Genomic DNA, 144179 nt, shown 5'->3' on the forward strand with positions numbered 1-144179 from the left:
CTGAGCCTCTGAAACTGTAAGCAGCTCCTTCAATGAAATGTTTTCCTTTATTAGAGTCGCCTTGGTCATGATGTCTCTTCACAGCAATAGAAACCCTAAGGCCCATGGCCATGACCAATCCCCGAGAGAAAAGGCTTGAAGGAGGAAGGGTTGTCCCTGCTCACAGTTTCAGGGGTCTCAGTTCATAGCCATCTGGCTCCACTGCTGTGGGCCTGAGGCGAAACTAAACATCACAGCAGGGAACATCCCCTTGCTGGCCCGGGAAGCAAAGAAAGAAACAGGAAGAGAGCTGGGAACAATACTTTTAGGAGGCACATCCCCTAGTGACCTATTTCTTCCCACCAGGCCCCACCTCCTACAGTTCTGCCACCTCCCAAAATAGTGCCACCAGCTGGGGACCAAATGTTCAGCACCTGATCTTGTGGGTGACAGTTCATCAGAGTGTCATACCCAGTTCTGAGCCTTTGTACGGGAACACACTTGCTGATGTCCGTGACAGGATCTGATGGGGAAACGGAGGCCCAGCAGGATGAAGAGCATCTAATGACGTGTATGAAGAGGTTTGACCGGCTCCAGAATGCAACATCTTTACCACATGCCTTCCTGCACCTCCCAAGTGTGACACACGCCGGTGAAGCACACAGTGCTGGAGACATCGTTCATTAGTTCGTTATCACTGTGGGAACTCAACGACTGCAAAAGTGCAGCTGCCTGGGAGCCAGTTCCCCATCTCTCCGCACCGGAGTTCCTGGTGGTTTTGCTTGCTGCTTTATTTGTTTGCATTTCCCCAATTCGCCCAAATAAACATATTTGACTTGGCGAATAGAAAGCACGCTGTTCAAAGTATGCTCATCTCTACCGGTGGTGCCAGGAGTGGGGAGGCACCGCGTGGGAGGCCATGGTCCCCAGGCAATGTTTGGAAACCGCCTAGTCAGCTTAAAGCACTGTCATTACTCTGCTCCGTCCCTCCCAAGACCAGCACCACCGCAGCTGGTCCATCCTCAAATCCCCCAGCCTATTTCATATAGTCCGTCCTAGAGCCACAATATCAGTATGTTGCCAAGGTGACCCTGACCTTCTGATCTTCCTGCCTCTACTTCCCAAGTGCTGGGGTGACAGACATGTGGTACCCATGCGTGGTTTATTCTGTGGGGGACGGAAGATCAAACCCAGAACCCCCTGCAGGTTTGGTAATCACTCCATCAAATGAGCTACACTTCCAAGCTTGCCATTAGGTTTCTAAAGTGAATTTTAATGGAAACCCATGACTCCAATTCTTGACCCTGCTTGGGGAGGGCGTGGTTCTCTGCACAGCCCTCCCATTAAGCAGGAGGCCCCAGGGCTTCCAGGAACTCCCATCCCCCGCTGTGAAGGAAAGCCAGTGTGTGTGTGTGTGTGTGTGTGTGTGTGTGTGTGTGTGTGTGTGTGTGTTAGCGGGTATCCCTTGGCAGCATCAGTCTAATTACACAGCCCTGCAAGGCCATGACCTCCCCATCCATCATCCTTCAGGCCTACTCATGACGTGGGTTGATACACGTTCCCCCAGGGACCAAGTGGTTACTGGTACCCAGGCTCCAGCTGAGGCTAAATCTCACCAGATTCACTTCACTACCCATGTCTTCTGCTGCATTCGATGAGCTGGGTCCAAGTGCCATCTCTCAAACAAGAAGAGAGAAAATTCCATTTGTGCTCATGAAAGGGCTTCATGAATGTGAGCATGGAGCATCTGAAGATTCAGTGACTCACGTGGAGCATATTCAGTGGGCAAAGAAGTCGGGGAACACATTGACCCATGAGGGGCCTGGAGGCTAAATCAGACACAACACCTTCACTTTGGAGAGGGAGGCAGTGGTTCATTGAGGACTGCCCTCCGTCATGCGGAGGAGATTTGAATTTACCATGAGCATCTAACAAATACTGAGCCTGTGCCAGACACTCATTAACTATGAGCTAGACATATCTGCTATCTGTATTTACCTGCACATTGGACGTAGATCCATCTGTTCTCTGGGCCCAAGAGACCACATGAGAGGATGATCGCAATGGTTGGCCCTAAGGATAGTATGACCAGAGCTTCCTTAGTATCTGTCTTCCAGTTTGGTTTATCTAATAGGAAACACAATGAGGAGCCTGGAGAGAGGAGAAAAGTTTCTAGAATCCACTTTCCATCCAACATAAATAAGCCTCTCAGTACTTGTTAGCACACTTAAATTTCATATCCAAGATCAGCTCTCTCCTCACATTCTGAGAGTCCTCAGATTCAAAACGGAGTAAACCCTGCTGAACCTTAACAGCAACCACAACCAATGACTCCAGGAGGTGCTGGAAGAAGGGACCATGAAGGCCTGCAAGCAGGAACTTTCACAAAGACCCCAGTGGATCTGTAGCCTTGTGTAAGGAACACGTCTACAAGGACGTCTGCCCAGATGCCTGTCCTAAGCCTGCCAAGTCTCTGAACTGAACTTTAGATGCCCCTTTTCTCAGTGCTGGGGAAGTAGGTGGGTGCTGTGAGACAGCCAGGATGCCTTATCCATGGCCTCTGCTTCTTGAATCTGCACCATTGACAATGGCGCAAATGTCCCCATTGCCACGATCATTCTCAAAGATGTACTTTAATCTGTGGGGACTCTTTATGGTCGGTATCAACAGCTTCTAATCTTAGGGAGACACATAAGGAGTTGGTACATGTGGCCACTGTGCTCTCAGAGAGAGGGATATCCGGAGAATGGGGCACGGCTCAGTAGCTGAAGTCATGCTTAGTCCTCAGAAATATGAATCTGGACTAGAGGCAAAGACTAGGTAGATGGAGAAGGGTAGGATCACAACCATACCACCGAGACATACCAGTGAGACCCACTGTGCAAAACAAGGACAGTGACCTAGTTTCTTCCATAGATGATAGCAGAAATTAAGAAGAGAGAAGGGAAAACTTATGCATCAAAAGATATAAAAGGCCATTTGTGGGCAGATAGATGATGTGTAGATGGATGTGTGGATGGATGTATGGATGGATGGGTGGGTGGATGGATGGGTAGGTGGATAAATAGGTGGGGTAGATAGATGGGTAAATGAAGGAACGGTAGGGTGGCTAGGTAGAAAGATTGATAGGTAGATGGACAGATGAATGGTTTGATGGTCAGACAGATGGCTGATCAAATTGTAAGTCTATCCAGGTAAAGCATATCCAGCCTTTAAAAGGAAGGAAATTAGTGTGTGCACTCTATTGCACACACACACACACACACACACCACACACACACACACACACACACACACACCTCATGTACTAAGTCTAACAAAGCTAGGCACAAGGGGACAAATCCCATCGGGTCCACAAATATGAGGGGCCTAGACACTGTCACTTTCTTTAAGACACAAAGTAGACTGGTGATTACCAAGGCAGGTGGATGGTTCATGTTACATAGGAACAGAGCTTCAGTTTGGGAAGATGGAAATGCTTTGGAGAGGGATGGAGGAGATGGTCACACAGCAGGTGACCACACTCCTATGTAAGGAGGTATATTTGTCTTATATAGATCTACCTCAAAAAAGACATGCCAGCTGGGCGGTGGTGGTGCACGCCTTTGAGGCAGGCAGATCTCTGTGAGTTTGAGGTCAACCAGGTCTATAAGAGCTAATTTCAGGACATCTAGGGCTATTACACAGAGAAACCCTGTTTTGAAAAACAAAACAAAACAAAAAAGGCATGCGAATCAGCTATAATGAGACCTTAGACTCAGTTTCAAGTAAACCATAAAAATGCTAATATAATTTGTAAAATAATTAGAAAATTGAACCAATTGGATGTTTGATAAAATTAAAGAGTTATCACTTATTTGGAGCACGATGATCAGTATTTGAAACGTTCATAAACTGAATAATGTATGTCTAGTCCCTCTTCCAAATAGTGTAGTGGAAGGAGAGAGGGGGCGGGGTGGGGTCCTGATGCAGGAGCCTGCTCTCAAGCTGATCTCTGCTGACGCTGAATAATGAGCAAGCACACTGGAACCTTTTACTCTTCTGCCTAATTTCATAAATATTGACATTTTCCATACTAAAATGTTTTCCAACATGAGATTAAACTGTGTTCCTTCCCCCCCACACCCATCCTTTCTGTGACAGAGAATCTTGCTATTCCTCTATAAGGCCTCAAACTTAGAGATCTCTCTATCTCCACCCAGAAAATGCTGAAATGCACAACCACGCCTACCTGGAAACCAGTTTACGTCCACTTTTACATCAGCTGCCCTAATTCCTCCTCCTCTCTCTGCAGCCTCTATCATTCAGAGCTTGAATCTCTCATCATCCCAGAACATGGCCTGCCTTCTGCTCCCAGGGCAAGAAGGGCATTCTGGACCCCAGATGATTCCTGTCTTCGTAAGGTCCCCCATTCCCTTACATTCTCACTACTGCCAGAAAGAGCGCCTGCAGTGGTGTTGACCCTTATGGTTCTGGATTCCAGAGAGTCCTCTCTGTGCTGAGCCCAGAGATCGTGGCTCCCGTGTGTATGATGTGGCCCATGCCCCATGGCACACTGACCCTACATTTCAACCATGGCACAAATACGGCGCTTTAGAGTGTGACCAGCTCTGCCTCAGAGGTCACTTGCAAACTGCCACACAAAGCCCAGAGCAACAAACATACTTTACCCGAACCTCTTCTGCCTGTGCCTCCTGTGCAGCTGAGTCCTGCTCATCTCTCCACACTCTAGAGTTTCCTGTGCCCGGGCTACAAAGATCATGCTGCCAGGGTCACACAGAGGAAAGAATGCCGCAGTTCTTCCATACTTGAGCCTCTTAGTGTGGCAGAGAGTGACTCACTCCTTCCAGTCATGCTGGAAGCCGGACATCCCCATCCCATAGGTCAGAACTCTGAGACTCTGGAGATATGCGAGGGTCAGAACCTGAATCCGAAGCAAGGGGTGGGAGTTAGGTGTGCTTAGCTTCTAAGCCATTTGCTTCTCAGAGTCGGCAGGGAAAGCATGAGAAGCTGCCTCTGAGTTAGGAAAGCTTCAGGGCACAGCGTGAAGCATGTCACCAAGCTGTGTCAGCAAGGATGATGGAAGATGGTGTCACCATAGAGGTGTTTTGCCAGGCAGAAGCCAGGTCTCCAAGGGCTGCAGTCGAAAGCTACAGCTGGCTAATCCAGGTTAAGATGAGCACAAGGCTCTGCCCTCAGGACACACACTCCAGCTGGGTTTTGTGGGTTTGTCTACATCCTTGCTTTCTATGATGTTTACACCGGGCCTCCTGCCTCCAAAAGTAACAGGAACTGAACAAGTGCTTGATGCAGCTGACACCCACTGGCCTGGTCCTGAAGCCAACCACCTCTTCTATTGTCAGATGATCCCCCTTCAGGGCTCAGCAAAGGCCACCCGCTCTCTCCAGCACTTTATCATCTGTCTCCAAGGGCCACCTCACAGCTTCTCGGCATCCCTTGTGGTCCTTTCCTCCTAACTGTGAGCCCAGCAGGTGGAAGCCGGATAGCCATTGCTGGAATTGAGCTGCAAACACACATTTACTACGATAAAGCTGCCAGCAAAAATGGAGTCGCTGCTGCTACCCTCATAAAAACAATGAGTAATTGTAACTAAAGCCAGAGGTGATAGGAACTATTTCAGAGCTATTTCAGGACCTACTGGAAGTGTAACCATGGGCAGAGTCCATCACAGCACTGTAGGTTCACGCCTGTCCATCTTGTACAGCACCAGGCTAGGAATGGGTCTCTATAATGGCACCTTATTGTATCGGCATCTCTTTACTCCCTTTGTTTTCTGTTTACAAACTTTTCCTTACCTCAGCCTCCCTGGACATACATGGACCCACACAGTGCTCAGCTAAACCCAGAGAAACCATCACCTTTGAAGAGAGTCTGACTGTCATTAGGGTTGACTGCCAGCCTCCCTCTCCTGATACATCCCTGGGCAAGGCTTGTCTATGACAGCAAACTGTGTGTCCCACAGCGGGATGTAACAGTACAGGGTTACAGCACACTATGCTCTCTCTGGAAACAGCTCACCTTGGAGAGATACGGAAGGGACTTAGCTTCTATGGCTGCCTCACTCTGACACCTCCCCCTCCCTGGCAGCATATCACACACACACACACACACACACACACACACACACACACACATTTCCAGGGTGCAGCAGAGTGTGCACTTCCACCAGGAGGCTACTCCTGGATTCTCATGGACGGCTTCCTACCCCTGTGTCCCATCTGCTTATGCCGCTAGGTCACAGTGTACACATTGTCTATCTAGAAGCCCAGGGCCAGGAGCTGGAAGGAGACTAAGAAGACACAGCTCCAGTTCTCCCTGCCACACTCGCCTCCCAGAGTCAAAGGAAGATGAATGAGGCCCCAGGGAGAGAAACCGCACTCAACACAGCCACTCTTTGACCATACAAGTAAAGCCAGGCCTCCCAACCAACCGGCTTTGGCTAGACTCCCGGGGAAGACCTGCACGTGGCTTGCTGACCACTGATAAATTATTTTGGGCTTGCTATTCTGGTTGCCGGCTTCTCCAGAGGCCTCGGCAGAGGGGTGGCTGTCTCCAGCTCCTGCACGCCAAGGTCCTGCCTGGCCTTTACCATCCTTCTTCCAAGTCCTGACCTCTGATAACACACTGCTGACCGAGGGTGTAGCCCACTGGAAGCCTCACTAGGATATAACCTGAACATGGTTCTGTCTCCCAAGCCCCAAGCCCAGCCAAGTGGCCACAGCTATGTGAGTTTTGCTTACATTTCAGTGGCTTCCATTTCCCCTGGAAACCAAACCCACTAAGTCCTAGATCCATGCTGTGGTTGGTTTCACGAGATACTGATATTGGGGAAGGCAAGGAAAGGGCAAATGGGAATTCTCTGTTCATTCTCTCTCCAACTGAAAACCAAAGCACACTAAGACTAAGCTCACAGGCTCCGCCTACATCTTGAGTTGTCTTTGTCTTTGTTCCCTTCTAGGAGGGAACAGAGTAGGACAGGCAAGGAACTCTGACCTTCCATTCAAGAGGGGGAAATACACATAATGGAAAAGCCTGGAACAAGGCCAGGGACATGAGGCCCAAGGACCCCAGGGCAGCCTGTCATGCTTCATCCTGAAGGCTGTCTGTGTAGCTGGCTGAGGCACAGTGGCCTAGTCCTTCTAGGTTTGCACACATTAGACCTTTTGTCGCTGCCTTTGTACCTACCAAAGCCGAGCTGAGTCTGCAAGGCGCACCAAGGCGCCCCGGCATCTTTCCAGCTTCATCCACAACCACAAGGCTCTAAGACAAAGACAAAGGCACTCCCCACTCACCGAGGGCCGAGCATGAGACTGATTTCTTAAAGTGCTCTCGGAAGGCTCAGCTTCAAATATTTATGGAGGCTGTGAAGTGGCCCCAGAGAGCGAGTGGCCCTGTCAACTTCACGCCTGCTGCCAGTGATTTATTGGCTTGGGAATTGCTGCAGACACTCTGCCTGAGTGCTTGGTGGGAAGCCAGTCTCCTCCAGGAGCTGTAGAGTGGCAAGAGACTGCCTGCTAGGAGGGGAGGATGGGATATTTTGTCTCTGCCCCTCAGTGGAGGGAAAGCTCTGGATCAACACTGCTGGGCACTGTCCAGAATCCAGTCTGAGCCTGAAGACAGGGACAGCTGGAGAAGAGAAAAAAAGTAGGTCTCTGGTCCCAATTATGGGACGGCAGCTCACATCTCTTATCCAAGGAAGATATGACAATGACAGCTAATGCTTACCAAGCACTTACTGTGCTGGCATCAGACATCTTACTGCGTGCTCACTTCCTCCTATAACAGTTCTAAGAGACCTTCATGACCAAGTCACAGTCAAGGAACTGGAGATGGGGACCAGTTGCATTGTCACGCCCTGCCACTGAGCAAGCGAAGCATGCAGGCATTGGGCTGGTGGCAGAGGGGAAGCAAAGGCTTTTGTTCTCAGTGGCAGGAGAACACTGAAAGGCCCCATGTCGCCTGCATGTCAGCCTCAGGCCAGTGTTCCCATGGCCCTCCAGAGGGAACCACATCCCTGCACTGGATCTTCTCTATAGGCTCGCCTCAGGACTCCAACAATTGGACAGGCCAAGCAGTTTGATGACCCCAGACATCTTGTGTAACTCTATGTGGCTGTGTAGCTGTTAACTCTATATCACTTGGGTCCATGTGATTTCATCCTCTGCCCTGTCTACAAACCTCCATCAGTTACTCCTGGGCATAAGACAATCCATACCAGCATCTCACCTCTGAAACCACGTTCCCTTCCAGAACTCACAGGAAGGACCAGGTACAGGAGCACTGTAGCAGGAAGTTCTTTTGCCTCTCCAGATATGATCATGTGTCTGCCTTCCAGTCTGACCAGCAGACTAGACCCATCTCTCCATCCTCCAGGGATGGATGGGAAGCAGCCACAGAGCTACACCATCAACGCTGTCAGCCTGAGTCTCCTGGGTGAGCCTGTGGGACACCAAGAACCGTGGGGAGGACTTGGAGGACCCTGTAGGTTTTTGCGCTCAGAAGTCAGTTTGAGTCAGAGAGCAGGCATAGCTGCTCTAGCGGTGTTATCTTCGAATGAGACATGGGTGAGGAAGGCACTGTCCGGGCCAGCCCATCAGAGCAAGACAAGAAGGGGCAGGGATCACTAGAGGGCCCAGGTCTCCACACACCAGGGCCAGCACTCAAGACAAATAACAAGGCACGGCATGAGGCTTCACCAGAAACAAGAACTGAAAAGCAGATAGTAGACACGGGGTTACATTTCAGCTCTGAGATTGGTGGGCTTTATTGGAGCTGTCATGCATGCCTGTGTATGTGTGTGCATGTGTGCACACATGTGCTCATGTCTGTGTGTGTGTGTGCATGCGCTCATGTCTGTCTGTCTGTATCTCTCTGTGCATCTTTGTCTCTGTCTTTGTGTGTGTCTATGTATATGTACTCATGTCTGTCTGTCTCTTTCTGTCTTTCTCTATGTCTGTTTTTTCTCTCTCTCTCTCTCTCTCGTGTGTGTGTGTGTGTGTGTGTGTGTGTGTGTATACATGAGCATGAGTATATTCCACTTTCAATCAAAACCACATTTCAGAAGCAAGGTGAAGGTGTGTGCTTACCTTTGGGGAACTGGGTGAAGACATCTGAAATGCCCACTTAGTCCCTGGAAGGGACCAGGACTCCACACCCCACAAGCTTTGAAGGATACTGTCCGTTTCAGAATTAAGCAGGTACTCCTGAGCTGAAAGAGAGAATATTCAGTCAGGCCTCAGGCCAGGCATCCATCTTTAAAACTGACAGATATTAAACATCATCATACTGTTTCCATGCTCTTGCTAGCCACAGATGTTTACAAATGGCCATCCCTGTGACAGAGGCTCTCTTGGTACCTTTGAAATCTCTTAGCACCACACTTAGTAATGACATCATCATGGCCTTGGGGCACCTCAGACCACTGCCTGACTTCCTAATCCCTGCCAGCCCTTCCAGGGTGAGATTATGCCCCCCACCCCGTGTTCCCTCTGCTAGCTCCCACCCCTTGCATGCACCTCCTACAGGGGGCACCAGGCAGCCTCCAGAAACCTAGCACAGACAGCCCTATTGATCATGAGCATTTCCTTCTTCTACAGGTGAGAAGGCCGAGCTCACATAAGGCAGACTGCTAGAAATCAGGGGCAGAGTGGGGACAGACAGAATGTACAGTTCTCCAGCTGTAGAAACAGGTACCAGACCAGGCTGGGGCGGAGGGAGGCAGCAGTGATGGTGCAGTGGGCAACCCCAAGCTGACGAGAAGAGTCTTTGCTTCTCGTGTATTGTCATCCTGCTGTGTGTTGGGCATGATAAATGGTCATCCTATAATCCTTTCAGAAATGGTCTGTGGCTCAGAGAGGCTGATTAACTCATCCACAGCTCAGGGCTGGCAGGAGCAGAATCTAGTAGATGAGCCATGGAGAAAACAGGTCTGGAGAGGGCTAAGTCCTTCTGTGAGGGCAGCCTCACAAGCCCTCGGACCCCTGCTTGACCCCACCTCTGTAAATCAGCGCACACTACTAGCACACGGCACTTAAGGCCCGAGAAGAGGAGAGTCTGTCTGGTCCCTAGCACCTTAATTTCTCTATTACAGTAAAGACAATAGGACCACAACAAATGACTCATGGCCCTCTCTCTGAGCAGCCACAGTTAATATTTAGCTCATCTCTTGGCCTACTGATGGCACGAGGATGTTCGTGCATGATACAGCTGACAGTATAGAACACCTTGTGTGCTCCCATCTTTGAAATTAATGCCTTATCATCACACTGCCCTATGACACGACATTCTCGGCCACCTTAGTGGCTGTGCCATATTCCACAGAGGACATGGGTTAGCTCACAACATTGAGAGCATAGGGTAACATGCCTGTTCCCTGAGCATGTTCCTAACATTATATGTGCATTACTTATATGAGATGAATGTCCAGGGTTGGGGAATGGATGTAATGGTTCATAAAGAAGAACAGAGCTGAGGAATTTGAGGCACTTCTCTCTTTCTAGTGTGTTCTGACACTATGAGGTGGGAAGGCGGGACTGAGCAGCAGCAGGAGAGGAGAAATAGGAAGTCCCCTTAATGGTACAAACTCGACACTGGGCAGTTTGTACACGGCTAACCCGGCCCTGACTTTTGCTGAATGCACAGAAATGTTTCTGGCAGATGCACTGACCTCCTCCTCTGGCTGTCTTCCCCTTGGAGCCCACATCCTGGTGGCAGACTGTCTGGAAGAAAAGACAGCTCAGTGGGTATACTGTGTGCAGCAGGATAAAGGTTCCCAGAGGACCAGCGTGAGGCTAACCTCCCCGTGCAGCTGAGCTCAGCCAGTGCTGGGAGGTAGGTGTGATGATATGTCGCCCACATTCCCTCCTCAGTCACCTTACAGGCGACCTAGGCCAGGCCTGTTCAAGGGTACCACACACCAGAGACCATTCAGTTTTCTTCACTCAGATTCAACCATGCAGAGACAGCAACGTGTGTCTTTTCAAAAATGCATTAAGAAAAAAATTAGAGTTGGGGCATCTGGGTAGGGCTAGAGGCCATTGATTCATCTCCCAGATAATGAGGAGACCTGGAGCCCAAGGCCACCCCTGCACTACTGCAATGATATGTGGGGAGCAGGGAGGCCTCAGGAACTCACACTCCGAGACTCAGCAGCCCGGGCGGCTAAGAAGAAGCAATCTCCTAGATCTTTGAGGCAGGTGGGAACCTGGATCTTGCAGTCTGTGTGGGGCAGGGCCCTACATGCGGTGGACCTGGGACATCTCTTCTCCCCGCCATCTTCATCATGATGCTCCAGGCACCAGCACAACCCGTCATCACATCTGAAAGCTCTCCTCTCTTTCCTTCACTGACAAACCTCTGTGAACCTCAAGACCTTACTCAAATGTCCTGGTCCCTTGACCATCTTCCCTCCTGACACAGTTCAGCCACCTGCTTTGCTACTTGCCCTGACCAGGATCTACATGACAACTGGGCTCTGTGACGGATTCCAGAATGGACTGACCAAGGCAGAAACTAGTAATCAAAGGCCTGGACTTCACTTACCTGTTCTCTGGTCAAAACCCATTCCTCCCCACCTTTCAGGAGCCTTGTGCTCCAGGAATGATAATGCCTGCTGTCCTGCTGTGCTTAGGTGTGGGTAACTGCCCCTGTCCTGATTTCACTGGCATTGCTATGACAAATGCCTTGATAAAAAAAAAAGCAACAGGGGGAAGAAAGGCTTATTTCAGCTTACAATCCCAAATGGGGACAGTCCAACAGTTTGGAGAAGTCAAGGCAGGAAATCTGGATGCTAGTGACATGATATCCGCAGTTGTAAGTGAAGAGAATAAACACATGCTTGCTCTCAGCTAGCCTTTTCCTCTCTTCTACAATTCAAGACAGCTGCCTATGCATGTCCCTGTGGGCTGTGTAGTAAGCACCACCAAGGCCCTGGCTTTCCCAAGGAGTTGAAACTTCACTGTTGCTGGGTGGTGCTCTAGCCCCTGCTGGATGCCTATCGTGGTCTGAATGGGAAATGACTACCATGGGCTCATGTACATGATCCCTAGTTGGTGGGGCTGTTTGGGAAGGTTATGGAGCCTTGTTGGAGGGTGTATGTCACTTGGGACGGGCTTTGGGCTTTACAGGCTTACCCTCTTCTCACCCCTTCCTGTTCTTTTTCTTTTTCCTGAGTGTGGATGAAAATGTTGCTAAGTCAGCTTCCAGATGCTGCTGTCATGATGTTTCCATGCCTTCCTCCTTCAGGATGGACTCTATCCTTGTGGAACTGTGAACTAAAATAAGCCCTTTCCTTTGGTTGCCTTTGTTGGGAGAGGCTATCACAGCAACAGAAAGTAACTATGACATAATCTGTAGCAGGTGTCATACTAGGCTCTACGAGACATTATTCAATACTCAAAGAGCCTCATGGGGGACAAAGAACTCTACTGACTCAAAACACATGGTTTAGAGAGATGAGGCTCCAACATCATGTTCTTTGTGATCAGGGCATCTTCATGCACAGGTGACCAAGCCTAGACATGAGCCAGGCTAGAAGAGGATAGAAAAGGACACAGAGGAGCTCTTGATCTCTGAGCCAGGCCCACTCAAGAAGAGCCCGGGGATGAGGTAGATTTGGGAATGGGAATTCTTCCTTGCCCCTTTCCCCATCTCTATCCCAAAGCTAGGAAAATGCCAAGACCTTGAACTCTCAGCAAGGGCCACAGAAAAAGCTGGCTGAGCCGGAACCCACTGTCACCAACCCAAGACAGCTGAGCTGGAGGAAGGAGTCCCACTGGGAGACAGCCCATGGACAGCACGTGTTGTTCTGGGGAAGCAGCACACCGGAGAGGTGAGGTGACAATGGGACACTCCCTAACAGTGCAGGTGCACTGGGCCCAGCCCCACAACCATGCGTCAGAGAGAAGGGCTGACTAAGGACAGGTTCCGCCCCTCCCCAAATCCCAGCCATAAAAGGCAACAGAGGTGCAATTCCACCATTGCAAAGATGAAAAGTGGCCACACCCCTTTTCTGGGAAGGGAAGGTGCCAAACAGTCTCCAGCCCTTGCCCTTGGCCTCAACAGCTCTCAGGTTATTAGGGCCTTCCTTTAGGAAGGGGTATGTGGAAAGACGGAGTGAATCCATCTGTGGAGTGATGGAGGAGTGTCTATGTGTTACTTTCATTATTAATAAAGAAAACTGCCTTGGCCCTTTAAGAGACAGAAAATTAGGTAAGTGGAGTAGACAGAACAGAATTGTGGGAACAAGGAAATAGAGTTGGGGAGACGCTTCAGGCAGTCGCCATAGTGAGTCGCCATGATTCTCCTCTCTGAGATGGACGCAGGTTAAGATCTCTCCTGGTAAGCCACACCTCGTGGTGCTACACGGATTACTAAATATGGGTTAAAGGAAGATGTGAGAATTAACCAATAAGAGGCTACAGATAATGGGCCAAGGCAGTGTTTAAAAGAATACAGTTTCCGTGTAATTATTTTGGGTAAAGCTAGCCGGGTGGCGGGACACAGCCTGCCGCTTCCTTCTACAGTGGAGGAGCAACCTGAAGGGTAGGACAGAAGCATGACCAGATATAAAACACAGATGGCCTGTCTGGGTGGCCATGGCCCATGTCCCACTCCCACATTCTCTGTTTCCAAGGAAGGGCTGGTGGGCACCTTAGGGTTTGAATTCTCCAGGGATGTTTCCAGAAGGCTTCTGTCAGAGACACACCATCTCCCTACTTGCCAACCTGCTACTGTGCACAGCCTCGCCCAAGGCCATCAGCCAGTCATCAGTCACCAGGCGTCCCTCTCAGATGCCAGCCAAAGCCCAAAGGCCTCCATCAGGACTACCATCTGTGTTCCCCGAGGCAATAGCCAGTGTCCATAGAACCAAGTGCTCTGGACCAGCTTCCAGGCCAGCTTCCAGCAGGAAAGCTGCCACCACCACCACTAAAAAGCTCAGTGTCCCTCTCTAGCCACTACTTGGCCACCAGGGTAGTCATGGCCCAGAATGTACTGCTGGAAGGAACAGAGGGCTACACAGTGCATAGCCAACTCCTCAGACCCCAGCCTAGGGAACTTGTCTAGGGGACTCTTAGGAGGATTGTCTCTCTGGAGTTGCTGGAATCCTGCACCACCACACCGTCCTCCTGTTTCTGGAAGCTAATGAAGCCAGTGCAAACCCCATGGACTCCACTCAGCCATGCTGCCTGTGTGCCTGCTCTCTGGATCTGCCCGGGGAAAGGCACCCTTGGAATAGTCCTTGTCTTCACAACACATCACAATAGTTTCTGTTCCTTCTATTAGAGAATTGAAGACTGGCCTTCCTGTGACCAGAGGAATTGCCTTGGCGGGTGCCAGACCCAAGCCGTGACCAGCAACTACTCCCCACCTACCCATCTCTAAATTGGCCATTGCTGGGGCTTGTGCAGACTCCCACTGTAAGATTCAAGTCCCCCCCCCCCTACTACATACACAAGTTTCTCAGCACAGAAAGAGCTGAATTAGAACCCTCCATAGGGACACAGGTTTTTGGGCAGGTGAAGACCCTCTCAGAGTCTCATTTTTGTGTTCTGAATGAGGGATAATTGCACCATGCTTGCGGGATAACGAATGTATCACCAGTCTGCAGCAAGCATCACCTACACACAGTCAGCAGAACACGGAAGTGTCTCCCTCATAGAGTGGAGGACACCAGAGGGTGGTAGAGTGGAGATGGCGACCCTGGACCTCGGATCTCAGCCTCTTGCCTACAGGAGACAGGTTATCTCGTTCTGGCTTCTCAGCAGCTGTCCTGAAGAGACTGTGCTCTCCCATTGTAGAGATCAGAGAACAAAGGTCAGAGGACTTAGAGCCTTGTACATCAGCCTTGTCCAGAGCCCTGGTGAGGCCAATTGTTCCCCTGTCCCTTTTGTTAGCTAGCTGTATTTTGGCCTCCTTTGTTTTCCACCAGCACCCTAGATCTATGGCTTAGGGTGGCAGGAATGTCTGTCAACACTCCTGGCCAGGAAAGGGCACAGCAAGCTGACACCGTTGCCAGAAAACAGCAGAGGACAGGCTCCATTCAGAGTCATCTTCTGTGCTGGTTGGCTTTATCAACTTGACATAAGCCTACATGCGCCTACAAGGAATGAATGTCAGTTGAGGAGTTGCCCTCATCAGACGGAGCTGTGACCATGCCTGTGAGGAACCGTCTTCACTGTGGATGTGGGAGGGTCCAGCCCACTGTGGGCAGCACCATCCCCTAGCAGGTCCTGAGCTGTGTAAGAAAACAAGCTGAGCATGAGCCAGAGAGAAGCCCAGTAATCAGTGCCTCACCCCCACGATCTCTACTTCAGTTCCTGCTTCCAGGATCGGGCCCTGAGTTCCAGCTCTGAGTTCCTGCCTTGGTTTCCCTGATGATCGACTGTGGTCTCTGAGCCAAATAAGTCCCTATCTTCCCCAAATTGCTTTAGGTCATAGCATTTATCACAGCAACAGAAACCAAACTAGGGCACCCTTCTAGCTGAGGGTAGCACCAAGCTGAGTCAGGAGCAGAGCCAGGGCTGTGACACTCAGCAGACAATGAAGAGGACAGAGAGGCTGACCATTGGGGACAGTTATGCCTGCTGTGTGGCCTCCTCAAGGTCTACACCCCAAACCAAGAGGAGACATCTCAGACCCAGGGAATTTCCTCAGAGATGAAAGCATCCAGGCTGGAATACATTAACACCCACGCCCCATCTGTACTCCACCCCCACCCCATCCCACACTCCCATTCCACACCCCATCCCCACCCCATTCCACACCCCATCCCACACCCCAATCCCACCCCCAGCCCCACCCAACCTCCCATTCCCCCATCCCATCCCTCGCCCCCATTTTTCTTCAGTTCCCACATGGCCTTCTGACACCAGATGGCGATTGACCAACATATGAACACATGAATGAATTTGCCTCTCTGATAACTGCAGGGGGAAATGTGCCGACTCTTTTGGAGCGTTCACCCACCTAGAGTATGCCAGGCCACATGCTTGTTCTGTTTTTCATAGATAGTTGATTATGCTCTGATTTACACATCAGCCCCTTCGAGTTTGGTTACTGGAAATCAGCCTCTCCCACCCCTGTATTCATGTTGTTATCAATACATCCTTGCTTCAACCCTGGCTCACTCACCACAGTTATTAGGCACCAACTGTACTGCCTGAGACTGTCTTAATCACTTCAACTAGGGTCTGCTCTGTCTCTTCCTCCCTTCCATAGCCACAGCAATGGAGGAGCACTAGACATGGCTTCTGGTGTTCTGGATTTGAGACCTGGCCCTGCACCAAGTCTCTACACCTTTGGCAGCCCCATGGCCTCCAGTTTCCAGCTCCCAGGTTGCATGGCAATTTGAACCATAGAAACCTGCAGGCTGTGAGAGGCTGAGGTCAATCCCTGTGCAGTCGGGAGCAACTCCAAGACCATATTCCTGGAAAACATCTCTCTGCATTTACCTCCTGAGCTGCACCCACCACACACCTGCCTGGCTAGTCTTCGAGGCAGATCTGGCTCAAACCCCAGGAATCGGGCCTCCTGTGTGGACACAGACATGGCTGACACCGTGGGTGCGCCAGGCTAAGCCAAGCAGAGACCTGGGAGCTTTCTATCTGGGTCAGAAGAAATTAGCACCCAGCACCATCCTCAAACCATCAGAAGGACTTCTGAAAATTTTGCCCCCCGTTTCTGCTTCTGTTGACCTTCAGCAGAGGAGACTCTCACATGCTAGTTCATTATCTTTGTGTGAGTGTGGTGCTAGGCATAGCACCCAGGGTCTCATCCCCATCCAGCTACATATCTGGTTGGTTCCTGATCTCGTGTTTCAAGAAATGTTCCCTGGGCAGATTCTGCGTCAGACAATGGGGAGACAGAGAGCTGGGGAGATGCTCTAGCCTCACAGAGAGGTCTCAGCCAATGCTCTCAACCACACAGGAAGGATCCCATGTGTACGCTATACTATGCATGTCCAGCTGCAGGGCAGGGCAGAAGGGTGTGACAGGGATTGTGGTATCCAGACCAGTTGCTGGGGATAGGCACTTGGAATTGTGCCTTGAAGGCCGAATAGGGGACTGTCAATGGAGTGGACCAAGCCTTCTAGTGGAGGGGGTTATGTGTACAGAGCTCATGAAGTGTGGGTGACCAGAATTTCTGGTGAAACAGCATGACGCTGCTTATGTGACACATTTATGTCTGTTCCCCTGAGTCATAAGCCCTTCAGAGGCAAAGGATCCCCAGCACTTTTCCCAGTACCTAGAACACAGGTGCCCCCTGGAGGAGGATCCAGAGAGTGTGAGGGGTGGGTCAGTAGCCAAGACAGCACAGGCAGGCAGGAGGTCTGGGCTGGGCCCAGTCATGGTCCCTACCAGCAGGGACAGTGTTGTGCATGGCAACTTACCTCTAGGGCTCCTGGGGTCAGGAAGGTGGCAGTATACTCAGCCAGAGCCTCATCATCAAGCATGTTCTGCGCCAGCTCAAAGAGCAGGTGGGTCTTGGGCTCTTGTCTTGGCAGCTCCTGCAGCAGTTGCTCAATGAGGCGGTTCCTCTCCTGGCATTTGTGAACCATGGAAGCCAGCTTGGCCTGGAATGTGGGGTGCAGGGTATAGGTTGAACTGAGGGCCAAGTCTGTGCCCCATTCTCGGCACGAGTCCTCACCCACACCAGCACCTCAGGGTGGCGCGCTAATAGACTCCAGGGCCCAGTAGCAGGGAGGTGAGAGTTGGGCTCTCTTGTGGTGCAGTCTCTCACTAAACTCCTCTCCACACTTCAACCCGCCAGTCTGTACAATGCATTATGAGGGGAACCGGACCCACCCGGCACAGCCTTGCCTTTCCATTTGGCTTCACACTGTAAAGCACAAAGTCCTGGAGTTTCCCTTCACATGAGAAGGATTTGTCAAAACAGAAACTTAGTAGGACTCTCATGGTTCTGACTTTATGGGATTAATCACACTGCCCTGTCTATGGTGGCCCAGATGGCATCTCAGAGTCTCAGCAGGCATTCTCAGTTCTATTTTACCAACACAAAGACCGACAAGGAACGATGGGAGAGGAAGTGGTTCATATTTCTGATATAAGAGCTGAGGAAACTGAGTCCACGGGAGAGGCAGGAGGAAACAGGATTCTGGATGTCATGGTGTTTGGCTGATGTTTAATTAAGGCTCCTCTTAGTTCACCACACAGAGACCAGGACCTCAGGGTGAACCTCTGCCTCTTCCCAATGCAGGCCCAGATGAAACGTCACTTTATCCTGCTGGCAAAGGGCATGTGGAACAACAAAAGCCATCCCTGGGTTTGTCCCAAATATAAATATAAAAGGATAGGTGGGGGGAAACTTCCTTAGCAAACAGGTACGGGAGTGTACGCAGAAATGGCACAGTAGAGGAGACAAGAGATGGAGAGAGGGGAAAAAGAGAGAAAAGGGCAGAAGAAAAGAGGAAAGGAGGAAGATGCGGTGGGAGTGGGAATGTGAGCACCCGCAGTCTCCAAACCCTTCCAACTTCCAGGTTGCACCAAGGAGAAAGTGGGACATGGCGTGTGGGGTCAGGACACATGCCATATAGGATGATCCTGAACACATGAGAAGCCAGATGAAGAAAATATATGGAACGCTGCCCACGTGGGGACCTGGGTGACACGTGTCCCTGGCAGCGCCATATTAGGAAAAAGCGACGTGGCTCTACGTTACCTTCAGAGGACTCATGGCCAGGAGCGCTTCATGCTGCTGCGCCTGAAGCTCCTCGAGCTGAAAGGAGAAGCACGCCTGTGATTGAGCAGTGTGGCTTTGGTTTGGGGACAGCGCAGAGGGCTGGCCTACCATCACCCTTCCCTTGCAGAGATGGCGTGCCGGGAATCAGCCAACCGTGATCCCCAACATGGAGCCACAGAGACACAATCTGGTGTGAAACTTGGATACCTGAGCCAGACATGGTTCCAACATAGCTGCCCACTGTGACCTGTGAGCCCCAAGCTGAGGGCCATAATGAGGCTTCAATAATACAGGGCACCTAGACCCAGGAATGGTACTCAGTCACTAGCTACTGCAACTACTTGGGGCAGAGTAGCAACATGGATTCTGTTCCTGGTGGGAAGCACATCCCATCCCTCAGATCTGGGATGGCCTCTGTCACCCATCCCATGGAATGCAGCATGCAGGCCTTCCTGGCTTGGCCTCAGTCCCTGCTGGGAAAGACCAAGTGTGGGACCCGACACAGCAAAGAGAGGAGCGGGGAACAGGCACTTGTATGAGGTCCACCCAGACTTTCCACATTACTCCAGCATCCACCAAAGGCCCTTACTTCTGTTCAGCCAGATTGTCTGAATTCTTTCCCATGAAATATATTAAAATGGGGATTTTATAGCTATTCCTTCACACTCTCTTTAGAGTCTGCAGTGACCTAAATAAGCCCTGCATCCTTATCCTTGACCTGTTCTGACCCATCATCTTTTCTGACAACATTACACACACACATACATGTACGCACACACGCACGCACACATACAAATCAGGATGTGTGCACACAGACACATGAAAACCTGCTACATGGAGAGTAACGCAATCCTGTTTGGTAATTAAATAGAAAATTCTAGTGATGTTTTCAGGCAAACCAACTGGCTTCATCCCTTTAAATCATGCACACTCCCTCCTCATGCAGCTTGTGGTGTGATTTATTTCAGTAGGCCTTTGTTGGTGGGCATAAGTAACACTGGTATGCTTCTTTGTTTTACAAACAGTATTTCTGTGCACCTGTTTGGTGTAACTTTCCAGGACTGATCAAAGGGTAGATTCCAGCTTCAGGTCGACTAACGTATTCACAGGGACTCAATGTGTTACTTTGATGTAACTGCACCCTGCCTCAGTTTGGGAAAAAGCTCGAAAGTGTCCCTGGGAAATGAGCACAGGACAGTTGCAATTCAAAAGTGAGTGCTCAGCCCTAGATGGGACATCTGTCTCACATCCTAGTCTCTTCCCAGACTCGGGGATCATTGCAGAGGAGGGGGCAGGGATAGTGTAAGAGCCAGGGTGATAGATGGCTACGAGGGAACAGGGTTTTAGGGACGCAGCAGGCCAGTTGCACATATGAATTTAGTGTCTGTGACTGCACGAGACCTAGGCTCAGGTCAGACTGACCCCCAGCATGGAGAAGGGGAGTGAGCATGGGGTCCCACCTCTAGCCAGGAACTACTGGTAACTGGCAGGTGCTGGGAGTGGGAGGGCCAGCTTTCTTTAAGAGTGCAGGCCCTGGTAAGTGGACCACACTGTGGTAGAAGGCCACACATCTGAGAGTACATGGGCAGCACACACTGTACTTGATGGATTTAATTAAAAAGGCAACAAAGTTGGGTGGCTAGGGAAGGGATCTATGAGGAGCTGGCAGAGGGTTGACATGATCACAACGTATTGTATGAGATTATCAAAGAACTAATGAGTTTTTTCAAGATAGGGTACACTGTGTAGCCCTGGCTGTCCTGGAACTCCCTCTGTAGACCAGGCTGTCCACTAGCTCAGAGATCTGCCTGCCTCTGCTTTCCAAGTGCTGGGATTAAAAGCACAAGCCACCTCTGCCCAGCATGAACTAATGATTTTTTTAAGCAGATGAGAAAAGAGTAGAAAGAAAAGCGGGAGATTAGGAGAAAGCATTTTTGAGTCCTGTATCTAGTCATTGCTTAGTTACAAACATTTTGGGGGCTGCTTAGGGTTTTCTGTATAAAGGATTATAAACAAATATCACGCATTGATGGAAATTAATTCACGAACACTGCCAGCACTAAGCGCTGATACATGACGAGAAACAAGGTGGGGAGCCCCTGCGTATTGCCTCGGGTTACCTCCAGTGAAAACATTCCACAAAGCCACAGCGTCAGGATTTCTGCTATTTTGTGTGAATATGCCTATCAGGGTCTGTGTGAGTTGAGCCACATGTCGGTCTGAACATCTTCCACGGCCAAGGTCCTGAACCAGACCCCCTGGAGTCTCTCACCGCCTTTTATAATCATGCCCACACATTTTCTGCAGAGAAGGACTGAATGCACCTGTGCTGGCTAGTCTTATGTCAACTTGACACAAGCTATAGTTATCTGAGAGGAGGGAGCCTCAGTTGAGAAAATGCCTCTGTAAGACCCAACTATAAGGCATTTTCTTAATTGGTGATTGGCAGAGGAAGGCCCAACCTGCTGTAGGTGGGGCCATCCCTGAGCTAGTAGTCCTGGGTTCTATAAAAAAATCAGGCTGAGCAAACCATGGGAACCAAGTTAGGAAGCAGCACCCCTCCTTGGCCTCTGCATCAGCTCTGGTCTCCAGGCTCCTGCCCTGCTTGAGTTCCTGTCCTGACTTCCTTCAATAATGAACAGGGATATGGAAGTCAAATAAACCCTTTCCTCCCCAAAGATCGAAGTGTTTTATCACAGCAATAGGAAGTCTAATTACAACAGCGCCTGATGCTTTTAAAAGATCCATATATACACGTTGTCGTGTCTAATGGAGGACAGCTGGCTGGAAAGGCTCAAGATCGCTTGCTTTCCTTCTGTACGTCACTCTATTCTTTAAATCTCTAGCCAACAATACCAAATTGTTGGTACTCGCTCCTTGGGGTCTGGAAACATTTGGAGGAAGAGAAGGGTTGGCCCAGCCTACCTTGCCCTTGAGCTTATCCTGGAGGCCCACAGCCTCATCCCGAGCCACCTGCAACTCCCGCAGTGCCCAGCACTGGTCCCTGAGCTGGCACTGTAGAGTCCGCACCTGGTGGTGGAGCCGCTGTGTGCACAGTTTTGGGTCTTCCTCAGGGACAGCAGCCTTGGAGGTCTGGAGCTGAGGGACAAAAGTGTGGGTGACGTTCTCAGGTGTTCATTTGCCATAGCCAACAACCAGTTCCTGTTCTAATGTCTGTCTGTCGGTGCTGTTTGGTTTTCTCACAGTAGACAGAAGAAAGGAAGGAAGGTGAATGCGGGAAGAATGGAGGGAAGGATAAAGAAAGGAAAAGAGAAAGACAAGAAAGGAACAAATAGCTGTCTCAAATTCTATACCCCAGCCTATTATTGCCACCATCCATTTCCCACACGGCCTGCTCTTGGCGCCTCTGTGTGCACACTTGAGTGTGTGGGTTGTGATGGACATTTTGGGAGAGGAAGGGGAGAGCACATGGAACCCCAGAACAACATCCCAGAATATTATTCTCAAAAATATGTGAAGTAGGACCAGGGTTCTGTTTAATCACTGTCGGTCACCATTGTATCGAAAACACTGAGAAATGAATGACATTTCACACACAAATCAAATTATCAAACACACATTCCAATAAAGCTTCATGACTTCAGATAGGACGGCAGTGCCGAATTTCCCACAAGCACTGCCTTAAACCAGTTCCAGATAATCTCTTCTTCTCTGACAGAACACCGGGGTAGCAGGTCTCACAGAGACGCCATGGGATGCAGGGAGAAAGGAACTTGCCCAGCCCTAAGTGGGCTCAATGGTAGGGACAGTGCTGCCCCCAAATGGGCCGGTGTGGTAAGTTCTCATTGTCTTACTAACTTACATAAGCATACATCTGCACACATACAAGTGTTTTTCGTTATCAATTTTTAAAGAGTAAACATGTTCATTCAGGCGTATGTCTTTGTGAGTGTGGGGCACACGGTGCAGTACTCAGGGAGGCCAGCAGGCGGTGTCAAACCCGCTGGAGCTGGAGTTGCCACGGGTTGGCGGCTGCCTAGCATGGGTGTTGGGAAAGTGGAACTTGGGTCCTCTGGAAGAGCAGTTAAGTGCTCTTAACCCTGAGGCCATCTCTCCAGCTCCTCTATAAGATCTGATATAGGATACATAGCCTTTGCCTTTTACCTACCACGGGCCACATGCCCTCCCCACTTTTGTTAGTATTGTGGTGCCATCTGCAGTTGTGCAGTTGTGCTCAACTTGATCGTGCTAACGTGGTGGGGAGACAGGCGTTGTCCATGACAGGAACACACCTGTGGGTCCTCGACTTGAGACTTCAGTGGGAGGACTTCTGGGCCCATGAGCAAGGTGTGATCAATGACTGAAGCACTAAAGTAGGTATGGGAAAGGGAGGTACTGCTTACAGGAAGTATCCCCTCCACGAAGGACTGGGGAGCTCAGAGCCCCACAAACACCCTTATCCTTCACCTTCGTCTCCTGTCTCCCACCATTCCACACTCTAGTGGGAGAGGGTGGAAGGGGTCCCAAGCTATTCTGAGTGGGAGGAGGAGGGAACAGGATCCATGTGACTCCAAGGCTGATCGGATATCTCCCTGTGAGCAACGACCACAATAGCAGAATGTGATATTTTTCTTAATTAATAGAAATTCACACTGCGTAGGCCTGAGACTCACAGGCTGGGGTCTGTCAGGAACAGATGGTTGCTCCGGATGGTTCCATAAAATTTAGCTCCATACTCCAAAATGTGGCCTTTTGAGAAGTTTGGTGGTTTGTTGCCACCTCCTGCCTCTGGTGGCTCGGACAAAGACTCTGCCCCATTGGTCCTAAGACAGTGCCCACAACATGATCTGGTGGTAGAGGGGACAACTGCCTGTTGCCTGGGTCTGCCCTATACAACCAACTGTGTGCTGTGCTTTTGCTTAGGAACACTGTCCCACCAGAGTTCTGGGAAACAGGGAGAGTGACAGACACAGGTCATTCAACGCAATTGACAAAAGGAGGCCCAGAGACTGTGGGGGTCCTTAGGAGCTCTGAGCAGAGGATCTGGCCCCATCTGTGCTGTCGTGGCAGACACAGTACCAGTCTGTAGCATTCACCTATTCTGGTGATATAAGTCCCCATCACAACGACATCGATGACCGCAGAGCTGTGAAGAGCTGTGCCTGAGTCAGCTCCAACACCCTGAGCCCGTTCCACGCTGAGCCCACTCTGCCCTGAGCCCTGAGCCCGCTCCACCCAGGCTTCAGGGCTGCCCTGAACATGAGGCTCAAAAGTCAGTAGCAGCTCCTGAGTAAACGCAGGGACACACAGAGGAGCGGTGAAGGATGCAGAAAACTTGCGATGCAGCTCAGGGTGCCGCAGGTGGGGCATAGACAGTGGCCACTGCAGCCGGGGAGACTCAGCTGTGTGTATCCTTACTGTTAAGAGTTGGGGTTCATATCTAGTACGACAGGAAGCTATGGGAGGGTCATAGGCCTCAGAGAGACTCTGGGACAGAAAAAGGGACCTTTCTTCACCTTCTTCCCTGATCATCCCTAAACCCTGTGGGGTCCATCTCTGTTAATTCTATGTTTCCCTACTCCTAGCTGTGATTGTGATCCCCAAACTCCCTCGGTGGTCCTCAAACTTTCTCTCTGTCTCTCTCTGTCTCTCTGTCTCTCTCTCTCTCTCTCTCTCTCTCTCTCTCTCTCACACACACACACACACACAGACACACACACACACACACACACACACACCCCACCACCACCACCACCACCTCAGGGTGGGGCTAACTAGCCAGCCCTCACCTTTTCTCTACAGCTTCACCACCTTCCGTCCCACGCCACAGCCCTGGCTGCTGTGACAGCCACACCGGCTCAGCTTTAATGTTCAGCAAACCTGACTTTTCACTGCATCAGAGCCTGGGCAGCCATCTTGCAAGGCCCTGAAACTCTCTCTCTATATCCATCTCCTGGGATCTCCAGATCTTTCCAGGTCAAGTCAGAACAGCTATTGTTGACAACCAAGAAATCCAGGCAGAAAACACAAAAATGTTCTTTGCCACAGCTGGAAAGTGACTGGGGGAGCAACGGGGGCGGGGGGATTAAACACAGGCAAGTGCGGAAACCCCTAGGCTTCTCCCTTAAACTCACTGTAGAGCACGGTTCAGGAAATTAGTTTCAATACTGAGATCAGGGCTGGGAAGAAGGATGAGAGACGGAGTTGGGTACGGAAGGACAGCCAGGTGTGGAAAACAAAGGAGAACAGAGAGCTGCATTAAAACAAGCAAAAACAAACACTGCCCTAGAAAAGCCTTCCTCTGTCCTTCACTGGGAGGCTGACCCACCAGGGCCTCGGGGCCACACACTGCTGAGAAGGTGGCAGTGTTCAGGCTGAGCCAATGTGAAGTCACCTCACTGAACACTCTGGGAACACAGCCAACGTCGCAGAAGGGTGGATGTCTTAGGGGCAAGTGCCACACTGGGAGAGTCACTGCACACCCTGGAACTGAGGGAGACTTACGCAGGAATACAGTGACCTCATGAGGGGCCATCAAGAGACGCTCACAGCGCTGCTGGGAGGGAGAGGTGGCCGGCGACCTCTACAACACATACACACGGGTCCTACACCAAAAGCTCTTTGAGTGGGTGGATATGTGAGGAAACCGTGAAATGTGACATCTGCCAAGAATCAGGCAAACAGGAGCAGGCCGAGAGATGATCTGGGCGCAGGAGAGGAGATGAGACCTACAAAGTGGCCGTGGCTAGTGTATTTCCACATTTGAAAGACAGATTTGAAAGGCTGACAAGATGAACTGTCTCAGCGCACAGTCAGTAGCTCTCCATTATAAATAAGAAAATGGATGGCCCAGATGCACAGAGTGCTATGAACAGAATCGGGAGCTCACTGGGTGAATTTATCAAAGGTGGGTCCCAACAGAACACATAGCTAGCAAATTAAAGTCAATAGAAAATGCAAAACAGGAGCACAGGCTTGCAAAACTAAGATGAACTTTTTCAAAAGGTAAAAGATTCAGTCAAAGGGTCTGGAATTACAGAAGTTGAAAGGAAATTAGGACAATAAAACTGACCAAAGGACAAGCATGGGACTGAAGAGCTGGTTCGTCGGCTAACATGCTTGCTGCAGGGCTGAGGACCAGGGTTCCATGACCAGCACCCATGGTTAAAGCCAAGTGTGGTGGCACACACTTGGGATCTGTAATCCCAAGACTGGGGAGACTGAGACAGGCAGATCCCTGCGGCTCATTGGCTACTCGCTCTAGCCTTGTTGGTGAGTTCTAGGTCCTAGAGGAACCCTGTCTGGAACGAAAAATACAGGTGGATAGGTCCAGGAGAATGACACCAGAGGTTGACCTCTGGTATCCACACACATGCACAGCACACACACATACACACACACGCACTGCACACATACAGGCACTGTACACACATGCATTACATATACATATTCACTGCACACACAGGCACTGCACACACACACAGCACATACATGCATTACATATACACATGCACTGCACACACACACATTGCACACACATACACACTATACACACATGCACTGCACAACACATGCATACAATAGCACACATGCCCAAACACACAAGAACTATACACATACATGCATATGTACCTCTGAATATGGAAATTTTTCTTAAGGAAATGATAACTAAAGGTTTCTCGAGTCTAAAGAAAAGCATAAATATTTAAGTTCAAAGAGCTTGGGAAACAGAACCATAGCTAGATCCATCAAGCCACCAAAAATCAAAGATAAGCCGGGCGGTGGTGGCGCACGCCTTTAATCCCAGCACTCGGGAGGCAGAGGCAGGCGGATCTCTGTGAGTTCGAGACCAGCCTGGTCTACAAGAGCTAGTTCCAGGACAGGCTCCAAAGCCACAGAGAAACCCTGTCTCGAAAAAAAAAAAAAAAAAAAAAAAAAAAAAAAAAAAAAAAAAATCAAAGATAAGAAAGAAATCTTCAAATCAGTCAGACATGATAGCATACGTTTCTTCTGAAAATGGAAGAAATGACGATGACAACTGGTTTCCAAAAGGAGCTAGTGGGAGGCGGAAGACAACAGAAGGCAGCCTTCAGAGTGCTGTGTGAAGGGAAGCTGCTGACCCACAGCGCTGAATCTAAGAGAAACGATCTTCAAGGCTAGCGAGAACAATGTTTCATAAAGAGAAAGGCAAGAAAGTCAGCCACCAGCTAACTATCATTATGAGAAATTCCAACAAGAACACATTCTCCAAATTCTTGTGGGAGAATAAACACCACAAAACATGCAGATATTTGCAAGAAAGATTTATGGCTGCTCAAATCAGCAGCAACAATAACATGAGGCTTATTATACATCGAAGCAATGTATGACAAGATAATAAAGAATTAGCAGAGGTAAACTACTGAAATATTTTTTTGCATGATTTGGGACATGGTACAAAGGCATTAATCTAAGGCAAATCTAAATGACAGATACATCCTGAACTTTCTAGAGTGGCCACTAGAATAATAGCAAAGTATACAAAAATATAAGCTATTGTAAGAGAAAGGATTATACACACACACATACATTTATACACACATTCACACACACATTCATACACACATATACACATATTCACACACACACATTCATACACACATATACACACATTCACACACACATTCATACATACATATACACACATTCACACACATATACACACATTTACACACTTATACACACATTCACACACACATATTCACACACTTATACACACATTCACACACACATACACACATTCACACACACACACACACACACACACACACACGCGATGAAGTGCAGACAGTAAAGGAAAACTGGTAAAAATCCAAAGGCTGTTCTTTGATAGTGACTAGAATTTCTGAGAGAGGGAAGCGGGAGCCAGCAATGGAGAGTGGGGGGGAGGGAGCAGATGGAGACACAGAAAGGAGAGAGAGGGGCAGGATGCTGGAGTGATGGAGGGGCTCAGCATGAAGGGTCCCTAGACATTAACAACATGAGCATTTCATCTTGGGAATTAGAAAAGTTGAGATTTGTCTTGGGGCAGGGGGCAGGAGCAACTCAGAAGAGGGACTGCCATGTCTGCACCAAAGTCTCAGGTCTCTACAGAACCAACCCAATTCCCCTGCTGTGTTACCTTCCATGGACCACTGTTCTGTCTGCAACAACTGTTAAGACCCAACCTGAATGATGCTGATTCATTCAGGCTGTTTGAGCTATTTTCCACTTGAGAAAATCCAAGGTAGGACCACAAAGTGCAAGCCTTACCCCACACTCTTTCTTCTCTGGATCTACTAGGAGGGTGGAGCTTACCTGGCAAGTCAGAAGGGAGATCTTGGGCCAGCCTGCTTGGGTTCATCCCAGCTGCAGCTCTCCCTAGCCAGGCAACCTCATGCAAACCCCTTCACTTCTCTGCCTGGTTTTCTCATCTAGAAAATAGGGCTGGAGGTCTAACTCCCTCATATGGCTGCCACAGGGTTGCCTAGATCTTGTGGCGGCGGGAGAGGGGTGTGTGTGCCCCATTGCAGAGTCAGCAATACAGGAGGGAAGGCAAGCCAACATACCTGGAGGCTGCAGCTCAGGGACCTCTGAGACTGTCCTTGTTGCATGGAACACCATGGTGTCTCCTGTTCTTTCTGTAGCCGAGCTCCGTCTCCCTTTGCCCCATTGGTGTTTGCTTCCTGAGGCCCTGTAGTGACTGCACAGACAGATGAAGCAGAACTAGCAACAGCCCCACATCTGGAACCTTTCAAATCTAAGGAAGGTCCTGCCTGCCCCCACGTCACGCCTGATTTCTCATCCCAAGCTGGCCCACAGGCTCGTGTAACCAGTTGTCCTGAAAGTAGAGTCACCTGGACCTCTTTGTCTTCCATGTGTCCCTTGTCTCCTGCCATCTTGAAGTTTCCCTGGCAACACCACTTTTCTTCCCTGGGATCCCCGCTCATCTGCAGGACCTCCCGCTCCAGGCCTTGGACCCTGCATACAAGGTGCTGGTTTTCCCCCTGCAGAGCCCAGAGCATGTCTTCTATCCCTAGCATTGTGTCCTTTATCAGCCCTTTGTAACTGACTCCAAGCTCTGAGATCAGAGCCCTGAGCTCCCTGTTTTCCAGGGTGACATGCTGCATCCTGCTTCCGGCTTTCCTGACACTCTCGGACATGGCTTTGTGCAGCCGGCCCAGGTCCCCCTTCAGTTTCTCATTCTCCTCTTCCAGCTGGGAAATCTTGCGGTAACTCTTCCCATTACAGTCCTCCAGGTCGGACACAGCCTGCAGACACTGGTCCAGTTCGCGCCTGAGGCGGACCAGCTCTCCCTGCAGTGATTGGTTAGCCTGTTCCAGCCTCAGGGCCTTGGCCACTTCTCTGGCCCGCTCTTTTTCACAATGGTGTCCTTCATGGTGACATCCTTCTTGGGCTCCCTGAACCCTGGCATTATCAAGCAAAATCTGACTTCTCTCTTTCTTTGGAGAGTCAAGGAGATGAAGGAATCTGTTCCCCACCCTCTTGTGGGTACACCATGTTGGGGGGAGCGGGCTCCCACTCAGCTCTGCAGGGACCAGGTTGGCTTTACCCCCATCAAACGCTGGTCCTGAAAGAACTTCTCCAATGCACAGAGCCACACCCTCCTCCAGCCTCACTCCCTCGCCATTCCTGCTGGATTTTGCATTCAGATCCTGGCTGGCTAAGGCCTGCTGATGGCCCACATCCCCCTCAGTGTCCAACCCTGTATAAGCGACACTCTGGCTCTTTCTCATCAATGCTGACATCTGCTGGGGATCGCCACAGACAAGCTTCAGGTTGTCCAGCTGCTGGAAACAGGCCCCCACCTCCCTTTCCAGTGTGTCTAGCTGGAGGGTGCTCCTGCTCTGTCCTGTGGTCAGAGTCTGTGAGGGGCAAGGACCTTCACTGCTGCCACCTTTTGGGGCCCATTTGGGAAACTCGAGCAAATCCTGATCACCCATTGGTAGTCTTTGTTCCTGACCCGCATGGCGCTTGGAGTCAAGCTGCTCAGAGACACCCAGTGGAGCTGGGCTGGGTGCCGTTTGGAGCTGCATCTTCTGCTCTTGTTCTTCTTCCCCTGACCACTCCTTTTGCAGGAAGTGAGTGTCTCCAAAGCACAGCTGGTGGCCCTGCTTGTCCTGTGCCCTCCTCCAGACCTCTTTGCCCATTCCTGCTGGAAGCTGGCTACCATTTGGCTCTGGGTCTCTTGTATCATGCGCCCTAGAGCTGGTAGCCTCTTCCTTCTTCTCTGGTGATAGTTTTCCCAAGTGTTCCCAGTCACATCCTTCCACACCCCATCTCTTTCTCAAGGGATCAGGACTTTCCTGTGACTTAGAGCTTTCCCCATGCAGAGTCAGTAGGAGACATTGACATTCAGGCCAGAGCCAAGGACAGTGGGCCATGACATGGGTCTCTGAAGCCCTGCTCCCTTCCTGTATGCCCTCTGGGGCTTGGCCCCCAATGTCCACGATCAGCTTCTCACTGGTTTCCTGGTCCAGCAGGAATTTGTCATCAAGCTCCGATTTTATCACACCCAAGGTACTCATCACCTCCCACTTCTCTGCACTTGCAACTGGATGCTTGCCTCTCTCCTTCCACATGTCTCTGGGCTCCTTGGACTCTTTTGTGGGAAATGAGCCATTTGAAATGAGTGGAGACTCCTGGCTGAAGGATGCGACTTGGCTCCTTGCCAGATCACAAGGCCAGTCAGGGTGTGTCACAACCTCAGGAGCAGGGGACAGCTTGATGTCCATCTCTTCTTGGGTCTGAAGTTCTTGTAGGAGACGCTTCCAGAGCAGAGGTGTCAGTAGGGGCTGTGCTTCCCCAGCAGGTCCCCAGAGCGGGAACATGGATGTGGGTAACAGTAGGAGGGATTCCTGGGCTCCAGTGGCTTGAAGATTCTCTGAAACTCCTGCCAAGGAGCAGAGTCGCTCATCCATGCCTGGTTCTGGGGGGCAGCTACACAGCAGCCGAAGAATCTGTCCATCTAGGTGGGGCTGGACAAGAGCACCCTGTGGGTGGAGAGAGGAGATGGGTATGAACCAGTCTCTGCCTGCCGAGCCCCACCTACAGCTTGATCATGCTCTGCCCCCAGTACTCTCTGAACCTGCTCTTCTACCTCAGGGCCTCTACCTGAGTTCCTCCCATTGCTTAGAGTCTCCCTCTCCCAAATATCCTCAAGGAACACCCCTTCACCTCAAACAAAACATTGCCTCCTCACAAATACCCAACCCCTGGAGCACCCCCTGGCCTCAGGGACAGCAGGGACACGAGTTCTAAGACAGTAAAGAGATTAGAGATAACGGAATTAGCAGAGACAGGTAAGGCTCTGAAGCTGAGGACATGCTATTTCAGGGTGACAGAGGATTGTGTGGGATTCTTTCTTCTGCATGAAGCCAAACTACATGAGGGGATAGTTCAGGAAGTGAATGAATGAATGAACAGTTGTGTGGATGCATGGGTGGATGGATGGATGGATGGGTGGGTGGATGGATAGATGCATGGATAGATAGATGTGGTTTAGAACCACAGAGTCACATCAAGAAACCACTCCCAGTTCAGCTTTTCTTTTTAGGACAAGAGATAGAAGCTGAGGTCAGTGGTTTGCCACAGCATTAGGACAAATTCAGATCCATTTGGGATCAGACCATTGGAGTGATACAGAATACAGAAGGAGGAGACCAGGGCTCTGTCTGTACCTCTGGATCTGGGAGTTCTGGGGGGTCCCAGCATCCCTTGGGTAGTTCTAGGGGGTCCCAGCATCCCTCTGGTCTCATCATCTCTGGATAGGAAGGAAGAACCAGCTCTGTGGGTAGTCAGAGGGCTTCCCCAGGGCAACATAAGTGAAGTAGCCCAGGTCAGGCACTTGGTCTGGCTTCTTTTGATCCCTCTATACTTCTAAGGCTAGGTCTCAGCAAACTGCCTCCCATCCCTTCAAACCTTTCATTCAATCACTTCCAGAATATTCTTCCAAATCTAGAGCTTTCTAACAAGAAGAACCTCCCCAGGGTGGCCACATCACCAAGCACATAGCAGGGCTACTAAGGCCCCACTGATCCTCCTATCTGCAGAACCCTCTGGCCTCACCTGTCTAGGCTCCGACCCCGGCAGGTCTTCCTGGAGCTTGCCTATGGTACTTGCTGGCATCACCAAACAAGGATCTGGTTGATCTTGAGCATGGCTATGGAGCTTTTCTGAGAGCTGGCCTAGAACAGCAAGACCCCAAGGTCAAAATCACTCTTAGAAAATTTATCATAATGGCCACCAACAGCCATGTCAGCTGAGAGATGTCTCTCTTGACTTGGGTCTTTTAGCCCACAGTGAGTCCTGATAAGCCCACTCTTCTGCCAGGTGAGGACCTGAGCCTGGAAGGTGTCAATGACTACCAACAGCGAGCAGAGGAACTGGCTCTCAAGATGGACCATGGAGCACAGCTGGATGATGCCCATGGAGCATTTTGAACCCTCAGGATCCTCCTCTGTCAGCAAGGTGACACCCCCTCCCCCAACCCTGCACAGCTTTCAGAAACAGCCTTGCCAAGTCACAGCGCACCTTGACCCATCCAACAGCTCTGTCCCCCGACCCCAGACGTGATTAAAGGGGGACATCAGCTGCCTCCTCCTACAATGAGAAGTCTTGGGTATCATGAGGCTTGGACTACTCTTACATTTTGACAGCTGAGGACTAGCAAGCAGGGTCTTTTACAGGAGGGAGGTGAGAAACTATGTTTGACATTAGAGACCCGGGACTTGAAACCCAGTGATTCTCAGACTGACAGTCACAACTCTCATCCTCAAGCCAAGGGGCCATCTGGGGTAAACAGTGGCTAGAGTGATCCCTGCTTACCACAGATGTCTCTGTGAGGACAAGGCCCCACTACCAGCCTGCAGCTGGTTGGCACCCCTTGAGAGCTGAGTGCATTAGTTTAAATGTCAAATTATCCTAAGCTAACGGCCCCTGGAACATCACACACTGATTCTGCCTTGACCAGCTGTGTGTTTGAGCCTCTCTGAGCCCTGGCTTGTCTGTAAGAGGAGCAAATCATCCTGCCCAACACTGTAAGAATAACATGAGGACTAAGCTAGCTGGTCTATTACAGGGATGTCAGGTGGCCCCTCTATGTATGACATCATCCACAAACCTGTGAGGGCTTTAAGTCCACAAGCATCACTGTGGTAGCCTCGGCTGCTGCAGGGATCCAACACCTCTGTGCTGTGCAGAGAGTCACTCTGGGCACAGCTCAAGGCACCCTTGAGAGAGACAAAGAATTGAACAGTCACAAGCACCCTGGTTGACCTGTCCACTCCAAGCCCATGCCTAGTCTCCTTCATAGCAATGGCCAGACTCCTCCAAAGTAAGGAAACTAAGACTCAGAAAGTGATGGGCTCAAAGCTGGCCATGGAACCTCACCTGGGCCATTGTTTTACCAGGCCACAGTGTTCTTGTTGACTCTTGGTATTCTTTCAGTAAGTTACAAGGGGTGGCGGTCTGTCCTTGGAGTAGTCTGTTCATCTAGACAAGAGACTGTATGGAGAGGTGTGGAGGGGGGCGGAGTCCCAGCCTTGCTCCTGTGTGGTTTCTCTGTCCCACCGGGGAAAGCTGGAATCTGCCAGGTATGTTGAATGTTTCCCTGTGAGCAAGTCCTAAAGGTGACAGTAGTCAGTGATCTGGGAAGTGTCCCCCCGCCACAGACCTGCAGGAGGCCAGTTGTGTGAGCAGAGAGGAGCATGCCCAACATGGTCCTGGAGACCACCTGCGAGCTGTTCCAGCTGTCATGACCACTGTGAGCTCTTGCCCCTGACATGGTGGCCTCCTGGCCTGCCACCATGCTGGCCACATTCTCTGCCTCTGGACCTCTGCACAGGCAGTTCCTTCTGCTAGTTTAGGGTAAGATTCCACAAGCCAGTCAACTATCATACAGGCCTCTTTGTAGCTGGCTCCTGGCCCTGTCCCCACTCCACTAAAGATTTGACCAGCAAATTAAACTGGAAACCAAACCAGATCACGGTGCCTTCCCTTCTCACTCTTCTCCAGCAAGAGAAAAACCCCATCCTCCCAGTCTCCCACATATGCCTTGTTCTGTATTCCAGCCAGGGACTGTAGACCCCAGGGTATGGGGCAGGGCAGTGGTAAACCAAGGTGTATTTGAGTGGTCCTGGGCAAGCCCACACCACAGTAAACTACCGCTCACCTGGAATCAGGTTTTTGGGTTTTTTTTTTCAGATCAGTCTTTGGAGCATGCAATCCATGAAAGATGGCAGTAAATAAGGCTTAGTGTCCCGCAGAAGCAGTGGTCAAGTCCCTATGAGGCTTTCTTTGGCTTTCCTTGACCTTTTCGCAAATCAAGTCCCCATCATTGTCCCCAGCAGTCCCTCCCTCAGCCACTCTGTGCTCGTGACCTCTTATCTGTCTGTGCAATGGTTTGTGTTACATCCTTTTATCTATAAATCCTCAGCCCCAGCTGCATCATAGATTCCTCCAGATGCTTCCAACAAAGACTAATAAGAACATTCCTCCTCAACTGACAGCAACCAGAGGGCATGCCCACCAGTTTGCACCCTACAAGACAACGGGCTGTACTCAGAGAGGCCTGACCAGACAGGCTATTGTCAACTACACTCAGAGCCCTGTCCCCTGCCGCTGTTTCTGTCCACTCACTTCTCACCTGGTCATAATTAAACAGTCCCAATTGCAGCTTAAAAATTACCATGAAAACAAGATAGAAATTCAGAAAGATGAAGGGAGGGAGAGACAAATGCAGGAAGGTTGAAAAGGATGGAGAGAAAGATCAAAAAAGAAAAACTAAATGAAACAGAAAAAAGGAGAAGGGATGAGAAGAGAAAGAAAAGCTCAAGTTCCAAGTAAGGGTGAGCAAAATAGAGGGCAGAAGGGGAGGAGGAACGGGCAGGTGGAGAAAGAAAGGCTGGGGTCAGAGTCGCTCGTCACGTTCCGCCAAGGCCAGCATTCACCATGGTGTTTACCACCCTGCTTCTCTGCCCAGATGGTTTCGTGAACGTTTGCTGAGCCCCAGCTAAGGGCCAGACCTGCTTCTGAGGCTGGGGACACAGCCGCAGAAAATGCACACGCTTTCCGCCCCAGGGAGACATCTAGGCAGCATCCTGCACGCTAGGACACTGAAACAATACCTTCCCTCTGGTCTACCCCTCACTTTGTGAGTGATTAAACCAACAGTCAGCGAGGGAGAGGAACTTGTCTAAGGTCACAGGGCAAGTCAAAAGGAAAACGAGAAAAGCTCCCATATCCGGCCTCCATCCTTCCCAGGACTGTGCTCTGCCCAACCCCGAGAGAGTGACAGCCTGGATTCTGGTTTGCCTCCCCGTGCGTGATTGCTCTGAGATACAAAGGTGTCTAGACACAAGCATTTACACGTCACAGTGCATCTTTCTGGGCTTTTCTCTAAGCACAGACAATAGAAGACTTCAACTTGCACAAAATGTAAACTTTAGCTTTAGCTTTGCACCATTTTTTTATTCGATAGTTTAGAAGAACCAAATCTTCCCAGACTCTCCTGCTGTGATTTGGGATTGTCTAACATTCTCTGCCCATATAGCCCCTAAGCCGCCACTTCTTAAAATGGGTGCCATGAACCACACAAGGCTGTACAACTAAATGTCACCCAAAAGGCAGTAGTACCCCCAAATAAAGTCAGAATCAAATAAGCAATGAAAATGAGGTGTTCCTGGTAACACTGACCCATATTACACTGTGTGACCTTATGCAAAAATATACACACACTTCTACTCATTATATGAAAATTCGCTTTCATTTTTAGTAAATGGCAAACATATATATATATGAAAGAATTGCTTAAAATAAAATTTGTATTACTTATCATCACTAAATGTGACATGAATACCCATTTTAAATGTATTTTATTTTTATTTATGTGGATCTCTGTGTCTGTGTGTAGGTATGCACACATTGGGGAGGTGGGTATGTTCAGAGGCCAGAAGAGGGCACCAGATGCCCAGGAATTGGAGTTAGAGGTAGTTGTGAGCATCCTGATGTAGGCACTGAATATCAGACCTGGGTCCTCTGTAGGAGGTGCACATGTTCTTATCCACTGAGCCATCTCTACAGCTACTATGCATCTATTTTATATGCCGACAAACCTAGATTGTAGGAAAACGTCTTAAGAGAGAGGTGTCGTGAGTGATTTGAGAAGCCCTGGCTTAAGAAAGACCTCACAAGCTCCATCTTGCTGGGTACTGAGGCTACTTCTGATTCTGCCAGTGGCAAACAGAACTGAGATGGAGACAGCTGTGCACAGCTGCTTAGCAACTGCTGATTCCTTTCTTCAAAATGTGCTGTAGCCTGAGTGTGAAATGTCGCCACAGGCTCACATTTGAACCTTGGTTCCAGCTAATGGCACTGTTTCGGAAGGCTGCTGAGCCTTCAGAAAGTGTAGCCTCCCTGGAGGAAGTGAGTTACTGGGGGCAGCCTTGTGACAGCACACACCTGATAAGCTGGTCCCACTGCCTACCCACTCCCTGCTTCCTGAGTGCAAGCACAATGTGACCAGTTGCCCATGGCCCTGCTTCCTGCCATGTCTGCCCCACCATACTGGGACTGAACCCCCCCCCCCAAGCCATGAGCTAAAATAAGTTCCCCTTCCCTTACGCTGCTTCTTGTTATATATTTGGTCACAACAGTGAGAATAGCAAACATGGAGGTTCATGCTCACACAGGAAATATAGGCATTCGTACAGCATTTGGTACTCACTCACTGTCAGCCCTCCCCAAAGGCTTAGGTCTACAAAGGCCCAAACCCTGCAGAGCAGTGGCTCCTTTAAAAGCTGCATGTATTGACTATTTCCTTCTGTTTTCTTTGTGTGTGTGTGTGTGTGTGTGTGTGTGTGTGTGTGTGTGTGTGTGTGTTTTGCTGGGAATTGGGGGCCTCACACATGCTAGGCAAGTACTTTATTTCTTGACTTGTGGTCAAGTATTCTTTTAGAGAGTTATTTATTTTATTTTATTTTATGTGTATATGTGTGTGACTGCATAAATGCTGGAACATGTGTGTGCAGGAGCCCTCAGAAGAAGGCATTGGATTCCCGGGAGCTGGAGGAACAGGCAGTTGTGATCTATTCCATGTGAGCACTGAGAAGCAAACCCTGGTCCTCTACAAGAGCATCAAGGGCTCTTAACCACCGAATTGTCTCTTTAGCCCTCTTGACTCTATTTCTTAATAGAGTTTGCTTCACAGTGAACAACAAACCTGTGGTGACACAGTCCTACAGAGGTACAAGCAGGGTCTCTCTCCAACAATGAAAATACCCCTACAGCTGTTGCCAGGGCTCACTCTATGTACCCTGCGGGGCAGGGAGAACTGCAGGACAGGGAGATACAGAAAGCACCCAGCAATGCCCATCACCCCAGCTCCTCAGCTCCCAGATGACAGAGGACATGACTGACTTCCCATCTCTATACATAAACCTCTCTTAGTGACCTCCCAGTCCAGGTCATGGCCATCTGTCTGTCTTCTGATGTAGCTGTTTAGAAGCCAGGACCACCACTGCTTCTCCTGTGTCTATCTCCCCTCCAAGTTTCTGAAGAGCAGGTCCACACCAAGATCACCCCCTATTTCCAGGGCCTAGCGCTGTGCCTGGGACACTGTAGAAGTCAGTGAACACTCACAGAGAAGCATGCCAACACACCCACTGTTCTCCCCAGCTCCTTTCACTGGCAGGAGCCCTTTCCCCAAACTCCTTCCAGTGACCCATTCCTCTGAAGATGTAGCTTTAAAGCAACATATTCTGAAAGTTGTCACCGATCTGAGTTTGGGCAAATTAAGTTCATTCCTTTAGACTCAGCTTAGGGACAGGGACACTAGGGCCTCCCTGGCTGCTTTACAACAACTAAGAGAGCCTTTCAGGGCAAGTGCTTTGTGGCTAAGAAGCAATTGAAACCTCTTCTCCCAATGCCTGCCCTACAGCACACAGCACAACTCCCAGAGTCCATCAGAAGTAAGAAGTAGAGGGCTGTCTCCGGGGTGGGGGATGTGTTCCCTTCAAGCCTGGCTTCTTCCATTTGCTGGAGCACGTGACTTAAGGCCCCACCTCTCCCAGTTCCTTCACCTGTAAAGTGAAGGCTAATAACTCCACCCCCTCATCAGCTGGCTACAGTGAAGACCCAGCTCTGGGCAAATGGCAGCTTTGTGAAGACTGTCTGCTGCAGGCGTCCCTATATATACTCACTACATACTTCTTGCCCCCAATCTCTGTTCCTTACAACAACACGGCCACATGCAGACAGTGCCTATGACTATGGTCATCTCCTCACTGAGCGGTTCATTCACTGAGCATCACAGTCTCTGGGTGTCAGTCCCATCTCACAGTAAGGATGCTGAGGAACAGAAGTTTACTAACCAGTCCAAGAATATCCTGGCCCATCTAGATCACCACTGTCCCCTAATAAGGATCCCCCTGCAGCTCCCTAAAGGAGCACCTCCCCCTTGCCATACTGAGCAGTGCTGCCTGTCCCATGGGTCCTAACAGCAGCCTCTGCTTTGTCCTCTGCTCCACACATGGGGACCACTGCTGATGGACAACTTAGGGGACCTTCAGTAAACATCTTTTGGCTCTGATAGTCGAGGCCCTGGGTGAGATGTAGCTCCTTGGGGTGCAGGGCCTGCTGAAGGGAAAGCAAGCAACACTAAGGTCATGGGTGCCTGTGATTGGCGATGGCTGTCCAGCCGAGGACATAGATCCTATCTGATGCAGCCACTGAAGAGTCCAAAACCCCAAAGAGCTACTGACACTTGCCCCTGATCCAGAGGGAAGGCCAGCAGAGGAAGGCGCGATTCCTTGCCCATATTGATGCTGTCTTGGTGCCTGTGACCAAATCACTTGCCCTTCCTTGCAGTCCCTCCATCAGCTTTGTGGGAACAACCTGGTACATGAGGGGTTACAGGAGAGGACAGGAAATGGACAAACAGAAGCAAGACCCTGCCAGGCATCTAGGAGCCCACTCTTCTCCGAGAAGTGTTTTTAAGGAACAGTGAGTCCCAGCGCTTGGGATGATGGTGAGATGGGAGAACAAAGCCTCGGGCCAACTGCCTAATTGAAAGCACATTTATGGCAATCACAGAAAGGATTCTAGATGACAAGTTCCATGGACGCATCATTTATTTTTCAGAATTACAAGGAGACAATGGTAGGTGTACACTGCTTTCCCCTTGGTGGCTGAACAAGAAGTGCACAGGAGGGACAGGCGGGAGCCAAAGTGGTGAAAATGCACAGCAGAACACAGACGCCATTAGTAAGCTGGCCCAGGCCGTTATCCGGAGAACTTGAGTATTCCAGGTTCCAATTAAAAGATACACTCGATGCTTTAAACGAGCAACTCCCATTGGTTTCTTTTGTCTGTTTTTGTTGTGTTTTGTTTGAGGCAGGGTCTGACACTGCCCAGGGTGGCCTCGAACTTGCTATGTAGTTTGAACTCCTGATCCTCTTTCCTCTATCTCCCAAATGCCCCCTCTTCTTTAAAGAATCTGAACTCGCTATGGTTTTAGGGACCCAGGGCTAACGCAGATGAAGCCACCATCCCGACACCAACCCCCAGGTCTGTCTGTCCCTCAACAGCTATGTGACATCAGGTGAGAAACTGCTGCCCAGAGCCTCAGCTTCCTCTCTGTGGAGCAAGGATGCTGAGAGCAGCTGTCCCTATCTCCACAAGCTTTGAAAGGAAGCTCTGAATACATCTGGAAAATATTAAATGTACATGTTTGCCCTTCCATCAAGTATACCCATGTTTAAAGAGCTAGTAATGAAGAGATCCAGAAAAAGCCTAACCCCTGGTGCTTTCTTCTTTGCAATCCCTGGGGCCCCTGTGTGTTGGCTGGGAATGGAGGTTGCAAAAAACCAGTGGATGCTGGACCTGCCCTGGGAAGTTCACGGCCCAGGAGGGGAGGACACAGCATGGAATGACCACTAGGGAAGACAGGGGAGGAGCGAGTGCCCTGGGGGAGGAGCTGTGGGTTGAGGACCTGTCTCTCACAGGGGTCGCACACTGTAGGAACCCACTCAGTGACGAAGAGATGGATGAGCAGAAGGACAAACCGTGAAGGGTATGAGGAGGACCTGGCTACCTGGCAACCAGTTCCGTGAGTGGACAGACGGGGAAGATACAGGTGAATGGGGACCAAAGAGATGGCTGTCAAGGCCCAAATGCTTGTTCTGCTCCCAAATTCATATGTTGAAATCTAATCACCAAGGTAACGATGTGAGGAGGTGACTAAGTAGGAATGGACCCCTCGGAGTGGCATGTCAGTCTCAGTATAGTGACACATGCCCTTCCCCCAAATGACTACTCAGCAGCCACAAGGTACCATCTATAAACCAGGTCTGCAACACTGAATCTGTGGGTGGCTTGGATTGGGTACCAAAGGCTAGACTAGTTTAGGGTGGGGATGCACTGGTTATTTCTCTTGCCACTGTGACAAAATACCTCGCCAAGGCAACCGAAAGGATGAAAGATTTTTTTTTTTTTGTCTCTCCACGTAGAGGCTACAGTGATGGCAAGGAAGGCACAGGGCTGGAAAAAGCTAGGAAAGGAGTGTGGGTTCTGCTTCTTCACAGTACAGGAAGCTCCTGAAGGTGGAAACCTTGAGCTAGAACCTCAGGTCACCCCAGAAACCCACTTTCCCCATCCAGGCCCTACCTCCTAGCAGGTGTCTCTAACCTTTCAACATTGTGACTCTGATATAGTCACTACCAAGTTCACGCTGTGAACTGCGTGGCTCTTATTTTTAAATATCCTCATAGTGTTTTAAGTCTTGGCTTTTTGTGCTGGGCTGAATTCATAGCTATCCCAGAGAGACTGCATCTCGAGGGCTTCAGACTGAACAAGCCTGCCGGATTTAAGTGGGCTTCCACCTCTTCTTCACACAGAACCATCATCTAGGGACCAAGGGCACAAACATATGAGCCTGCGTGAGAGGAGGGCCATTGCTCATTCGGGGGAGGGGGAGAAGAACAACATAAGGTGGCTGTGGGGTAGAGTACGTAGTTGGACATGAGAGTCTGCAAGTGTGTGGACAAATGGGTAGACATCAAATGGCTGGCAGATGAGTAGACGGCCATATGGTTAGTGAGTGACCATATGACAGTGGTGACCTTCTATATATGGATTGTGGGGACAGAGACTGGGTATGGTGAAGAACAGACTGGCCTCTGGGTCGGATAAATAATGAGAGGATGCTGGGAAACGACCTTGATCAAGTGGCTGGACAGGAAGTAGTCAGAGGAGGGTAAGCGGTCATTCCTGTCCTGGGTTCCGGCCACTTACCGGGCTACCATGCCCCAGCTGGGCCCGCAGGCGCCTGTTTTGCTGGGCGAGCTCCTCCACCTGGCTGTACAGGCCGATCTCCGACAGCGTCAGCCCATACACACAGCAGCGCAGTTCCTCCAGCTGCTCCTGCAGCTCCCGCTTGGTGACGCTGTGCTCCTGCAGCCTGCGCACCGCCTCCGCCCACTCCCGCTCGGCGCGTTCCGCCCTGGCCCGCAGTACACTCAGCTCTGTGGCCTCGGAGGCTCCTAGGGAACCGGCCGGAATCTGCGGCCGGAAGCTGCCCTCACTGGGCAACGGGTCCGAGGCGTGCAGCTGTGCCAGCAGGAGGCCCGCGGCACGGCCCAGGCGCCACACGTCGCGCTCCAGCCGCTGCACCTGTGCCCGCAGAAGGCGCTCTTGCTCCCGCACCAGGCCCAGCTGCAACCGCTGGGCCCGCCCACAGCGCTCTAGGGCCACCTCCTGCCGTGCCAGGGCCTTGTCCTTGAGCTGCAGCCGCTCCTGCAGCCGCTGCTGCTTTCTGGCTGCCCTCTTCGCCTCCCGCACCTAGGAGTTGTGGTGATGGGGACGTCAGAGAACCTTGAGCCCCAGGCATGCGCCTTGCTCGCTTTGCTTTCTCTCCCTAACATTCCTGTATTTCGTGCATAGTGGGTACTTTACATTGAAACTTTACACTAGGACCAAAGATGGCTCAAAGACTAAGTCGCTTGCTACCAAGCATGAAGACCCAAGTTGGGTTCCACAGGATCTGTACGTGGTGGAAGGAGCAAACCAGTCCCACAAGCTGAACTCTAACCTCTACTGTGGCATAAGTATGTGCATGCACAAAATAAATACACAATTTTTAAGTTTTGCTGATTACTGAGTTTGCTAGCACTGCAGACAAGAGTCGTCTTCACCTCACCCTAGTTTGAGCCCAGGAGCTCCCTAACTCTCTGTGTGCAGTAGACTGGAGGGGCATACACCCTGCAGATGGCTCTGGAGTTGTTCAGCTTCAACAGTTCATACCAATTTCCAAACTCCACAGAACTTTCCAGAACCTCTCACTTCAGTGATGTGAGCTGAGCAGGGGCCAGGAAGCCACAGCAGCTGTTCACAACTGTGAATGCCTCCCCACCCCCCAAATAGGACTGTCCTTAGCCCCACCACACACTCAGAAGTTACCTGTATAACGGAACAGTGAAAAGTGTATAATAAATAAATGTGACAGGAGCCAACTCTGGGGTCCAGCACGGCAGCCTTGTGTCTGACTTCTCTCTGTCCCTTGGCCATCTGCCTAAGCAGGGAACATTTGATCCATATTTAAACACCCCGCCTTCTCCCTATCATATTCAGTGAACCAGACTGGGGGTGCAACACAGCCCTGAAAAAAACTGGGAGTCTTCAGTGTTCACCTTCTGTCCAGGCAAACACTGCCTCTGTGGTAAGCAGCCTGCAGGGGAGAGACAGGGTGCACAGAGGAAAGGAAGAACAAGGCCGGCTCAGACTGGCTCTGCGGGCAGTTTTTTGGTAGGGTGTGGAGAGGGAATGAAAACTAGAGTGTTGTGTTTTCTGGATGGAAAATTCTCCTGGCTTTAAGATGGCGTGGATTAGGTACTGGGTGGCTGTGTGGTTCTGGGTGCATGGGGATCCATGGCATGAGTGGGTGGGCTTTTGGCACTCACAGGATAACCAGAGCTCACTGCAGAAATGAGGCCTCTTTGCTTCCTGGAAATATGACCAGAGCAAAGTCACCATCTGTGACAGATCAGACACAAGAGATGCCAAAACCCTGTTTGCACATCCCTGTGTTACTGACTCCCACACGCCAATGTCTCCACCAAAAGCAGAGAGACTGGAGGTTAAGGCTGTGGGCTGGGCTACAGCTGGGCCACGCGTGACCCTGACCAAGCCACTGAGTCTGTAAAGAGGCTTCTGGAGAGGTCTGCCTTAGTGTATTTGTGTTGTTCAAGACAGTAGTAACAACAGGGAAGCATGTGGAAATGGTATATTCCCACCAACGCAATTAGCTTACATGGCACCCTTACCCTATAAGCATTTCCACTGCAGGACTGTCCCCAACTGCCCTGGGGAATCCCAGGTGTATCCAGAGCAAGGCTCAAAAACCCTTACAAGGTCTCCTCAGAGAAACCACATGTCCTTAGTGCAGAACCTCAGCCTGTACCCTGCTATGAAGATACCCCTGCCCCCGGGGTTGAGAAGCTAAAGGCATGTGAGCCAAGGAGCCAGTTTAACCTGACTCTGCCTCCAAGGGTCAGAGGAGAGGTGGAGGGCTAACCCAACCCCCTAGTACTCAAGGACTGCGCTGAGCTGAGTGGGCTCCTTCACTTCCCACTTTCGTGTCGGTGAATACTACGTCATGTACCCTGGCTGTCTTTGGCTGCCCACTGTCAGATATACCCAGGATCATCTCCTATGTCATGCACACACACAAAGGCACAGCTAAACAAGACCCGAGAAACAAAGCTCCCTTCAGCGCATGCAACCTCTGTTCGTATTGAGTTCCCATCCCATGAACGGGCTGGACCTTGTAATCTCAAAGCCCCGAAGCTGTGCTTTAAAGTGAAATCCCTGAAACCGGTGCCCAGACATCACAGGGTACCTATCGTAGAGATCCAGGTTCCTCAATGTGCCCTGAACCATTGTCTCCCCTCCTGGAAGGGTTCTTATAATGAGCAAGCATGGCAGATGCAGATGACACTAAGACACCCACCTCTCTGAGCATTCTCCATGCATCTCCTCAGTTAACTCAGATGACCGCCTGAGGGGTGGGTACCGTATTATTACTGTTTTCCATATGCGGGAACTGAGACCCGTCGAGGCTTGGTCACTTGCCCAATGTCACACAACCAATTCATCAGTAGAACTAGGGTTTTCTTCCAAAACCTGCCCCTTAACTCTGCTTCTTGGTGGAGCTGTCTACTGTGCTCTGCCTGCCTGTTCCACAAAGCCTTAGCTGTCTTCCTTGGGCCTCCGAGTGCCAGCCCCTTGGCTAGGGGGTTAACTCTAAATAACCCCCGCTGGAGGACCTGCTGTGCTTCCCAGCCTTTCCCTCCCTGCACGGCCCCTTCCCCAGCCCTCCACGGCACAGGCACCGTGTTGGCCCACCTCATTCTCACACTTCACATTCCCTTCCCAGCAAGGTCTGGAAAGGTCTACTCTCAGGTCTCTGAAGTATCTTTTCCCTATCACACCCATGATGTGCCCAAGTCCCCCTACCACTCTAGACCGGGTTCTTATCATCCCTCTGTCCCCACCTGCATGCAGCAATTTGAAGACAGAGACCTGCACTGATCACCTCCCGTCCTCTGGGGCCCAGGCATGAGAAAGGTACCAACATGCCGACACCCATGCTTCCCCAGGAGGGTTGGGAGGTTGGGAGGGGGACAGAGAAGCTGAGGCCCAGGGTGACCACATGACCAAGCACTGGGAAATAGAAGAGATACGAACCTGGCTGACCAGCTCCTTCTGCAGTGCCTGTAGCCGCTCCTGGGCGTAGAGCGAGGCGCATCTTTCCTGGGCCATGCGGGCTCTCAGCTGTTCTACCTTGAGGAGAAGTTTCCTCTCCGACAGCTCCAACTCCTCGACCCTGCAGGACCATAGGCAGGATCATTCGCTCAGGGCGGGAACTATGTAAACCTCACCACCACCACCCCAGTCATCTGGCCCGGTTACTGGCCTGAGAACCTCATCGTAAAGCACTCACATATGTCATTAACTCAGGCCGGCTCTTTGGACCAGACTGGCCTCAAACTCATTCCTTTTCTACTTCCCAGTGCTTGGATGACAGGATTGAGCCACCATCCCAGGCATACATATCTTACTAGAAAGTTTCTTCTCTACCGCAGAGACATTACTTGCAGGGCTGGGAGGACGGCTCAGTTGGTTAAGAGCACCTGTTTGGTAAGCATGAAGACCTGAGTTCAAATCCCCAGCACCCACATAAAGGCTGTGCCTATAACTCCGGCACTGCCGACAGAGACAGACCTTTGGAGCTCACTGGACGTCCTGCCTAGCCAAACTGTGAGCTTTCATTTCAATGAGAGGCCCTGTCTCAAGCAATGAAGTGGACAGTAATGGAGGAGGACACGCTCATGTCCTGTTTGGGCCTCTCCATGTTTGCAGATGGGTATTGCACGGATATGCATGCTACCTACGTTGTGTATACACATACACAATGTCACTTGCCATAGCATTCAAGCTTAAGTGTTTCTCAGCCCTAAGTTAGAAACCCATATCCACGAGACCAAGAACACTGAGTGGAGGTCAACCAGCCAAGAGCTCTTCTGCACTATTGGACTAATGCTCACACCTTAACCAGCCTCCAGGTGATAATCTTCACACGGGAGAAAACTGAGGGCCTGGGAGATGGGTTATTTCCCCAGGTCACACAGACTGTGGATTCCGGGGTGACTTTTAACCTTAGTCATTCTTGCCTCCCAAACTTATGAATGTCTTCTAAAGGAAATGACTGACAGTCAGAAGAAGATTTCTGTGATTTATATATTTTTTTTTAAAAAATGTCTGTGTAACTTGTCCTTCTGCATGAGATGCTGGGAGCGGCCTAAGAGACTGACACAGGGAGCGGCTGAGTCACGCAGAGCTCTGTCTGCATGACCAGCAGAGACTGTGCCTCGCTGCGAAGGGACAAACTCTGACTGTAAATAGAAGAGGTGCACAGCAGGATGATGGTGACACCCGAAGGGGAAGTCAGAGCAGTGCTCCCATCACAGGTGGACAAGACATTTCTGTCTCTAGTACAGTGCTAGCCCTGCCTCCATGCTAGGTCACGTTGGCCTGAGATAGCCCTCCATCTCCCATTTCTGCACGTGCTTTCTCCTTCACCCAAGACCACCTGGTGACCTTCTGTTCCGACTCAGTCTCTGATCTACAGAGATGGGCAGGCTCTGCTTCCTGCCTCTGTCTTTTCCACCATGGGAGCCTAACTGGGTTAATTTACCACTAAGGCCCTTAGATTTTCATCTGTCAGATAAAGATACAGACAGCTGCACTTTGCTCAAAGGATTTTGTCTAGATTAAAGAAATGGTGTCTTACAATTCAAAACACAACTAAGGGCTCCTCTCCTTGGGGAGGTTCCCCTACCCCACTTGAGTAAATCCTCACTAGCGAATCAGTCAGGAGGCAGAACTGGCACCTTCCCACTGTTTCTGAAATGCACCAAGAGCCAAAAAGGAGAAAGTGGAGTCATTCTCTTCATTTGGGGAAGAAACCTGTGTCCCAAGCTCGGGAGACAAAGACTGTTTCTGACAGGAGCAAGAAGAGATGATCAGTGTATCAACAGATACAGTGCAGTTGGCCCAGATCCTCCCAGACCCTGATCCCTGGAGGAAGGATGGCACCCTTCACAGGCACAGAAGCACAGAAGCCTCAGGGTGGGTGAAGTCATTCTGTGAGAGGAGATGGGTCTTGGAGCATCACTCGGCCTCTCTCTCCTCAGAGTGAGACCATAGGGAGAGCTGAACATAGGGAGGAAAGCTGCAGAGGCCCAGAGCACCGCACTGCTGCAGCTCGGAGAGCTGGGGGCCAGGGCGGGTACTCAACAGAGAACTGAGGGTCAAACATCTCGGAGTCAGTCCCAAGGGCATCTGAAGTGGGTGAGACCCTACCGACAAATTGAGCTAAGCCTGAATCCTAACTTCCAGCCTCCAGAGCTGTTCATCGACTGAGCCAGGGCTCCTGCTGTTTGGGTTCTGTTTTGTTTTGGAAACACTATGTGAATGAAAACATACATATGTGTGGGGACCAAAGGCAGACACGGGGTGTCTTCCTCAACCACCCTCCATATTTTTTTTTTTATTATTTTGAGACAGGGCCTCTTACTGAGCCGGGAATTCACTTGTTGTAGGCTGGTCAGTGAGCTCAGCTGATTCCTCATCTCTGACTCACAAGACTGTGGTTGGGGGTGTGCACCACCCCTGGCTTTTACTTGGGTTTGGGGGATTCAGACTCAGGTCCTAAGGTTTGTACGTCAGGACCTTTACAGACTGAGCTACCTCTTTAATCCCATCTCTGTAGGCTGTTTTTAAGTCACCAAGTTTCACAGTTGTATGCCTATAATCTTAGCAGGATGGACAGACAAGCGGGTCAAGAGTTCAAGTCCATCCATGGCTACTTAGCGAGTCTGAGGTCAGTATGGGCTATGAGAACTTCTGCCTCCAATCCTACCACCACTACTGCCAAGAAAACTACCAAGTGTGTGCCATTTGTCACGGCAGCCACAGGAAACCCATACACCCAGGACCATGATATGAGCAAGGAGAGCTTTTCTCTGACTAAACTCACCAGGTGAGGCTTGTAAAGAGACTCATGAAGAGCGCCACAGAGAACGCCGTGAATCCAGGAGGCTCCGCCATGAGCACATGGGCCCACAGCGGCCACAGACTGGACTTCTGGGCACCTGGAATCAAGTCCTACTGCCCTTAAGGATAGACAGGCACAGCTACACATCCTGGGCCTTGGTGTCTCTTTCATAAAACAGAATACTCTCATCCTATTTTCCGGTTTTAAGGATTAGCCACGGAACACTTGCTGAGCAGGGAGGGCTGGCTCAGAGCAACAGTGACAAGTGCTCAGGATGACTTTACTGGATTTCGGTCAGAAATGACTGCGAAACACAATCCAGTGAGCTAGGAGCAGGCTTTTTATTTTCCTTCAGATTTTCTAACAAATTTGGTGATGTTGTTTTCATATTTTATGCATTTCTTTTAGTTAACTTCATTTGTTGAGACAAGATCCGACTCTGTAGCCCAGGCTGGCCTGTGACTTACAATGGTCCTCTTGCCTCAGGCTCCTAAGTGCTGGGATTCCAGGCATCAGCCTCCACACCCAGCTCTGTATTATTTCCATAATAAAAATCTTTGGCATGTTATCACTTTTTAATTTAATTTATTTTATATTTTAATTTTGGGGAGACCAGGTGACAACCTCAAGTGTCATCTCTCTGGCACCATTCACCTTGTTTTTAATGTATCGATTTTGTTGAGGGAAACAGGGCACGTGATGAGGTCAGATGACAATTTTGTGGGAGTTGGTTTTGTCCTTCAACTATGTGGGTCCCAAGAACTGAACCCATATCATCAGGCTTAACAGCAAACACGCTAACCCAATGACATATTTCACTGTCCCACATGTTAACTCTGTGGCTGCAGCAAGCCCAGTGTGCATTCCCAGACACTCACTGCTTTCTAGTGGACCATACCTACCAGGAAGACACCAGGAAGCCAGCTAGGTGTCTGAATTCGTAGTGGGCCATTCAGACCCTACTTCTTCTCTTCGTACCCCTGACCCTGTAGTTTATGCTTTCAGCCTCAGTTCCCCCATCTGGAGAAGGAGGTAATAACACTTTATACATCTCAGGACTCAAGGGACTCAAAGTGGGGTCAGACTGGAAGGCAGGCAGAGTGATCCCTTTTCCCTTTCAACCCTGCCACAGATCCTACCTCCCTATCCCCTGGCCCTCTTCTGCAAGATGTGCGCCTCATCTTCAAAGAGAACAGTGGCTCTGGCCTCACCCTGGGCTCCTCAGAGGTGCCTCCATCCAGGCGCCCTGCCTCACCCTGGGACCAAATCAACGAACAGATCCGCAGCACAGACTCAAACCCACTGTGAGCCAGAACGAACTTGTGTTCCTTCCATTAACTCAGTATTTTGCCACAGTGACAGGAAAAATAACTAACACACAAGGTCTTGAGTAACTCTCAGGGACACCCCACCTCCCTTCCTAGCTACCATGAGAGGAACAGCCTTCATGAGGTTCTCATCTTGTCATAGACCTATAACTATAAAGCACGCTAACCATGGAAACCTGTAAGACAGCAGGCCAAAGCAAGTTCCTCCTCTTGAGAAGAATGAATGGAGGGAGGGAGTGAGGGAGGGAGGGAGGGAAGGAAGGAGGGAGGGAGGGATGGAGGGAGGGAGACCAGCAGCACAGTGTTGCTCTAGGACATGCAAGACCCCAGCAGCCTGCAGCATCTGTCCACAAAACCACCAAAGAAAGGGAAGACAGGAAGAGGAGGAGAAGGGAGTGTAAGAGAGGAAAATGAGGGAGGGGATGGGAGAAAAAGGACAGGAGGGGCCATTAGGAAAAAGTCAGAAGATATGGTTTGGAAAAAAGACCTGATTCCAATGGCCATTTGGGGTCTGTGTGGGCTTCACCAGGCCACAGGGCCCACTCCAGAGGCTCAACAGAGAGAAACACCTGCTTGGTATCCTGTACCAAGATGAGAGAGGAGCTGGGAGGCCAGACAGAGATGATAGACAGCTGGTTCAGCAACGCTGGAGCCACTTCTGATCCTGAAACTAGGGGACGACTCAGAGGGAGTATGTGAACAGGGTTTGGATCAAGCCATACAGCAGGAGTTGGGCCAACAAAGAAGAGAGGCACACATCTTCTGGGCACAACCACAAGAGAACGGAGGTAAGGGAAGAGGGCTATCTTTCCCCTTTCTCATCCACTGTCAGTGCTTCCCATTGGCTGGACCCCGTGGATGGTGATCAGGCACAGAACAGGACCATGACAGGAGAAGTGAGGGCAAATGACCACCGGAGACTGGTTCTGTACCTCTGGTGAGGCCAGGACCTCAGCTGGAGGCAGGAGTCAAAGGATCATGGTGTCAAGGGAATCCATCAATGCCCCCTTCCCCCTACACAAGCATGCTCACAAGGTTACACCCACCTGCTCCTCAGCCCTGACTCTGACATCACATGCTTGTCCACAATGGCCAACAGCTTCCGCTCCGAAGATTCCAGCTGCTCCCTGAGCAGTCCTGTGTCCAAGTCTGGGTTGCTGGCTGCTTCTGGAAGGCATCCCTGCTCCTGGTCACTCTCCTCCACATCTCGGAACACCCAGGACGTGTCAATCTTCACATCCACGTTCATCACATCAAAGCCATCACTACTGGGAGCTCTGATGACGTAGTGGAAGCTTTTCTCAGTCTGTTCCTTTGCTGTCGGATCCATCCTAGAAACATTTCATCGGCCCAGGCTTAAGAAAAATGGAATGAGTCTGCAACATGGGTTTTCTGGAAATTTCGAGATGGCTACCATGCCTTTGGATTGTCCGGGGGAATGTCCTTTGAGAAGAACAAGGACAGGTGGATTATTCATGAGCGGGTAGCTTGGGTTTCATCCGCACAAACACCATGCAATATATATGAGCATCTCCTTTTACAAGCTGGTGTGCTAGAACACACCCAAGCTAGAATGCGGCTCAGACCAGTCACCTGGAATTAAACGCTTAGCGAGGCACACAAAGAGGAAAATGAAGGTTTTCGGGTGTCCACATCAGTCACAGGTTCTCCAAGGCAAGCCAAGGCCATCCCCACCACAGGGACTGAGGGTCCGGGCCGCTGTTTGTATATAGCACATACTTACCAAGGACCTACAATCTGCCAGGCAAAGAAGATGGAAAATTAGTGCCACACTGAGCGGTCTCTCACACCTACCTAGTCCAGTTGTCCTGGTGACCCTAGGAGATAGGCATGACAATGACCATTTTAGAGATGGTAAAATGGAGACCTCAGAAGGTGGAAGAGCTTGTCCAAGCCCCACAGATGGGAAGGAACAGCCAGGTCTGACTCCACACTTGAGAATGCGTGTGCAAGCCCGGGAGCTGTGAGATCAAGTATGGAGAGAAACTGGCTTCTGGACAGCAGGCAAGTCCCTGGGCACTCAGGGCAGGGGGAGGGATCCAGAGGATGATAAAGCAGGAATGGGAGGGAGCAGCAGGCAGGCACAGGCAGAGATCTCTGGAGTGCAGGCACACCTCAGGTCATAGCCAATAGCATAGGAGTGGCTGGCCACATGGCATGTAGAAGGGGGCCATGCTCACCTAGGTGCTCAGTGTTCTTGGGCCTCTCACTGTGAGGATAGGGCACGCACAGTCATTAAGAGCCAAGCTCAGGAGGTGGCTGGTCCAAGGTGGTTTCAAAGGGTTTATAGAGGGAAAGATTTGAGACCACCAAGCACACCAGAGGCCAGGACTAGGCAGAGAGGTGAAAAGACAGAAGTATGAACATCAGAGGCGTTGCTCTTCCAGGGAATAATGAGAGCGGTTTCCACTCAGGTGTCTTAGCGCCTTTTCCTTGGAGCACTCAGGTGTGGTCCTCTCTGAAGTCGTGCCCCTCGGGACCCACAGGAAACCTTATTTTCCACTTCCCACCTCTGCACATTGCTGTACATTCAGTCCCTTGCCATTTCTCAGACAACTGCCTCTTGCCATAAAGATAGTCATTTAATTTAACCCTTTGGATAAATCCACTTAATAGAGCCAGGAGGTTGCCCAGCTAGTGGGTGAATTTGGGGTGAGTCATTCTTGGAAAGGAGCAACCATGGTCTTGGGACTCAATGGGGTTTGGCTGGAAATCACGTACCGCTGTCTGAGCATCCTGCCCATACCCCCTCTGGGTTGTTGAGGACGTATCTCACACTGGCGTTACCCTTTCCAGCAATGAAGCGAGTGGTTCTCCTTTCTCCCTTTGCAAAGAGGCCTTCTGAGTTCTCAATAGTGGTTTTCTGGGGTTTGGGCAGGAGCAGGAGGGTTGCATAAAGAGCTGCAGCTGAATGGGCAGGCAGGCGGAACTAACAATGTGATCCACTGGCCTTAAGGGACAGGAAGATCAACTCAAACCCTGGGTGCTGGGCCTGACTCCTTGGGTTTGAATCCTGCCTCGGGTATGAATCTGGACAAAGTACTGAGCATCTCATGAAAGTTTCTCCGCTCACTGTGTAAGTACAGGTACCTGTACCGAGTGAGGGATGCATGACTGGATTCACACAGCCTGCTCGAGAGCCCAGTGCACCCTCAAGGCTAAAACCCGGCTGGATGGGATAGGCATAGCAATGCTGCCTGAACCACACTCTCAGCTGCCTGGGTTGTGACCAGCTTTGTTGCTTAGCTGCTGTAGGCTACTGGGCAAGTGGCCAACACCTTGCAAAATGACACCATACACAGTAAACAATTCTTTACCCCACCATGGGGACGATTTCCCAAGTACTTAGCATGTGAGCCCCAGAAACACTGGCCACAAGATGCTACCTGCGTGGGAAGGTGGTTGCTAGCTGAAGGCAGCAGAGACCAAGAGATGGGCTCCCCGAGAAACAGCCCTTCTTGCCCACACAGACACAGGACGGCTAACTCTTCTTGGCGAATCACTGAGACTTAGGGGGAGAAGAGTGGGGCTGGGGAGGTTGAAAAGAGAAATGGCTGCCAGGTAGAGGGTTGGTACTGTGGCCCCATTGTGTATGGACAGGGCCTAATGCCTTTGGGGACATGACTGAGAGATAGCCACAGAAAGAACACAGGTCATGACTAGGGCACCCATCTTAAAACCTCAGCCTTGAGGTGAAGGGAGAGGGCGGGATAGAGGGGCAGCTTCAGCCCAGGAGACCCCACTCTTTCTGTCAGAGTAGGGCCCTGAACACACGGGTTGGGGTCTGCAGAAACCCCTAAGAGTGTTTTAACAATGTGATAGAGGAAGAAGGTAACAAAGTGCTTGGTTTGGGGTTTCCTGCTCCATGATGGGAGTCCCTTAACAAGCTGAGATTAAATATAAAAAAATTTAAAAAGGATACTTAATCTCAGCTTGTTAAGGGACTCCCATCATGATGCTGGGAGTGCTGGGGCAAGCGGACTCCTGCTTGCAACCTGGCTAGGGAATCCAAGGAAAACAGGGGCCTTGTAGACAAGGGGGAGGCAGGCTGCAACTCTCCAGGGAGCAAGGCCTTAGTCTAGGGCCCTCAAGAATGCCAGATTATCATAGTTCCTGCCCAGTCGGGGTAGGAAGCAGCTGGGAGGACTTCAGGCTGGCTGAACTCCATGCAGAACTGAGCGAGGACACAGGTTCCGCCTCCTACACAGCAGATGGGTAGGGGTGGGGCTCCACACTGTGCTCGCAGGGGCACTTGAGCAAAAACTTCCCTGTGACCAGCTAGAGAAGCAAAATGAAGAGGAGCTGGTAGGACATGGGTCTTACAGCCTTAGGGACACCCTCCACTTTAAAGCCGGAGGGTGTCCTCAGTTTTCAGCTCAGCTGGCCACCTGGCCCCAGCCCGGACCACTCTGTTTAGCCCCCATAGACTGCAAGAGAGGCCGAATAGCCCTGACTCCCCAGCTTCTCTGTGCCGCTCAAAATTGCATGCCGCTGGCTTAGAAGACCGGGGTACCGAAGAAGAACATTGTATTTGAAGACTTCACAGGGAGGGCTATGGCCTCATCCTCCTAGTCAGACTGGGAGGGGGGCTATGGAAAGATTCCACCTGCCTTCCTGTCTAAAAGAATGTGGCCTTGACCTTGGAGATTGACTTTGTAGCTCTGTTCCCCTGGAAACTGCACACAAGTGTTAATGGGTAGCGAGAGCCCTGAGACTGTGTCTCACCGGACCCAGGGCTGGAAAGAAGAGAGGAGCATCTCTGCTGCTGTGCAGCTCTTTGGTTCCCTGATCACCATGGCTCTTAGCCAGGCTTGTTCCTAATGGCACCTTAGGTAGCAATACCTAAGACAGTGACAAAAAATTCTGGGTCCTAGTGGAGACTGGGGCAGTTTGCACACCTGCCTGCGTGAGCTGCATTCTCTCGGGCATGAGTGGCCTCCTGGAGGTTGAAGGGGGTGGACACTGGCCCCGCTGGACAGTGGGGCTAACTCCTGGGAGGACCACCCCATGAGGGACTCGGATGCTTGCTCCTGCCAGCCACGGTAGGGATGCCAGAGGTCCTGTGGAATGATGCAGGTCCACCTGTCCATTTGTGGTCACAGAAGCTCTTCCGTGAGGCATGGCCTGGGATCTGCAAGGTGTGTTCCTCAGAGTCACAAGAAGGCGATTTGTCTGCAGCAGGGACATGGCTGAGCTAGGGGTGCCCAGATGGGTCTGACTGCAGAGTTAAGGCCACCATCATTACATAAGGTACTGAGTGAAAAAGCCAAGCAGACAAGAAGGCTGCCCTCTCCCTCACAGTAAGTATGGACAGGAGGTATAAGGACCACACTTCAACACAGTCTGTGGGGATTCTAGACAGATATTCACAGGGACACAGTGGCCAACTTGTCCATGACTCTCTGGGATGCCCCAGGATGCCTGACTACAGATGTCAGGGGAGTAGTGCACCCCACATCTCTACCAAGGAAAGCAGGAATGCTCTCCGTTTTCCTGGGCTGGTACCCATGTTCCTGCCACTCAATGACTCGGATATCTCTGTTGTCAGAGATGGGTTCCCTGGAGTTTAATTAAGCCACTGAGTAAGTCCCAGAGGCTGGGCTTGTGGGTTGTAGGTGTTTGGGGATTCGGATTTCAGCAAAGAATCAACACTTCTGAGCCGTCCTGGTGTGTTCGCTTCCAGCTTCAGACTTCACGTCTGCTGGAACGACCTCCCATCTGGACAGCCCCCTTCCACACAGAGTACGGTCCTTGCTCCTCTGTCTTTGGATATGGCCTCCCTACAAGGTCAGGCTCCTGCTCCATAGTCTCCTCGATGGGCCTGATCTGAACTCCAGTCATTTGTTTGCTTCCAGGCAATCATGATGCCACCTACTTGGTCCAACACACCCCACTGCCACCATGCCACGTCTAAACGCATGGCGGTCTCCCCACACAGACTCACCACCGTGTGCGTCTTCCACTCTGCCAGTCTGATGGCTAACATTCTCCGTGCCCCGAGTTTGGGAGAGTATAGCCATGGGCAGATACCTTTTGGAAGTGACCCATCCCACCTGCCCTAGATTGACAGGAGCATCTTAAAGTTACTTCTCAGGTAATTTCCTCTGGAAGTCAGCTTCCAGCACCTAGTTTCCAGTGAACCCAGGGTGTGCCACCCCCACCTTACCCACTGTGCTCTGGGGAGGCTCCAACACCCGAGGAGATGACTACTCTCTGCCAAGGATCCTGGGCAGTGAAGGCTCTATGGTAGAAGGGTGCCTCTGGCCTCAGCTCTATGGTATTTTCTCTATGGTAGAAGGGTACCCCTGGCCTCAGACCTCTGAGCTCAGAGGCTCTGGGCTATGCCCTAACAGCCTGAACTCCTTTTTAGGATACCCCTACAAACTATAACAGGCAGCTTGGGCCTGCTCTCTCAATCCTCACTCCCCCCTGTTCTGAGGCAGGGCCACGCTCTGGGACTTCTGCAGTATCACACCTATAAGAGTGTTGGAGCCTTCAGTTTTCCTCAGAAATCTACAATCCATGGGGCTCCCACATTGGCAACTCCAACTCTCTCTTGCTGGCCTCCAGCTACAAGTTCAGTTGTGCATGGAGCCAAAGGTTTGGTTGGTTGCACTGGCAGACAGACTCCAGAAGAGCACACTCAGTCCATGGAGGTTTATGTACATAGGGCAGAGGGGGTGTCTGTATCCATCTAGGCACATCTAGCGCCTTCAGGGAGGCACACAGCACGGGGACAGGCTTACACCTATCCCCTGAGGCAGCAGCTCTCATGCCCTGGGTTTCCGCTAATTGCACTTAGATTCTTGCCATCCAGATCCTTTGTCCTTGGCTCTTGAAGATGCCACAGTGGAGACACTGGGGAGGCTTCCCCATTGTCCCACAGAGTTCCACAGCAGAGGCCGGCCAGGTCCCCAGGCCTCCCCTTTAAGTGACTGTCAAATGTGCATAAGTTCTGGGTTCAGGCTCCGGACTTCGAATAACTTGTCGCACTGTTGGATTTTGGTCTGAGTGAGGATGGGGCACCACGGGGACTCAGGTGATTCCGAAAGCTCTTTGTCTAGCCTGTAAGAGTAAGGAATAATTTGAAGTGAAATAAAAATCAAGGGTTAAGAAGAGTGGAGGGGGCCCTAGATTATCTTCAAGCCCCCGCCATCCTGACCTCTCTTGACAGCTGCCCAGAGCAGGGTTTGGATAGCCCCGGCCCCAGGGCTCCATCACTGGGGCACAGTGTGCACTGTCTCCCACACCTCAGGCCAGCCTTTCATTCTTTCTACATACAATGACCAGTCATTATGTGTCTGCCTATATCCCAGGCACTGGGACATAGAAGATACCCAACCTAAGTTCTTGTGGGCTAGTGTCAGAGTCAGGGACATCCCTCAGGACATTTGGTGGACCATCTAGGGATCTAGTGTGCTTCAAGAGCATCCTGGAGTTTAAGAACCCTCAGCTTAGGTTGGTTTCAAGGTCAAGACTCCAAAATTTAGAGGTCCTGGCAGATACCAACCCAAGGATGATCACTCAGCACCTAGAGAATGTGGTACGGCTGAGGTCCCAAAGCAGGAACTCTGGTTAAGAGCTAGATGCTTGGGTACAAGGGGACAACAGCTAGGGCAGGACCAGATTCTACAATGCCTTCATTCTTGGGGTCTCTGATTATAATTGGCCATCATAACTGGCCATGCAGGTCGAGCTACAGAGGTGAGGAGCAGGGCACTCCTGGCTCCTGGATACTGCAGTCCTATCAGGATCTGGCCTCATGAGCCACTGACCCATTTGCTTCTCTTTGGTCTAGAAGACCACTTGCTTTGGACAAGACAGGAGATGTGCACACGGCAACAGAGCAGGAACTAAGCCAGGCTGGAGGAAGCTTTGGGTATGGGACATAAACATCTCTGTGGGTGAAATGCCCCCGGGGCCTGTCTGTCTCAACGAGCCCCATCACGTGTCTCTACAGCAAGACCCCAGGGACCCAGGACCACACAGCCCTCAAGGGGCTGAAGTGGGAGACCTCAGAACAAGGTTGCCTTCCCGGCACCTCGTCTCCCAGGGGTGCCAACCCCCTCTCTCTGTCAGCTTTGCATCAGTTAATGGAAAGTAAAGGATACACACCCGAGTTCTCGGCGCATGGGAGTCATCAAGGCCACAGAATGAATGCTAGTGAGAAAAACAAAAAAAGGAACAAAAACTATAACATAAGACCAAAAGAAAACGAGGAAAAGAAAAGAAAAGAAAAAAAGATGTGAGAGATGTGATATGGAATTCAGTGACAGTATCTTACAAGAACACTAGGGGGCAGCAGAGAGGCGGGCGGAGGGAAGCGGACTGCAAGAGCCGACCGCTGCCTCCAGCTTTATAGACTGGGCGGGTTATCCCTACACATTTATCAGGTGTCCCACATCTATGCCATGCGCAGACACTTTGAGGGATAAAGGTAAGGCTACACGGGACAACACAAAGGAAGAGCCCACCCAAAGTCATGGCTATGCCTCACCAGTATATGTTATAGTGGGCAGCAACAAGAGAGGGATGCAGGCTGACCTGTGGACAAGTGACCCTTCCCTACGCTGTCCATTCCAAGTGATTTGTTTATATTTGAAACATTGTGTGCCTTTTCACCAGTCAACTAAAGAAAAACACTGCTGGGAAAACAACCTTACAAAAATAGAAAAGTCTTATTGGCTAGTTCAAAAGAATATATATATTTCTTAATCAACTTGGGGACTTTCCCTGTTCAAACAGAATCATCAGTCTTCAGAGGAAACATATCTGTCTGTCATCTGGGAATATTTTTTTTTAAAAAAGTAAGCCCACCAAACAAGGTCATAGTTTCCTAAGTTGATTGTAGAGAAAAGTGAAAATCCAACTAACGGCCACCGCTTTCTTCTGTTGAATCTCTAGGATCAAGAACTAAAAGGGGCCGTTGTAATCCCGGAGCCCTGCATGTTCTCTACATGGGGAAACTGAGGCTCAGGAGGAGGAGGACTTGGTGAGACCACCCAATGGACTGTGAGTACGAGTCTGGTCATGCAAGGAGGGATCATCAGTAAGCCACAGTCGATGGGATCAGCTTCCCATGATCACTGGCAGGGAGAGACTGGGAAGATCTACAGGTGAGTTAGGCCTGACAGGCACCCCTAGTCACATGACTAGCCAGTAATCCAGCAGTCAGGTCAATCTCTTCTTCTGCATATTTGAACTGTGTTATACCCTCCTGGGAAGATGGGGGTGGAACATACACAAATCAGCTCTGAGAAAATCTGAGATATCAGAAAAACAATCCAAGCAACAACCCAGTGCTTCCCCATGGAAGCATAGCCAGTGCACCTGACCAGCCTGAGTTTTGACAATATTATACATGTATGTATATGTATGTTTGTGTGCATGTGGGCCCACGTGTGTGCAGGTGCACATGCACATTATGTAGGGCAGAGGACAACCTCAGTTTCATTCCTTAGGCACTGGCCTCTTCCGTCTTTTGAGCCAGGACATCTCACTGGCCAAGTGAGGTTGAACTATCTGACAGTGAGCCCCATGGCACTGGGTTTATACTGTACCGCCACACCTAGCTGGCTTTTGATGTGAGTTATGGGGACCAAACATGGTCCTCACATTTGCAAAGCAAGCGTTTTGCTGGCTGAGCCATCTCCCAAGCCCCCACTTTTAACATTTGAATTGGTAACAGCCCCTGTGACCATGTTTGTGCCAGTTGTTGTCATATTTGGCTGGGACCCTCACAATGTCTGCAGATGGAAAGGCAGGCAGAGTCCACCGCTCCCACCCCGTGCCCTCTAATGGATTCCTTGCTATTGCCCAGGGAGGAAAAGGGCCTCAGTCTCAGCAATAAGGTTCCCATATAAGGTGCCAGAATTTCAGGTTGTCCTGAGCCATGGAGACAAAGTATTCTCAGTTGATTCAACCTGGCATTCCCCTTAGGATTCCCCAACAGTCCTAGAGGGTGGAGGAGGGCCGAGCACCTGTCCGATGGGGACTCTAGGATCTAGGATCTAACACAAAGGGTTCCCCAGTCAGGGAAGTGGTGGGAGAACCCAGCCACTGCCTAGACACAGACTTTTGGCGCTCCCTGTAGACACAGCCAGCTATGCACCCAGGAACTCCATACAGGGTGAGACTGGTGATTGCCATGCTTAAATTTCCCTTCCCAGGGAGATAGGAGAGAATACACCTGCCCCATATGGAGTCTCAAGGATGTTCTTTATCTCCCCTCTCCCCCATATGTGTTATCTGACAGCCACCAGGAAGGCTGCCCACTTATGAAGAGCCCCAAACTCTGCTGTCCACTGACTTCCAGTGACTTGTCCCAGTTTTGTCCCTGGGGAGTCACGTTCCTTTCTCACAAGCTGGCCTGGGATGTTTCTGCCCAGAAGTGGCCTTTCTTTTTCTTTCTGGGCTTCTACATACCCCCCCTTTAGGATCCAGATAGAGTTGCCTACTCAGGTACATTAGCCTCAACCTCCCCCGCCTTGCCCAAACCAGGCTGAGTCAGAAGAGTCTTTTCACTGCCCCACAGAGGTAAGGTTGACCTTACTGGCTGCTCTGTGACATAAGCTGTTCTCCCTGAATTTGTCTGAGACCATTCCATTCTATGCCTTGGAGGAAGAGACAAGTAAAATTCCATCCCTGTCCTCGAAGGATGCACAGTTAGCAGGTATCATCACAGGAGGTGACAACAGTCTCAGTAAAGCCACCTTGCCTGTGTGATCCTGAAGTAGTCTCGAGGTCTGCCCAAGGCAACAGCACTGGTGACTGCCAGCATCCACAGACATGTTGGCTGTCTCTTCTGTGGTGGTTAACACTGATTACCAACTTGATAGACTCCAGAATCACCTGGGAACCTCTCACCTCTAAGCATGTATACAGAATTCTCTCTCTCTCTCTCTCTCTCTCTCTCTCTCTCTCTCTCTCTCTCTCTCTCTCTCTCTCTCTCTCTCTCTCTCTCTCTCTCGCTCTCCTTTCTTTTTTTTTGGTTTTTCGAGAGGGTTTTTCTGTGTAGCTTTGGAGCCTGTCCTGGAACTCACTCTGTAGACCAGACTAGCCTTGAACTCACAGAGCTCCTCCTGCCTCTGTCTCCCAAGTGCTGGAATTAAAGGCATACACCACCACCGCCCAGCGAGAAATTTTCTAGAGTGGGTTAACTGAAGTCAACAGACCTAACCTATACATAGGGGATACCATTCCATGGACTGGGATTTCAGATTGAATAAAAAGGGGGAAGGTAAGGGCTGGAGATATGGGTAAAAAGCTTGCCCAAGCATGAGGGCTGGAGTTCAGATCCCCAACACCTACATAGAAATCAGACTGATATGGCAGCCAGCCTAGAATACTAGTGCAAGGGGGGAAGGGTCAGAGTATTCCCAGTGCAAGCTGGCTAGCTAGACTAGCCGGAATTGGTGAGCTCCACGTTGAACAAGAAACTACCTCAATACCTAAGGTTGAGTGTCACAGACAGAGACACATCAACTCTGGCCTCCATGATTATGTGACCAAACACGCACCTGCACCTGCACATGCACCTACACATGTGAGCATGCACACACCCACACACATGTGAGCATGCATTCACCCACACACACGTCAGCATGCACACATGCATGTGAGCATGCACATATGTGAGCATGCACACACATGTGAGTGCACACATGTACACACATGCGAGCATGTGTACATGACACCGTGACACGCACCCACACGTGTGAGCATGAACACACATATGTGAGCGTGCACACACACACACACACACACACGAGGAGATAACCTGAGCATCAGCTTTTATTTCTCTTTGCTTCCTCATGGCAGGCAGCTGCCTCACCTTCCCAGCCATGATGAACTGTATCCCCTTGACCTGAGAGCATGGATAAGCCCCTGCCCCTTGAAGATGCTTTCATCAGATATTTGATCAGCACAATGAGGGAAAATAACCAATATGCCTTCTTTCTTGGGACCGAGGGTCATTGTCCTTGTCCACCTTGGCCTTGATCACATCACCCCAAACTAGTCCTAAGCCCACAGGGACCCACGGGCTGAGCCAGCCTTCCTGGCTTCCTGCATAGGAGCATCATGGAGAGTGAGCAAATCCATGGAGATGGTGAAGGTTGTTTCCGAGGCATGAGAGCCTCATCACAGTTTAACCTGATTCCTTTCTCTCCAAGATCACCTGCAGCAGAGGGATTGGGGGTGGGTTGTGGAACACACACATGCACACAAATATGAACTCACATGCACACACACACATACACACACACACACACACACACACACACACACACACACACACAAAGTGAGGGGGGACCCAGCCCCAGGTGTTACAGTCACTGAGGAGGCAGCATCTTTGCCTGAGAGCCTGTGGGGGCCCTGGATTTCTTGGAGAGATTTGGGAGAACAAGAAGCCTGAGATTTAAACCCCAAACTGGTGGATAGATAGCAGCCTGTATCTCAGGCATGAAGTCTCGGCTCTCCTAGCCACCTACCTTTTCCTCCAGCTCCTTCAGCTGGCGCCTCTGCAGTTCCAACTTGCCCTCCATCTCCCGGATTTTCTGAAACACATCAAGCCATGCGTCAGGAAAAGACTGCCAAGTCCCAAACCTGACTTTTATCTTTTATGGTGGTCCAGCATAGAAGCTGTGAAGGATGGAAACACTGACAGCCCCCAGAGGAACACTCTCTTTCGACTTATTACAGAGGACTAGGTTTCACCTGCTTGTGAAGCCCAAGGCTCATGTCTAGTGTAGAAAGTACACACTTATATCATGAAAGCTGGCCATGGCACCTAAGCTCCCAGCAGGACAACAAATATCATGGATTACAGCGGCCTTAATCACTCATATGTCCAACATACAGGAAACTAGACCTAGGGAGTGCAGGAAAGGAGAAGGGCAGAGAGGTAGGGCTGGTGGACGCCATGCTGTGTGGTGATGCCATGAGGTGGGTGGAGACTCTGCACCATAGACAGCATGCTTCCCAACAAAGCCCTGTGTAACTAATCTCTACTGCTTCCCCTTCCTCAGCTATCATCAGGGTTCTGGAACCTTCTTTCCCCTGCTTAGCATCATGCAACCCTCACAGATGCTGAGGTCCTTCAAGAAGTAACCAGTCAGGTTCCTAGGCTGATTCTCAAGCTCTTGGTCATCCCAAACCCAGCAGCACAGAGATATTGAGTCAGTGTGGTCCCTGGGCATCAGGATGCAGTATAGGGAATGTTGGAGGAAGGTGAGAGAAATGCCTTTGTTTTGTGTGCACATTTCAGCCAACAGAAAGAATAAGCTTGCCATCCATACAACATCCAAGTGCCTCATGCTTCCCCAGACACCAAAGAGGGAGTGCCTTCTACCCTGGGTCAGGCATCCATGAGAAAATATGCTGTGCCTACAGAACTTCACCTGCCAGTAGCTCTTCACCCAGCATCTGGGGTACCTGCTGCCCATCAAGTGCCAGTGGGTGGGCCATCAGTGGCCCAGCGTATACTGGAGGCATAGATGAGGAAATGACACTGTCGGGGCCAGCGCCAGTACCTGCTGGGCCTGCTGGAGCAGCTCCATTCGCTCCCGCAGGATCTGGCTGTCGAACTCCCGGCTCTGACGCAGGAGCTGTCTGCGCACCTTCTCTACAGCTGCCTGTAGGTCCTCGCGCTGGCTGGCACTCAGTGACTCGCTGGCTCTTCTCCCGGGCTCCTGCTGCAGTGCATTGTACAAGGTGGCCTCCAGGTCCTGGATTTTCTGCAGGGCCCAAACCACAGACAGTTGAGGTTACAAAAAGGTAGACAATCATCACGCTATCAGGAGAGCAATGCTGCTGGAGTCCACGCTAGGAAGGGAGTGTCAGCATTCAGGGTCCAGGGGAGCAGCAAGTGTTGCCTTGACCAGAGGGACCTTCCCATGCTGTCCCTTGTGATGCTTACTGCTCAGTGGCTCTCAACTTTTCTAATGCCGCAACCCTTTAATACAGTTCCTCATCATGTGGTGACCCCCAACCATAAAATTATTTTCACTTCTACTTCATAACTAATTTTGCTGCTGTTGTGAGTCATACTATAAGTTGTTTTGGAGCTAGAGGTTTGTCAAAGGGGTCATGACCCACAGGCTGAGTTCAGTGTTTGAATTCTTTGGGGAATAACATCAGATCCCCTGCTGAAAACTCAACAGTGACCTGACCATAGTGCTTCGGGGTGAAGGAAAAAACCATCCTTCTCCTGCTTCCACAAAGCCCTTGGCCCCTTGCTAAGAAACACTGTAACCGTGTAAAGGAACCCATCCTACTATGAGGCAGAGCAGCACAGAAGGCTCTACTAGCCCCACCCCTGCAGCACTGTTTTGACTTCCTTGACAGATCCTAGCCCTGCTGGGTCCTGATGATTTAGCCACAGACATTATCACCTTCTCTCAGGGTCTTGGCCCTGTGAAAGCGGAAGGCAGAGCATGGGATTCCATATGGCCTTTGTCTGGGCTCCACATGGGACAGGAACTCATCTGACTCCGGGTTCACACCTCTCCATTCAGCAACCCTCTGGTTGCCAGCTTCCAGACTGGCCCCCACCTCCAAACCTGGATGCCACTGTGGGCCTATCTCACCTACTTCTCACTCTGCACTATGACAAAGGGAGACAGGCATGCACCCAGAGCCTTTCCTTCCCCAGCCTGGATGCAGGAGGTAAGCGGTTCACTGACCAGGCTCAAAGTGAACCTGGTTCCTTGTGGGAATTTTCTCAAATCTCCCAAGACTGAAATCCCTCTGGGTGCATGCTGCCCACTCGCAGCTTATGGCACTTTTCAGGGATGGATGTGTCTTTTACAGGGACCAGGATCATAAGGTAGGAATATCTTCCAAGAGCCAACATGCCCGAAGTCCTGAGCCTGCCTGCACACGTCAGAAAATGACTGGGCACCAGCTGTTCTGCAAGAGGCCCCAGTGAGCCACAGCACTTGGAAATGGCTGGCCTCCTCCCCTCTCAGCACCACAGCTGCCCTTTGGCACAGTGTGAACCAGGGAGTTCATTAGGATCAGGACCCTCAGCTTTCCAACTAATGTACCTCCCCTTGGGGGCATCTAAGTCCTTGCAGCATCTCTGAGGAGTATTCTTTAGAGCTGCTAAGCATGCTTGAAAGGCAATGCTGGACAGTGGAGGTGTGATCTCCATAGCTGTTTACAAGGACCAAAGCTGAATGAGGTTGAAGGAAAATCAAAATGGAGAAATGGGCAGATGAGCCAGAGCAGAGATGAGAGTGTGTTCGCTCAGCCATTGCCCTCCATGCTGGAGTCAGCCACATCACGTGACAAGAGACAGGCGTGACAGGGGAGAGACATGTGTGACGGGGAAGACATTGCTTGATAATGAGTGTTGACCTTGATTTGTGAAGAAGCACTGGGGGATCAGAGAATCCCATCTCTGGGCGTCTGTGGCAGCATTTCTGGAGATGCCATCCTGAGGGTCCGACCTCATCAATGAGTTAATTCCTTGGATGGGTTCCTAATATGATGGCATTACTGAGAGGTGGTGGCAGGCATGAGGTGGGACCAGACTGGAGGAAGTAAGTGACTAGGAGTGGGGTCTTCCAGACATAGCTTGCCTAGGCCCTTTCCTATGGCTCCTTTCTCTGCTTCCTTCCCCAATGATATAAACTGTTCTGATTCGACACCTTTGAAATCACAAGCCAAAGGAAATCCTTCCTGTAAAATCCTCAGGTCTTCCATCTCTCTGATGCAAAAAGCCACTATAACACAGCTGTGTCTTGTCAGATTCACTGTTGCAGTAGCTGCCTCTGAGCCACTACAGGGAGATGGACTAGCCTCTGCCTCCATGGTTCCTTATCCACCCTGCATGTCTTAATTGCAATCTGGGAAAAGGTTCACTTGAGCATCGAAGACATCAGCTGCTTCCTATACAGAGTGGCACTGTCTCTCCCTCTACCAAGCGGACATCTTAGAAATGTCCACAACCTCATTTGACACCCCCACCAACAAGGAAGAATAGCTCTTAGTGCCAGGGACTTGGGGCTTTAAGTGTAGGGTCATCTGAACCCGAACCTCAAACTTCAGGATGCCCAGATTCCTGAGAACCACACAAGGTTTCAAGAACTTGAAAATGCTCCCCACTTGCTCTGGGGTATCTGGACACAGCTCACTACCTCACCTCTCTGGTCTTTCAGGACCATCTCCTCTTCCTACTTAGGAAATCTGCTTTGGGATTTTTCTTTTGACTGGTCTGGGATTCACTACGTAGTGGAGGATGATCCTGAACTCCTGATCCTCCTGCCCCTACCTGTGTGCTGGGATTACCATCAGGTGCCACCATACCTGGCTTACTCTGTACTCAGGATTGAATGAGCTTCATGTGTGCTAGGCAAGATTAGCAACTGAGCTATATCAGTAGCCCCTTTGAAACTTTAAGGATAAGTAAACATTTATGAATCAAAAAGCATATACAAAAGCCTTTACTCATTCAGCTCAAATGACTGCTAGTTTAGTAAGCAGTCAAAAAACACACACACACAAACACAACAACAACAACAACAACAGCAGCAGCAGCAAGGTCACGAACTCTTTGTAAAACCCATGGCTCATCTGGAACACCTGACTGCTTGCTGGTCATTCTAGTCATGTGTGCAGAGGGCACAGCACTGTACCCTGAACCTGGCGTGCTGCCTGTAGGAAGCAGTCTCTAAGGCCAAGAGGAGAAATCCAAAGTGTCAAACCCACTTCTGGTCCTACCAGGTAGGCCTGGTCGAGGGCTTCCTTCCTGTAGTCCAGTTCCTGCTCCAGGTAGCCCTTCTGCCTGCTGAACAAGTCCTGGAAGAGAGGAACATCATTAGAAGCCTGGCCAGAGCAAGTCAACTGCAGGGAGGCTGAGTTTACCCACTAGTGACTCAGGACTGGGGGGTGGGGAGGCCTTGACTGACCTGTGTGAACTCCCTGCAGAGCCCTCGCTGCCCTGGACTGCCTGGACTGTTCAGGAGAAGCCTGATCAGGATGACCCTCACTCCAATTCCCTCTCTTCTTGGGTAACTAGTAACAAGGAGGAGACCTCACGTGCAGTCTGCTTCACAGCCCACAACCCTGGAGACCCGAGACCCTGTGTTGTGGCCTGGGGCCTCTGAAGATGTCTTAACAGTTCTCAGATACAGTGCATCCTCTGCCCAGGCTGTGCTCCCTCCTCCCATGGATCTTACTGTTAAACACTCCCAAAGCCCTCCGGTTCCCTCTACACGGGCCTCATCTGAGCAGACTGCATGTCCCATTCTACACCCATGAGGGTGAGCCACAACTCACATTACAGCCCCTTTATTTTATAGATGAGGAAACAGAAGGCCAAGGAGACCAGTGTCTTGTCCACGGTGCCACTGATGACAGGGATAACTAGGAACCCGGGTTCTGAGGTCTGCCCATGACTCTCCCGACACCACGTCCTGCTTTGACTCTGTGTGACGGCCCCTCCTTTACTGAGCTCTCAAGAGAACTTGAAATGCACACTGGTCTTAGATGGCCTCAGAGCCAGGACTTCTAGAATGGCTTCTCTTACCTCTCTGGGTTGAGGACAATGTCTCCCACAAGTAGGGCTGCTCATGGGCATAGCACCCCTCATAGCCACAATCCAGTCAGGTCTGCATTAAAGGACCCAGTATATAACCAGGGAGGGCAAACTTCAGGTCCCCAGGCTATCTTGTAAAGACTTCATCTATAAGCTCCTGTGTGTCAAGCTGTGTCTCTAAACTTCTCAAGCTGCAGTCATGTGACCCAAAGGCCTGTGAGTCCAGAATTGGGGCACAGCGTCAGAAATGAGTGTTAAGTTGAAAACTGGATGAGTAAGAAAGGAAGATGATGGAGACGGCTCAGAGGACCACAAGGACTGAGGAAGAGGATGGAGATGGCTCAGAGGACCACAAGGACTGAGGAAGAGGATGGAGACGGCTCAGAGGACCACAAGGACTGAGGAAGAGGATGGAGACGGCTCAGAGGACCACAGGGGTGGAAGAGAAAGGATGGAGACAGCTCAGAGGACCACAAGGACTGAGGAAGAGGATGGAGATGGCTCAGAGGACCCACAGGGGCAGAGGAAGAGGATGGAGATGGCTCAGAGGACCACAAGGACTGAGGAAGAGGATGGAGACGGCTCAGAGGACCCACAGGGGCTGAGGAAGAGGATGGAGACGGCTCAGAGGACCACAAGGACTGAGGAAGAGGATGGAGATGGCTCAGAGGACCACAGGGGTGGAAGGGAGAGGATGGAGACAGCTCAGAGGACCACAAGGACCGAGGAAGAGGATGGAGATGGCTCAGAGGACCCACAGGGGCTGAGGAAGAGGATGGAGATGGCTCAGAGGACCCACAGGGGCAGAGGAAGAGGATGGAGACGGCTCAGAGGGTCCACATGGGTGGGAGGTGGCTCAGAAGACCCACAGGCTGAAGGGAAAGAATGGAGACGGCTCAGAGGACCCACAGGGGCTAAGAACTACTAAAGTGCTGGGCCTCCCACAAAGCCAAACACCTTAGCTCTCCAACCTGCCCCCGACTCAGGTGGTGGAATCTTTACCTTCTCCTTCTCCAGGTCCATCATCTTCTGGGTGAGGGCTGCCTCTGTTCCCTCTATCTGCTTCAGCCACTAGAAAACAGCAGGACAGGAGGACGTAGGCAAATGAGCAGGGACACCGGCCGCAGGTCAGGGGATCAGGGGGGCTGGGCCTTGTAACCCAGTATTTGTATACGAGCATTTGCTCAGGATGAGGAATGAAGCACATTCAAAGGGCTGTGTGTGTGCATGGCTGTGGCTGTATGTGTGCCATCAGGGCTGTTTAAGTAGGTGCATGGGTGGATAGGAGCTGGAAGGCCTGTGTGTCATCCATGTGACCCCCCCCACTGACCCTCCCATGCCCATCCCAGGGGAAGGCAGCAACTCTACTATTTTTTCAGGTGAAGACATGAAGGCTGCATTAAGTCTTTGTTCAAAGTCACACAGCAGTGGACTAGCGGGTACACTACCCAGCTTGCAAGACAGGGAAGCCACTCCCATGGTACTTCCAAGTCGTGCTGTGAGAGCAAGATGCAGAAAGGAGCTGGATACATGCATGTAGGGTGGAGAAACAAGGGCATGAAAGTGGACAAGAGCCAGAAGGACCCTCAGACATGCCAGAGACCACATGAAGCATACACTGATGGCTGCCGTATGACCTGCCTTAGGTCTAGACAGATGTTGGTGCACAGTGTGTCCTTGTCCCTTTGCTAACTTTGGGGTTGGGTGGGGGTGTCAAAGGTATCCAGGAGTATTTGGGTTTCATTGATTTGAACCTGAGTATAAATTATGACTCTGACCTTCTAGCTGTGATGCCCTGGCCTGGTGATGCTGTGCCTCTTTTCAGACTGAGGCTTACCATAGCTTCCTGGGACTCGCTGCTTTCTTTCTCCTCTGGCCACAGCTCTGAGGTCCAACTTGAACCACCCTGAATCTGCTCTAGAGCCCACCTCATGCTTCAGTCTCTACCTCAGCCCTCGAGAGCCTCACCCCATCCAGACACATCATGCTGTGTTTTGTGCTCTTTTCCTGTTTTTCAGACCCACCACGCTCCCTCCCATGTTCATCACCCAGGCCAGAGCCCCACCCAGTGCCTACTCCATGAGTGACTTTACTGGGTGCCCCAACTCTTACTGCAGGCACAGCCTTGTGGAGCTTTTCTCACATCCTCTAAACACAGCATGGTCCCCACTGAGGATCATTGTGGTCACTCAGTAGGCTCTGCTGGTCCTCAGAACCTGAGTCTGTCCAGGCATGGTGGCACACACCTGTAATCCCAGCACTCAGAAGGCAGAGGCAGGCAGATATCTATGATTTTGAGGCCAACTTGGTCTACATATGGGTTCCAGGCCAGATAGGACTTACACTGAGGGGCTGATTCTCCATCCCCATCCACTGCCCCCTCACCAAAGCCACATGTATCTTAGTTGTCTGAAAGTGCACCTGGCTCCAGAGTGAGTCATCTTTCACCTCAGGGCCTTGGCACACGCTGCTCAGACATCAGCATCTCCATCCTCAACATCAGACCCAGGCCTTCGCCAAGCTAGCATCCACCCAGCTCACTGATCTCAAGCTAGCTCTACCCTCTCCTCCAGGAATCCCATACTGCTTCCTGAGGCCACAGGCTCATCTTGTCCTGGTGCTCACATGATGACCCGATCAGTCATTTCACCTCCACCAACCACCCAAAGGTGGGAAACAGCAAAGCCAAGCACACGGTAGGTTACAAATAAACGGCTGTGGGGTGGAGGAGGCCCAGCATGGATGTGGGTGGAAGGAGAGAGAGAGGTGTGAAAGCCGTGGTCAGAGATTCCTCCCACAACACCAAGGTCAGCGTGGCCCTGAGCAGTTCAGTGGGGCCTGTGGCAGACAGATGTCAAGAAGCTCCTCCTCACACAGCTTCTGTAGCTTCTTGTGAGAAGGATAAATGTTTCTGTTGAGGAATTTAGAATGCTGTGCTTTTAATAGCCTGATGTGAGCATGAAATACATTTTTGGAAGGGGTCCTAGGAATGGAGTCTTTCCAGTCTTGAACAACACATGCCCTTTTCAGGACCATGGACAGTAACAGTGAAGGCGCAGAGTGATGACTGGCCTTTCTGTTTGCTGACCTCACACTCCCTTGGGGAGACTGCTTCAGCTGGACAGGAAAGAAGATAGAGCCTGCCACTGGCGATGCTCCAGAAACTGGATGTCTTATGAGCATACACAAAAATCTTCTCTGTACATCCCATGCCAGGGATCATTAGCTGCAGAGCCTGTAGGGGGCCCTCTGCAGCGGGGGTAAGATGGGACTACTCTCCCCTCTCTCTATACTGACCACGGGCCAACTCAAAAAGCTTTGCTGTGGTTGAAGTTCTAGTTAGGTCTTATCCTCTGACCCATGGCTCACAGAGAGAATTTAATATAGCAGGATTTTGTGTTGCTATCTTGGTTTTTGTTTTTAATATGTTTTTCATCTTCCTGAGCTCTGTGCCTACTTTTCAAAGGGTTTTGAAGTTGATGGAGAAGAGTATGCTTGACTGGGAGCCACGGGTGAGCCATGCTGCTTTGTGTCTTAAATCTGAGCCTCTCTGTGGGCTCAAACCTGGGTCAAGGTTAAGCATGATAACTTGTGCTCAGTTAACCAGATCAGAGAGAGTCTGATGGGACTCATCTACAGCCCAGAGCTTGACCAAGCTTCTGAGGGGACAGGAGGAGAAGAGCTGCTTGATATGAGACCATCACAGGAACAAAGGACCACCTGTCCAGACTGGGATACACTTTGCCTGCACACCATGAAATGACCTTAGTGTTGCTAAGAGAGAATTGGGCTGGGCTCACTGGGTACTGAGTGACAGTGGTTATTTTGTTTGTTTTTTTTTTGTTTGTTTGTTTGTTGTGAGGTATGTTGGGAGAAAAGAGCTTCCCAGGTCCCTAACCAAGTTCTCTGACATTCATACTAAAGACACTGTTGTGCAAAATTGTCCTTTCTGTAGTCACTTGTCCCTCCTTGCTCTTGACTGTCCACATCTGAGGCACCTCCATGTCCCCGGTAGTGAAGGGTATACTGGTCACGCAGCTGTCCCGCCAGCATTCTCAGAGGACTCATGACCCAGCTCCATCCCTTATTCTTGGATATTTTCTCCAAGCAGGGAGAAGATAAACAGCAGTACCCACACAGGATTTACTTTAGTTCACGGGCAAATGGCTGAACCACAGTCTGGCGGAAGCAAGTCTGAGGAGAACCAGCTGAAGGCCAGACTCCAGCCTGATGTTTCTTCTGTACACTCAGAGGTCTACACACAGATATCATCCATGGACCCCCGGCTGTCTGCTCTCATGGGGCACTAAGGGCCAGGAAGCCAGGCAGCCAGTATCATTCTCTAGCATTTAGGACACAGAGTGGAACAGGTAGGCCAGCATAGTGAGGCGATGGCCGCCAGTACCAGAGGGGCGTCAGCTAGCGGGAAGCTGGCAAAGGTGAGCAGAGTGCAGCCAGAGGTGGGCAAGGGAGGGCAAGCAGAGTGTAGCTGATGCCAGACAGGCCCCATTTCCTCCTCTGTAAGAGAATGCAAGAAGTTGAGGGGCCCTAAGGTGCTAGGGTACTGGACTTGGCATAGCTGCTGGGACAGGCCTGGGAAGAAGTGTCATGAAACTGTGCTGCCTGACGCCTGTTCCCAGTGAGCTCCCCACCTTCCATTAGGGCAGCCCTGCCCCTGGTGGACACGCCAGGGGCTGGAGAACCAGTACCTACAATTGTCCACTTGTCTACTGTGAGCCAGCCACCCCAAGCCAAAGACTGTTCCTACTCTGTTCATCAAATCCTGAGAACCTGGAAGAGCAAATGGTGAAGCCAAGACTCAGACTAGGAGCGGCCTCCCTGGTAGCTAGGGAGCATGCAAAGGTTGCCTTTCCTCATACTCCGGAGAGTCTCTAGGCCCCGAAGACCAACAGGCTATGTCAATGTAGTACACACTGGGGCATGTATTGTATTGTTAGTTAGCACTTGGGTGACTCTATACTATGCCCTGTTATGAAGGGCTGCAAGACCACATTTGATTTTGTTGATGTCAGGGGCCATATACTGAATCATCTGCCTAGCATGGTGGCAGACACTTGCTCCTCATGAACCACCAGCCATCCAAGTGTGACTTGCTCCTCACTGACCCACCATCCACTGGAGAAAGCAAACTTGGCCAGATAAGGACCATGAGACCTTGGGCAAGGCACTATCATAGTGTCTTATCTTAATGATTTGTGTCCTTTACTTGGCTGGGGCTTGGGGGGATGGATAGGCCCCCAGGGGAGAAACTGTATTTTAAGTGCCCTTCTGAAGATCATGGAAGACAGAGTTCAATCAAGATCATTAAGACCTCATCATTCCAAAAGTGGCCTTTCAGAGTCTGACTTGTGTCAAAGGAGAAGACCTGCAGGGAAGACTCTACTGCATGCACACTAGAAAGCGGGGTGCATCTCAGGATCATAGTCACACTGTGGGGGGCATGTGAACCACATGTATTCTTTAAAAATAAACAGACAAAATTTAACCTCTTTAATACACAATGCATATACAGAAAGAACAGTTACAACAAATGCTGATGTGATGAATGGATGGATGGATGGACGGATGGATGGACGGATGGATGGACGGATGGATGGACAGACAAAGAAGAAAACGCATAAGGCACACTGGAACCTTTAAACACCATACAGTGGTAACTACCAACTTCCTATGGTTTTGTTCCTAATAACAGCCATGTTGAGTGTGGAAATCAACCATGTGCCAAAGCTTCAGGTTATGGCTCTAGAAACCAATTTGACCCTACAAAACCCCTGACAAGTGGTCTTACTATCTAGCCAGAATTCCTATTTCAGAATGTACTATAGATGGGTTCTCCAATGCCTATAGACATGTATTGTGAGGGTGTCCCTCCAGGGCACACTGGTAAACAGGAAGGGATAGGCACTTCCTGGACACTGAATCACTAAGGGGTGAGGAGGTTCTCTGTGGGTAACCGTGAAGGAATGACAGTGCCATCCGAATACATATTTGTGAGCCACTCTAAATGGCTTAGAAAGCAGGAGAGAAATACAGCATGTTAACTAAGCCAAAAAAAAAAAAAAAAGAAAAGAAAAGAATGGTCATTGGAGAAACCAGGAGGAAATAAAGCAAACGTCATAGCTTGTTTCCTGGGACAGGGGCACTTCTTCCTGGGTTTCAAGGCTTTTCTGCAGTGAGCATGTGTGGTCCTTCATCTTGAACACGCAAAGGCATGCATATGTACATGCAGACGCAGACTGACCCACACACATGCTTCGAAATAAAGCGACACACCAATGTACAGTTTCTGATATGGTGCTGGGTGCTGGGACAAGATGTGAGCACAAGGACACTCCCGTGTCTACCTTTTCACACAGGGCAAGCACAGTTCCCGCCTGGATTACTGCAACCTGCTCTTCATTCCTCAAATTCTACAACACAAAAACGAGCAAGGGCATTGACACTGGGCTTTGAGTCTAGGGCAGACAAGTCAGCGCCAAGCCCCTCTGGGGTGCACCCCGATGATCAGCCCCCACTCAACATCATGGGTCAGCCATCTGAGGCAAACAGTTCCAACCCCTCTGTGTGGAGACAGTTCACATAGTGGCACCAAGGTTTGTGGTTGGGACATGGTGCCTTGCTCTTTAAAGACGATCGTTATGGAAGGCAAAGAGATTACCTTTTAACCTTGGCACTTTTAACTTGAGTAGTGGGACCTATTTTCTGTGAATCAATTTGTCTTTAGGCTTGTTGGTCCCCTGTTCACTCACAGAGTGGAATGCTGTCCTCACTTCAGAACCCCACTTGGACAAATATAACCCAGCCACCCACATGGGAATACAGCCATACAAAAGCCTTCCATTGTACTTCTCAGATATTTTAAATCAAGGAAAAATTAAAAACAGGACAAGGTCACACAGAATACCCCAATCAAAATGAGAACACAGAACCAGAAACCGATCGCTCATAGTTACCCCGTTATCGCCAAGGATATCTAAGTTCTTCATAAGTTCAGAGATATTCACACCCTGGAAAAGATTTCCAACGTTCATTCTCATGGAAACTGCTCATACAACCCACAGCTATCCTAGAGTCAGGGCTCACACGCCTCCTTTGGCTCTGACGTTACAGTGGGGGCCCAGCCTCTGGCTCTGCTGAAGCAGGTGGGGGAAGGCTTCGCTATGGTTCATTTACTGAGATTCACTCCAGGACAACCCTGCTTCCTAGGCTCATGGGAATCTGAGGGTTCTGTCTGTGAGGCCTAGTAGGGCTCCATGTCTGTGGCTAACCACAGTCACCATCAACAAAGCCCTTGTTATAGGCTGGGCACTGTGCAAAAAAAAAAAAAAAAAAAAGAGACAGCCAGTGCTAGTTTGGGTTTGTAGTCTGCCTGTAGTTGGGCAGAAGTAAAGGGTGACACTTGGTTACCCCTTTGTCTTTCAACACAGCGGCATAAGGCTCTGCCCCTGACCTGATGGTGCAATCCCTCTTTACCACCACACCAGGTACTCAGCCCGCCCCTGAATGGCAGGTCCTTGGGGGCGTACCCACCCCCCAAACATGCTACCTTTACTCCTTCCTGGTGACAGAACAGCTGGAGAGCGCTGCTGTTGTTCTCGGGGAAGGTGGTGATTTGGAGGTTAAAGGCTGGCGACCTCCGCTCTCTCTCCTGGGGAAAAGACGCGGTTTAAAGACAGAACTCGACTGTGCTATTCACCTCTTGCCATTTTCCCAAGTCATCAGCAAAAAGTGACATATTCCGGCCGGCTAAGGTGCAACTACACAGCACACATCTTGACCACACAGTTCTGCTATGGGACGTGTGGTATCTTCTTGCCTTTCCAGGGCCAGTGGCCTCTCTGCACACTTTGCTTCTTGCCTACTGCTGGGGAGAAACAGGTAATATGGCCTCACAGATCTGCCTGTTGCAATCCAAACCCCAGCAGTTACAAAGGTGGGGCTTGATCAAAACAGTGCATCAAACTCAATGGGGAACAGAAGCCAGCCATCACTGTGGGTTATTCTAGGTTGGATACATCATTATCCCATCTAATAACTAGGCTGCCTCATAAGGCATGTAGCCCTGGAGGCTTAGGAATACTGAGTCTGAGGTCCCCTGTTAGTAAGTGGCAGAACTGGGCCCACTTCTGACTTTCCTTGCTTTTCATAATGGGTGACTCAGCTCACAGACTCTTTTGGTTTTGTTTTGTTTCTTTGATCCACACTAACAAGATTTATGACCACTCTCCAGCCTCCCCGCCCCCCCCCCCTCAGATTTACGGCTAGATGTCCCAGAAGAGACATTCATCAGGCATTTACCATGTGAGCATTTTGTAAAAGGCCTGAGGGAGCCTCGTTGCTTAGAGAGATTACAGCATCACATTGGCAGAACGGTACCCAGGTCTCCAGCACGCTCTCTACACAGAGCTGGCTTTAAGCCCTTGACACTGGCGGATGTGTCATGACCGGTTAGCACAGAAAAACCCTCTCAGATTTTGCCTCAAATCAAGCTGTCGTGGGGGGGAGGAGCTGAAATTAAGTACAAAGAACCTACAGACCTAGGACCCCTTCATAACACAACCAAGAGAAGTAATGGAGACTGCTGTGACCCTAGAAAGCACGCCCCAACACACTGTTCCTGCATGAGCTAGGCTTGAGGGAGGGGGAGGGACTGTTCCCTGAGTTTCCGGGAAGGCCCGAGCTGGCTCACCTCACTTTGTACTGCTCTATCAGCCAAGGAGGCTACGGCTGCTTATGTCCCCCACACAGCTGCCACCAGAGGTGCTCTTAGGTAGGCTTTTCATAGAAAGGGGGATCGGAACCACCCCTATTTCATATGAACAAAGTCATGAGACTGCTTCCCAGTGGTTCTGAAGGCTGTGGGAAAGCCCACGGTATCTGTGGGGCTCTCGGGGGGGGAAAGAAAGGGGGTCACAGCGAAGGACTTGTAGAAGGCATTCTCACAGTGGTGGGGTACTAAGCGTGACCTCAGGACTTTCGATTTCTGATGAACGAGTAAAGGCTAGAGCTGAGGGACACAGCGACACTGGAAGGCGAAAGCCACGCGCCACGCGGCCCATCCTTGTCAACAGGACACAGTTCGGGCCACAGACAGAGCTTCCAGGACAAAGGAGGGAAAACAAGACCAGAGGTGCCACAGACGGGTGGAGGCGCCCACGTGGATGGAGTCACTCATGCAAAGGTGTCAGCTAGAGAAGCAGTGCACTGTCACAAGAGCCTGGTGGAGACGCGTCACGAATGGAAAGATGTGTAAGATGCCGATGGCTTTTAAACAGAAACAGGAGGGGAGGATGAAGGGCTGTGAGAGCCAAGCAATGCTGTAACACACAGGATGCAGGATGGGGCGGGGAGCAACAGATTCCCCAGTGCCCCCCCCCCCAAGAGTCCTACTCACTGCCCTGTGAGCTCCCAGAGGGACAAGGTTTCTATAAGGGCAGTGTCTGGGAGTTTGTATAGTTCGAATGGCTGCAGAGCCCAGGTCCGTATTTACTGGCCAGAGGGTTTGAGCGAAGGAGCGGGTTAACACCGGTGTAAATACATCCTCCTGCCTGCCTCCACTTACCTTGCATTGGCTTTGGCAGGCAGAAAATAGGCCTGCACTGCTATTAAACACAGCAGGGGTCAAGAGCCGGCTGGGTCAGCCCCTGCTATCTCAGGAGAGGCCTGCTGCATGCAAGATCAAAGGTGTGTTCTCCATTGCAACAGTACTGCCATCTGGGGCTGCGGAAGGCACACCCAGGGACTGTGCATGCAGGAAAGTAGTTATGGAAATGAAACACAAATAAAAAAGGCAAAATATTGCAAAAACAACTTATTTTATTAAGTGCAAAACAAGCGGTAGGCAATAAATAGATTGCTCTGGTACAAGTCCACAGACGTCGCGAGCATCCTCCCAGGACACATTAAGGCAGTGAAGTTATCCCGAACATACAAATTTTTAAAAAGAAGAAGAAGAAGAAGAAAAGAACGGAGGAAGGAAGGAGAGAAACGGTAACAGGTCCCTTCACGCATGCTTGGAAATGGCAGGGAGCTTTACATGAATTTCAGTTTGGGCTCAAAGAGAATGTCTGCTCCGTTTGGGAGCTTACAACAGAGAGAGTCTCTTACTTCGAGCTCTAGCACTCGGAATTCTAACAGCTCGTTCTGGTCCTTGGCGTCTTGTATTTCGCTCTTTAGCTGGTTCTCCTCCATCTCCAGCCTGTAAATCTGGGGCAAAGACACCTTTACATTAACGTCCTCCATGGGAGCTCCCATGCCCCAGGGATCCCTCGACTAGGAGCCAACTTTAGTGGGTGACCTGAGAGAAATGGGGAACTGGCCACCCAGGGAAAAGGCAAGGCTGGCCACAAGTCATTTGCTGGTGAGCCTGGGATGAGGGAGAAAAGTTGGGCTGGCTTCACCGCCTTAGCACCAAGCCTGGACCGGACACTAGAAGCTCCTTGTATTTCTGCTGAACAAATGAGTGATGGGAACGGAGACTTGGGGCTATCACATCCTTCCCTGAGACCAGTGTGAGGGAAGTCAGAGTGTAATGTGGGTGCTTCAGCTCCCAGAGCCATCCAGGCCCTTCCAAGCTAGGCCTCAGGGTCAGCTGTGGCCAGTGCTATGGCAGGAACCATGGGGGTTTTAGGTCTCCTACTCCCCCATAAAGTTCTTAGGAGCACATCTGATCATACCGAGAGCACAGACCAGCCTGGGAAGAGCTTCCAGTGTCCTAAGCCCCAATGCCATAGGGATGCAAGTCAGATCTGCCCTGACCCTTGGTTTCCACCCACGGAGGTAACCATAGTGTCCATAGCCCAGCATCAGTGAGGAGCCACCAAGACAATATGAATTCTCCACCCTCCTATCTAATGACCAAAAGAAGGCTCTCTTGCGGGTGGTCTCGACCTTAGACACAAGCAAACACTGAGCTTCCTGTGTGGTCTCCCTGACACACAGGGCCCACGAAGCAGCCAAGTTCAGTCACACCACAATGCCTGAAGGAGGATAAGGTCAGGGTAGGCCACACGGCAGAGCTGGGCCAGACCCAGGCTGCTTTTGAAGGAGACGGGCCTGGTTCGCTTAGGTCTGGGCTTTCAGGCTGCTGAAGACCCAGAGCCCCACCTAGGTTCTCTTCCATTGGCATGGAGTATGCAGAAAAGAGTGAGTCTACTGACCATATGGCTAAAATATACTGGGTGTCGGAGGCAGGGATAGGAAAACAGGCAGGGGTTGGGGAAGGGGAGGCTCAAACCACTCTAAAAGGGAACCAGGATCATGGTGGCACAACTTGGCAACTCCTTTAACAATAACCAAAGTAACTCAACCAAGAAAGAAAAGCTAATCTGAATGCCAAAGCACATTCAGGGAGACTCCCTTGGAGCTTCATGGAGGCCTATGGTGAGAGGGTAAGCTGACCCAGCTGAAGGGACCTGAGGGCCTGCCATGGACTGTCTGCCTCAGGAGCCCCCACGAGGAACAGGACAGCTCTGGATCCCAAATCAATAGCAAAAAAGTTCAATGCTGGGTGACAGGCAGCCTTTCCTGTTCCTGGAGGCTCCTAAAGGTTCTGAGACCTGTCCCAGAGGACAGACCCTGTATCTGGTCCTGACTGCAGTGGGGACAACCCCCCAGCTGTGGGTCTCTGACTCTGGTGGTATACTGAGAGCGCAGGGCAGTGCAGCTCATCACCAGGCCTGAGGCTCTCGCCCAGACATACCTTCTCCAGCAGGTCCTGGTTTGTCCTCATGAGTACCTGCTTCTCCTCTACCCAGGCAGAGTCCTGCAGGAAACACAGGGTATTTATTCATTGGTTCCAGTCTTGGCTGAGCCACCAACGCCCAGGATAGAAAAGACCACAGACATGGACAGAGGCCGTGCCACTTCACTTCCCTCTAAACCTTTACACCCAGGCAAAAGCAATGGGCATGTCTGTGAGGAGTCCTTCTGGGCCCCCATAGGCGCCAGGTCCCCTGGGCCATTATGGGACACTGCTCCATGGTGGCCGAGTCAGCACCCTGCAGGACTTTGCACTGCCCACTGGAGCTTCCCTGAGCTCCATGCACATGCAGTGTGAGAACACAGCACAGAATCTATCCCGACACCATGGCATCCTCAGTGCTAGGCCAGAGCCACAGGCACCGGCTCTCCCTCTCCCTCAGCATCAGGCTGGGGGAGGAAGAGGACAAGAGCAAAGGGGGCCTTCTCCAGCTCCTCCCTCTGACCCTGCTCAGCCACTGAGCTAAGACTGGGCCAAGGTGTGTCCCCTTTACTCTGCCTCCCTAACCCTACCCCACGGGGGCCAGGCCAGCCTCACTCAATGCTGGAATTCCACAATACTCACAAGCCAGTGCTGGCCTAGGGTCTGACCAGCAGATGTGGAACATCCAAAAGACACGAGTCACCTCTGGGGGCCTTCTACCTAACACCCTGTGCCCCTGCTGTACAGATTTGCACATATGTTCGTGTGTGCTGTGCAGACTTGCACGTATGTTCACATCCATCTACATTCCTCTCTGGGCACACTGCTCATACGGATGGCTACAACCTTTGCCCCATACTGGTGTGTACAGCTTGGCAGTTTCTCTCATCTTCCAAAGGGATGGAGTTGTTACTCCAACCTCCCCTCCAGACTACCAGATAAAGAAACCAGAATACCTCCTCGAGGAGGGGTGAGCAGACCACAAACGGCAAGTGGGGTCATGTAAGGCCTCCCATTCCTACTTGACCCACCGGGCCCCTGAAGCCCAGGAGAGAAGAACAGAACAATCATTTGCAGAGCCCAGTCCGGGGCACTAATCACAGATCTCAGAGCAAATCAAACATGCTATTTTAATCAAGTTAGTCTTGGGGCCGTGTGTGACACACCAACAGCTAACTGATAAGTTAGCAGAGCTTGGTCCCACGGGCGAGGGTTCTGGTAAGCACTGGTCCTTTCCTTTTACACACACACACACACACACACACACACACACACACACACTCACACACTCACACACGAACGAACGAGGCAACATCAGTCACAGCCTATGATCAGGCAAGTTACAAATACATGAACTCAGCCTAGAAGAGGGAAACTGAGACTGTGGGAAGTTAGAATGGGAGCTTGGAAAAGCCTCATCATCTCTCCCTGCTCTCTACTAGCCCACTCCTGAGCCTGCCACCTTCTCACTCTGTAGGCAAGGGAACTGAGGCTCAGAGGCTAGGTAATGTGTCTCAGCCACAGGGGTAAGAGGTGGAGCCATTGCTTGACTCAAGGCTGTGTGCTCTGTGCCCCCCCTGCCTCCAGGGAGCAGCAGCCACAGCTGGGGGTCGAGTGCCCCCACTCTTCTCACTTGGTACTTTCCTGAGGGCTTTGCAGTAGCTCCTGGGGAGCATACCCGGACTCAGCTCGCTGGCATTCTGCCCCTATTTCTACCTCGCTTGTTGTCCTCAGCCGTCCCCATCACCTCCCCACTGGGGTTAGGTTGGTCAGAGCTGGCACTAAGCCAACACTGTCCCCGACCTCAGAACTTCTCCCAATCCTTTCCCTTCTCACTAGTCTCCCCCATTCTCAGTGAGTCCCCCTCAACTCTGGACTCTCACCTTAGACTTCTTCATACCCCCTTTGCCCCTGACCCTACAGACGCCCATGCCTGCACACTTGCCTGCACACTTGCCTGCACACTTGCCTGCACACTTGCTTCAGCATTTCACAAGCCAGTGGGGCCATGTGACTGGGTTGGGCCAGTGAACTATGCTGAGGCAGTGGCAGTCACCCAACTTGCTGACAGGAAAGAAGTTCTAAGCAGAGTTGTTCCAAGATGGTGCCGCTAACTCTGGGTCCCTAGGGAAAGTAGATGAGCCTCTGCCTACAACAGGCAGCAACAAGAAAGGCCTATTGGCTGCCTCTCTGTCCTACCATCGCTAGGCCTTGCCTAATCTAATCCGAGAGGGTGTCCACGAAGGTGACCAATCCAGACTCTCCCATGGCACAGTCACAGCCAGAGCCTGTTGCTATGGGCCCTGCCAAGTGGTCCTTAGCACTTCAATTATATACAGGAAATTAAAATCTTGTCAGAAACAGCAGCTTTTCTTCGGGTTCCTAGCCACGTCTCAGCTCTGGGAGTCACCTTCTGTTTCTATGCATTTGGCAAACAAAGAAAAACCAGGCAAGACAGAGGGGCACACTATGACTGTGGCAACACATTCTCTCCTCCCCTCGGAGTGCCAAAAATATCATCGGACCCCAGGGACACCATGGGGACAGACTCAGGAGGGGCACAGAGCCCATGTTCCTGCTTACCTGTCCCTTCTCAACCAGCAGCTTCTCCAAGTCCTCGATTTTGGCCTGGCACCTCAGCAGGTCAGCCTGAAGCTGCTCCCGAGTCTAGAAGGAAAAAGACCGGGAAGTGAGCAAGTCACTTGCAGAGGTGACACAGAGGTAATGGGTCAGGCTGCTGACCAGACAACACCTGGACACCATGGGAGTTTAGGGTGGGAGGGTCCTGTTGCACACACGTTCACACCTGCCTACTGGAGAGTTTTGGGCAGGAGGGTCCTGTTGCACACATGCTCACATCTGCCTACTTGAGGGCTCTGAAGTCCATCTACAGCTGCATCATCAACGTGAGAGCTAAGGGGTCATGGGAGGCAATGGCTCTAACTCCCCCAGTATCACACAATCAAGGACAGTTTGGAGAAGGAGTGGTGCTCTTCCAGAATAAGCCAGACAGAACTGGATGCCTCAGGGTCCCAAGGCTAGCTCTGACAAGGTCAGTTTTCTCTTTCAGCAGGCATCCAGCTGTGACCTGCTTTGCAGAATCCAAGCTAGGTGTGTTGTCAGAGCCTTACAGTACAGGCCCTCGGAGGTGTATCAGAAGTTCAAGGTCATCTGGAAAATCAGGAATCTACTTCTTTTTCTATCCTTTTCTTTTTAAAATTTGAAACAAGGTCTCGCTCTATAGCCCAGGCTAGCCGAGAACTCTCTATGTAGTCCCAGCTGGACTCCGGGTAATGGCAATACTCCTGTTTTAACCTCCAAGTGCTGAGGTTACAGGTGTATGCCACCATGCCCAACATGTATTATAAAATCTCAACTAACTGGGTAAGTAGATGATGTTAAAAGACAAAGAAATTAAGCCCACATAAAGCCTAGAAGTTCACCTGCTGTGACCCCAAAAGACGGATCTTTCATTGTAGCAGAAGTGGCCACATCCCCTCAGGAATCTTGATTCCTGGATGCTCCCATCCCCCACCTGGATCTGCTACCACCTCAAGTCCTGAGTGCCAAGCTCTTTCTGGAGACGGTGCCTCCTGCCTACACCTGCCGTCTTCCTGAGACCTGCAAGTCATACTATTATATATGCATTCAGCTACCCAAGCCCTCCCTGTGTGGGGCTCCAAGTCTGTTTCCAGAGCATTCCGAGCCACAGTGGCATGGTCCCAGCTCCCAGTCCTGTTGGGCACCATCTGGGCATCTTTATTCATGTCGCTGCCTCCCTGAGGCTCAGCTTTCTTCTTCAGGAAATGGGACTGATTCATCCCGACTCATGGGGAGCAAGGGACAGCACTGGCCCCAGCTGGTGCTCTCTGGTGTCTCCAGTACTCCCAGAGGGACGTCTTGTGTGACACCAAGGTGGGAGAAGGGTCAGTGGGAGAAAGTTTCCAGAAAAATTCAGCTCAGCACCATGGATATATAGCCTGAACTGAGGTCACCTGCAGTGCCTGTATCTAGGGTACCCCAAGAACCCCTGAAAGTGTTCCTTGGGGACACTGGAGGGGAAGAGGGACCTTGGATCTGATGAAAGATAGAAAGGACTGAAGCCTGAAAGGCTGGCTGAGTCTATAATTTCATCACTCCCTAAAACCCCATCCTATTTTAATATATTGTGCGTGTCTGCATATGTGGAGGTCAGAGGACAACTTAAAAGAATCAGTTCCCTCAGCAGCTTGAGTTGAGAGCTGCAGACTTAGCAGCAAGCCCCTCACTGTTTAGTCCTCTGTCTGCCCCCAACCCTTCAATGCTGTAAGTGTTCTCTCTGGCTAACAGATGCCTGCTGAGGAGTGAGGGCTATGGGATCCCAGGTTCCCTCCTGTTCCCAGTCTCCATGCCCTTCCATCAACAAAGGGACACACTTACCCGGGCCTCCCTCTCAGCATCCAGCGTCCCCCCCACTTGCTCCTGAAGCAGGGCGTAAGCCCTCTGCAGGGCCTGGTACTCCCTGGTCAGTTGGCAGAACCTCAGGTCAGCCTCTTCTCTGGTTGTGGTCTTAACCAAACAAAAACAACAAAAAACAGTCAACTCATGACTTAGGTGACTTCAGGAGACAGAGTCAAGATAGCAGCAAGTGCTCACATCTCTCCCCGGTGTCTACAAATGCCCAGTGAGCTGGTCATGCCAGGAAGGAATCAGGACCCGGAGTGAAGGCTACTGGGAGAAAAGGTCTTCTCTACCTTTAGCCCTTGGCCCCAAACACTTGCAGGGCCTCCTGGGAGCCAGGCTGACTCCAAAGCAAAGGTTCACACTGAGAAGGAAGCCCCTCTGGCCACAAGTCTTTTCTGAGAGTCTCTGTTCTGGAGACAGACACCTGCATGCGGTTGTGAGAGGATGGGGCTGGGGGACTGATGTAGCAAGTCACTGTGGGCTAGACACTCAGACAGGACCTGACACTCATGGTGTGTCCAGCATGGGTAGGCCCCTCCAGCCATTTGAGGCCAGTGGGATGACTGGGGTGAAGGCGCATCTTCCTGAGGGTCCTGATATCATTCAAGAGGGAACTCCAAGGAAACGGCCAACAGGAGTTTAAATGGACCCAACCATGGGTCTGTAAAAGGCAGATGCCCAAAGAGCTAGGGCAAGGAGATACAGGATATAATGCCTAGACTCATCCTGGAAGTGCAGGGAGCCTTCCCAGCAGGGCACATGTGACACCAGAAAGCTCCATCAGCACTTGCCACAACCAGATGGCATCATCCTGAAGCCAGTGCATACCTTTTACACCAGGGCTCAGGAGACAGCCACTGAGAGGTAGAGGGAGGACAGGCGGAGGAGCCTGCTGTGGGCTGCGGCACCAGGGGAAAGTCTGTACTAAATAACACCTAGAATTTATGAAAGTCACCCAGTGTGACCACTACTGTCACCTATGTGGGGGCAGCAGTGAGAAATAAGCCACATGTAGTTTTATCTGCAATGCTGAGCACAGGGTCAGTATCTGGGTGTGTCCTTAGCGGTCTGAAGTCTCAAGGGAGATCCACTCTGGGGAAGGTGCTCATTGATTCCCCTCAAGACAACAAAGACCAGCTTTCCCTGCTCTGGGGCTCTGATAAGGCACAGCAGGACTGACCCCAGAGAGGAAGCAGCCCTGGCCAACACGAAGATGGGAGGTCCCCAGCATACAACGGTTTGCTTACCTCATCTAAGTCCTCCTCAGGTGTGGCTGGGGTTCGGTCCGTCCTGTCAGTGTTGTAGGACGTCTCGGACAGCGTTTCTGAGTCCACGGACTCCTCATCAAATCCAAAAAATGTCTCCACAACATGCTTCTGTAAGAGACCGCAAGCGTGACGTCAGGAGCAGGAGAGAACAGCTGCCTATCCATGCCAGCCCAGGGCAGAGGGGACTCAGAGCCCATCTACAACTGGCAGAGGACAGAACGAGCTGCTAGGGCAGCTGAAGATGTGGCTAGTGTAGCAATGGCAAGGTGGTAGGAGGTGCCACAGGTAGAGAGGGCTATGAAGCTCCTGGGTTGGCCTTAAACACAGGGTTCTCTGAACCCTAGGTCTCTCCCGGGAAGAGATGAGCTGCCACCCTTCCGGCACAAAAGAGGACCCCACCCACTCTGTGGTGCCAGCACCAGGAGCAGTCTAAGAGCTGAGTGGGATGTCTGGCTCCAAAGGGAGCTGCGACATGGGATGCCAGGAAAGGGGCACGTGATCGGGAGAGCTGAACAAAGAACCCAGGTGAGCTGGAGAAGCAGCTGCATGGCCCACGTCCTTCCCAGGCCTGCCTAAGAGGCAACTTTTCTTACCTTTTGAGGACAGCACACTCAGAACATTGACACAATCAGAAAGAATAGTGTAAGAGCCCCGAACTCATAACCTCAGACTCCACAGTTTGAATGTCCTATGTGCCAACGACCTGAGGCTCTGGCCACACCTCTCTCACTCCAAACTGTACAGGACGTGGGGCTTTACTCATTTGTTCACTCACTCATTCATTCACTCATTCATTTACTCACTCATTCATTCACTCATTCATTCAGTAATTGCTGGCTGAACAGCTTCTGTGAGCCAGACAAGGTTGAGCCTAGAGATGCATGATTAAAACCAGGTGGGGTAGCAATCAGGGGAGTGCTAGCCCCAGAAGGCTACCTCCATGAACCATCAACCTCCACAGGCATCCCTGCTCCTGGCTCTAGGTACACTGCTCTTCATTCTCTTCCTAAACAGCCCTGTTTGAGAGACTTCCTCGCCTTCACAGAGGGCTTCCTATGCCCGTGAGAGGACGGCAGCCTCATTGCAGTGATCAGCTCTGGGCTCCCAGAAACTCCTCGAGTTTCACACCTCCCGCCCCCACCCACAGAGGAGGAACGGTGCACCTCACACCCAAAGGGCATCTCCTGCTCTGTAGGTTGACGCCAGTGTGCGTTTACAGTCATGCGTGTGCAGATAGATAACATGAAGGTTTGGGTCACTAGTGACAGCACCATGAGGAAGTCCCTTTCACGTTGCAGAGAAGGGGCAGAGAGGGATTTCTCGGCCACCTCACAGAGTTGAGGTTTCTACAGAGGCTTTTACAAGGCACCAACCATCTATCTCCACCAGAATGTTTTTCAAGTGATTTGGGGTTTGTGTGTGAACCTCTTTGAAGGTTCACACGGCCAGAATCTACTGGGTATCCCCTGCCTTCATGCCCAGGTGAGCTGGAAGGTAGGGCAGTGAAACCAGGCTAGGTTTCATCTAGTCCAAGTGGCCTCCAGAATCCTCCCCTGCCCTCAGAAAGGAAGCCCCAGGCCCACAGGTATTAGAAACTCTAGGGTGCAATGGGGTCTACACCCACAGCTCACCTCCGCCTCAAGCTCCACACCCACCCCTGCTGCCTTGAGCTGCTGCCTGGCCAATCCTATTTTTCATAAACACTGCTAATTGCCTGACCTCTGGGGATAGATCTGTGAGCTGGCTGTGCTAACTGGTGACCTGATGGAGTGAGGTCTCTGCTCCTCCCCCTACCAAGTGGGCCCCAGGAAGATTCTAAAACAACATACTTCCCAAGATCAGGACACAGCGTTTGTTAGCATTTTGGAAGTGTCTGGGGCTAACAATCCTGCTCCATTACCTAGGCTAACCTGCTTCAGAAGGCCAGGAAGACTGCTAATTTAGTATCAATGACAGAGCCTAATCACAAGGTTTTGACTGCTGATGTTCCCAACTCAGCAGCCCAGGGTTGGGTCCAGATGGAGCCTCACAGCAGACTAGCCCACAGACAGCCATGCTGCACCAAGGGAAGCTGGGAGTAACTTACAGGGTGGAAGCCGGCACAAACCAATAGTCTCAGTGAAATCCTGCGCATTGGAAATGAATCCATAACTATGTACAGTCGTGCATTTCCCCAGCAGCCCCGAGCCAGCTGGGTTCCCGTGCCTGTGAGGCTCTCAGGGCACGTGGGTGGGTCAGGACATGTGGGTGGGTCAGGACACGTGGATGGGTCAGGACATGACACGTGGGTGTGTCGGGACATGTAGGTGGGTCAGTTTGTCTCCTTTACAAGCTCCTTGTTGCCTTATTTTCCTTTTTTAAATAATGTCTCACAGTCATGCAGGCTGGCCTTGAACTTCATCCTCCTGCCTCCACCTCCCACAAGGTGAGATTACAGAGGTGTGCCCACAGGCTGTCCCAGGCCTGGAAGAGCTCCTTTGTCTAAGCGATGAGATGACAGAGAACCCGGTACAGCCACCCTACCTGGTACAGCTTCAGCCACACAACACAAAACAGAAAAGTCAGCTTGGTGTTTAAAGTAAACAGAGTGGCTGTCTCCTTGAATCGCAAACTTGCTCCTGGCTGTTTCCTTGGCCCACACCCTGCTTCCAGGGCTGGGGGAGAGCCACCAGGAAACGTTGCTTCCTGCATGCTGCCAAGTGGCCTGTGCTCCTCAATTCTAAGCTCCCTGGGTGTGTGCCCCCTGCAACTCTTGGAGAGTTCCCACAATTCACAGATGCCAAGTGCACTGGCTGTGAGGGGCTTGCCCCTCTAGTTCACCCTTCTCACAACGCAGGTCAGTCTAGCCGACGGCATTTCTATAAACCAATCCAAAGTTTAGAACGCAGTTTGGGGGCTGGGGGTGTCCTTTGGTTGGTAGAGTGATTATCCAGCACGGTGAGGGGGGGTGCATAGTTGTTGGGGGCTAGCAGCTGTGAGTCACTGGACACATTGCATGTGATGGAGGTAGAGACTGGAGGCTCAGAAATTCAAGGTCATTCTCAGATACATGGTTAAGTTGGAGGCCATCCTCAATGAACTACCGTGAGAGGTGTGTGTGTGTGTGTGTGTGTGTGTGTGTAATGTTATTTTCACCAAAATGCCTGCAGATCAAATGCTTCTTCTCTACACACACACACAAGCTCATGCTTGGCAGATAGAAGGAAGTTCTCTCTCTCTCTCTCTCTCTCTCTCTCTCTCTCTCTCTCTCTCTCTCTCTCTCTCTCTCTCTCTACTCCACTAGACCCAGCATCTCATCAACTCCTTTCTTTACCTTCCCAGCATCCAGTCAGATTCACCTGAGAGATACAGGACCTACCAATGGCAGCCAGGAGCTGCCAAGACCCTCCCCACCCCGGCGATGCATACCTTCATGCCTATAGGTCATCTCCTGGCAGCCAGAGAAGTAGAGGCACACGAGGGCACAGAGGCAGAGGAAGAAGGAGAAATAAAGCACAAATAGGATATACTCCATGTTGGGGATGGTGCAGGCACTGCTAGCCTGTGCTGGCTGGACAGGCCATCCCCAGCTCCTCTCTAACCCCAGGAAAAGGCACTCCTCACAGCTTCCTGAATACTGTCAGCGGCAGAACCTGGAGGTCAGGGATGCCCCAAGGGTGTCCCCTTGGTAACAGCGATGCTACCTTGGATCGGCTCCCAGGCGCTGGTGACAGAGCTATCAACGGAGAAGAGCCAGTTTCCAGGCCAGCCCCAGGTATTCATCATAGAGCACAGCTTCTAAACCAGCATGTCCTCTGGGAACTTCCCTCCTAGGACCCAGCCTCCATTATGCCCATAACTGTTGTCAACAGTTTCGCGTCCCTGGATAACTGTCAAGTCCCCGGGCACAGTAGTGGCAACGGTACCATGACTAGAGCCTGCTGCTTTGTGCCAAAGTCACAAAGAACTGGGTGCCTCCTCCCTCACCTGCCTGGGACATCTTCCAGCTAACCACCACCACCCATGGGTGTCCTGGGCACACTCAGCCCACTGTTGTCTCTGAAGTGTGTCACTCAGGGCTTATTTGCCTTAGCGCTTACATGGCCTCTGCCTCTGTGCCCTCATGTGCCTCTACTTCTCTGAGGCCTCCCTGCTGCTGGACCCATGCAGAGAAAGGCACCTAGACTTCAAGACAGTGAACCACCAAGGGTCCTCCCCACCCTGCCCTGCATCTCCCGCCAGGGACTAACGTTAGCCTGCACCAAGTTAGCAGAAGGCACAGAGAATTGGTACAGTGTTGCTCCAGAGGGAATCCCACGGGAGAAGGGGATCCTGGGTAGACCAGGATGCTGCTAACACCGCCCTTAGGACTGTGGAGGTCATTCAAATATGGAGGCCACCACTGGGACTCTGCCCTGTGTCTATCACCTGCCCATGAGGGTGTGCCGTGCTGTAGAGGGGCTCTTCTTCCTAGGGTGTGATAGACAATCTTACTGTCCACCCGAACGGACTGAGGAACACCCAGGAGATCAGCCAAGAACAGCTCCAGAGACTAGCAGACTACAGCCACCAGCGGTCCCAGGCTTTGAGGTCAGGAGAAGGTAATAACTTGGAGGTGGGGAGTGGCTGGAGGAAATGGGTCACTAAGGGGTGTCTCTTGGAACTGTAGCTGCCCTGGCCCCTTCCTGTATGTCTTTTCTCTGTTTCCGGTCCAGTGTGTGAGCAGCTTGTACCACATGCTCCTTCAACTAGCTGTGATGCTCTGGATCACCAGTGACCCAGAACGGACAGAATCAGCATGACTGACAGTGCCTTCAGAGGCCGTGAGCCCACACAAGGCCTTCCTCCCTTGTTTCTGGCAGATACCTGGTTTCCATGGTAACCAGGGTAACTAATGCAGGGGTCAAATCAGAGTCCATGGGGATTCCCTAGGGTATGGGTGTCAGGGGTCAAGAGCAGGGAAGGAACTGTGAGTCTTCCGGAAAATTAAATAACATTCAGTGAATTCATTCAAATGGTCTGTGAAGCCGGAAAACCCGGCAAAGGAGCCTGGATACACAATGTACAGAGTAAAAGGGAGCCGCCTACAGGGACAAAGAAACCGCCAGTGCTTCAGCCTGTGGGAGGCGACAGGGATGCACCAGGCCAGAAGGGCAGCCTGGGAGGTGGCAGCGTAAAAATCACGCCCAGGACCAGTGACCCCACCACCTTACCACCTGGCCTGCATTGTCTGAGATGAAAAGCGGGAACCTGGCGCGCAAGCAGCCTCCGCTGAATCTAGAGACAAAGAGATGCTGGAGGCCCAGGAAACAGTGAACGAGAAAACACCTACCATGGCCTGAGGATGCAGATGGGTTGCTAAAGTGTCCTAGCATGCACAGTGGCCTGGGTTCAGTCCCCAGCACTGCATAAAACTGGGCTTGGTGGAGCAAACCTGTAACCAGCACGCAGGAGGTAGGGGCAGGAGGATCCTCAGCTATATCAAGAGGTCAAGGTCAACCTGGGCGATAAAAGACCCTTTCTTTAAAAAAAGCCCGTGCACCAGACAGGGGCAGGGGAGGGGAGGGGAAGGAGGGGGAAGGAGAGGGGAGAAGAGAAGAGAAAAAGAAGATCCACACAGGTTTCCCAAACCCAACCTTTCAGCGTTCTCACTGATGTACCCTCACACTCCTGCTTCTCTGAGGTAGGCCATGTCCTACAAATGTATTTTCTCAGGAAAGGCAGTGCCCTTAGTCAGTCAGCCACTCTGGAGACACCTGCTCTGTGCTGGACAGGACAGGGGACACAACCCACTGTGCCTGCTACACACAGGTGACTCACTGCCAGTGCGCTGTGAACTTCTCTCTCGATCAGCAGATTTGGGGACCAGCGGGAGATTCCGATTCTCTGATTTCCCAGCTTTCCAGCACAGGTCAGGCCAGCACTACTAACTGAGACGCTTGGGGGCACAAGTCTGAGCCTTTCTGACTGGCGGAAATTTTCAGACTTTATCAATTAAGTATCCTTAATCCAGAATCCAGAGTCTAAATGTTTGGAGTTGATACTGAAAACATTTTAAATTTCAAAATTAGAGTTTGGGGTCAAGGCTTCACAGCCTATGTAGGCTTGAAATAGTCAGACCTCAGCAACGAATTTCTGGGGAAACTCAAATTATGGAGTTTTTAGTGCCAAGCTTGTTCAGCGAACCACCCAGCCGCCCACCATCACTATTTCAACTTCTGTGCCAGGGTGGAAGGAGGCTCCCATGCTCTACAGACAGATTTGCGAACCGACACAATCTCCATTCCAGCAGCAGGGGGCGCTTTCTCCCCCATTAGTCCCAGCTTCCAAACGCTGAGTTGGATCTGCCAGAATCATCCAGACTTTCTGTGCAAAAGGACTTTACTTCAGTGACATCTACAGAAGCAAAACGTCCCCCAGAAGGGGAAATGGCGGGCAAAGAGCTCTACCAAAGGCAATGTGCAGCAAGCAGTCCGTGGAACCGGCTGAAAGCTGTAGTGTGAGGTCACCGTGAGGCAGAAACACGTACTGCAAAATTATTCCTAACCACGAGGGCGTTGTGAACGCTGAGCCACACTGCCCTGAACAAGTTTACCGCCTACACACTCAGCAGACTGTGCGGCATAAACATTCATATTTACGATGCCAGTGCGTGATGCTGATGGACATTTCTGGAGGATGCTGAGTGAGAATGCAGTCAAGTCCCAGCCGAGCGTAGGACAGACACTGGCCCTGGGGAGGGGCCGTGGCTCCATCACTTTTTTCTTTCCCAGCTTTTCTAGGATGCGGTAAACACAGCCGTGAATATGCACTAGCTGTGCTGGACCACTTCCTAATCTATCTTTCCTGTCTGTCGGTCTGTCTGTTTTAAAAAGGGTCTTTGGCTGAGCTGGCTTGAAACTTGCTGTGTAGACCAAGCTGGTCTCAAACTATAGCTCTCTGCCTCTATTGTGCTGGGATTAAAAGTGTGCACCACCATGCCCAGCCTCCTGGACTTCTGAGATGAACACACAGAGACCTGGCCCTGACTCTGCTCAGCCTGATGGAGAAAGCCGGTCCCTGGAGCTCAAGTGAGCTGGAGGTGCAGCCTCATCAGCCTACTGCTCAGCATCTGTCCCCTGTAACTGAAAGAGACGGAGTGGCCATGGGAGAAAATGAGATGGTGGCATGGCCACTAATGACTCCAAGCACCCAATGAGCTCAGACGGTGACTTCAATGCCACCACAGGAGACCTGTGGGCCAGATGTGGCTCAGAGGCACATTGGACATGCTCTACAATAGTTCTTACATTTACAACTGCATTAAAAAGTCTTGGATTTTATATAAAGGTGTTATGACTAAATTGTATCCCCTGAAAAGATACATTGAAGTACAAGCTGGGCTGTGCAGCGTGTGAATTATCTTGGTCGTGAAAAGGTAACTATAGAAGAGGGCACACTGAGGCCAGGGGAGGTTCTGATTTCACCATGACTGGTCTCCCTAAAGAAGACGTCAGTGTGACCTGCAGGAATTGACATAGGGCAAGGAATATTCCCCCATCACTAGAGCTGAAAGGAAATGGGGAAGGGAGACCTCCAGCTGCCAGAGGGAAGGAACATGGCCTTGTCAGCACCTCAAGGCCAGACTTCTGGCCTCTTGAATTATAAGACAGCAACTTTCTCTCATTCCAAGAGACCCATTTTGTAGTATTTTGTTCAGATAGACCTGGGAAAATAGTATGTCAGGATTTACACCTCCCTCACCTCTTTTTTTTACTGAGGATAGCCCAGTCTGGCCTCAAACTCACCAGTTAGCTGAGGCTAGCTTTGAAGTCTAGATCTTCCCACTTCCACCTCTCCAGGGCGGGGGTTATAAGTGTGTTCCACCACACTGAGGTGAGGACTTACACTGCCCTTGAAACAGCGGAATGCCTGGCACCATTGGCTCACCTTGTGCCTGCCAGTATTCTGGGCCAGAAGAGGCAGCGTCCCTACCACTCCCTGCTGTCACCCAGACCCCACCAGGGAGCCCGTCCTTGGCCATTTGCTATCACACTTATATGGTTTTTCTTACATGAAAGTATTTCTCTACAACTGTCTCTCTATCGGAAGACGAAGCCAGCGGGTCCCAGTACAGGAAGGAGCAAACCCATCCCAGACAGGTGGGCAGGGTGAGGGACACACAAACCACACCCTCCTCCGAAACCTCCCTCGAGGATCTCTAAGTCTCCCCAGTCATTTCAGTGCTTCCTGGCCAGGATACCTAGGCTGCCTCTGGGAGCCAACATACTTACATTTCACAAAAGAAGCACCGTTCTGCATAAATCATCAAAGCTGAGTTCCCAGAGCATGGTGTTGGGTGGCATAAGGCAAGGCCAAGGGTCCTTTAAACCCTTCAGAAGGCCTGGGTATTTATGCTTTTAATTTTGAACATATATAACCGAAGGTCCAAACACAGAATTCCATTAGTAAGTTTTCCATGAATAAATTACCATATCTAGGTCACATTACTGTGCCATAATGTATGGAGCCTTGAGACAGCCGTAAGAGCCTTTCTTTCAACAGCCAACACAGCCGGGTCACACAAGTCAAGCCTTTGCTCTGGGTCTGTGAGTGACCCTGTGGCCCTCCCTTCCTCTAAGGCTGGCCTGTCCTAAAGACTCCTGATAGGTACGATGGCAGGCTCACCTTGGGGGGCTTCAGGCTCTTCCCTCGATGCCTCTTGGAGCGCAGCAGGCGTTCTCTTTCCTGCAGGGAAGCACACCCATGCATCAGCGCCTGCAGCCAGACCCCCACGCCACCACACCACACAGTCAAGACTCAGGGATTCATTTCTATTGTGTGGGCTAGGTCACGTTCTAGCCACCTCACTGAGAGTCTGGTGACAAGACACTCACTCGGGCCCTTGTCTGGGTACAGATCTCCCAAGGAAACATCCACCCTGATGAGCCATCCCATCATAGGCAAGCATGGATTATTCTTTGGGTCAAGAGGCTGCAAAGCCTAAGCTGTGTGGCCTCGGATTAGTTCTGCTGGCCTCGGCAGGGTCCACAGCAGTTTGAGGAGCCTGTGACCTAGCTTGGACAGAGCCAGGGTGGAATCTCCCAACTCCAGAACTGGCCAGGTGACCACTTTATTTTCTCCAGTTGTTTCTTCCTTGCTGTGCAGATGGGGCGAGGAGCTGTCCTGCAGCATTGCTTAGTGGGTATCCTCTGCAGAAAGGGCTCCTGTGGGGTAGGAGTGGCAGAGCTAGGGGTGGCACTGTACCCAGATGGATCCCGAGCCTCTCACTCTCAGCACGGTTTTTTTGCCTCCAGCAGGACAAAGCAGGACTCAGCCTGAGCCTTAGCATCCACCCATCAGACCCCAGCAGGCTGGTCACGAGGGTCCCTAGTGCTGCTCTGGTTTGTCATTTTTCTTTTCACTCACTGTCTCTTCAGCAAATGTGTCTCATCATCCCTAGCTATATTATGCTATCTGGATAATGAAGCCAAGATGGATAGCTATACGGTTAATGGAAGGAAGAAAGGAAGTGTGGGGAAGACAGAAAGAAGGCATAAAATCCTTCTAGGATATGATCATGGCTTCCTAGCCTTCAAAGTCCTCTGGATGGAACCTTCATATACACACAGGTCTCGTGAATAAGCAGAGCCCACTCTGCGTCTGAGCTCCAACTAAGTCCACTGAGGGCATGCCTGACTGCACTGCTGAGTGCTGTCTTCTGCATAGGACATCTCCCCTCTCTACAGCAGGCTCACTCCCTTCTCCTTTCCACAGAACCAGCCCTGAAGAGTCAGTCTCAAAGCCCACCCGCAGCCTTAGCCGGTCCTTCAAACTCGGGTCTGATAACAAAGTTCAGATTTGCAGGCTCAAACTCCCGGTAAGCAGCAGCTAAGCACAAAAATAAGTATAAGTTAATAATAACTCAAAGGCCCCGCAGAACAGATCCATGCTGCCTCTTCACCATGGCAAGCCAGGAGCCCATTGAAAAGTAGGTTGCCATGGAAACTGTTCCCAGGTAGCACTGATCTCATTTCAGCTGAGCTGAGACACTTTTCTGGAGCATCACAGGGGGCCCAGTGCCTGAGGCTGGGCTGTCAGGGCCCACTCCCATCCCGAGGCTCAGTATTGACTCTGCCTCCTGTGGTGCCATCCTGGCCAAGAGGGACAACATACCAGGGAGAGGTCATCGATGACATGCTGTTGCTCCAGCACCTGCAGCCTCAGGAACTCAATCTCCTGCTCATCCCTGGTCAGACTGAGGTCAGTCAGGGATGTGTGTCGCTTTAGTGAGGCCTGAGCAGATAGCTTTTCTTTCTGCAGCAGGAAGGAAAGAAAGTGCTGTGATGTGCTACAGTGTGAAGGACAGGGCCTCTGTGGGGCTCAGGGGGTGGAGGTGACAGACAACTGGTTCCAAGATGGGAGATACAGAGCTGCGGGCCAAGGCCAAGCCAGAGGTGTGGTCAACGGTGCTCACTGGAGAGGGTGGAGTGGCAGGGCGTGGGGCAGAGGATGTCCTAAGCGAGTCTTAAAAGCTAGAAGGCAAGCAGGGGCGGGGGAGACTTTCCACCACAGGCTGCCCACACTCACACCTACGCCTCAGTCTTCTAAGTTGTGAAATGGGCACTCTAATCAATGAACACGAAGGCATCTTACAACCACCCAGACAACAGACACCAGTCACCCCTGATGGAGGAAAACCCGAACCCTGTTTCCATATACAGCCCCAACAGCAGTAACTGCTCCCAGAGGAATCCATGAAGCATGAGACAGTCACAGACTGTCATCCATCCAGTGGATAAGCCTGCCCTATCGATTCTACAAGGCCAGCTGGGGATTGATCCCACTGCTGAGGTTTCCTGTGTGGGGGGTGGGTGGAGATCATGGACCACAGAGTCTGGACAGGGCCGGAAACCATTGACGGGGGCGGGAAGCCATTGACAGGGGGCGGGACGCCATTGACGGGGGCGGGAAGCCGAAGGGGTCCGTGCTGGGCCTCACCATCTCCACATTCTCCCTCGTAAGGCTCTTAAGTTTCTCCTCCATCCTCTGGATGCTGTGCAGCAGGTCCTCGTTCTTCTTGTTCATTCTCTTGTTCTTCTCCACCAGCGGCTTCAGCTGCACCTCTGTCTCCCGAGAGCGCTTCAGCTGCAGTGGGTACAGACACAGGTCAGGAGACTGGATGGACCCACCGGTGGCCAAGCTACGCCAGCAGAGCTTCAACACTGTCCCTTCAGGAGTGTGACCCCTGGTGGTCAACCCAGTCACCTGGTTTTTCCTGGCCACTCTTCGGCAGATGGCAGGGCAACAACCTGCAGACAACAGCCCTGGCCAGAACGGGGGCCATCTCCTGAGGATGAAGGTCAGTCCAGTCATACAGCCTGGAGGGACTTGGACAATCTCCAAGCAGACAGTCCCTAAAAAAGTGGGGTGTCCTTCTAGGCTGTCATTTATTCAGCCTCTGGGAACAACTCTTATGCCCCTCTTGGTCATCTGATTTTCACCCCAGTTCTCAACATCTTTGAGGCAGGAAAGCTTTGTGGTCAGATCTACCTTCTAAAAAAGCCCATGGGCCCATGGTGAGGGCCAGACCAGTGAAACTGGAGAGAGGTTGCAAGGGGCGACAGAGAGGAAGAGCAGAGAGCTGCATAGTTAAAAGTGGCTTCTTCTTTTCCTCTGAAGCACAGCAGGTGGAATGGTAGGGTCACTGTCCAGCTGCACAACCATGGTCAAGTTCTCAGCCTGTTCCCTTGTCTATAAAATTGAAGCATGGGCCGCATTGATCAGCTTCTGTCTTCACAAAGCTCTTCCAGTGGGCCACAATTAGAAGCAACTGAAATCTCTCCTATCACCACCACAGAAGTGGCTGCAATGTCAGCAAGTCCTCCCCATGAACCTGAACTAGCTCTGACGCTCTCCGCTCTCTCACTGAAATCCCCCATCTCCCCAGGAGGGCCATGGCCACTATGCTGTACACCAGAACATGAGTGAAGAGGTGGCCCTATGGCCACTGAGGTCAAGTCACAGAACTAGGAGCAGGAATCCAGCACAGAGGCTGACCCGAGCACCCACCCTCAATTTCTATGAATGTTAAACTCTCTGATGTCGTGTATCAGGTGCAAAAGGCACCACGTGACCCGTGAGCCACCTGTGGAGATCTACCCCTGCTCCCGTTCCAGGAATGATGGCGACAGACTCTCAAAAGCAAAGACAGGCACAAGGCTTCTTGGCGTTATTTAAAATAGTAAGCCAGGAACGGCCTGAATGTGATGGAGGACTCTTATTGGTTAATAAAGAAACTGCCTTGGCTTTTTGATAGGTCAGGATTTAGATGGGTGGAGTAGACAGAACAGAATGTTGGGAAGTTAGTCAGTCGCCATGACTCTCTTCTCCGAGATGGATGCAGGCTAGAATCTTCCGGTAAGCCACCCCTCGTGGTGCTACATACATTACTAAATATGGGATAAAGCAAAATGTGAGAATTAGCTAATAAGAAGCTGAAACTAATGGGCCAGGCAGTGTTTAAATGAATACAGTTTGTGTGTTGTTATTTCGGGTATAAAGCTAGCTGTGTGGGAGCCGGGTGGGACGAAAAGCAGGCCTGCCTGCAGCCCCTCACTACATGAATGGTCGGCAGGCAGGCTGGCTAGCAAGCCATGGCACTGCCACACCACAAAGTCCAAGCCAGCAAAGCTTCTGCCTCATCACCATGGATGCAGGCTGCACTGATGGGTCTATGCCAGGAGGGTGCATTGCAGAGCATTAACACACAGGGGGTGAGGAGACAGAAAGAAAGCGCCCACTCTGCAAGTGCAAAATCAAGCCACCATCCTTTGGGGCATGGATTTGTTTATTAAAGTGAAATGTGTAGACGCCCAGATCATGAGTGTAAACAGCAGGCAGACCTGACTGCCTCCTCATTTCCAAAGTCGTTCAGGAAGTGCTTGTGCTTTCCTGTCCTCCTCAGTAAATTGCCATGTGGTCATGAGTGTCTATTCAGCTTATGAATATTGAAGCAAGAAGTAGAAATGTCATGGGTGTACAGTCCAAGTCTGATTGTCTGGTTGTCGCCATCTGAGGTATGCCTCCAAGCACACTAGGAAAACATTAATTTTCTTTCTGCTAAACCTGTGGAGATACATTTTTTCTTCACAATCCAGGCCAGAATGAACACCAAGATCATGAGGTTTTTGCCGAAAGGTTTATGCATTAACATGAAAATTAGCTTAGCTGGGGCCAGCGAGATGGCTCGGCAGGTAAAAGTGCTAAACCCAAACCCATCCCCAAACACACACAGTGAAAAAGGAAAGCCAGCTCCCCGGAGTTGCCCCCTGACCTCTACAAGTGGCACACACAAGAAAGAAGATATAATAAAAGAAAGAGATGGGGTTAAAAATAAAAGAGGTTTAGCTGTTTCTATTGTAGAAGTAAGCATATTTATGCATATATTAGTTTTACTAAAGATTTATTTTAAACTCTAAGTCTGTGTTCATTCCACACCACACACACACAAACAGAGAGAGAGATTTAAGACAGGTTCTCATGTAGCTCAGGCTGGCCTCACAACTTGATATGAGCTGACTGACAGCCTTGAACTTCTGATCCTTCTACCTGCCCCCTCGGGTGTTGGGATTAAAGGCTGGAATTACATGTGGTTTATAGAGTGCTGGGGATGGAACTCCCATGCCCACCCCGGGGATTCCTGCATGACAGGCAACTATTCGAGCAACTAAGCCACCAGCATGCATGTTCATCACTTTTAAAAATAGAAATGTATCCACTTTTATGCCAAGTAAATAAAGAATAAAAGTAGAATTATCCATAACCACGCCACCTAAAAGAACAGCTTTCCAGATCCGAAACCACTACAAAGCCTGCCCTGTAAACCGCTTTCATACTGCAATCTACAGGCAAAGAGTCACCTGTCGGTGACATCTGCTCCTCAGGACTGTGCTGCATCAATCTGGAAAGTCCCCACAGTTCCCGCGCAGCGCGGGAGGCTTTAGTGTTGATTGCCTGTGTTTGTTGTTGCTTTCTGCTGTTAATATTACAAACCGCTGTGGTGAGCACCCTATCCAGAGCCCTCTCATTCACTTCCCCAACTGTTTCTAAGAATGGATCTCTAAACAGACAACAAACAGAGAATTTCTTCAGTGAGTGTGACACACCACAAACACACACACACACACACACACACACACACACAGGGGGGAGGGAACCAGGAGGCCCTCACAGAAGGCCCTCAGCATCCACGCTCTGCCCCTTGGCCCAGCCCCTTCCTCGCGTCCACAGATGCCATGTGTCTTGCTTGGTTACCAGTTCATTCCGCTCATCTGCCAGCAGGGTGTTTCTGTCTTCCAGCTTCCGAATCACTGAATTCAGTTCAGCAATTTTTAGTTGAAATCGCCTCACATCTCGCTCATCCATATGTTGATCCTAAAAATAAAAACTTTGAAGAAGCTCAAATGATTCCATGGAGGCTCTGAAGACCCAACGATGACACAATGGGGACAGACCTGTCTAGAGGACTGGGTGCTGAAAAAGGCGGCAGACAGACAGACAGACAGACACTCCTGCTACATCCTCTAGGGACACTTCACCTCAACCCGCCTGAGACTTTAAAACACCTCAGTGGGATTCCAACACCAGCCCAGGGAAGCCCAAGCTCCCACACACGTGCAACCCACCTACCCTGCGTGTCTTATAAAGACCTGCCACAAGTCAGTGTGGTTTCTAGAACATGCTAGTACATTCCTCCATAGCAGGCTGTCATGCTTGACATTCAAACATCAGCACCTAATGCAACATTCAGCATAGAACATTCATAACATCCAAAGAGGCAGAGGGGAAGGAAGGAAAGGAGGGACAGAGAAAGGAAGGAAGGGAGGGAGGGAGGGAGGGAGGCAGACTGGCTTGCTTCTGCCTCCTTTTGCCAAAGGAGAGGTGGTGGCCCCCACACACTCTTGCCCTGGCACGTGTTGCTAGCCACTAGGAAAACCTTGCTTGCCTTTGGTCCTCTGACTTTGCGACTCTCTGGCTTGCCCAGGGCCCTCCTCCTCCTGGCAGAGTCCCCACTGTGTACCCTGCTCTGAGATGTCCATATCTTTTCTGCAACTCCAGTGCCAGCAGGCTCAGAGAGTCAGTTCTTCACCATTATCTTCTCAGGGCTGAGTGCTGGGCCTGACACACGCTGAATATCGGTAAAAGAGGGAAGGACCCAGGGAGAAGCAGGAGTCGGGAGGGGAGTGTGAGAGAACAAGAAAGGTCAAAGAAGGGCTAGCAAGCTGAGCAGGGCAGTGGCCAGCAGAGGAAGGATGCAGGTGGGTGGTCTTCTCTACGGCTAGCAGAACATACTATCCCTCACCTGCCCACCCATGAGTTCTGCCATGTCTCCAATGCCAGGAGGGAGCTCCCGCTTCGGGCTACTGTGGTGGCGCTCTGCCTCCTTGACCTGGACCAGCTGCTCATCCAGAGCTTCCTTCTGAAGTAGCAGCCTCTGGGTTTGCCCGGCCTGGACACCAAGCTCCTTCTCCAGGGCCAGGATCACCCGCTCCTTCCCTTTGATCTCATCCATCTGGAAGAGAAAAAAAATGGGCCTTCACATGCTGACTCTGGACCAGGGTGGCCTCATCCAGACTTTGGATGGATGCTGGGTCCACTGAATTGGGAATGATCTGGACGTGGGGCGGCGAGAGTCTGCAGCCCAGAACCTAATTTCATAAACACTGAAGACAAAGCTCTAGGTCTGAGCATATACAGAATTATGGTCACTTCCCGCTGCATCTCAGCCCTCCTCAGTCATCTCTCCACAATAAAGAACACATGATATCCCAAGACACCCCCAATCCATCAGCTCCCTATGGGCCCCAAGCAGGTCAGCCCATCCTGCTTCCTCACAGAGAAGCTTCTGGAGGTGACTGCTCCTGCCTCCCGCTTATTCACCAATATTCCCGGATGGCTGGATCCTACAAGCAACTGATGCAGGTATGATGTGCTCAATCCTCACTTCCCTCAGAACCCGAGTCACAGAACTACAAGCCACCTAAATGCTGCTTGGGCTCCAGTGAACCCCCTTTGCAGGTGTGGGGAGCCCCCTATTTGGGCACACAGGGACACTTATATCCTTGCCTACTCCAGCCCAGTCAAAACCAGTCTTCCCTGGGCAGTATATCAAACAGGGAGCAGAGCTTAACATGTCTGGCCAGACAGATCAGGGAGCCACACAGACAGAGGTTTGCAGAGGAAACCCAAGGCCATTCTTCAACTTACTCATATGAAGTCAACCACTAGGGAAGTATCCCTGTGAGGACAAGGTCCTAACTAGAGAATCTTCATCTTCTCTGGGACCTCTGATATGTTTTTCTTTACAAGGAAACAGTTGCATAGTCAGGGACCAAAGAACTGGAAGCAACCCCGGGAGCTGGGAAAAGTGGAAAGAACCCTCCCCCAGAGCCTTCAAAGCCACTTGGTCCTGGTAACACCTTGAGTTTGGTGTTCTAGAGTCACATAGTGAACCAGAAGGGACTCTAGATTTTCCCCCAGGGCAGAGTTCCCTGGGGCTCCAGGTCCAGCCCAGGCCTCCTCCTTCCTGCTTCCTAGCTAGCCTGGACACGCCCAGACCTCCTGCCCTTCACACACTAAGACAGGTGGATTCCTGGGGCTGGGTGCCATGGGTCACTCTCTTGAAGATAGGTTTTGAGGCCTAACCCCACTCTAGGCTGGTGCAACAATACAGTAAAAAAAACTCCATTTTACATTTTTCAGTTTCTGGTTTTTTGTTTGTTTGTTTTTGTTTTTTGAGACAGGATTTCTCTGTAGCATTGGAGCCTGTCCTGCAACTAGCTCTTGTAGACCAGGCTGACCTCGAACTCAGAGATCCGCCTGCCTCTGCCTCCCGATTAAAGGCATGTGCCGCCGCCACCTGGCTTTTTCTGTCTATTTGTTTTGGGTTTTTTTGGTTTGTTTTTGGTTTTGAAACAATCACTATGGTCTCATAAAAACACATAATAGAATCCAAAGCATCTTTGTGTACCCAAAATGTGGAAGGCAGCAGTAAACCATGATACCATAGCATCTTTGAGGGAGACAAAGGGAGAGAGAGACTCAAACTGTGGGACATAGCACCATGGGTGGCCTCAGCGCCCTAGGAGCCATTCCTGGGACTCCAGAACCTAGAGCCACCATGCCTGGAGCTCTCGTGCCTTCTGATAGTCTTCCTATAAGCAAGGGGGTTTTTTTTTGAGGGCGGAGGGGGGAGCTGTTGAGAAGGTTTCCTATGCAGCAGCCCTGTCTGTCCTGGATCTTTCTCTGTAGACCAGGCTGGCCTCAAACTTAGAGATCCACCTGCCTCTGCCTCTTGATTGCTAGGATTAAAGGCGTGCACCACCATGCCTGGCTTGTTTTGTTGTTTGGTATCTAGACATTTTGAAGAAAAGAATTTTCAGGTCTGGAGAGATGGCTCAGCAGTTAAGAGCACTGGCTGCTCTTCCAGAGGACTGGGTCTGAGCCCCAGCACACACATGACAGCTCACAGCCATCTGTAACTCCAGCTCCAGGGGATCTGATGCCCTCCTTCTGGCTTCCATAGATATTGCATGCATGCAGTGCACAAATGTACAAGCAAAACACCCACATACATGAAATAAAAAAAAACAAACAAGAACAAAAACAGTTGAGTTTCTCCCGCTGCTGCGAAAGAACACGCCTACACACAGGAGGAACTGAAGGCCACGGGTGACTGACCAGCATCCAAAGCACCTGGGCCATGTTCCCACCTCCTTCCCTTCCTCTCCCTGTTTCCACCTCCTCTGCTTCCTCTCCTTGTTCCCACCTCTTCCTCTTCCTCTCCCTGTTCCCACCCCTTCCCTTCCTCCCCCTGTTTCCACCTCCTCCCCTTCCTCTCCCTGTTCCCACCTCCTTCCCTTCCTCTCCCTGTTTCCACCTCCTCTGCTTCCTCTCCCTGTTCCCACCTCTTCCCCTTCCTCTCCCTGTTCCCACCCCTTCCCTTCCTCTCCCTGTCCCCACCCCTTCCCTTCCTCTCCCTGTTCCCACCACCTCCCCTTCCTCTCTCTATTCCCACCCCTTCCCTTCCTCTCCCCTTCCTCTCCCTGTTCCCACCTCCTCTGCTTCCTCTCCCTGTTTCCACCTCCTCTGCTTCCTCTCCCTGTTCCCACCTCCTTCCCTTCCTCTCCCTGTTCCCACTTCCTTCCCTTCCTCTCCCTGTTTCCACCTCCTCCCCTTCCTCTCCCTGTTCCCACCCCTTCCCTTCCTCTCCTTGTTCCCACCTCCTCCCCTTCCTCTCCCTGTTCCCACCTCTTCCCCTTCCTCTCCCTGTTCCCACCCCTTCCCTTCCTCTCCCTGTCCCCACCCCTTCCCTTCCTCTCCCTGTTCCCACCACCTCCCCTTCCTCTCCCTGTTCCCACCTCCTCTGCTTCCTCTCCCTGTTTCCACCCTCCTCTGCTTCCTCTCCCTGTTCCCACCTCCTTCCCTTCCTCTCCCTGTTTCCACCACCTCCCCTTCCTCTCCCTGTTCCCACCCCTTCCCTTCCTCTCCTTGTTCCCACCTCCTCCCCTTCCTCTCTCTATTCCCACCCCTTCCCTTCCTCTCCATGTTCCCACCTCCTCCCCTTCCTCTCTCTGTTACCAACTCCTCCTCTTCCTCTCCCTGTTCCCACCTCTTCCCCTTCCTCTCCCTGTTCCAACCCCTCCCCTTCCTCTCCCTGTTCTCACCTCCTCCCTTTCCTCTCACTGTTCCCACCTCCTCCCCTTCCTCTCCCTGTTCTCACCTCCTCCCTTTCCTCTCCCTGTTCTCACCTCCTCCCTTTCCTTTCACTGTTCCCACATCCTCTCCTTCTCCTTACTAAGCTCTTCAGAAGAGATCAGCTCACACAATGAGCAGCCTGAGTCTTTACTTTCACCTTGCCATAAGTTGCTTCCAAGGGGCCCCTGTAAGTTGTCATAAATGCCAATGCGCTGACCCAGGAGGCAAAGGTGGCGAGAGCAGGCACAAAGAGAAAGAGCATCCTGCTAGGTGTCTAAACAGGCCCTGCTGGTGACTAGCAGAAGCCCCGCAGTGGGGACTCACCATAGCCATCCGGGGCACCATTGTGCACTGCCTCACACAGAGCCCAGGGTCTCATAGGGAACAAAACTGGCCCAGCTCCTGGTGGCCCTCTCACTGGGGCCACAGGTAGGTGTACTAGTGTCAGTCGGTGATGCTCCCTGCTGCTGCTCCTTGCCACCAGAGACCTTTCAGGTACTCAGCTAAGGGAAGGGGGGGGAGTCAAGTAGGATGGTGTGATGGAGGAGAGTTATCTGTCTATGTTACTTTCATTGGTTAATTAATAAAGAAAACTGCCTTGGGCGACTACCTAGTCTGCAGCTCAGGGTTTCTGTCCAATGGGAAACTGCAGTCTCCCATTGCAGGAGACAAGTAGTTAAGTTGTACAGTCATCCTGGCCTTTACCAAACCACATACTCTCCAGCCTAGCTTTGCTAATGATGAAAGCATCCTATTGCCTCCTCCTCCTCCGCTAACACTTTTGATTGATTCTCGATTGGTTCAGAGTCAGCAGAAGACAGCAGAGCATTATCTCCACTCCTCAAAAATCCTGCAACGTGTCCATTTCCTTTCCTTGACCACTTAACCTCTCGTTCTGCTCCAAATGCAGGAGTCCACAAAGCTCCGGGTACTGTGCTCAGTCTGCACCGGGCGGTGCATCTGTACAGAGAGTGACAGACCTAAAAAGGGCCCTTGCATGGTGCAGTTCTATACAGCCAGCTCCAATTCGATCCCAGTCACCCCGAAACATGCCAAGCAAGAACACGGCTCCGATATGTACAAACACTGTACAGGCCGGTACTGCCTTAGCTGCCTGTGTGATGCACCCTCCTGGGGTAACAAGAAAACATTACCAAACGACCATGGAGTTCCTTTGGGCCCTTCTTCACAGTTCCACCCTACCGGCATCCTCCAATCTGTCCTCTAGTGCCACCATCCTCTTTCCCCTTCTCCCCTCCCTCTGGGTAGAGATATGCCTTCATCCTCATCCTCGGGGTGGCTTTTTTTCTCCCGGCACATGTCTGAGTCCACCCAAGTTCTTGTATACATCAGAAATGCACTCTTCCACACTTCTGTGTAATAATATTCCTTTAACTGACTGTGTTATTATTCATATAAATTTTAATCGCCTATTTGCATAGCGTTTTTTCTTTGTCCTTCAGGGAAAGCAGGCCTTCGTGCTTAATGTGTGGCCTTCCTGTAGGAACTTCTCCTTTTAAGGGGGTTGGTAGCTCTGTGCTCACTGGGATTAACTACTGATGTGATCTGTTTACTCCTGCCATCTACTCCCTCTTCTACTCGTCCCACCTGAACGTCTACACACATCCCTCCTATCTTCCTGGAGCATAAACAAATCCTCAGATTCTTCAGTTAGCTTTCAGCTGAGCCCTTTTTGTCTGTTGTTGTTGTTTGCTCTGGATCCCTCAGAGTGGCACACCTCAGGGGAGATGCGAGGGCTTTATAGGGGTGTGACTTCATTAATGGTCCAGGTCTCACCCATCCCGGGCCACACATCTGCTTCCCGGTATTGCACAGGCTTCAATGTTTTATCTGAGCAATCATCCGAGGTTTAAATTAAGGACCACGGATAATCTTTAAGCGTGTCTTTCCTGGTCATTCTTCCCTTTTTGCCCAAGCGCCTTGTTGCCAGCTTAGTTCCCATTCCTTGGAAAACATGTTTATCTCATTCTACCCTTTTCACAGAGTGTCACGGCTGCGTCCGGGGTCTCCACACTGACAGGCTGACTCGGCTTGCTTTGCCTCACAACACTCCCATGTAGAAGACACAGGCTCCCATGTGTGAGACACGGAGCTTCTGATGACTTCCTGCAACTACTGGACTTTTACCTGGGCCACCCCAGCAGCTGTACATGACATATATAAATATGTCACAGCAGAAACATCCCATAGAGACACCCTACTGTCTGAGTGTGGTTTATTGAAATGCCTGCCATCTCCTACTACACCACAAAGATAGCCTGTTCCTTAGTCACATGATCACGTATTTACAGGGCTGTTCGAGCCCCTTCTGTTCCTTTGATGTGCCTCTACCCTCAGCCTCACTGTTTCAATTGCTGTAACTTGGTCAGGAATGGACGATGGGTCAGCTTGAGAGTGGCTCTGGCAGGCCCTGCCCTTCCCTCCCACACTCTGCCTTACTTCTAAAGCTAGCTACCAAGGTCTATTTCCTTATTTGGCTCCTGAGGCTGGTTAACAAAGTTCAGCTATCAAAGTTTTGAAGTCTAGGAATCAAAAGCCCCCCTTTGGCTTACTTAATTAACATGCCTAATTAAAATTAAACACCTCATCCCAACAAAGGGTTTCTTCCTTAATCTACCTTTATAAACTGCCATTCGCCCAAAGGCCACATCTGTCTCCTCTCTATTCAGAGGCAGTCCTCAGGGGCAAATAAATATCCCTACCCCCTTTCCTTGTTCCCTTCCCTTTCTGCATCCTCTATCTCCTGTCTTTGTCTTTTATCTCCTGCCCTTTGTCCCTCCAGGCCAAATAAATCTTTGTGCTGAGAACTTGGTCTGAGAGTCCTGAGCTGACACTTTTCCTTTCACGCAGTAAGTCATATGACAACCTGGAAATTTTTCCTTCTTCAAGGTTGTAACTCCAAAAACTGGAAGTGTGCCTTGGAGAAAGAATGCTTGTCTAGCATGCAGGTAGCTTCAACACACACACACACACACACACACACACACACACACACAAGCACACACGCACACCTACCACTCCAGATCCTTCAAATGCTTAGCTCTAACTTAGAATCTGCTTGCCGGTGTCTGTGCTGCACAGTCCTACTCTTCAAACAGAAACGCCATCTTTATACTGTCCAGAGTGTACTCAAGAAAGTTCATCCCAGCTGGGCTTGACTACTGACTTCCCCACATGGGAGGGGCAGGGCTAGTCACCCAAGCTCCGCTGACTATCCAGCCACTCCTCCAAGTTGCATGAAATTCTGCCCTAAAAGAACTAGGTTTCAGGAAGAAGCTAGAACATAGAGGTTTGGCGGTGTTAATAGAGAGGGGCTCCATCTGCGCAGGCGTGAGAAGCCAGCATCCACGCTGAGGGCAAAGCCTCCTATGCGCTGCTTACTATTACCCACCCTTGACACACCCCACACTCATTGGTTTCTCCGGATGAACTCTGGGGATCAAACTGTCATTTGGGAGCTTATGAGGACAGGGTGAGAAAATGCTTAGTTGTCCTCATATCTTCGCTGTCATTGTTATCCCCTCCCTCCCCCCCAACTCAGCCCCCACACTGTACCCTACTGACACCCTCCCACACACACACATCATAGGAAAATTCTTACAACAGCCTAGGAAAAAAGTTAACTTGGATTCTGGGAAGCTTCCATTCACTTTCATCAACATTCTCAACAGTGGAAACTGTTTACTTAGCTCTCTAACTCTTTGCAGCAAGACTTTGTAGCCGGGTAGAGCACCTACACAACTTGCCTTACAATTATTCCTGGAGCCTTCTTCCTGCCATTTAAGTGTTTCTTTTTCCAGCTGTCTGCCGCTAGTGTATAGAAACAAAGGGCCTTTTGTATCTACTTAGTATCAGAGCTTGGACAAATGTGCTTGCTAGTTCTGAGAGCCTTGAGACTAACGACCTTGTAGGAGCGGCTGAAGCCTTCATGTGCCTCCCTTTTGCAGTTCTGCGCCATCCAACGTTTGAGGACATGGCTGTGAAGGTGCCATCGTGGGAGCAGGGACTAGCTGCTCGCTGAACATAGAATCTGATGCTACCTTGGCTTTCTAGTTTCCAGACCCAAAATTACCCAGTCTGTGCTATGAACCGACAGGGAGCAGATCCCAGACTCCTGCAGCAGCATCACAGAATTCACACATAAGCAACCAGGTTCCTCTTCTTCCAACTGTTAGAACTTAGTTCTTCCGTGGTCCTCTGTGTGCTCTCCGCCTGACTAGTGCAAAGCTCAACAGAAGAGGTGGTAACGGTCCCTTTGTTTTAGTCATGAACTTGAGTGGGAAACCTTAGCTGGCTCATCATTATGACAAACATTGTTAGCAGATTTCCCAAAGAAAAGCTTGTCAGTTTAGAGCAATTCCACTTTAATTCAGGTATTCTAAGAGTGAGTCCGAAAGATAAATTTTAAAATGTTCGGAATGGATGGATGAAAATGGCAACATGGGGTTTAATCCTTTACTTCGTTGCCAGATTAAAGCCTGTGGTGGCCTCTATGAGTGGATCTCTATGAGTTTGAGGCCAGCTTGGTCTACATAGCAAGCTCCAGGCTATCCAAAGCTATACAGTGAGACCCTGTCTCAAAACGTAAAAAAATAAAGTATACTCTCTGACTTTAAATCAGTAAATACTAAACTGATCTTTACATTTCCATAATTAACTCGACCTGGCCCATGATTTCTTAGCCTTCCAATATAGCCCTGGTCTTTCTTTGTTAATACTCAATTAGTATTCTTATAGCTATGTTCTTAAAAGATAAAAATCCCCCAATTCTTCACACATCATTAGCTAAGGACTTTGGATATTTTCTACTCTTCTATTTCCTGGATGCCTTTGGTACTGTGAGGGTTCATCTCTGTCAATTTAACCAGACTAAAATCAGCTAGGAATCACACCTCTGGGTGTTTCTATGAGGATGTTTCCAGAGGTTTAATTGAGGTAGGAAGCCCCATCCCATGTAGGGGGTTCCAGACTTGAGTAAACAGAAGTCAGCTGGGCACCAGTATCCATCTCTCCTTGTTTCCAGGGAATGCACTGAGCAGCTCAGTGTGAGCAGCTGCCTCCCATCTCCTGCCCGCCCCACGCCTTCCCCACCAGGATGGGCTGCACCAAACTGTGAGGCCCAAATGAGCTCTTCCTTCCTTGAGTGGCTTTCCTGGAACAAGCTCTATAAACCAGGTTGGGGTCAAACTCACAGAGATCCACCTGTCTCTGCCTCCTGAGTGTTGGGAATTAAAGGCGTGCGCCACCACCGCTGGGCCTTAAGGGACATTTTCTCAGGTATTTGATTTTAGCACTGAGGCAAGTAGTTGATGCAACCAGGATTCATTTCACTTCCTCCTTAAATATTTGAAATTTGAACGCCTTTCCTGTTGGGGCACCAGGTCCAGGCTCTTCTACATGTGGAAGTACCATGAGCTAGTAGCCGCCAATTCCTCTAAGTACATCTCATCTGTTGGTCGACACAACCCAGGGTGTCTTCAGTGTCAGCCCTTGCTTCTTCATTGCCCCCAGCCTACTCCCGAGACTTATAGTTAGCCATGTTTCCCCTTATCCATATTGTCGGTACTGAATCAATTTACCAATTTTAATTAATTTATGAACTTCTTGATTTCTTTATTGGTTTTTGTCTTTGGTAATTCTTATTCTTTATAGTTTTCCTTGCTCTACTTTCTGGGAAGTTAAATTATTATCATCATCATCATCATCGCTATCATAGTGTGTTTTATGACATATGAATTTGAATATGGGAATGCATGTGCCATGGCATGCGTGTAGAGTCAGAAGACAACTTATAGGAGTCAGTTTTCTCCTCCCACCAAGGGTTCCTGGGATCTAACTGGGATCATTGGGCTTGCACAGCAAGCACTTTACCCAATTCAATTGTCTGTCTGTCTGTCCTCCTTCCTGATAAAGCAGCTCGGATGGCTGATTTCCAGCATTTCTTTCATCTGCAGTGTGTTTTGCTCTGTGGGTTGATGTGGTACCAACAGTCCTCACATTGTGAAGCACAGCAGACTTTTTTGATAAGGGTTATGTGATGTACGTCCTTCCCAAAGAGGAACCCTGTAGGCTGCCGGCAAGTCTGCCAACTCTAGCTACAGGGCTGTCTCTTCCTCCTCTTAGTCTTCAAAATATTTCCTTTTACACACTTTAGGCTTTCCTGAGAAACCCTTTACTGCTAAGTACTGCCCTTGTTTAGGACCAGTGAGAACTCCTGACTGAGGCCCTTTCCATCCACATCAGCCAGGCTGGCTACACTCAAGGTCACTGCCAGCATGGCATCTCCCTGCCTCTTCATGTTCCACCTAACACAGCCTTCAGCTTTCAAGGTGGCTCTTCTAAACATCACCGTTTCATGCAGTCTGAGAATCTCAGCTAGCTGGGAAGGCTGCCCAGGGTCTTGATGTACACACAGCTGTTCATCACAGTCCCATACATGTACAGAGCACTGGCTCCTGTACATGTACATAGTCTTCTAGGACTATGGGAGATGCCACTATACCTTGTGGGTCCCCACTGGCCTTCCACATCCTTCAGGGCTCAGGAGAATATTACCAGTCTACAGCCATACCACCCTGGAGGTGCCTGGTTTCATCTGATCTCAGAAGCTAATCAGGGTCAGGACTGGTTAGTACTTGGACGAGAGAACATTATTAGCAGAGTTAGCTAACCCAGTTTGCAGACTGCTCCTTCCTGACACCATTGAAATGGCTCGAAGTTCCATTCATCTCTTAACTTCTAGTGGGGTCAATGCCTGGGAAACACAGACTAGGGCTGGTGGTGACTGCTATTGGCTCAGTGAAGTCTCCTCTTTCCCTCAGAAATGCGAGTCATCTTCACTTAACAGCCCTCGTCCCAACCCCATTTTTAAAAATTCTAATACTTTGCACTTCACAATTCCCTGTTGCAGATCTGGGTCTTACCACTCCCAGTTCGGGTGAATGAAAGAGCTGCACCTCCAGCCTTGCCTCTACAGCCACCGAGGTCCTCTCTTACAGCCCCCATCCTCCATCCACAAGCCCCACTACAAGAGACAAGGAAAACTGCTCCTGACAGTTTGCAGATCTGCCCAGAACCATGCCGCAGAAGAGACCTGCCATGTTAAGCCTACAAGCACCGCAGGGAGAGCCAGGACTTTGTGAATACCCCAGTACCTCCAACCGTGCCTGGAGCAAATAAACCGCCAGGTGCCTGAGAAAAAGTGCTGTGGCGAGAGACGCCACTTACCAGTCTGCGGATGTCACGTTCGCACTCCCGCTTGATGCGGTGCACCTCATCCTGGTGTGCTTGGTAGGCAGCGCGCAGGTCAGCGGCCTTAGCCTTGTCGGCTTGCATGCAGTTGCTGAGTGCCTCCTCCGCCTGTTTGCGAGCCGCCTTCAGCTCCAGGATCTCCTGTTGCAGCCGCTGGCGCTCGCCATCAAAGGTCCTGCGAGCCTCCTCGCGCGCCTCGGCCAGCAGTGCGGTCTTGACTTTGTCTGCGGCGCCATCGCGCAGCACGTTCAGCGTGGCCTGCAGCCGCTGCAACTCGCCTTCCTTGATCTTGGCTGTACGAGCTGCCTCCTGCTCATGCTGCCGGATGAGCGCCTCACGCAGCGCCTGCAGCTCCTTCGTTTTTTCCTCGTGAAGTTTGGCCTTGAGCTCCGAGATGTAGGCTGTGTGGCGCCGCTGCTCCTGCTCGCGCTCCAGTTTGGCCTCCTGCAGACGCTCCCGCAGCTTGCCCACCTGCCACCAGAACAGGAACAGGGGTTAGGGGCAGACCCGTACTTTTCCAGTCTCCACCCTCTAACTCCCCTTGTAGGCCACACCCACTGTTCTCTAACTCCCCGTTCTCCACCCCGACTTCATCCAGGATCTTCTTTCCCAGTTGTTTTATGATTTTCCCTGGAAAGCCAAACCTTAAAGACCTTTCAGTGCTGAACTGTATCAGAAAGGACAAGAAACTAGAGACAGCTGGAACAGAAACCGTCTCTCACCAAAGCCAGGAAGATTCCAAACAGTAAAGTGTTTCTAGAATGAGCCCAGAGCCACCCAAGGGGACAGGGTGAAGCCCTAACATAAGGGCTGGGTTATTGCCATCCTGCTAAGGATCCACACTTAGGAAGGTGGCCTCACCTTAAGCCATTCTAAAGAGAAGGGTGGGATAATTAGTTTTTTAATGAAATTCTGTCCTTTCCCTTCCCAGAATTCCCACTCCTAGTGCAGAAGCTCATAGTTAGCAACTCCATAGGGACACTGGTGTGCTCACTTTCCGGTAATGTTTTGGGCTTCCCTCCCCATCATGTGACTATCGGTCAGCTTGTGTCTGACCTCCACGCCAGCAAGGTTTTTTTGCCCTTCTCTCCTCCTTTGGCAGCAGATGAAGTTTACAGCTCACCTGACGAGGAGATTTTCTTTTACAAACAGTCCTGTGCTTCCATTTGTCCGTTCTTAAATTCTTTTATTAATGAGACTAAGAGCCCCCACAGTGGGACCCTCTTTGTGTACATCTGTGTGTATCTTGTATGTGCTTCTGTGTATGTCTGTGTGTTTGCATCTGTGCGTGTGTCTGTGTGTGTGTGAGTGTATATGTGTATTTTGTGTGTGCATCTGTGTATCTGTATATATGTGTATGTGTATCTTATATGTGCATCTCTGTGTGTGCGCTGTGTATCTTGTGTGTACATCTGTGTGTGCATGTGTGTGGTAATTATAAAGGTTGAGCCTCTCAGGGAACCTGACCCCAGGACCTGTGCTCAGCCTGAGCATGCTGGGTGGGTCTGGTCTGCAAACCTTTTACATGGCCTGTAGTAAAATGCACCTACGAAGTGATTTCTTAAGGTGAGTCAAATAGCCCAGGTTACACACTACCCAGCAGCCCTTTCACTGCCTATGGGATCCTGTAACAGTGAGTGCCAAAGCACTGAGACAAACTGCCTCGGTTATCCAGACTTCTGCAGAAAACCAAAGCACTGAGGCAAACTGCCTCGGTTATCCAGACTTCTGCAGAAAACAGCAATGTCTTCCCCAGGCCACACGATTTATAGCCAAATAGGGGGAATTAAGTGAGTCTTGTGACATCATCTCCGTACCGGCACATCTGTCCTTTAACAGCCAGGAAAGATGCAAATGACAGTCCTGAGGCAGATGTAGGAGACCGGTATCTCCTGACATCACATGCAACCACAGAAACAACACCGGATGCCAGTCATCACTGGTCACCTCCCCCAGGGCTGGAACTGGAGTTATCATGGTGAATTTGGTGCCAGGATGTCAAGACTCAAACAGTTCACAGATAACTCTAAATGCAAGGAACACTGCCGCCGAGCCAGGACGGCTGTACCAGCTGTTATGGTTTTGGTCCCTGGTCCCTTTAAGAGACAACCCATGCCCACTCCCTCTTTCATCCGCTGAGGCAGGCTGATCTTCAGCTTCCAGCCTGAGCTTGCTCTCTTCCATCTTCCTCTCAGAGAGGCAGCTTCGCTTCTGCCTCTCTCCCCACTTCTCCGCTCCCCCGTCTCTCTCTCCTCTCTCCTCTTCTCCTCTCTGTCTCTGTCTCTCTCTCCCCCTTCCCCCTTCCCCCTTCATAACCCCCTGAATAAATATTCAACCTCACTCTGCATGTTGTGTCTATCCATGTCTCTGTCTCCTGCCCGCCTGCCATGTGTCTCCCTGCCTGGGACCAGCCCAGTGCTCTGGGACAGGCAGCCATCTCTGCCTGGGACTGGCTGCTCCCAGGGCCCACTGTCTGCCACCACATGGCCCGCTACCATCATTTGGGACCTACAGCATTTCTGCCTGCCTACAGCTGCCGATTGGGACCCATTTTTTTAAAAAAAACAACACCAGCCATGTCTGCCTCAGACAACTGTGGGGTGTCAGGCCTCACAGACTGGGTTTACAATCATCTCAGTGATGGTGAGGAGCACATCTAGACATGACTGCAATGGCATTTCCAGAAAAATCTAAATGAGGGAGAAAGGCAGCCCTGAACGTGGGTGGTGCCGTCCCATAGGCTATGGGCCAGGATGGAACAAAGGGGGACCGGAGAATGCCACCTGAGCATCACGCTTTTCTCTGCTTCCTGGCTGCCATGTCTGGCTGCCATGTCTGGCTGCCACTCTGCTCAGCTACACCTTCCCCGCCATAATGTACAAAACCCTCTAACGTCAGAAGAGTCAAGTAAGACATTTCTCTCTTCAGCGGTGTCTGTCCAGTGTTGACATAACTGTAAAAAATACACATAAAATTGACACAAGAAGTTGGGTCGTTGCTAGGACTAAACCTGACTGTGTAGTTCTCAGGGTCGGGACTGGTGTGGGGGAGGAATGTGGACGAGTTTGGGATGTGGGCTAGAAAAGGCCTAGAGGGCTGCAAGCAGAGCTCAGTGGTGGTTCTGGCCGGAGGTGGGAACAGAGCCGGCAGTAAAGACTGAACATCGGGGACTTCGGATGGGAAGAACTGTTTTGAGCCCGGGACTACAGGTCTTTCAAGATACCATCCGGAAGCTCTGGTTTTCTATGGAAATATGGAGCAAGAATCAGAGAAAAAATGTGAAAAGTGAGTTGTTTGGGCAGAAAAGGAGACAGCTGAACTTTGTAGACAGGAGGGTCTGGCGGTTAGCGATGGCTGCTACCATTAATGAAGAACCAAGCACTTAGCACCGTGTATAGAAGGAGTTGGTTAGATTTCACCAGTAATAGCTTCTGCATGTAAAATCCGAACTCATTTGAAAGACTTTCTTTCCCTGGAGAAGACCCAGCAGCTGGGAAACCTGCTCACACACCACTGTGAAGGGAAGTGCTTTCGTAGGTTCAGCTGTCCCGGCATGCACTAAAAGACTGCAGTAGCCGTGGCTCCAGGTCTACTCCAACTAGAAGCCGACCTTGGCACTGTCCACTGGCATTGGTATTACAGGCACGTAGAATACAAGAGCTATAGTGTCATGGTAGGTGTCCACCTAGATTTTTAAGGGAGTCTGAGGAGTCAGGCAAAGTGAGGTAAGATGAGAGTCCCTTCAAGAAACCACTATGCCAGCAATGCGTGACACTGGAGGGTGGATCCCAAGCCACGGTACAGATATCAGGATGTTGGAGACGCCAGGAATGGGGAGCATCTTCTGAAGACAGCTGCAGACAAGGGAAGCCAGCCCAGGACACAGCTCACAGGAGCTACAGATGACAAGGCCATGGGGTTAGGGCTGCCCAAGGTCCTCAGAGCTCACACCGTGACACCACGTGTTAGTCATGGAGCTACAAGATTTCACGTTTGTCCCTCAGAGGTTCAGTCTGTTTTGCTTTGTTCCCACAGCTCCTTTCATGGCCTTGGTCTATTATATTTTGGCAACATGTAAGTTTGTTTTATTTTTACAAGGTTTCATAGCTAAGAGATTGCCTTGAGTCTCAGCAGAGACTTTGAACTTTAAACAGTGTTGAAAGTGTTATGATTCTGGGGACTCGTGGGCATAGACTGATGCCCATGAAGAGCGTTTTGAGGTCCAGGACAGAAGGTTAAGGTTTAAAGAGAGCTGACAAAGGGTAGGCTTAACCATCAATAGGACTGGGTTTAGACTCATCCTGTCAGGTGCCAGACCAGGCGGGGAAGACCCACCCAGCAGCTGGGGCCACCATCCCATGGGCTGGGGTCCTAGATGGAATGAGAGGGAAGAGAACTCCAGCTAGGCTCTGGAAAGCCTCCTTTCTCTGCTTCCCTGACATGAACTATGGACTATGCTCTGCCACACCTTCCCTGCCAAGATGGGCGGGTCCTCTGAAAAAGTGGGTCAGAATAAACCTGTCCTCCTCTCCCCGCCCCCAGGCTGTTTCTGCCAGAATCTTTGTTTTCCCAGCAGAGATGAGGAAACCAACATAACACAAGGGGCTTCAGCTCTGGGACTCCGTGAACTCCCACAGCGGCTGTCTCACTAGAAGAGTGGCCTTCCCCCACACAAGAAAGCTTGTTACTGCTGCAGTGAAAAGCCTATAACTGGACCTTGGTAGACCTGGAAGCGGTGTTGTGATTGGTAGAAATTATTAATACCACATTTGCAAGTCACTCTCAGCCACACCCTCTCCAGGGCACAACCAGGCTGTAACCTTCACTTTTTGACCCAGCAGGACACACCTTCCTGTGCTGCCCCCTGGTGTTCGAAGAGGTTATCCTGAGAAGTCTTGTCTACCTTTGTGCTTCCCCATGGGTAGGGCAGGTGGTGTAGATAAGGGTGGCAGCAGAGGTGGTGGCAGTGGTACCACCAGAATCAAGAAGCCAGCAGAATCACAGAGAGTGACCGGGCAGAGACTGCAGGGAGCAAAAGCAGGAGACAGCTCAAGAGAGTGGCAGCCCAGAGAAGGAGGAAAGTCAAGACAGCAGAGGTGATAGGCTTCAAGGGTCAAAGGCCAGAGCTGCTGGCAAAGTTCAAAACTGCCAGGTCCAAAGATCTAAGGGTCCCAACATCCAAGGCCTAGGAGCTGTGCCAGAGCCCAGGGTCCTGACACTCAAGGCCGGAAAGGAGAGTCCTATTCCACCAAGGCCATTCGGCTGCTTGAGGGTAGAGTCGATGTCTGACTCACTTCTGCAGGCCAAAGCTGGTGCCAGCCTTGGGGTAGACACCATGAACTGGTTACTGAAAGATCTACCAAATCACCAGCAAGCTACAGCCAGAACCTGCATGGTCTTTCCTCGGTTGTCCCTGCTCCCCACATTACCTCAGACTTGGGGGCCTCTTCAGGCTTAGGGTTCCACCCTGCCAGCTGTATGCCCATCTCACCCTGTCCCCAGCTGGCACTGGGGTTGTTTATGTGGGCTGTTGAACACTTGAGGCAGTGTGAGTGTATTTGCTTCCTCTCCAGTCAACAAACTCTTTGGGGCCAGCTCGAAGATGGTCAAGAAGACTTCACAGGCCCAGCTTGCCCCGCGTGTGCTGAGTCCTCTGGTGTTCCGAGCACTAGCTCCTGCATGCCTCTAAACCACCAGTTGAGGGAAGGGGCTGCTTCTGAGTCACCTCATGGCAAATGTATGATGTCATGTTCAATGACTCTTTAATGAACACATTTGGGCTTTCCATGCTAGCCTGGAGGATGCTCTACTGAGTTCCCTGAGAACAGAACTTATCCCAGTGACTGGACAGACAAAGTCCTATGGAGCAGGGTGAGGCAGGAGGAGACAGCAGCCAGGACATGGCTAGGCTGAGAACCCCACAAGTCCCAGAGCTGAGAGCACCCTGGTATCAGGAGACTCTCGTGGGTCTGTAATCCATACTGCGGCACCTGCGAGACCAGGCTAATCTGGTGTGGGCGCTCAGTAATACCTGCCAGAACAGATGAGCTAGCTTTCTAAACACTGGGGCATTAAGATAGCATTAGATTGGTGACAAGACCTATAATGAGGAGATCAATATAAACTAGGACATTATTCTGGATTTAAATCCCATTTGTAATGGTTAATGCTAACACTGACCTGGCAGATGCTAGAGTCACATGAAGATGGGCCTGTGGGCATGTCTGGGAGGGATTATTTTAATTACATTAATCGATATGGGAAGACCATTCTGCAGTAGGGACACCTGCCAGGTGTCCAGGAATGCGTAAAAATGGAGAAACCAAGATGAACATTGACTCTTACTAACTGCTCTCTGCTTCTGATTGTGAGGGTGCTGTGACCAGCTCTCCAAGGATCCGTCATGCAGCTGAGAGACCTCAGACCCTCCCATGTCACAGCCACAGCAAAGGTCATGGCAGGGGACTTTCCCCTGTAGCTGTTCTATCAGACACTGGGGACAGCCTTGAACTAGAACATCACCCGCAGGCCCAGAACAAGGCTTGGGAGACTTTAAATCCCTCAGCAGTTACTTAAGTCAGTGACATCATCAAGATCAGGAAGCCAATCCGGCTGAACCAAGGAGAGAGGCTACCAGGTCTGTGACTTTGAAAGCTGAAGCCTCCCCACAGAGCTGGGTTGACATGGGTACCTTAACTGGTTTCCTGAAGTATGTGGTCCCCAGCCAGGCACTGTTCCAACAGACTCCAAAGCTCATACACACCCTACGAGGATGAGAAAGCTCCTGTGACAGAGGCAGGCTCTTCACAGAGGACTTGCCGGAACTCCTACTGTGACACACAACCCCCCATCTTGCAGGCAAGGGAAGCTGAAATGCAAAGAATCTCGCAGTCCCACCAAGCCTCATAGGCAGCATGGGTGAAAACTGCCACCATGCAGTCTGCGCAGCTGCCTCCTGTTATCGGAAGGGGCAGCCAAGGTTCCAAAACCCGGTAATACACCCCTTCAGAGCCCAGTGCTCACAGCCCAGCCTGAGGTGGCGCCAGAGGCCCTGCCCCACCTTGCTCTTCTCCTGTTGGAACTCTATCTGGATGTTGGTTAGCTTGGCCCGCAGCTCCTCGTTGGCCATCTGCACAGAGTCCGTCTCCGTCTCGGGCTTCTCACCCTTGCTGCGTCCCTTTTTAGACATGTTTCCTCTTGGAGCGAGACACTGGGGTCCTGAGGTTCACGCCCACCCACCAGCAAGCACAGCTACCGGCTCTGCTGTGCTAACCAGTCGTGCAGGGCTCCGCTTGTCCTCTGTGCACACCATCACTTGTGATTCTGTATGGGGAGAAGAGAGACCAAGTAAGCACATAGGCAGTGTCCTACTAGCTTGGGAACCAGGGCTAAACATTTGCCTCACCCTCAGAAGGCCTACCGCTCACAAGCCGGGCCTGTCATAGCTCACCGAAGCTGCCTCAGAATCACCTGGAAGATGTTTATGCATCTTACCACCCTTGTTATGTTACAACCATGCTATGTCTTACCAACATTAAGACCTAACCACCCCGACCCTGCTAGGCCCAAAATTACCCACCCCATGGCCACCTTACTGAAGTGATGCCCAGTGGGAATGAGGATGATACATTACAGGGAAGGATGCAGGAAAGAAGGGAAGGTAGAGAAGGAAGTAAATGAAATTTATAGTTTCTGGTCCAACCATAAGAAACTTGGAGTCCAAAGACAGATAAACAAAATGAAAATAAGAAAATCTCTTAGATCTGTCAGAGAACTGAGGTCAGAGGACAAAGTGATACCCAATAGGGAGCCAGAAGCAGAGACCAGCTCCTGAGTATTAGTCCCAGGTCCTTCGCATCAGCCCCAACTCCCAACAAAACGATATAAGGCATACTGAAGGAAAAGCATCAAAGATTAGACCTGGACTTAGACGTTAAAGAAATTCTGAATTCCACGCAAAGGGCCTCGGAGGAAAAAGTAAACAGCATGTAAGAGCAGATGGCCTGTAGGCAAAGATGAAAAATGCAGGAAAGGATACAGGGATGTCAGCGAGGCTGTGAGCTCACACATACTAACATAGTCTGTTCACACTGAGAAGCAATGGGAAACACAAATGGCAAAAGGAGCCAGCACGTCCAAGGACTCGGGGGACAGTTTCTCCAGTAGAACACTGAGTGTATTAGCTGGGTCAATAGCTGTGATCAAACACACCAAAGCCAACTGTAGGAGGAAAGGTTTATTTCAGCTTGTAGTTCTATATCACGCTCCATCGCTGAAGGAAGTCAGGGCAGGAACTCAAGCAGGGCAAGGACCCGGAGGCAGGAGCTGCAGGAGCTGATGCAGAGCCCATTGAGGCAGGAGCTGCAGGGGCCGATGCGGAGCCCATGGAGAAACGCATACTTAATGGTTTACTCATAGGCTGATCTGGTGGGGACATTGTCTCAAGTGTGGTTTCCTCTTTTTCAAAGGACTCTAGCTTGTGTCATGTTGACATAAAACTAGCCAACACAGAGGGGAATGGAAGAGAGGGAGACCACAGGACTATCATAAGTCGTGTGTAGTCTTCCACAAACTAATATCAGATGCCAAACCGCAGATCCGCAAACTGAATTTGCACTTGAGTATTTCATACGCAAGCTGCAGATGATCAGCGATGAAGGAGGAAAAAAAAATCCTACAACAAGACCCGGGGAAATATCTTGGTTACAGAGAAACAGGATAAGAATTCAGTAAACATCTCTGAAAAGAATGACATGAAGAAGAATGGAGCAAAATAGTGTTTAGAGGGGAAAGACAACCTGCCATTCAGTCACCTGGGAGATTGCACCTCAGAGACGGAAAACCAGAGAATCAGACACCATGCAGACTTCCCCTTTAAGATGGCTAATAAGAGAAATGCTTCAAAGAGAGGTACAATGGCCTGGATGGAAGTCAAAAACTCTGTCTAGCTGGACATACAGTGCATACCTTTAACCCCAGCATCGGGAGGCAGAGGCAGATGGATTGTCTGAGTTTCAGGCCAGTGTGGGCTACGCAGGTGTCCCAAACTAGTCAAGACTACATAGTTAGACTGTCTACAAAACCCAGAAAGACCTCAGACTAAAGAGAAGAATGAACAAGTGAAAAACATAAAATCATTTAAAACTATAATCTACATAAAAAAAAAGGAAAGCGCTCTAGAGAAAGGATAAGTAAACACAATAAAAACTTGCACATTCTATTCTTAACTGATCTGACAATCTGACAGTTTGCTGGAGCTGAAAAAATAGTGTGCTGGGTGCTTGTAGCTCAGGGACAGGCTGCTGGGTGCTGGGAGCCAAGGAGTGGGGGTGGGGAGGGTTCAGAGGAAGCCAGACCCCACAACAAACTTTAGAGCAATGGTTCTCAACCTTCCTAATGCCGCAACCCTTTAATACAGTTTCTCATATTGTAATGATCCCCCAACCATAAAATTATTTTTGTTGCTACTTTATAACTGTAATTTTGCTACTGTTATGAATTATAATGTAAATATCTGTGTTTTCCAATGGTTTTAGGAGACCCCTGTGAAAGGGTCGTTCCCCACAAAGGGGTCATGACCCAAAGGTTGAGAATCTCTGCTGTAGACTAAGCAGAACCCAGGCCAATACTATGTTCAACTGGACTCTGATCACTTATAACTATGTGTTGCAAACTAAGTAGGGCTCCTAGTTTTGAGAGAGGAACAACTTGAGCTCCTCTTAAAAGAAAATGGAAACATTAAGCTACAAAAGGCAGAAAGAGAGTAGAAGACAAAATCAGTTACAAAGAAGACTCAACAACACAGACAATAACTAACTGGGCAGACTCTGGCTAGCTACACCTGCTCTAATTCAACCACTCAGAGCACAGCGGCCGCCTGCTGCCCCATGTTAGGGTCCTGCAACTGCATGTGGCGGCCAGGGGAAAACTGGCAACAATAATATCTGAATGCATTAAAGCCCCAAACTTAATTCAAAATCAAACCATAATCCCATGGCGTCACTGCAGCCTTGGCTCTGAACACACAGCACTTTGCACTACAAATGCCAGCTGAGGCTGCAGGGAGCACCTGGATTCCTCTCATGGCTGCTGTATTTTCTGCTCTTCTTGAAGCAGAATGGTTCCAATAAGAAAAACAGAAGCTTTTAAAATATTCCTACCCTCAGTGTTCAGCATGTGAATATCAAATTAGTGTATCTTTATTCTGTTGCGTTAGAATGTTGGATTTTTAAAAACACTACTTGGGGTCCCCAAGATGGCCAGGTGGACAAGGGTGCTTGCTGCGTACAGTCTCTGACCTACACAGTGAAAGGCAAGAAGAGACTCCTGCAAGTTGCCCTCTGACTTCCACGCATGTGCACACACATATGATAAATAAACATAGCAAAAATGTCTTAATTGCTGTTTGTGTTGCTAGCATATTTCATGAAGAATCATTCAGTGAATTCTGACTCACAATTAGGATAGAATTTACAACAACTTCTGAAATGGCCCTATGCATGCTTTTGTTATTCAGTATGGTATGTAATTATGCAAAATGATATTTGGAGCTTTCAGGATTATGAAATTAAAATTTTAGTCAGCTCTGAAATGTATCAGAGGTGTCCTACTCCATCGCTCAGTATCAAATATTCAGCTGATATTTAATTCCTTGGGTAAAAACAAATGGCCCATCCTGCTCATTAATATGAAAATTTGTTTTCATCTTTAATAAATGCCAAAATTATATGAACATGAAAGAATTGTTTTAATGTAAATTTCTTACGAATTACTATCAGGAAGTGTTTGATTTGGGGGTTTGTTCTATATACCTTTAAACCTAGGGTCATGTAAAAATTACTCCAGCAAAAAGAGATCACAAGGAGAAAAAGCTTTAAATGCACTCACAAAAACAGAAACTGAAAGAGTGGATCCAAAATAAGACCCAATCATTTGCTGTCTACAAGAAAGCACTGGAGGGCTGGGCGGTGGTGGCGCACGCCTTTAATCCCAGCACTCGGGAGGCAGAGGCAGGTGGATCTCTGTGAGTTCAAGACCAGCCTGGTCTACAAGAGCTAGCTCCAGGACAGGCTCTAAAGCTGCAGAGAAACCCTGTCTCGAAAAACCAAAAAAAAAAAAGAAAAGAAAAGAAAGAAAGCACTGGATTGTAAGACTCCTGTACACAAAGCCAGCCAACACAGACACTGTCCACTGGGGATGCACCTGCATGAAGACAATGCTGCCAGGGCTCACTGCCCCGCCAGCATCGCTTGTCCCTCAATCACGTGGACAATGACAGTCATCTATCTCTCTGCAAGGCTCAAACAACTGATTCTAACCACAACTGTTCCATTACCATGAAAAGGGAAGCACTCCACATCATACTCTGAAGGAAAAGGGAGGGAGGGAGGGATGGAGGGAGGAAGGGACAGAGGGACAGAGGGACAGAGGGAAGGCAGGCCAGCCATAGAGGGAAGTGGCCAATGCTGAGCCCAGTTGTTCAGAAGAAGCAAACTACAGGGCCGGTCACGAATCAACCCCTCCTGCATGGTGGACGCAGAGTCCATGACTCCCTGAAGCTTTCTGCCTTCCACAGGTTCACTTTCCAGACCTGAGGTTGGTGCTCATGTAGGTGATACACCCTGGGGCAGGGGAGTCTTTGTTGATTTTCTAGCAGAACAGAGGCTTTTGGGGCCAGAGCTGCCAGCCCTCTTGTGCTCTCTTGCCTGCAAAAGGTGCTCCCTAGGGTATGCCTTGGAAATCCCCAACATGGTTCCTGACACTTCTTAAATTCCCTTGCAGAAGTGGGTCATCTGACCATACTTGGGCCAAAGTTGTGTGAGCAATTATGGACTGAGGGGTTTAAAGCCTTGACTACCCTTCCAGGCTAGCAAAACCTTACACTATTTGCTGAAGTGGTGACAGGGGCACGGGGACATCTGGGCTCCAGCCAGCCTGCAGCAGAGGACTCTGAATGAACCCAAACTGTCCTTTCAAGTTTCCTTCGCTGGCACAGCTCGGCTATGCCATGGCTGGCAAGTGCTCTCCCTGACCTGCCTGCCTTCTCCTTATCATCTACCCATCTTCAAAATTCAACTCAGATGTCACCTGCTTAGTGCACATTTACCAATGCCACCCCACCCCTTGCAGGGCGGGAAGCGTCTCTTGTCCACCCACGCTCCTGATTTCCTTTCCACAGCTCTGACCTGCTCACACTGTTGGTACCAATCTGTCTCTACCATTAGACAAGATACTCTGGGGCAGCCAGTACTGTGCTGGTCTGACTTCGCAGGGGCAGGCTCAGGACTTGCCCAGACTCGAGGAGACTGGTGCCTGGGAAACAGATGCATTTCTTGTCATCCATGTGTCACACCGATGACCTCCTCCATGAACACACGTTATGCCTGGAGCACAGGGCCCAGGCAGGTAGACCTGTGTCTGGACTTCGGGTGGCCAGGCCACACCATTCAACCTTCTTCATTATGAAGCCCTGGTGTAAGAGCTAGACTGAGTCTCTGTCAGGCTCATGTGTTGCAGGGAGAACCTCCAGGACCTTGGGACCTCAGGATAAGATGACATCAGGACAAGACATACAGGGGACACATGGGGTCAGGAGGGAGGCTTACTGTCTTCCTAAGAACAGGAGATCAGAATCCTAATACTCAGAGAAAGGACTGTGGGAGGACACAGGGCAGGTGCCATCTGCAAGCTAAGGGTCATACCCAAGTCATACTTCAGAGCAATGCCCAGATACCCGATCTCAAACCACCCATCTCCAAGACTGCGGGAGACCTCCTGCTGCTGATGCCCCAGCCTAGAAAGGTCATCTCACAGATAACATAATAGAATGTTAGCAGAGTAGCCCCAGCCTAGGGCTGGCCCTGCCCATGCCCAGCTTTAACAAAAGCCTTCCACATAGTGCTCCATGGAAGAAGATAGCCTAGTCGCCACAGGCCACTGAGCAGGCATCCCCGCCCCAGGGAAGGCATCAACAAGCAATAATCTGAGATCACAGCCAGCCTGGACTTGAAAGCATTACTGCCCAAACTCACACAGAACCTATTCCAGCTTCGTCTGGGAGTGCCACTGCCCAACCTGCAGGGAAGCTACCATGGAAGCACAGAAGTCACTGCTAACCATTTGAGACTGTCACCTAACAGCCTCATGGGGAGCTAAGAAATGTTGAAAGGGAGAGAGAAGCAAGGAAAGAACTGTTGGTCCCTTCAGCACCAGCAGAGATACTCTGACTTTACAGCTCGGTGCAGGCCCTGGGAGCCTGTAATCTAGGCTTTTCTCATGGTCAGTTTTGAAATACTCCCTTTCAGCAGCGGCCAGGGAAGGAATGGTATCCCCATCATATCCTGTTTGCACATGAAAAAGACACAAACAAGCAATTGCAATCAAGACAATTGCCAGCCAAGAGCCACAAGCACCTGCTGAATGCACGGGTCCTCAGCGCAGTGTCAGACATCAGGCCGATGCTCAAAAATGGTGTACGTAGATAGGCTTGGTGGAACAGGCCTATAATCTCAAAATACTTGGGAGGTTGAGGCAGGAGCATCCCAAGTTCAAGCCCAGGCTAAGGCCAAAGAGTTGAGAGAAGTTAAAGCTAAGGGCATGAGACCCAAGCCCTGAGCACAGTGCAGCCTCATGCCTGGCCTCATAGAAAAGGGGTGTAAGCAAGGGTAGGGATCACATCCTCTAGTCAGTGCAGCTATCTTGCTCGAACCATATGAAAGAGGCAGCTACCAATACCACGAGGCGCACTCCATGTGGCTCCTCCTATCACACTGCTTTACAAAGCAAACTTTGACCACATACCTCATGGTCCCTGCAGAAGAGAGGGCAGCAGTCTGTCTTGCCAGCATCTGGCCTCTGTATACACCCTCTCCCCAATCACATGCTCAGGATAGCTCCTTCATCCCAACCCACAGATAACTTCCACAGCCTCGTCCCAGGAGAGCAGGAGCTACTTCTGCATCCAATAGAAAGCAGTCCCTGAACTGATCCTGGAGACAGCCAACTGACCAGGGTCTCACTGGTGTGGGGGGGGGACCATTTCAGCCTTGGGACCCTGGAAAGGGACTGAGAAGAACTCAATGCCGTGGAGAAGAGCTGGAGTTTTTGGAGGGTATTAACCGACTTTCCCTCATTTTAAAAACCAAGCATGCTCCCTGTAAGGAACTCCAGGAAACACAGAAAAGGGGGATGAAAAGAAACTTCTGGCCGGGCAGTGGTGGCGCATGCCTTTAATCCCAGCACTCGGGAGGCAGAGGCAGGCGGATCTCTGTGAGTTCGAGACCAGCCTGGTCTACAAGAGCTAGTTCCAGGACAGGCTCCAAAGCCACAGAGAAACCCTGTCTTGAAAAACCAAAAAAAAAAAAAAAGAAAAGAAACTTCTGTGTCCCCTAATATGTGTGTGTGTGTGTGTGTGTGTGTGTGTGTGAGAGAGAGAGAGAGAGAGAGAGAGAGAGAGAGAGAGAGATCAACAAGAGGCAGCTTCCTCTATTCCTCTATTCTGGTAACACATGGTCTCTCACTGCACCGAGAACTCAGAGCTTTGGCTAGAATGACTGACCAGCGAATCCCCAAGACCCTGCTGTCTCCACTCCTCCATCCTCCACCCCCAGTGCTGTACTTACAGGTGCAGATCACTATACCTGAGTTTTACATGGGTGATGGGAATACAAACTTGGGTCTTCATCACCTGATGAGCTGTCTCCCTGGACCAGAACCCACTTTTAAACTGACGTCATTTTCTGGGTTGCTGTGCCGCACTAGCTTGTCCATTTCTGACAAAGTCTAGGTGTCCCCCTGGGCAGCAGGGAGGACAGGCACTCAGGAGTCCAGGGCCTGTCTGTCCTCTCTGCTCTACTATCCAGCTGACTACTCTGGACGACAGTTCCCTATTCAGCAGGGATGTGCCCCAGGATGTGAGGGGAAAAACTGGCAGGGCCCAGCCTAGAGCACGGAGTCAGCAGAAAACTGAGGAAGGCGTCAGTCACAACGCCAGCCAAGGGTCAGCTCAATGCAAACACAGCCCCAGGTCTGTTCGTCCTGGATGTGGAAGGGGCTGCAGAGCTAATGTGAACTAGTGCAGAGCCCAGGCTTGCCTGCTGCTCCTTCACAGCTGAGATGAAATGGCCACACCACAGAGGCAGGTGCTGTGACATATTTAACACACCTAATACCGAGACACCAAGAAAAGCCAGGCCTCAGTGGGTTGGAGGATGGATTCCATTGGGACTTAAAGAAGAACCAATAGCAACGTCTTCCCAAGAGTAGAGGAAGGACCATTTCCCCATCACCCTACGACACCAGGACTGCAGTGATCACTAGAGATATCACCATGGAAGAAACCGAAGTCTAACACGCTTGATGAAAGCAGACCCCCAAATCCTCAGCCAAATACTAGAAAACAGAACCGTACAATAAACAAAAGCAAACACCTCAGCTCCCTGTTCCTAGTGTGGACTTCCAAGCACATTCCCAGCCCAAGATAGCTCTCAGAGTGAGGGTTATCCCCCACAGATCACAGATCTCCTCCCCAAAAGCTTCATCAATCTGCCCTGTGGCTCCCTTTGGGATGCCATGCTAAGTCACCAATAATGTTTGTTCCAGACTGCCCGTCCGTCATTCACTCTGCCAAGGTTGACTGAGCTCGCCCATGTGCCGGATGCCGGTCCTAACATAGAAAACCCTGCCTTCCTCAAGTTCACATTCTCTGACTTGTCCCTCCTCACCTTAGCTCTGTGCTCTTGGGACCTACCAGTCTCTGGCATTCAGCAGATTCAGGGACAGCATGGCATAGGGAGACCTCCAACTCAGGATGGCTCTGGGCTGGCAGTGTGCACTATGGGAATTCTGAAATTCTATGACAGAGGCCAAGGGTGGAGAGGAGGGGAGATGAGGTGCCTCATGGGTTCAGACCCATGTGTTCTCCAGGAACACAAGCCCTTCTCACACTCAACGTATATCTCAGCCTCACTCCTGGAAGCTCCCTGGCACTGGAACATCCTGCTCACTCCACACCAACCCAGTAGAAATCTTCCTCAGAGACTTTCCTCCTGTCACCAACCCTTGTAGCATTCACATGAGTTTCTACCCATAGTCAAGGAAGGATCCATGTAAACACCATGCATGCCTTTCCCCCAGTTTGGGTTATTAAGCTGTCCTTATCTGTAGGTCTAGAAACAATTTTATGGGTGCGACCCAGCCTTGTAGAGGAGTGGGTCCCAATACCAGGTCCTTTATCTCTAGCTGGTATCTGCCTCATCGGCCTCAGGAGTTGACCACGTGACCTGATCGACTGCAGCAAACTCCGAGCTGAATACTAGCTTTCATGTGATGATCGGATGGCTGCGGTGTACCCTTCTCAGACAGAGTGCGAGGTGGCTGCATCTCCTGGCAACAGGTCCAGAGGCTGGCTGACTTCCGGCCCCTGCTGCTGCCTCCTGCCCAGCAGACCTGCCTGTGCAGGGAGCCGGCATTTTGCATTTGTTTCTCCTAAACAAATGAGGATCTCAGGCTTTTGCTTGGGCTGCAGGAAACACACAACAGAGTCACTTCTCTACGGCCCATAGCTTTACACACACACACGCACACACACACACACACATCCCCAAGGCTTTCCGTGAGCAAGCCACCAAGGAGCAGTCGGCTGCTTGAGGATCAGGCACCAACGTCATCTTTTTCCTAGTTAGGCCCATCAGCGTGTCCTGGGAAAGAGGACAGAGGAAGGCACAGGGGAGCTGCAAAGGTCACCAGACTGGAGGCCTGTGGGTCTTGCTTCCTGCTGTCCCTAGCAGTGTCACGGCGTCCCTGTACCTTATCTGCACACTGTGTGTGCCATGGCCATTCCCAGGCCTGGAACTGTGTAGAATTTCCAACATTCCATCCTAAAGGGATGAAGCAGCGCTCCTGCAGGGGACGCTAACTGCAGATCTTCACCTCTCCCTCCTCTCCTCCAAACCCAGTACCCCAGTCTCTGTAGAAGACAACCTGGCGCAGTCTCTCCTCCCTGCCTGCCCCCATCTCCAGCAGATCATGCAGATAGATCTTCTCCTCCATTCTCCCTCCCACTCATCCTGTTATCCCAGCCCCCTATTCCAGCAGGCATTCCCTGGGAAGGCACCAGCCAAGCCTGTCAGAGAAGAAAGTAGGCCAGCAGAGCAGGTAGGCCAGCTTCAGATCCTCGCTCTCCCTCCTCTCCTCCAAATTCAATCCTCATCTCATTCCCAGCTCAGAAGCAGACTACCCATGGTGGCCTCTCCTTACTCTCTGCCCCTATTCACAGGGAACTAAGCCAATCCTGGTGAAAACCCTACTTTCCTCTCTCTGTGAACTCCCTCTCCCCCCCAGGGGCCACCCCTATTCCTAAGTGTCAGTTCCCAATACCTAGAAACATATTTTACCAAAATCCCAGCGGTCACACCTAGGAAGATCCCAGAAGAATCTCTACTAAACAACAAAGAGTTCCCACACCCTCCTAAGAACCAGAGAGGGCAACAGAAACTGATGAACAAAATACCCACCCACCCAAGACAAGAACAAATATCAACTCCTAGAACTGCAATCATCGCAGACCCAGATGCCTGGATGACAGCATAAAAAAGCAATCAACAATAGCCAGGACAATATGTCTCCGCTAGATCCCAGACACCCTACCACAGAAGTCTCTGACATAGCTTAAGCACAAGACAAAGACCTTAAAATAGCCATTATGAATAAGACAGAGATTCTTAAAGATAAAATGGATAAATAAATCCTCTTTAAAAATTTTTATGGAAACACACACAGTGGAAGGAAATAAATAAAACAGTTCAAGGCCTGAAAGTATAAACAGAATCAACAAATGAAACCCAAACTGAGGGAAATCTGTAAATGAAAAATTTAGGAACTCAAACAGGAACTTTGGAGGCAAGTCTCACTAATAGAATTCATGAGACGGAAGAGAGACTTTGGGGCATTGAAGACACCACAGATGAAACGGATACCTCAGTCAAAGAAAATGTTAAATCTTAAAAAAAAATCTTGGCATAAAACACCCAGGAAATCTGGGACACTATGAAAAGATCAAATCTAAGAATAATAGGAAAGGAAGCCAGGTGAAAGGCCCAGAAAATATTTTCAACAAAATCACAGAAGAAAATTTCCCTAATCTAAAGAAGGAAATGCCTATAAAGGTACAAGAAACACACAGAACAACAAATATATTGGACCAGAAAAGAAAGTCCCCTTGGCACACAATAATTAAAACACTAAACTACAGAAGGAAGAAATAATATTCAGAGCTACAAGAGAAAAAGACCAAGGAACATCAAACAACAGACTCATTAGACTAACAAGTGGTTTCTCAATGGAGACTCTCAGAGCCAGAAAGGCCTGGGCATATGCTTCACAGACTCTTAGAGACCACAGATGCCAGCCAGCACTACTATACCCCACAAAACTTTCAATCATGTTAGAGGGAGGAAATAAAATAGTTCATGATAAAATCAAATTTAAGCTATGTCTATCTACAAATATAGCCCTACAAGAATGCGCTAAAAGGAAACCTAAAGATGCTAGCCACACTCAAGAAAACACAGAATAAATAATTCCAGAACAAATTAAAAGAGAGGAACACACACCACACCACCACCACTAGCAATATCACAACAACAAACTAGCAGAAATCAACAAACACTGGTCATTGATATCTCTCAACATCAGTGGTCTCAATTTCCCCAACAAAAAGGCACAGATTAAAAGAATGAATGTGAAAACTTCTGCTGCATCCAAAAAACACATGTCAATATCAAGGATAAACATCACCTCAGAGTTAAAGGATGGAAAAGTTATTCCAAGCAAATGGACCAAGGAAGCAAGCTGGTGTAGCCATTTTAATATCTGACAAAACAGACTTCAAACCAAATCAGAAGAGATAGGGAAAGACACTACATACTCATCAAAGGAAAAATCCACAAAGAGGATGTTGCAATTCTTAACACCTATGCACTAAGCACAAGGACACCCAAGTTCATAAAAGAAACATCATTCCAGCTTAAATCACATATTGTCCCTCACACACTGATAGTAGGAAACTTCGGTACTCTCCTCTCGCCAGCAGACAGGTTCTCCAGACCAAAACCAAACAGAAAAATGGTGGAGTTAATTGATACTATAAACCAAATTAGACCCAACACATTTACAAAACATTTCACCAAACAAAAAAGAATAAACTTTCTTCTCAATACCTCATGGAAATTATCTCCAAATTTATGAATAGACTCACACACAATTAAGTCTCAAAAGATACAATAAAATTGAAATTAACACCTTGCATCCTATCTGCAATCACAGACTAAAGCTGGATAACAATAACCACAGAAAGTTCGTGAACTCAAGAAAACCGAACTTCTCACTAATAAATGAAAACGGTCAAGATAGAAATTAAAGACTTTCTAGAAGTGAGCAGAAAGGAATGAACATGGGACATGACAAAGATGATCTAAAGACAATTTCATAGCCTTAAGTGTCTACGTTAAAAAAAAATTGGAGAGAACTCATATTGGTAACTTAACATACCTGAAAGCTCTAGAACAAGAAGAAGAAATCAAACCCCAAAATAGATGGCAAGAAATAATCAAGTTTAGGGCTGGAATCAATAAAATAGAAACAAACAAACAAAAACAATACAAAGAATCAATAAAAACACAGTTGGCTCTTTGAGAAAACCAGTAAGATTGGCAAACCCTTATCCAAATTAACTAAAAGGCAGAGAGAGATCCAAATTAACAAAATTAGAGATTAAAAAGGGGACATAACAGATACTAAAGAAATCCAGAGAACCATTAGGACATACATTAGAAATCTGTATTCCAAATTGAAAAGTCTAAAAGAAATTGATCATTTTCTCAGTACGTACCACTTACCAAAATTAAATCAAGACGAGACAAGCAATTTAAACAGACCTATAAGCCCTAGTGAAATAGAAGCAGTCATTAAATCTAACAAAAAAAAGCCCAAAGCAAGATGGGTTTATTGCAGAATCTTATCAGACTTTCAAAGAAGAGCTAATGCCAATACACCTCAGAAACAAACATTGCCCAATTCGTATTATAAAGCCAATTACCCTGATACCCAAACCACATAAAGACCTAACAAAGAAAGAGAATTACAGACCAACTTCCCTTATAAACATAGATGCAAAAAAACTCAATAAAATACTAGCAAATCGAATCTAAGCATAAATCAGAAAGATCATCATCCACCATGACCAATTGGGCTTCATCCATGAGATGCGGGGATGGTTAAACATAGGAAAATCAGTCAATGTAACCCACCATACAAACAAATTGAAAGACAAAAACCCACATAATCATCTAATTAGATGCAGAAAAGGCCTTTGATAAAATCCAACACCCCTTCATGATAAAAGCCTTGGCAGGATCGGGGATACAAAGGACACACCTAAACATAATAAAAGTACTTTACAGAAATCCCATAGCCAACACCAAGTTAAATGTAGAGAAACTCAAAGCACTTCTACTAAAATCAGGAACAAGGCCAGATTGTCCACTCCCTCCATACCTATTCAAAATAGTACTTGAAATCTTAACTAGAACAATAATAGAAATGAAAGAGAGATCATGGGTATACAAATTGGAATGGAGGACCTGGGTTCAATTCCCAGCACCTACATGACAGCTCACAACTGTCTATAACTTCAGTTCCAGAGGATCTGATACCCTCACACAGAAATGCAGGCAAAACACCAATGCACATAAAGTGAAATAAAAATTAAAAAAAAACAAATCGGAAAGGAGGAAGTCAAAGTATCTTTATTTGCAGATAATGTGGTATATACATATACGTGTGTGTGTGTGTGTCTGTCTGTCTGTCTGGAAAATTTTCACTGGGAAACTCCTATAGATAACAAACACTTTTAGCAAAGTAGTTAGACACGAAATTAACTCACAAAAATCAGTAGTCCTCCTATATCAAAATGACAAATATACTGAGAAAGAAATTAGGAAAACAGCACCTTTCACAATAGCTTCAGTTAATAAAGAAATATATATATATAATCAATCTTTGGGTAACTCTAACCAAGTAAGTGATAAAACTTGTGTGATTAAAAGCTTTAAGGAATAAAGAACGATATCAGAAGGCAGAAGGATCTCCCACGCTCAGAGATCAGTAGAATTAATATAGTCAAGATGTCCACCCTACCAAAAGCAATCTATGGATTCAATGCAAGCCCCATCAAAATTCCAACACAATTCTTCACAGATCTTCAAAGAACAACTTACAGCTTCATAAGGAAACACACATAAACTCAAGGGAAAAAACCCAGGAGAGCAAAAGCAATCCTGAATAATAAAAGAACTGCTGGAGGCTTCACCATCTGTGATCACAAACCGTACTACAGAACTATAGTTAAAAAAAATAAATACATGAAAATAAAAATAAGCAGGATCGTGTTGACACAAAACAGATACGTTGATCAGTGAAATAGAACTGAAGATCCAGACATAAATCTGCATACCTATGGACACCTGTTTTTTTTTTTTAAAAAAAAAAAAAAAACAGAAATACACTGGAAAAAAATTAAAGAAGTCAGCGTTTTCAACAAGCATGCAAGAGGGCAAAGGTTCCTCCATCTTGTCTCAGCTGGAGCCATCTTTGTTTAAACTGAAACTAACCCACCCACCTACCACCCCCCCCCCACCTCTGCCAGGAAAAGTTCTGTGGGAAAGTGCCCAGCATTGTTCTAAAAACTTGGGGTCAAAATACCCTCGATAACTGCATGCTCTTGGCTCCCCTTAAACTGCTTGCTTCCCTCTGCAGCTGCCAACCAGGATGTGGTTCTTCTGTATTCTTTGTCTTTAAACTTACTTCCTGTAATATACATTGGGGCTGCTCTGTGAGAAGTGCTTCGCTCCAGGCAGTAGCTCGGACTTAATACAGACTCTCAACTCCTACTTTGGTCCTGCTGGTTGGTCTTTGGATCGCCGTCCTACAAAAATGGAGCTGGTCAAACTGGATGGCTGAATGTAAAAAAAAAAAAAAATGCAAATAGCTCCATACATATCACCCTGCACGAAACTCAACTCTACATGAATCAAAGACCTCAACATAGAAACAGATATATTGTAGCTGACAGAAGAGAAAGTGAGGGACAGCCTTGACCTCATTGGCACAGAAGACTTTCTAGGCAGAGCATTGATAGCATAGGCACTAAGATAAAGAATTAATAAATGGGACTTCATGAAGCTCAGAAGCTCTGCATGACAAAGGACACTCATTTGGACAAAGTGGCAGCCTACAAAATGGAAAAAGATTTTTTTTAAACCAACTACACTTCTGATAAAGGGTTAATAGCCAACATACACAGAGAACTCGAAAGACTAGATACCAAGAAGGCAAATAACCCAATTAAAAATGGGGTACAGATCTAAACAGAGAATTTTCAACAGAGGAACCTCACATGGCTGAGAAACACTAAGAAATGCTCAACATCCTTAGCCATCAGGGAAACGTAAATCAAAACAACTCTGAGATTCCATATCACACCTGTAAGAATGGCCAAGATCAATAACACGAGTGACAGCTCACATTGGCGAGGATGTAGAATAAGGGGAACAAAAAAGGGACACTCCTCCATGGTTGGTGGGAATGCAAACTTGTACAGCCCCTGTGGAAATCAGTGTGGTGGTTCCTTAGGAAGTCAGGAATCAATCTACCTCAAGGTCCAACTGTTGGCAGACGGTCGATAGAATTAACCAGACTAGCTCTAAAATAAAATATTCAGCTTTAATAAAGGAAAGAAAGGGGGACTTACAAAGCCTGGGTTCCAGCGAGGAGTGCAGGAAAAACAAAGAGGAGGCGGGAAGCACACCCGCAAGTTTTATAAGTAAATCTTAGCCTAAGGGAACACACCCCACAAACAAGGTGATTGGCTGAGGTTCCCCTTCATCTCCCCCTTTTTACTAAATAAGACAGAACCAATCCAAATATAATTATATATAATAGGAATAAATAATAAATAAAAATTATAAACAATAAACAATATTAAGCAAGAAACATATAACAAAAGTTTTATTAAACATTTTATTTTAAGGAGTCTAATAATGAAGAGAGTAACTACAATTATCTAATCTTTAATCCCATCAAAAGTCTGAGAAGGGAAGTAACATTACTTAAGCAATCAGGAAGTACAAATGAGAAACTTCCAAAATGTGCAACAAAGGACAGAGTCAATTGATTATATGGGCAATCACCCAGAGTCTCGTTTGTAATGTTGAGGCAACCAGTTTTGGCTAAGGCCTAACATAATTGACATATCATTTTTTAAAGGTAAGGAACTTTTTTTAGAACTATCCTACCCTGTCTTGGCAAGATAAGACAATTTTGTTTTTATTTATTTATGGATATTCTGTATCTCTGTTAGTAGTCGAGGTATGGGCTTTTCTTTGTCCAAAGGCCAGTTTTGCCAAGAAGACAAGGTCCCAGTGGAGCGTCTTTGATGCTCAATGTTCTCTCGGGAGTAGAGTGGTGTTGTCAGGAGTGATTGTGTCTCATTAGTACAAAACTCTAGGTTAGATTAAAGGCCATTTTTTATAGTTCTTCGAAGAGGTCGAAGATTATATTGTCTATATTAAATATAATCTCTATGTATCTAAAAAACCTGAATATCCTAAATATAAATATGACAAAAATATATGACTATTGATTTATAATTCTTGATACCTATCTAATTTGAAGCCTAAGAGAATAAACAACTGTGTAATAAATGAGGACAATGATCTCCAAATGTAAACAATGTCATTACATAAATAATATCAGAGGTAGAAATGTACATTGCAATATGGTAAATATCTCAATATAACAATTGTTTTAAACAGAGGTAGAAGCATATTCTCATATAATAAATAGAGGTACAAGCATACCCATATACAATGTTCAATATATCAATATATAAGAATCAGCATCAATACAATTTTTTAAAAACAATAACACCACTCTTGGGCATACACCCAAAGGATACTTCATTCCACCACAGAGACACTGGCTCAGCCACGTTCCTTGCTGCTTTATTCACAACAGCAGAAACTAAAAACAACCTAGCTGTCCTTCTGGAGATGGATGGATAAAGTAATAGTGGTACATTTGCACAAGGGAATATTACTCAGCTATTTTTTTTAAAAAAAAATGAAATCATGAAATTCACAGATAAATGGCTGGAACTAGAAGAAATCATCCTAAGTGAGGTAACCCAGCGTCAGAAAGACAAATACGGCATGTATTCACTTATATGTGGATATTAGCTGTTGAGTCAATGATAACCAAGCTACAAACCAGAGAACCACAGAAGATAGGTATAGAGCAATGGACTGGAAGTGAGGGGTAGCTAGATCTTCCTAGGAAAGGGAAACAGAATAGATAATTATGGATGGATGGGGAGAGACCAGTGAATGAGAGGACCAAGTTGCAGGGGGTGGGAACAAGGGTGGGAATATGGGGAGAGAAAGATAAAAGGATGGGCTATTTGAGCATTTGAGGGATAGTATAGAAACCTAAGACAGTACACACACACACACACACACACACACACACACACACACACATATATATATATATATATATATATATGAAAGTGATATAAATAAAATTGCCAAATAATGAGGGACATAGGACCCCAACTGGATATCTCTTGACACCAAATAAAGCTTCCATACCAAAACTGGGTTACATCTAAATTGGCCAAAGGGGTCCCATGGGAAAACACCCCCCAAGCAATGGAGGCTATTTCTAAGACTATAGGCTACTCTCCACAAGTTGACAGCAAGGCCCCATTGCTGAAGACAATACCTACACAACCCATTGAACAATGAGAGCTCAAGCTGGCGTCTCATAGAGCCTTTACCCTTACATGCCAGCATATTTGGTATGGGAAGGTACTCTGTATGCTACCAAAGGAGAAATGCAACCACCAACCCAGCCACAAACCCTTTGATCTATAATGGTGTCCCATCTGCAAGATATGCTAATGCAATAGAGGTACAAAGCATATAGGAGTAACTACCCAATACCTGATTTGACTGACAGCCACTCCAAGAAATGGAACCCATACTCAACACTTCTTGGGTGACCAAGAACCTGAGACTAGATAGCTCAGGAATCTAGGGTAAAACCAAACCCACTCTTCTACTCAAAGAACGTAGCGATAAAGTGACTCCTAAGGACGTTCTGCTATACTCAGAGATTAGTGCCTTGCTCACTGGTCATCAGAGAAGCTTCCTCCTGCAGCAGATGGGAACAAATATAGAAACCCACAGCCAGAAAATATACAGAGAATGAGAGATCTTGGAACATTCAGGCAGAACTGAGATATCCTTTGCATAGATATTATGGCTTCCAGTTTCCTGGTTTGTTTATGGAATCCCTGGGAGTGTGAACTAGTGGGTCTCTGTGTCTATGAGTTTCTTGTGCCTTTTCTTGAACTCTTTTCCTTTGGTTTGTTTGCTTTGTTCTACTCTGATGTGGTAGTTCTTGCTTTATCATATTGTATATTATTATACTATATTATATTTATCATGTTATAGTCCCTTAGAATCCTGTTTCCTCATTAGAAAACAATGACAGGAAGGAGCAGATATGGATGGGAAGGGATGTGGGAAGGAACTGGGAGAGAAACAGTAATCAGGATATATCATGTGAGAAAAAATCTATTTCCAATAAAGGGGGGATAGATTAGGCTGCCCATGTTCAGGAGCTGGGAAATGGTGTTGGCCCTCAGGGTGGTCTATGTAAGACCCTCCACTGCACTTGTGTGGCCTTCTCTCAGGCATCAGCAGAAAAGGGCCCACATCTGCATCCCCAGAGCCCTGCCCAGGGCCTGACACAGTGGCTCATGGCCTGTCTGCTGAACAGAGCGGTTTCTAACTCCAGGAATAGATACCCACTTCCAAAGCCATGACTGTTGCACTCAGCCAGTCCATCTTGATAGACAGATCCCAAGCTGGAGGGGCCTATCTCAGCATCTCCCTGGCTTCCTCCTGAAATCCACTGATAACACTCTGATGCCATCAGTAGGATGTAAAATCATTAAAAGGCATATCTGAGAAGGCAATTCTGAAAATCCACCTCCCTGGATACCTCTGAGAAAAGACAGTGTGCGCTGCACAGCCATTCCATGGCCACCTCCATCCACACAGCCACACAGTACCGATGTCTCCACAAGGTCCCCAATCCACACCAGAGCAGCAGTTCTCCTTAGTAAGCTTAGATCTCTCTCTCTCTCTCTCTCTCTCTCTCTCTCTCTCTCTCTCTCTCTCTCACACACACACACACACACACACACACACACACACACGTGTTGTGCATACACAGCCTCTGTGGCCCTCGATCAACCAGCAAGAAAAGGCTAAGAATATATAAAGTGGGTCTTGCCCCAGAAGCCTCTATTCCTTCCGCCTGTCATCTCACCCCATCGGCAGCTACAGTCCAGGTGTTCTAGCTTGTTCACACCCTCCATCAACTAACCTCCAAGCTCAACACCTTCTTCCTAGCTATGACATGTCCACACCAGACCACACACAAGGAGTGACGCCAGAAAGTGTGTATCATCTCCCTCATGCCATACATTGTATCATTACCCTGTTACTTATGGGAAACAGAGGCCCAGAAAGTTCATGGGACCTTCACAAGATCCTATGACTTCCATGACAGGGCTAAGATTACACACTGTCTTCCTTACTAATCAGAGACCTCTGCCTATGTACTCCAGGTACATTGATGGAGGAGTGTCTATGTGTTAATTTCATTGGTTAATAAAGAAACTGCCTCTGCCCTTTAATAGGACAGAAAATTAGGTAGGCGGAGCAAACAGAACAGAACGCTGGGTAGAAGGCAGTGAGGCAGACGCTCAGGCAGTCGCCATATGCAGTCACCATGCTTCTCCTCTCCAAGACAGATGCAGGTTAAGATCTCTCCTGGTAAGCAACCACCTTGTGGTGCTTTATAGATTACTAAATATGGGTTAAAGCAAGATGTGAGAAATTAGCCAATAAGAGGCTGAAACTAATGGGCCAGGCAGTGTTTAAAAGAATACAGCTTCCGTGTAATTATTTCGGGTGTAAAGCTAGCCGGGTGGTGGGACACAGCCCCGCAGCTCCATCTACAGTACATGGTGCCTCGTGTACCTCCATCCCTGCCCAGGTCACTCCCCTTAAATACCCACTGCTCACAGTCTACCAGACCGAGCACCCTTAGCCCAGCCAGTGAGCTTCAACACCACCTCCCCTGGGTGCCTGCTCAGGGGTTTCCCAGCACCACATGGTTGTTCTCAGAGTTTATTCCAGGTTGAGCCTTACAGCTCTCCTGGCTAGGGCTACCTGTTTGCATGACTACTTGTTACTCACACTCCAAGTGCTCTGAAGGCTGCATGAAAATGGACGGGTGCTGGATAGCAAAGTGAAGTGTATGCGGCAAGACCTTTGCGCTTCTGTTTCCTGTCTAGACCTCATCTTCCCCATCTGCAAAATGGGACCAAATAGTCACACCTAGCCCACAATGCTATTTTGAGAATAAGCAGGAGAGTGGAGGCAAACACATGAAGATATTGCAGGCCCAGGGTGCCTTCACCAACTACCCAAAGCTGCTGCTGTCACTGCCATTACTGTGACCACTGGAGCCTCCCTCGTCTCCCTCTCCCTCTTCCCCCTTTTCCCCACTCACTCCTGCTGCTTTGTTCAGTGCTATCTCCCTAGGCTGACCTTGAACTGAAACCTGAAACTTCTAGAACGGGGCTCTGACGTGTGTCTTTCTTCAGTTTGTCAGGTACACTGTCACAGCAATACAAAGGCACTTCCTTTAGTGTGTGTGGTGCTGGGGACAGAGGACGGGTGTTGTGCATATTGGGCAAGTACTCCACTACTGGGCCATGTTCCAATCCAGCATTCACTTAGCGTGTCTGCATGTTTGTGCAGGTGTACATATATACACGTGTGCATGTAGAGTCCAGAGGTCACTGGTGTCTTCTATATGCATACATGCTTGTGCAGATGCACATATATACTCATGTGCATATAGAGGCCAGAGGTCATCAGTGTCTTCTGTGTGTGTACATGTTTGCGTGGGTGCACAGATACATATGTGTGCATATGGAGGCCAGAGGCCATTAATGTCTTCTGTATGTGTACATGTTTGTGTGGGTGCACAGATACATATGTGTGCATATGGAGGCCAGAGGCCATTAATGTCTTCTGTATGTGTACATGTTTGTGTGGGTGCACAGATACATATGTGTGCATGTGGAGGCCAGAAGTCAGTGGTGTCTTCTATCACTCTCCACTCTGTTTTTTTGAACCCGGATCTCTCCCTGAAGATGGAGTTCACTGATTGGCTAGAGTAGCTGGCCAGGAGCCTCAGGGATCCCCCCCATCTCTACCTCCTCAGCTCTGGGATAACAGGCGCACCAGCATGCCTGGCTCTTTATGTGAGTTTGGGAATCCAAACTCAGGTCCCCACACTTGGATTCAGGTGCTTCACTGACTGTGCTGCCTCACCAGCCCCTGGGTTACTTTTTAAAATCAATCTTCCTCGCCTTTAATCCCAGCACTCGGGAGGCAGAGGCAGGCGGATCTCTGTGAGTTCGAGACCAGCCTGGTCTACAAGAGCTTGTTCCAGGACAGGCTCTAAAGCCGCAGAGAAACCCTGTCTCAAAAAAACAAACAAACAAACAAAAAAAAATCAATCTTCCTAAAATGTCACTCAATGTTAGTGTATGGCTCAGAGTCTGACGGCAAACAGATACCTGAGCAACCCTAAAACATTTCAGCGTGCCTTTCATGCAACATTTCATGGGCTCACAGGCTGGGTATATTCTTCCTAGTACACACTACGTATTAAGATGAAACAGCTAGTCTCTTGAGCCCTAAGATTTCTCGGACCAACTGAAACAGTCAATCTCACTAGAAAGCACCCGGGGTAGTGATGTCCCAGTGCCAGCTCTCCAAGTCTGCAATCCATACTTGCACGCACCAAGTCTAGCCCCGTGGCTTGTACACAGCATATGATATGAAGCCACAGAGTGCCAGGCCCATCTTGGTAGCCCACCCAAACTGTGTCTGGTCCCACAGCCCTGCTGCCCGGGTGTGAAGGAGCAGACATGTGTGCTCTGGGGAAGTTGAAGGATCTGCATTCGGGCTTGGGCTCTGGGAGCAGGAGAGACAGAGTGAAGCAGGAGGTGGTGGCCGCAGAGATGACCAACAAATGCACAGCTGTGCAGAGTGGCTAATCTGCCTGCATCTTAGCTTGCTGTATTATGTTAGTAATTCAGCCGCTGCATATCAGAACTGCTCCGTGGAAACCCACTAGGGTGTCAGTCTGCATTCAGAGGGGAGGGGGGCTTCCTACAGAGGCAACAGACGGATCCCCTTCCAAGTCCTCACTTCGCAAGCCAAATAGCTGAAAGGAAGCCTTCTGTGCCCTGAGCAATTAGGGAAGGAGTCTGTCAGATGTCTGCGGTCTGAGGACGGACGGAGGGGTACATTTCCGCTTAGAAAGTGGGAATAGCGTAGATTCTCAGGAACTGGATCAGCCTCCCAAGGTCTCTAGTAAGCTTGCTCCACTGCAGGCTGGAGTCACACCCAACTCTGCAGCCTGCCTCCTGGATCCTATCAGTCTAGCATCAATTTCCTTATTCTCCACCCTACTGCCGAGGCCTCGCCCCAGCCAGAATGAACTTTGGACCCTGCCCTGTACCTGCAGCCAGGTCTTTGTGTGCACTGGGTCCTTCTTCCTTCTCCAAGGGAAGGATTCCTATTCATTCTTCAAAGGCCCCACTCAACCCCCACCTCTCACAGCTCCACAAAACCAGCTGGCACAGGACACACAGGCAGGAGAGAAGAGAGGAACAGCTGTGCTGGAGCCAGGTTCTAAACAGCCTTCCTCTCTTGTCTAGTGCGGAAAGGAATCTGCAGTCCGCCTCAGGCGGCAAGAAGTCAGTTGTAAATACACACCTGGCCAGTGTGTGATGGGAATGTGTCTGGTGACCGTGTTAGGGAGGCAGGCTGACACTACATCAGGAGCCATGACGTCTGATTCTCTAATATCAAGAGGCACACAGATATGTGGCCACTCCACAGCGCAGTCCACAAAGAGGAGACACAGCCATCCTCAAGGAGAAAGCAAACCAGCTCAGGTGTGCCAGCCACTAACTAAGCACACTGGGGAAGCCTGGAGAATGTGAGGCTGTGGAACAGGAGCTCTGTTTCTCAGATTCTGAGCTATCATCCTGTCTCCCCAATCCCTGGGGTGCTTATCACAATGCAGCTGCTGGGTCTCTCTTAGTTTCCGCTCCTGCTGCTGTGATAAAACAAACAAACAAAAAAACACCCTGATAAAAGTATCTCAGAGAAGAAAGGGTGTATTTGGCTCACAGTTGCAGGTTACAGTCCATTGTGGAGAAGTCGAGGGGCAGGAGCTGGAAGCAGATGGTCATAGCCAGTCAGCTGCAGACAATGGATGCAAGCTGTGCTCAGCTCAGCTTACTCTTACACAGCTCAGAATCCTCTGCCTAGGGAATGGTGCCACTCACTGTGGACTCTCTCACTTCGCTTAACATAATCAAGGCAATCTCCCGTAAACAAGCCTATAGACTACCTGACTAGGCAATCACTCATTAACACACTCATTAACATAATCACTTCCTAGGTGATTCTAGACTATGTCCAGTTTAGAATTAAAGTTAACTCTCTCAGGTCCCACCCCAGAGGAAAGAAATGGGCACATCTGGAAGCAGGGCTTGGTTGCCTAAATTTCTGTTTTGTTGCTATGTCTATAGTGCAGGGAATCAAATTTCTGTGATGTTTCAGCAATGATTTTCAACCTTCCTAATGCTGGGATCCTTTAACACAGTTCCTCATGCTGTGGTGACGCCCCTAACCATATTATTTTTGTTGCTACTTCATAACTGTAAATTTTACTCCTGTTCTGAATCATAATGGAAAAATATCTGTGTTTTCTAATGATCTTGGCGACACTCCCCCATAAAGGTTGTTCAACCCGCAAAGGGATCGCAAGCCACAGGTCAAGAATTGCTCTGTAGGGGCTAAACCAGGGCTTTGTGGGTGCTAAGCAAGTGTTCCACCTCTGAGCCACACTCCAACCTCACAACCTACATTGCTGCACACCGGTTTCTCTGCACGGTGGCATCATAGAATGTTACAGAGAAGCGGACGTTGACCGCCATGTCGGGTCTGCTCTGTGAGCCACACAGACAGTGACCAGGTCTCCGGTGCTTGGCACGCTGGTGCTGAAGAACTCTGTGTCTGGTGGATCCATTGACCCACAACTGTTTGACAGGATCTGCTGACATACCACATGCCCAGCATGAGGCCAGGCAGGCAGAAAGCCTGTTGTTTCTAGTTTGGTTTTGATTGCTATGGTAAATACCATGACCAAAAACAGCTTGGGGGAGAAGGGTTTATTTGGCTTCCATGTCCCAATTACAGTTCACCATGAAAAGAAGACAAGGTAGGAACCTGGAGCCAGGAACTGAAGCAGAGGCCATGGAGGAACACTGCTTACTTACTTGTTCTCCATAGCTTGCTCAGCCTGATTTCTTATATAATCCAGGACTCCCTGCCCATGGATGGCACCAACCATAGTGAGCTGGGTCCTCCCACACCCATTGTTAATTAAGAAAAAGTTCCCACAGGGCAATCTGATAGAGGCAATTTCTCATTGGAGGTTGTCTCTTCCCAAATATTACTAAGTATATGTTGAGCTGACAAATGCTAACCAGCACACCTGATCTCAGAAGAGATCTGCAGCAAGCAAACATGGGCATGTCCTGTGTGGCCCCACCACGCCATCTTTCCCTGTGTGACGCTTATGCAATGCAATGTGCTGTCACCACGTTCCTGGCAGCATTGCCCCTTCATACTGGTGCCCGCCCATTGACAGCATCTGTGATGTAATGAGCTAACAGAACTCAGAATTCAGACGGAGCTGCTGTGATCCCAGTGCCTGCACAGCTAACAGTCGGCTGTGTATCCCCTTCTAACATTTGCACTTACAAATCAGACACTACCTGGGAGCTTCCAGCCCCGGCCCAGCTCGTCACGGTGATGCAGGGAGCAGCTGCTGAGATGAGACTCACATGGCTGGCGCAAACACAAGTCTCTCCTCTGCCTTCCTCTGCAGCTTCCAACTGTAGCAGCTTCTAGGAGCTCTGCACCCTCTTCTTCCTTGAAGGCCAAAGTCCTTCTGAGCTCCACCCTGGGTCTATTCTCCAATGCCTGGCTTTGGGAAGCCACATTTCCAAATCAACTGTGACTTGCAATACCTGTTGGTCCTGCTATGACCGTCTGGTGAGCCACACTCTTGGCTAATGACCATAACTCCATAATCTGCCATTAATTCCACAGCAGTAAGAGCCAAATGCTCTCTGCGATGGAGTGGCATGAAGTGCCTTTCAGCCCAAGAACCCTTGCTGTCCTTACCTTCTTTAGAGACAAGGGCACAGGTCACCAAAGCAAGCAAGAGCCAGGCATTGGGGGCTTGAGTTCCAGCTTAGCCACCTTCCCCAAGAGCCTTGTACACACCAGCTTCAGCTGCCTTCACGGTCTCTGCCACTGGGCAGTGAGACTCACCTTTCTCTAAAGCACCACCCAAAAACATCCCCACAGGCACGTGAGTAATGGAGAGCCCCGAGGGCTGCTGTGCTGCAGGGCAACAGAGTGCAGCCACTTTCTTCCTGTGGATAATTTTCATCTCAAAGAGAAAAGGCAAAGGCACAGAAAGACAAGAGAACCTGGGGTCCCTAAGGGAGGAGATAAGCAGACACACAAAGGTCAAGAGGTCACGGCTCAATATCTTCTCAGAGTCTTGGAGGTCAAAGTCAAAGGGAATTTCAGGTCAACGGCACCAAGCTTGGATGAACACTCAATAAAGCCACTGTCTCATAATACAGAGGTACATATAAACTGGATTCAACAGGATTTTCCCAAAAATTCATGTCTTTCCAGTTGGAATATGAACTCATGTGGAGACAAGGCCGCTGAGCTGCCACTGGTTAAGGTGAGGTACGCTGGTTTGGGGCCCAAATCCACAGTGCTACTGTCCTTCCAAGAAGAAACCCAGAGTCAGGCACAAGGAAGCAGAGAGAGAGCTGCTACCACTCCTGGACACTGGATGAAGAAAGAAGGGTCCTCCCCAAACCCTCTAAGCCAGCAGCCCTCCTATACTCTGACCTTGACTTCTGGTCTCTAGGAACATGAAGAAATGTAATTCTGTTTTAAGACACTCAGTTTATGGCAATTTTTTTATAGCACCATAGAACTCTGTGTGTGTGTGTGTGTGTGTGTGTGTGTGTATGGTGTGTGTGTGTGTGTGTGTGTGTGTGTGTATGACTTTTAATTGTTAGGCACAAGCAAACCAGAGCTCCTGTCCTAGACAACTTAACCAGCCTAGAGCTGGCCAAGCTCATGGTCATGCCATCTGGAGGCATAAACAGAGGTTGAGAGTCACAGCGTTTGGAGAGAGCAGAGGAGGCAGATGTGCAAAGGACGACAGTGGGGTTCAGGGTACATCAGGAGGCAGCGCTGCGAGACTGCTGAGAGCCACAGTTGGCGAGGTAAACACAGCAGAGCAATTCAGCCAGGCAGGCTGACTTCCAGGCCTCCACGGAAAGGCCAGAAAGCAGCAATTCCTTATCAACACTAACCACCTCAAACACAACACAAGAGGGCAGCTCTATCTCCCTCAAAGCTCCAGCCACAGGAGGCCTACCCAGGACCGTACTGAGCTGTAGACCCACAGGCTGTTCTTGCCAACGAACAGCTCCTCAGTGGCAAACATGGTCATGTACTCAATAATGATGGTGTGAGCCATGACAGATGGGCATGCACAGTGGTCCCTGAGATCCTGCGTCCAGGTGATGCTACAGCTACCTCCTCTCCGGAATTGTTCTGTGATATTCTTGCCTAAGGGCATCATCTCTCTGAGCAGGCTAAATGGCGCATGGCTGTCCTTTACTTTCTCCACTTCCTAGATGAAAAACAAGCTCAAGGGAGATTTACTATGTCTTCAGAGGTCGCAGTGTCCCACAGGATAATGGTAGAAGGGGGTGCCCTGCAGGTCCCTCTTACCAGTAAGTGGGGAGACTGTGACTGGAAATCTCACCAGGACTTGTGCCACCATGGTTGGGATGTCACAGCAGGCTGGGAGAGCACAGTCTTTACTCTGCCTCTTTACCTCCATTCTAATCACCAGCACCAGCACCAGCAGCATTACCATCACCAGCACCATCAGCAGCACCAGCATCATCACCATCACCAGCAGCATCACCAGCACCAGCACCGGCAGCATTACCATCACCAGCACCGGCAACAGCAGCATCGCCATCACCAGCAGCATCACCAGCACCAGCATCGGCAGCATTTACCATCACCAGCACTGGCACTGGCACCAGCACTGGCACCAGCAGCATCACCATCACCGGCAGCATCACCAGCACCAGCATCGGCAGCATTACCATCACCGGCACCGGCACTGGCACCAGCAGCAGCACCAGCGCCAGCACCAGACACTTCAGTCA

At 49.9% G+C, this 144179-nt stretch overlaps 2 protein-coding genes across 2 annotated transcripts; both read right to left on the bottom strand.

Annotated features, from left to right (window-relative positions):
* Nucleotides 1-436: 436 nt before the first annotated feature.
* Nucleotides 437-49969, bottom strand: C1H4orf50 (chromosome 1 C4orf50 homolog). Its single transcript, XM_042054991.1, has 18 exons — nucleotides 49686-49969; nucleotides 44440-44578; nucleotides 40990-41535; nucleotides 32822-32930; nucleotides 31768-31886; nucleotides 28248-30692; nucleotides 21625-21798; nucleotides 18679-18735; nucleotides 17386-17572; nucleotides 10667-10714; nucleotides 9087-9208; nucleotides 8179-8398; nucleotides 7407-7514; nucleotides 6590-6878; nucleotides 5421-5503; nucleotides 2242-2345; nucleotides 1747-1923; nucleotides 437-646 (listed from the first exon to the last, which is right to left on the bottom strand). Exons 1-18 carry the CDS (start codon nucleotides 49967-49969, stop codon nucleotides 437-439), a joined length of 5421 nt encoding a protein of 1806 aa, XP_041910925.1.
* Nucleotides 49970-55302: 5333 nt separating this feature from the next.
* Nucleotides 55303-116849, bottom strand: Jakmip1 (janus kinase and microtubule interacting protein 1). Its single transcript, XM_042055067.1, has 20 exons — nucleotides 116667-116849; nucleotides 109583-110077; nucleotides 98940-99149; nucleotides 97892-98011; nucleotides 94577-94723; nucleotides 93752-93892; nucleotides 92264-92323; nucleotides 83597-83725; nucleotides 82326-82454; nucleotides 80490-80573; nucleotides 77925-77987; nucleotides 76331-76429; nucleotides 73770-73871; nucleotides 73177-73230; nucleotides 67205-67273; nucleotides 65374-65463; nucleotides 62193-62396; nucleotides 61152-61217; nucleotides 56776-56820; nucleotides 55303-55725 (listed from the first exon to the last, which is right to left on the bottom strand). The coding sequence occupies exons 1-20, from the start codon at nucleotides 116793-116795 to the stop codon at nucleotides 55696-55698; spliced, it is 2466 nt and encodes an 821-aa protein (XP_041911001.1). The 5' UTR covers nucleotides 116796-116849; the 3' UTR covers nucleotides 55303-55695.
* Nucleotides 116850-144179: the final 27330 nt, after the last annotated feature.

Source organism: Arvicola amphibius, chromosome 1, assembly GCF_903992535.2.
Source record: "Arvicola amphibius chromosome 1, mArvAmp1.2, whole genome shotgun sequence".
Classification (NCBI taxonomy): Eukaryota; Metazoa; Chordata; class Mammalia; order Rodentia; family Cricetidae; genus Arvicola; species Arvicola amphibius.

Coding starts and splice junctions, on each gene's coding strand:
- C1H4orf50 (XM_042054991.1), bottom strand. CDS start 49,969: ATGGATCCGACAGCAAAGGAACAGACTGAGAAAAGCTTCCACTACGTC. Junction 10,715..17,385: donor CCCAGGAGCCCTAGAGGTAA/GTTGCCATGCAC, acceptor TCTTCCAGACAG/TCTGCCACCAGGATGTGGGC. Junction 8,399..9,086: donor CTTCACCCAGTTCCCCAAAG/GTAAGCACACAC, acceptor TTGATGGTGTAG/CTCTGTGGCTGCTTCCCATC.
- Jakmip1 (XM_042055067.1), bottom strand. CDS start 116,795: ATGTCTAAAAAGGGACGCAGCAAGGGTGAGAAGCCCGAGACGGAGACG. Junction 94,724..97,891: donor CAGATGAGCGGAATGAACTG/GTAACCAAGCAA, acceptor TACCCACTGCAG/CTGAAGCGCTCTCGGGAGAC. Junction 92,324..93,751: donor TCATCGATGACCTCTCCCTG/GTATGTTGTCCC, acceptor GCTTCCCTGCAG/GAAAGAGAACGCCTGCTGCG.